Here is a 144,179-nt window from a genome sequence, read left to right as displayed (position 1 = left end):
CAAAGGCCCTGACAACTTCAGCAGCAATTGCATGACCTTCATCCCCAGTGCCATTAATCTACATTGGGACTGGATCTGACTCAGGAGTCGCTCTTTGAACTTGAGGTACCACCTCAAGCTCAAGTGTCCCCTCTTTATCAAAGACAATGACGATGGGCTCAGAAGGGCTGGAGTCATCTACCTCAATCTCTGAAGAGGTAGAAAACAACTTAGGAGAGGTAGAAGATGAAAAGGAAAAAGAAGATGACGACTCTGAAGGAGTAGTGAGCGAACCTGAGGAGGCAGAAGATGAAGAGCCATCTGCTGGTTCTAGAATGACAGGAAGTTTCACACTAATGCATTTTGGAACGAGCCTGACAGCACGAGATGCTGCACGAGTACCAGTAGGGGCAGTGCCCTTCCTTTTCTTTCCTCCTGCCTGGGAAGGAGTAGTCACTTCAGAACTTCTCTCATGAGAAGAGTCTGCAGTAAGAGCGATGTGTGGGCGTTTTCCCTATCAATACATTCAAGTCTTGAATTGGGCGCCCTTCATGACCAAGGACCCTCCCTCAACTAGAAGATAGAGGTGAGGTTTTCAAAAAGGGTCCCCGTCGTCTTTTCCATGACAAGAAGCTACGGCGAAGAGTCGTCTGCTGCTATCTCTAGGGGTAGCCCAAGAGCCTCCCAGTTCCAGGGATAGCCCAAGGTAAAAACCTCGCAAAGAGGGGGAGTTTTGATGATCTTCCTTTGCTATTATCTTGGCGCCAGATGCAGTTCTCTCCTTTCCAAGGGTGATCAACCTCCCAATACCCCCAACTGGGGATTCTCCACCAGTGTGCATAAGCCTCGGTTACTCGGACCCTTCTGCCAAAGTGTGGTACCACAAATTTGCTGACCTCTGTCATCTCTAAACACGTGGACCATGCAGTGCGAATGTGCTATGGCAGTCATGATTCATGAAGAGTCCCTAGACCTTCCTTCTTTCTTGGGTTCACTCTGCCTTGACGCTTCTCAAAGAATATATAGAAGGGGCAACATTGATCGAGCCCGTGCTGACGAGTGAATCGCTCCGCCTTTGATGCTCAAGATAAACATGAGCTCTTTGATGGTAGTAGGAGCGCCATGCAGCTCCTTACCCATCTCATCAATGAAGGCTCGATCAGTGTGTCCCCCGACCAGAAATTGGACCCGACACATGCTGGAATCCTCATTCCCGAACAAATTATGAGCATCCCATGGGCTGTGAAAGACAGCTTTCCGCCCAGTAATCCTCATCAGGAAGGGGCGCATCTTCTCCCCCGTGCCTGGATTTTTGACATAAGTGGCGGGGAAATAGGCTCCTAGCCACCCATACACATAGTGAATGAGGAATGGTGTCTTGAAGTCCCTAGGGAAAGCTTGGCCGCTGACAAGGCTGTTGCCCCCCTCCTTGCCTTTATAAGCCTTCCCTCTTGAGATAGCTCCCAGTCCATGGTAGATGCAACATAGGATTGGCTACGCAAGGGCATACTGATGCCTCCTCACCATGTCACAAGCCACGTAGAATGTGCCTGGACGGATCGCATTAGCTCCCCCAGGGAGAACAAACTTGCATAGGAACAAGGCCATGTATGCGGCCAAGAAGACACATCCGTCACTAGTCTGGAATTGGTAAACAGGAGGTGTCCCCTCAAAAGAATTTCAGCCATTTGGCGAAGGTCACACGACCATTGCTGGCCTTGGAGTAAAGCTGCTGATAAATATCGAAGATCTCCTGAAGACCAGCAGGTGGTTCCTCTTCCCCAAGGCAGGCACCACTAAAAACACCAAGTTCTGAGGCACAAATTCGTCATACATTGGCCCTATAAGCGGGAGCCCACCAATAAAATGGAGATCTAGCAAGGAGATCACTGCTTCACCATGACCAATGAGCCATGTATTGCTTGCATAACTCTAGATCTCTAGTAATACCTTGATGGTATTTGAGCATCGGTCGTAATAGCTACCCGAACACTACACGACAACTAATATAGAGGTGCGCTCGAGAACACTTCTGTACAACCCCAGCACCTTAATGATCAAAGAGGAGTACCCCTTTAAATACTGGTGCTCCCCTTGCACTCGGAGACCAGCAGAAGACCATCTCATCCCCTTCGTCTTTACCATTCTCTTCCCCAAAGTGGGCAAGTTCTCGTCAGAGGCCACATTCCTATGCATGCAATGAAGGACGACCACCCCTTCTTCAATACTGACATTTCCGTCGTTGTCTTCCCGGACCTCAAAACGAATTGGGTTGGCAATAAAGGTGACACTAAGGGACCTCTCCGGTTTGCATATTGGTTCCTCCAACCAAATGGGATCACCCCTGATCAGACTCTCACCGGTAAATTCGCTGGTGCCAAGCTTTCCTCCCCTTGGAAGGTTTTTCACATTTGAGATTCTGTATGGAGACCCGGCCATCAGACTAAACTTAAGGGCTCACTGCCGTGTGTGAATCACTAAGGCACAAGGCTATCGCTGCGCGTGAAAGACATGCTGCTTGTGTTAATTAAAACACAGTGCCTCCTGTGTTTGTCAAAGGCTAATGCCGGCTGTATTTGTCAAAAGTTAACGCCGGCTGTGTTCTCAAGGGCTAACGCCAGCTGTGTTTGTCAAAGGCTAACGTTGGTTGTGTTCTCGAAGGCTAACGTCGACTATGTTTGTCAAGGCCCAGAGCCGATTGTGCTTCTCAAAGGCTAACGTCGGCTGTGCTTTCAAGGGCTAACGTCGGCTGTGTTTTCAAAGGCTAACGCCAGCTGTGTTTTCAAATCTCTTGCACGTGCCACGGATTGCGCATGTGTCACCTCGAATCTCGGGTGCGCCACTTGACAACTGCCAGTCGCGACGTGGTCTGACACACGTCCTCGCACATGTGGATGGCGATCGTCACTTCCTAATGACCATTCGCCACCTGTGACTGTTCACTGCCCTGCGACCTCTCGGTTTCTCGCCGAGAAACTTCCTCACATGTCAGAAACCCACTGATGGACTTCTCCTCTTCCTCCACACCACCAGAAAACTGTCGGAAGCCTACGACAGGTCTTTGCTACACCCTCGTTCCCTATTATGGTATCCCAAGGCCCTGGCTGAAACTTCTATGGCGTTGTTAAACAAGACATCGGAAACTTCCCTAAGCAAGGATACGACTGCAACTCCCCTGTGTGCCCCTTGTCCTAGCCGAAGTTCTCACTGGAACAGTCTCGTTGTCTGCTTGCAAACTCTCCATCAGTACCCTGCATTCTTACCGAAGTTCTTGTCGGGAAGCCTTTCCCTCTCTCACTGCTAAAATCCCACTGTCGTTTTACCTACGGTAAAACGTTGAAAATGGGGTTTTACCCCCTTATATAGACGATGCTTCCCTGAAGTGCCCTCAACAAATTGGAAATGCCAGATAGATCCTCGAAGGTCAAATGACGATGAGTCGGATTGGGTCGAGCTTAGGCCAGAGGCCCGAACAGAAGCTTACCGTCGCCGATGTAACGTGGACCAACAAGCGTCAAAAGAACCAGAACCAGGATGAGCCCAAGCCCGAGGCCCGAACTCAGACTATCGCCGCACATAACTAGCACCATCTGTGACTAACATCGTGCATGAAAGTCACTCACCAATGCCCCGCATGCGATCAACGCCATTTGTAATGACTGCTCAGCACCGCACGTGTTACTGTCGCCCATGCCAGCGCCACGGATGTTACTGCCGCCCATGTTAGCGTCCTTCGTGTTTCTGCCTCCCATGCTAACGTCGTTCATGCAACTGTCGCTAAGCCTAGCGCCGGATGTGTTACTGCTACTCATGCTAGCGTCATTCGTGTCTGAGCCTGGTCATCGCCGTGAGTGTTTTGCCACTACCCCAGTGGAGTTACACCTGTGCCCTGGCTTGTCATCCCTAGTGGAGCTATGAGCATGCCACTTCCCTTCATCCCCACAGAGTCACATTCACCCCCTAATCCCCAGTGAGGTCCGCTTTCGTTTGCCATCACTCGTCGGGCCACCATCTCCATCTAAGCCCTCTGCTTGTGTATGGCCTTAACCATTTTATCCCCAGGGAGTCGGATTCCCATCCAGATACCTATTCCTCATGGAGCTTCACCTACATGACGACCCAAATAGTGGTCTAGATGCACGATCCTAAACTGCATGGTCCAAACTATATGACCTTAAATTATAGTGATGGTCTAGTTGCACGACCTTAAACTGCATGGTTCTAGCTGCATGAATTTAAATTGTACAACCATGGTCTAAACTATACGACCTTAAAACTGAAGCAAAACTGCATAATCCTAGCTGCATGACTTTAAACTCCACAACCATGGTCCAAGCTATATGACCTTAAAATACAGTACACATCCTGGCTGCATGACGATAAATTGCTTTGCACAGGTCAAGGAGGCAAGACTTTAAACACACCCCCTCACATACGCGCACACCCCTTTTGTGTGTACCACGCTCATAACTCCCCAGTGAATCCATTCACTTCATTACTATTCATCATTCCCCAATGAATTTCGCCCACGCTCACAAACGAAGAGCCATCTCGCCATCCATACTCGCCATCAGTTAGTGGGTCACCCATTATCCACCTTTCATTCAAACACCATGAATCATCCATACACAATCTTGTGCCATCTCCACCAAATGAGTCAATCCACCTCCATACTCATTCCATGGCTTCTACAGACCGTCAGTCACCACCAACATGGTCCAGTTGCATGACCTTAAATAGTAGCGCACGTCCTGGCCACATGACGTTAAACTGCTTTGCCAAAGTTCGGGTGGCATGACCTTAACACGCCACCACAAAAAAACAGGCATGGTGTAAACCTGAAAAGGCGAATGCCATGAGTAAAATTGATAGACATGCATGGCTACGAAACTATGAGTAAAAGAGTTCTGTAAATAAAAATCGGGCACGGTGAAAACCCAAAAAGGGTAACAGGAGTAAAAATGGAAAGAAGGCAGACATGGTCGTCAGGTCATGGGCAAAAGAGCCTAATAAAAAGGAGGTTGGTGAAAACAGTCTTTACGACACTACTTCCCCCCAGTCCAAGTGAAAACCTGTAAAGCGTGCTCGGACCAATAAAAGCAGGTTGATGCAGCATTTATCTTCATAGGCCGCTTCAGCCAGCATTTGAAGAAAAAAAATCCTCGGTAGCAGAATACCCTATTATTGGGACCCAAAAACAACATCCACAACAGGCAAGAAACTGTCAAAACCAGGTCAATACCTACCTACAACAATCAGAGTGAAGCCAATCATGGCCGCCTCGGCAAAACCCCTCCCTGACTATACCAGACATTCGGGACAGGCCAACAAAAAGCCCCCAACTGGACCCAGCAGGATGGGACCTTAGAGGTACTTTGCTTGTCAAAGAAAACCTGACGTAGCTGCAAACAACGCCACCAAAGATGTTCAATAGGGTGTAGACTTTAAAATCATCCCTCAAACAAACAAGAACAATCCACGTGAGGGTGAGGACTTCGACAAGATCCCTCAAAACTTTCTATCTCTCTTCTTCTCTATTTCTCTCTCTCTTTCTCTACTTCTCTTTCTCTACTTCTCTATCTCTTTATCTATCTCTTTCTCTACTTCTCTATCTACTTCTCTTTCTCTACTTCTTTATCTACTTCTCTTTTTGTTTTTATATCTCTTTCTCTACTTCTCTATTTGTTTCTATATCTCTTTCTCTACTTCTTTATCTACTTCTCTTTCTCTACTTCTCTATCTCTTTCTCTATTTCTCTATCTCTCTTTCTATTCATCTCTCTTTCCCTTCCTCTCTCTCTATTCTTCTATCTCTTCCTCTATCTCCCTATTTCTCTTTCTCTATCACCCATCTCTCTTTCTCTTCTTCTCTTCTCTTCTCTTGACATGCACGGTAGTGGCAGCACCGTGCGTGCACACCACTCTCCTTCTCTCTTCTGACTGGCACGACAGTGGCAGCGCCATGTGTGTCCCTCTTCCTCTCTCTTTCTTTCTCTCTTCTTCTCTCTTCTGACATGCATAGTAGTGGTAGCGTCGTGTGTGTCCCACTTTCTCTCTCTTTCTCTCTCCTTTCTATCTCTCTCTTTTCTCCTCCTTTGTCTCTTTCTCTTCCTCCTTTAGTGCTAGGTGAACACATAGCTCAGTCATTCTCTGCTTCTCTCTTCTGACATGCATGATAGTGGCAGCGCCATGCATGTCTCTCTCTCTTTCTCTCTTCTTCCTATCTCTTCATGTATCTCTCTCTTTTCTTCTCCTTCATCTGAACACGTAGCTCAATCGACATCCCTTCTTCGGTGCTTGATGAACACATAGCCCAGTCATTATCCTTCTTCAATGCTGGTTGAGCACATAGCCCAGTTATCATCACAAGGCCATCACAGGTATCGTCTGACAAGGTGAGGACTTAAAATACTAATCCCTTAAAAACACAAAATAGTCCACGCGAGGGTGACGACTTCTACAAGATCCCTCAAAAGCCTCTTCTCCCCCCAAAGTCTCCACGGATGGACCTGCGACAAATTTATCCAAACGTCTTAGCATCCTAGTTGCAGCATTGCATGGATATCTCCTCGACGTTCACGTGATCTTGTGGCTAGGTAGAAAAAAGTAATAAAGCCGAAGGAAATTTTTCGAATGTTGTCCTTATTGCTTCTCTCGAAGCACAACATTCGGTGGGGTAAGTTGTTTGAAGACATTTTTTAGCATCTTAGGTCCCCAATGCAGAATAAAAGAGAAGCTGGTCAATAAAGCCCTGACATACAATGGAATTCCTGATAGTCAGAATTTCCCTAGAACGGGTGTTCCTAAGCACTTCAAAAGGCCACCTACTAAGTTTCGTCGCAATCCGACATGTCTAAGGCAGTGCAGACAAAGAAACAATTTCAAAAGAATCAGCCTCTAGCGTCCTGAAACGGACCCTATAATTGGAACCCTATTTTTGAAGAATCAAATGGTTGTGGGATAATCGCCATTGGATCCGGTACGGTCGAAAACTCCTAGAGGTCAAGTTTAAGCTTAAACATATGTTCCAAGACAAAGTTATGGGCGAAAGACTGAAAAGGGTAGGCCGCACGCTATTCTCGTGCACCCTCCCTAACCCAATCTTCATTGAAGGAAGTTGGTTCTCACAGTCACGACTAGCAACTTTGAAGACTCATATCTCCCTCGTCTCTAGTCGGATCACACTTAAATTTTGCGAGCGTGTTTATCTCTTCAAGACGAGCGTTTTGATATGTGGCACGTCCAATGACAATGCCTGAGTAGGGAGAAAAGCTAGAGAGAAGTTGAAAATTTGTGAACAAAGGTTGCAGAAAAATCAGCAGTCGAGCAGCCATATCACGACCCTCACGTACCCGATCGACATGAAATCTGTTGCATTGTGTGCGTAAGGTTCAGGGCTATGTTTGGTCAGAACCCCGAGTGTGATGAATGGTAAGATTTGGTGTACCAAGGCGTTCAAATTGCTGTAAAATTATGGCTGTCGGAATCCAAGTTTCAGCCAAAAATCCAAATTGGTAAAATCTTCGTTCGGGCACGAAATGGAGCTGCGTTTGTTGCAACGTGATCGTGACAACATGCTTAGTGCAGTTTAGTCAAGAAACCAAGAAAATACATCAAGAAACGAGCTCACTATCGATCCGAAGTTTTCAAGATTCGTGCAAATTTCAATTCGCGTGATTGTGGTCTAAAAACATGATATGTGACTTGAAATTTGTATCAAATTGATCGTCATGTCGAGCTCAATAAGAAATTGATCATATTTTTGTTAAACAGGTACTGAAGCAACCCCGAATCGGCTTAGGAAAATCACATATGTTCCATGGGTGCCGTAGGGACTGTTTTGGAATTTCATGAATTGTTGGGCAGAGGCAAAATAATCACTTTTTACTAATTTTTTAGATTTTATTTTAATTCAAATAATTTTAATTATCATCAATTAAGTTAGATTTTGGGCATCCATCTATGTTTTGGACCCAAGTCTTTACAAACCATGCTATACCCCATTGTAATGGACTTTTCAGTTGGATGAATTGTAGACACCCCCTCGAAATTCTTGCTAAGGAAACTCCTAAAAACCTTGATTCTTATCCTAAATGACCACACAAACCCTAATAGACTATAGGCAGCCTAGATTCAATTTAAATAACACAAAATTACCCAAATCCTATCTCATCTTGAAGTAGAGCTCAAGAGCTTTCCAACGGTTCAAGAATCGCTTGAATCGGACCTACGGATAAAAAGAGATAATAAATGAAAATTTGGTCCCTGTGGGCTGATGATGCAGTAAACACGTTTTCTTTAATTAGATAAGGTTAAAATTTCAAGGCAAATCCAAAAAAATCCGAAAAACCTCCAAAAAAAATAGGAAAAATCACCAATGGAGTTCTATAAATACCCCCTTCATAACCCAAAGAAAAAAAAACTTGAAACCACAAAGAAAACAAAAACCACAAAGAAATCCCTTAGAAATTTTCGAAATTAGAAAAATAATCCAAAAAAATACCAAAAATAGGAAAAGATCTTAGAAAATTCCTAAAAATTTAGGAAGAATCGCCAAAAATCCTAAAAAATTAGAGAAAATCTCGGAAGCCGTATTCAACCTCTGGGGATCCCAAAACCTTTAAAAAACTAAAGAAATTCTCCTCCAATCCCAAGAAAAGCCTAGGTAGACCCTACCTAAAATTCTCAGCTTTTTCCCCTGCCTTAGAAACCCTAGATATGGGTCAAAAGAACCTTAGATCTACCAATTCCAGCAAGCAAAGGCATCCAAAAAAGAAGATAGTGGCATAAATCGGAAGAGCGGCCTGATCCAAGCCCAAAACTCCGTGTTTCGGGTCCCTAGAGGCAGGTATATCTTTCTTTACTTAATTTAGTTTGTTTTTCATCATTTAATTAACTACTTTATTTTATTTTTTCTGGAAATTAATTCATCTTTAGATTTAATTAAATTTAGAAGCATTTTTTAGGTCAAAATATAGATTTGGAGTTAGCGCTGCCAGTGGACTCAGAAAAAGTCCAGATATGTATAGATCTGGGATTTTTTTGAGCCCATGATTCAAGTGACCCCACGTTCTCTACCTTTTAAAAATTAATTTAGTTTTTGCCAAGATTTGAGTAGATCTCATCACAGAGATCGGCGCAGATCCGAACGTAAACAGTTTGGCGCCCACCGTGAGGCACCTTGATCTTCAGATCTGTATTTTAGACTTAAAAAGCTTATTCTTTTTCTCATATTTATTTTTGCAGCAAAAATAAAAATAAAAAGTATAAAAAATAAAAAGAAGAAAAACAAGGTAGATTTGAAAAGATTTCTTTTTTATTAGATTCGATCTTTTCTTTCTGGATCTTATTTTTTCTCTCTCTATAAAAAATTTAGGATCTTTTTTCTCTTAATCTTTATGATCTTTTAGATCTTTTAGATCATATATTCTTTTAGATTCATATTTTATATCAATCATTATTATTATTATTATTATTATTATTATTATTATTATTATTATTATTATTATTATTATTACTATTATTATTATTATTATTATTATTATTATTATTATTATTATTATTTAGATCTTTTGTTATATCTATCTTGATTATCTTTAGTATAAGATCATCTTTATCTTTAAATTATATTTTAAGTCAATCTTTTAGATCATCTTTAGATCTATCTTTTAGATCATCTTTAGATCAATCTTCATATCTTCTTTTATTCATACTTATCATCTTTAGATCATATTTTATCTTCTTTAGATCATATTTTATCTTCTTTAAGTGCATCTTTATTTTTTTAGAATACATATTTTAGAAGCATCTTTATCTCTTTCCCAAAAAAAAAAGAACAAAAAAGAACAATCTTTATCTCTTTTGATAAATTTTTTTTTTTTTTTTCTAAAAAGAAGAAGATAGATCTAGGCCCTCTCTACTTTATTTGTTTAGATTTGAAATAGATCTCATTTTTTTTTATCTTATAGTTTGTTGTTAAACCTTATCTGCATAGCTTATAGTTTTCTTGACATTATCTTCTTTTTCTTTTTAAAAAAAAAATATTTTTCTTTTTAGACGCATCTTTATCTGTTTTTAGATAGCTAAAAAATAAAAAGGAGGCAATATATATATATATATATATATATATATATATATATATATATATATATATATATATATATATATATATATATATATATATATATATATATATATATATATATATATATATATATATATATATATATGTAAGATTAAAAAAAGAAAAGAAAAGAGAGTATTTTTGTTACATAATTTTCTAATCATGTCAGTAGTTCGTGATGACTCAGATACTGAGTCTACTGCATCATCTAGGCCCCTTAGGATGACTAGACCCATAAGATTTTATGACTCAGTTCCCTGGGCCTACCTTGTCTCAGGTTGATTGAGATCAGGCTCCAATGGGTCCATTGTTCCACAACCAAGGTTAAGCATAGCTAACACATCTGTAAGTCGATCAAGTAGTGGAGTCCAACAAGTATGTATGGCCTGAGGCACCCTTAATAGTCAAGGTATTCGACCTGGGTCTAAAGAACCAGAGTTGAACCCAACTTCATCTTCTAGGTCTAAGTTTGAGGGAGATGTTACCCAATCAGGGGCACATTTCCCACAAAACTCTGATTCTAGAGGACATTCCGCCTAATCAATGACTAAAACCCCTCTAATTTCCAAATCTAAGGGAGATGCTGCCCAACATCGCCCAAAAGTGCCTGAGTTTAAAGGAAGTCTCGCTAAACTGGCCGCTCACCCCACATCATCATCAAAGTCTTCAGAGTGGTGCTGCCCAACTAGGGGCATGCCATCCACCTCTACAAAAGTCCAAGTTTGAGGGAGGTATTGCTGAAATTTACAGTATCGGCAACACCTCAGCACCCCCTAACCCACAGAGTCAAGTAGACTCGAATCTACCTCCTCAAGGTGAGAGTTTAGTCAAATCACGTCGAGATCCTTAAAAGACCCATTCTAGGGCTCCAATAGTCAGAATCCAAGCCATCATAGTCAATTCAACAAGGGAATGCACCCTGAGATCCATCAATTTGATCAAAAACTCCCTGAGTTCTATGACACCTTTGAGAGGCTCAAGAACTTACTCGAGGTCAAAGATTGTTTGAAGCATGCTGGCCATATTGAGTCACATGCCTCACCTAGGGCATCGAGTCATCAGTCAAGTCAAAATCAAAGGACCTCTTTAGCCCATGACCAACAAATTCATGTGAGTTCCACCTTGTCAGCAAGCCGGCATCGCCAATTTTCTCATCCTCCAACTGCTGTAGATCCGGCTCGACCACATGACCGTCCATCCCATAGTTAGTCCAGACCTGACCCTTCATAAGTTATGTATAGTCATCTACCCGTGCAGCCTCTTTAGACCACCCCAGTTCCATACCATTAGTCACAGGCACCCTATTCGGCTTTTATTCCAACTCAGTATCCCCCAAGTCAATCATACCAGTAGACTCCATACCCTCTGGTTGCAATCCCAGTCTCTAGTGACACGTACTTGGGATATCCTATGCACCAGGCCCCGACTGTCCATTTTCAGTCCTCGGCACCAGCTTATCAGCCTCCGACTCCTCTAGTCCAGGTTGCTCCTTAGACTTACCCATACTATCCTCCAACTCAGGCACCTCTGCCTACACCTATTTTGTACCAGGCTCCAACTGCCCAAGCTCAGACCTCTTTTCCTGTGTCTACATCACCTCTCTATCTGGATCTAGCCATCTTGCAGGTCCAGCCTACCCCTAGTCCGGTGCAGCCCATATCAGCTGCATCTCCTACACAAAAAATTATGCCATCAATTCTGGAAAACCAACAAACCTCTGAGGTTAAAACCCATGTGTCAGTTGAGCTCGCCTAGCTGAAAGGCGAATTAACCACATTTAAAAAGACCCTGGCTAAGATCAGAGTTCCAAATATACTTCCTCGAAAATCTTACGTCAAGAATGTTCTTGGGGATATCGAACCTCTTCCTCCGGGTTTTGAATTCCCTCAGCTTGAAAACAAGTTCAACGAGAAAGGTGATCCTGAAATCACATCATTGCTTACATATTGACTATTCCTGCACTCGAAGAGAAACCTCGCCTTCTCAAGGCCATGTTTCAGTACACTCTCTCCGGACAAGCTTTAACATGGTTCCGAGAGGTGTTATCAAAATACCCGAATCAAACTCCAGATGAATATTTTCAATGTTTTGTTTAGCAATATCACGGGACCTTGGAGAGATCAATGACTATTGGCGAATTGGTCTCCACCAAACAAATCGACGTGAGTTGTTTATAGATTTTATCCAACGATTTAGAGAGGCTGCATTAAAAGTCATTGATTGCATGCTTTCTGAAGCCTCTAAGATCAGTATGACCATAGAGAATGCTTTCCCTGAGAATAAACTCTACTTTAGTAAAAGCATTCAGCCTTTCTCTTTTGACCCAATGCTAGAAATGGTTTCACGCTATGAGAGAGCAAAGGAAAGGGCCCGAAATCCATTACCAGTTACACTAGGGCAAGAGCCTGATGAAACCATACTGGGGCAAGAGCTTGATGAAACCATACTGGGGCAAGAGCTTGATGAAACCATACTGGGGCAAGAGTCAGATGAAGCCATGAAGGAACAAGAACGTAACTACAGTGAAGATTCAGATGAAGGCATGAAGGAAAAAGAGCGTAACTACAGTGAAGATTCATCTAAATGTAACTCTGAAAAGATGACAATTGAAGAACTTGACGACAATTGCACGTCAGAACCATCACCAGAATCATTTAAGGACATAAAGGGGGCTTACTCAAAGAAAAGCCAGGTAATATCAGATGATGGCACTGATAAAGATGAAGAAATCCTAGCAGGTATCAACTTGATAAAGATCGATGAGTCCAAATCCGTTCTCAAGCCTGAAAATCATCAAATATGGCCTTGGGGCACAAGAAAAACCCCCCCTGAAAATGAAAACTAAAATGGTAGAGTGACGTATTTTGGTAAGGAATTTCAGAAACTGAATGATATGAATTGTGTTAGGTCTGGATATATTCCATGGGGAGCTCCTATAGAATTAGAGAAGTCTAACCCACAAAAGGAGGAAATAATTCCAACAGTCCCAATAAAAGTTGAGAATATGAAGACACAAAGGGACCAAATTATCCACCTTATGAAAAAAATACCAGATGAGCATGAGTACACTCAAAACCCTGTGGCTAGGGAATTTCATAAAGAAAATGTCAAGGATTGCCTTAGCCTAGGGTTCATGATCCAAGAGAAAGTGGAAGAGCAAACTACCCCATAAGAAGTTCCAATTGAAGTGGAAGAAACAAACTTACAGAAGACTCAAGACACCCTGTCCTAGGCCCTAGGGCAAGGGGAAATATTCCAATTGATGAGAATAATTATAGCCATAATTCTGAAACTCAAGAAAATGAGAAAAGTACGAGAAGGATCTCGATTCTAGTTGAATAAACAAGCATACAAAAGGTTCAGGATATCCCTGTGATACATGTCACCACAAAAGAAGAAGACCCCATCTTTCAAATAAGTGTAGTGGATGACCCACATGAGGCTCAAGTCATCAGTAAGCTCAATCGAGATCCTGAAGCTTGGGATTATCAAGACTACATTTGTGAGGAATTCCTTAATCTTGACAGTGCAATCCACAAAGAAACAAAAAAGTCAAGCCTAGAGGATTCTGGTGAACTATTGCCTAATGTGAACCCAAAAGAAGATCCATCCCCTCAAGAATGGATGAAAGAACTTGAACCTCTAAAGATCCTAAGAGGCCTATCTGGGCCACCTTCACTTGACTTCTTGGTAGACCCACCTATTTGGGATAAAGAGCTGAGCCTAAAGCAGTCAATTACATTAGTTACTCTGATTGATCTAGTAATGAACACCGAAGAAGCGAAGGATCCAAATTTGATCAATCTTGAAGATCCAACACCTCTACAAGAGAACCTCTAAAAATTCTAAGGGGACCACCTGAGCCACTTTCACAAGATTTTTTGAATAACCCACCTATATGGGATGAAGAACCAGACATTAAAAATAAAATCATACTATTCCCTAAAGAGAAAGGATCCATAGAAAAGGATAGGGGCAGGGGCTAGACTCCACTACATGAGGCACCCCACATTCAAATAAAAGAAGAAGATCCAACAGGGGCAGTCCTATCTATAAGTTTGATAGGGATCGCCCCATCTAATGAAAATACTATACAGGCGGTCTTATCCAAAAAACTGATTGTCTCATCAAATGGAGAAGACCCTACAAGAACAGCCATGCCAAACCACTTGATAAGGGTACCCTCCCTTGATGATGAAAATAAAGCAAGGGCAACCAGTGAGGTCCACACCTTATCTGACGACTCCCAACATACCTTGAGTCGATATACACCTCAAGGGCAACATGAAGTTGCGACTGAAAAAGATTATCGAAAAGGCGTGGGGTGATCACTTATGCCTCTCTTTCAAATAAGCCAAGTGGGGCATCCATGCTCTGCTTAGGCATTCTACTCCGTGGTATTGACAACCTAAGGAGTTGAAAAATAAAAAATAAAAAAAAGAAAAAAAAATATGCTTAGCCAACCTAACAAGAGATTGAAGGATTAGGAAGCTCAGAGTGACTCCGAGTTTGAAAATCAAAGCTCGAGTAAAGCAGTTCAAGGAGGACATATTCTATAAAGATTCGACAACTTTTGTCAAGGAAGTATCATATAGCAACTAGGGGCAAGGAAAATCGAAGGATAACTAAGACTAGGACCTCCCTGCCATTTGAAAGAAGAAAGGATGATCTAGTTCTTATCTGTTTTTTTTAGGACGAAGTGGCAGAAGAAGGAAAAAAATGCGACCAACTCTTCTCCTCCTCCTCTATTTCCATCTTCTTAAAAAGGAAAAAAAAAAAAAAAAAATCCGTCGAGATGAAAATCGAAAAGAATCTCGAGCATTGGAAAACAATCCACTGGGATGAACACCCGAAAGGGACCCTAGTGGCAGAGAGAAAAAAAAAAAAGAAGAAGAAAAAAAAAAGGAAATTCGCTAGGCTAAAAATTCGAAAGGAATCCCGGGCGTTGGAAAAAAGGCTACCGGGCTGAACACCCGAAAGGGACCCCGGGGCAATAGAAAATAGAACTTCTCTATCTTTTCATCTCTTCTTCAAAATCTCTGGAACTTAGTCTCTTCTCAAGTCAGAATGGCGTCAGAAAGCAAAGGAAGGCATCAGTCCAAGTAACAATTGAAGAGGCTCGACTATCTGAACTTCAAAAGAGTGGTAGTGGAGGAACAAAATTAGAAGTCCAAGGATATTTTGAGCACTCTAAGGCACATCTCATGTTATCGAAGACACCAATTTGCTCGGAAAAATAAGAAAAAGCCTTCCTTGAATTGTGATATAACAACCAAGATTGGAAGATGAGGAAGTCCTTAGTGATTCCTCGTCCTGAAAGTCCCAAGTAGAGGCTTGACAAGCTCATGAAAAAAAAAAAGGGACGAAGAAGAAGAAGAAGTAGTAGAGAGAGCTCCATGGTAGCATGAGCCTAAACTGCTTAATAAAAACATGCTTTTCAAATTTTCTCATCCATCTTTAAAATTTCCCCTATGTGTTTCGTGAGTTTTCAAAAACCTTAATTTCTTTAGTTAAAACGTAGCTCTAAACTATGTTTATGTTTCAAAATTCAATCTATCTTCAAAACCTTCTAAAATATTTTTAAAAAATGAAGGAGTTTCATGGAGGCTTCGATATGATGCGTCCGCCGCCACCAAATCCTAGATTGCTATGCTTGCAAACCCTTAGGAAAACAGATCCCAACCCATAGGTTCCCATACCAAAAAGCCTGAACTTGTGGAGCCCAATAATCAGAATCAAAGGCGAACAAGAAATTCAATTAGCCAGAAATTCATCATCCCATCATTTCTTCTAAATCAAAATCCCATTCAATTGAAGAATAAGACCCCGAAAAAAAGGTCTAAAGCCGAAGATGACTACACTGGCATATTCCCAGGTAGCATTGGAATGACTACAACAAGGAGTGTCACCGGCTCAAAGATAACACGGTTTCTATTGACTGTCACTTTGGATCCCGATTGTCAGAGATCTCTCAACCACACTGAATCAAGGATAGCAGTGCCAGTTCGATGTCTTAAAGTTCAAAAGCATCCATCGACGTATCGCCTACTCAAATGGTACTGATCATTCAAAAGAATGATCCTTCGAAAAATGTTTTCCTTCCCACCATGTCTCAGGTGTCTACTTCTTGACCATTCACTTGGTGCCCCAGGTGAATGCCAAATAGGCGCAATTGTAGACACCCCCTCGAAATTCTGGCTAAGGGAACTATTAAAAACCTCAATTCTGGTCCTAAAGGACCACACAAACCCTAGTAGACCATAGGTAACCAAGACCCAATTTAATTAACCCAATACTACCCAAATCATATCCCATCTTAAATTAGAGCTCAAGAGCTTTCCAACGGTCCAAGAATCGTCTGAATCAGACCTATGGATAAAAAGGTATGATAAATAACAATTTGGGCCCTATGGGCTGATGACGCATTCAACGCATCTAATGACGCAGTAAACACGTTTTCTTTAATTAGATAAGGCTAAAACTTCAAGACAAATCCAAAAAAGATATGAAAAAAAACTCCAAACAAATTAGGAAAAATCATCAATGGAGTTCTATAAATACCCCCTTCATAACCCAAAGGAAAAAGACCAGAAATGACAAAGAGACCAAAAAACCACAACAAAATCCCTTAGAAATTCCCTAAATTAGAAAAATAACCCAAAAAAATACCAAAAAAAGGAAAAACCTTTAGAAAATTCCTAAAAATTTAGAAAAAATCTCAAAAAATCCCAAAAAATAGAAAATATTAGAAGCCATATTCAACCTCTAGAGATCCCAAAACCTTTAAAAAAACTAAAGAAATTCTCCTCCAATCCCAAGAAAAGCCTAGGTAGACCCTACCTAAAATTCTCAGTTTTTCCCCCTGCTTTAAAAACCATAGATCTAGGTCAAAAAAAATTTAAATCTACCAATTCCAGCAAGAAAAGACATCTAAAAAGGGATATGGTGGTGTAATCGGAAGAGTGGCCTGATCCAAGCTCAAAACTTTGGGTTTCAGGTCCCTAGAGGTAAGTATATCTTTCTTTGCTTAATTTAGTTTGTTTTTCATCATTTAATTAACTGCTTTATTTTATTTTTTCTAGAAATTAATTCATCCTTAGATTTAATTAAATTTAGAAGCGTTTTTTAGGTCAAAATATAGATTTGGAGTTGGTGCTGCCAACGGACCCAGAAAAAGTTCAGGTCTTTATAGATTTGGGATTTTTCTGAGCCCATAATTCAAGTGACCCACTTTCTTCAACTTCTAAAAAATAATACAATTTTTGCTAAGATTTGAGTAAATCTCATCACAAAGATCTATGCAGATTTGACCGTAAACATGCATAAAATTCAGAATTAAGCTTTGAGAATGAGGGCCACGTCCAGGAGAGAGAGAGAGGAGAGAGAAGAAAATTTTGGTACCCTTAGGCGAAGATATTTCTCTCTCCTCCTCTCTTCTCTCTCATCTTCTTTCTTTCTCTCTCCTCTTTTTTCTTCTCTCCCTTCCCTCTCTCGACATGAATAGTGGCAAGCATCGTCGAGCTTGTCTAACTTTCCATTTCTCTCTTTTCTCCTTTTTCCTAATCTTCTTTCTCTCCTTTCTTCCTCTCGCTGCTCTCTTTCCTCTTTCCTTCCCCCTTTTTCTAATCTTTCCACTCTTTCTTAATCTTCTTTCTCTGTCTCTCCTTCTCTCTCTATTCTTTCCTTTCTCTCTCCTCCCCAGTCATGAACGGTGATGCCCATCGCCGAGCATGACATCCTCCTTCTTTTCTTATCCCTTCGAACATGCATAGTGAGCTGGGCCTTAACCCGAGTGGCAGGTCAGGCTTCTGTTTGAGTTCCTCCTCCCTCATGATGTGCACGACGATGCCTATTGTTATGCGTGTGTTTTCTTTTCTCTTTCTTGATTCTCTACCTCTTATCATGGACGGTGGAACCCATTGCCGTCCATGTTTTCTCTTTCTCTCTCTCTCTTGTCATGGACGATGGAACCTATTGCCATCCTTGTTTTCTCTTTCTCTCCCTCTACCGTCATGGACGGCAGAACCTATCTCCGTCAATGTTTGCTCTTTCTCTCCCTCTTCTCTCTCCTTTATCATGGATGGTGAAACCCCATCGTCGTCCATGCTTTTGCTCCTCTTCTCGCCCTTCTATCACAGACAGTGGAACCTCATTACCGTCCGTGCTTCTTTCCTCTTTCTTTCTCCTCTGTCATGGACGGCGGAACCCCATCATCGTCCATGTTTCTATTCCCTTTCCCTCTCTACTGTCATGAATGGTGGAACACTATCACCGCCCATGCTTCTTTCTCTTTTCTTTCTTCTCTGTCATGGATGGTGGAATCCCATCACTGTCCATATTTCTTTCCCCTTTCTCTCTCTTCTGTCATGGACGACAACACCCTATCACCGTTCATGCTTCTTTCTCTTTCCTTTCTCCTTTGCCATGGACGGCGGAACCCCATCCTCATCCATGTTTCTTTCCCCTTTCTCTCTCTTCTGTCATGGATGGTGGAGCCCTATCACCGTCCATGCTTCTCTCTCTTTTTTCTTCTCTCTTCTCTCTCTTATTTCTCCTCTCATCTCTCTCTTCTTTCTTCTCTCTTGTCTCTCTTCTTTCTTCACTTTTCTCTCTCTTCTTTCTTCTCACTTCTCTCTTTTCTTTCTTATCTCTTCTCTATCTTATTTTTTCTCTCTTCTCTATCTTCTTTCTTATCTCTTCTCTCTTTTTCCTTATCTCTTCTCTCTCTTCTTTCTTCTCTCTTCTCACTCTTCTTTCTTCTCTCTTATCTCTCTTCTTTCATATCTCTTCTCTCTCTTCTTTCTTCTCTCTTCTCTTCTCCTTTCTTCTCTTCTTCACTTCTTCTTCTCTCTTCTCTTCTCCCTGCTTCTCTTTTTCTCTTCTTCTTCCTTTATCTTCCCCTCTTTTTCGTCTTCCTTCTTCTCTTCACCTACTCTCTTCTTCTATCTCTCATCTCCTCTCTCTCATTCTTTCTCTGCTTTTCTTCTTTCTTCTCTACCATTATTCTTCTACTATTCCTTTTTCTCTTCTCATCCTTTGACCAGCAGATGGGCTAAGTCTAGCATTGTCATGGTTGTCTCGTCGTCAAGCGGTATTACCACCCTGTCGACCTGAGTTTCTGTGCCCGTCTTGCTACCTCAACAGACTAACCATCGTGGCAGGCTAGTTGGTATTGGTTCTGTTATTGAGTAGTATTGTTGTCGTGCCAGTCCGAGTTACCGTGTCTGTCTTGCTATCACGCAAAATCAGTCACTGTATAGGTCTAGCCCCTGTGTCAAGCTAGCCATCCGATCAAACTTCATTTTCTTTTACTCTTTTTCCTCTTTTCTTTTCCTTTCTTCTTCACCCCAATCTCTATCCTCTCATTCTTCCCTTCCTTCTTTTGAATGGGAACGCTCGTGTGCATTCGCCCAAAGATAAGGTGAGGTCTCTTGGCCCACTTGTCTTGTAAATTAACCATGTGTGATTGCAAAAAGAGGAAAGTACAAGTCAAGGGAGGCGATTTTGAATTAGTTGTAGGACTGGAGGGCTTTCCGTCGTGATCTAAGAGGGCGCCCACGTGAGTCAGCCCGAGTGAGTCACAAACCTCAAGTGAGGTGTGTCCCACCTCACACAAAATTCCTCTCTCACAAGTTGGTGTACCTACCCTTGTTTTTAAACGAGGTTTCCTAGAGAGCGATCTTAAGTCCCAGGTTCTCTTTAAAACCCGAGACACATGCCACCAGGTCATCCCGACCCAAAAGCGAGATCGAGGCATCTAACCATACATGTGTATACCAAAAAAAAAGGGGGATGGTTTCATAGAGTCTGTGTCAATTAAACGGCCTCATGGCGTCCTCTCAACAAAGGACTCAGGGTATATGCTTATTTTTCTTTAAGGGGGAGAGGGAGAAGGGAGATGAAAAGGTAAATAGTTAGGAGTGGAAGAAGTAGAGAAAGAAAGAAGAATGAGAGAGCAGGCCGGCGGCTTAGGCAACTACCTTAGAGATAAAGGAGAGCAAAGACGAGGCGAGTGAGCTAATGACTTAGGTTGTCGCTCGAGAATAGAGGAGAGAGAAATAAAAAAGATTGAAGATAGAGGAGGGGAGGAGAGATGAGAGAAAAGCTAAGAAAGGAGAGAGGGGAAGAGGGAAAGATAAGGAAAGGGGTAAGAAGAGTGAGGGAGAGAAGGAATGACATCGGCTTAGGTTGCCGCCCAAGGAGAGGAGAGAGGAGAGAAAGAGGGGGAAAGAGATGGAGAGAGTAAGAGGGAGAAAGAGAGACGAGAGGGGGGAGAGAGAAGAGAGACATGAGCAAGAGAAGAGGAAAGAAAGAGCGAGAAGTATAGGAAGATAGGAAGAAGGAGAGAGGAGGGAAGAGAGGAGAGAGAAAGGAGAGGAGGGAAGATAGAGAGAGAAAGGAGAGGAGGGAAAATAGAGAGAAAGAGATAAAGCGAGGAAGAGAGAAAACATATAGAGAGAGGATAAAAGATAGAGAGAAAGGGAAGAGAGAGAAGGGAGAGAGAAAAAAGAGGAGATAAGATATGGAGAGGAAGAGATAGAAGGACCAGGGGAGGAAGAGAGAGAAGAAGAGAGAGGAAGAAGAGGAGAGAAGATATAAAGATAAAGGAGAGGAGAGGAGATAGGGAGAGAAAGAGATAGAGAGAGGAGAGAGGAAGAGAGAGAAAGAATAGAGAGAAGAGAGGAACGAGAGAGGAGAGAGGAGATAAGAGAGAGCAAGGGGAGGAGAAAAGATAGAGAGAGAAAGTGAGGCAACGACCTATCACTCTAAGAAAGGAGAGAGAAGAGAGAAGATATAAGAGAAAAAGAGAGAAGTGAGAGAGAAGAGAGGGCTAAAAGAAGGGGATGGAGAGCGAGAGAGCAGTTGAAGCCACCACTTGGGAAAGAGAGAGAGGATAGAAGAAAAAGAAAGAAAAGTGAGAGAAAGAGGGGTTAGATGAAGATAGAGGGCGAGATGCTGGCTGAGGCCGCCACTCGAGGAGGAGAAGAGAGAGTGAGAGAAGTGAGAGAGAAGAAGGGGTTAGAAGAAAGAGAGAAGGGGAGATGGCAGTTAAGGCCGCCACTCGGGTAAGAGAGAGAAGATATAAGAGAGAGAAAAGAGGGAGAGAAGAAAGTGAAGGATGATCTAGAAGAGGGAGAGAGAAGAAGAGAGAGGTGAGAGAAATAAGAGAGAGACAAGTGAGAGAAAAGAAGGGCCTAAAGAAAGAGAGAGGGGGAGACAGGGACTGAGGCCACCACTCAAGGAGGAGAGAGAAGTTAGAAGAGTGAAAGAAAAGAGGGGGAGAAGAAAGAGGAGGAGGGTTTAGAAGAGGGAGAGAAGAAGAGAGAGAAGGAGAGAGAGAAAGAAGAGAGATAAGGAGAGAAGGAGAGAGAGAAGGAGAAAGAGAAAGAAGAGAGATAAGGAGAGAGAAGAAGAATATAAAAGAGAGAGAAGAAGGGAGAGGAGAGAGAAAGAAGAGACATACGGAGAGAAGGAGAGAGAAGAAGAGAGAGGAGAAGAGGAAAGAAGAGAGAAAGGGAAGAGACAGTAAAGGGAGAAGAGAGAGGAGAGAGAAAGAATGGAAGAGGGAAGAAAGAAAAGAGGAGAGAGAAAGATAGAAAAGAGAGGTGGGGGCTGGCGGCCTGCCTCGCTTCACACGTGAGAAGGGTGAAAGTTTACTTAGGGTTCTCAGCTCGGTGGCAAGAACCAAGGGAGTGATCAGTTGCCAAAAATATTCTCTCTCCTCTCTCTCTAAGGAAGGGATAAGCAAAATTTGGATCAACAGCAAGAACTAAACGTAAGTAAAAAGGAGCTATTACAAAGGTGATTAAAGGATGCCAAAAGGATCCAAGAGTTACATGCTGGGTATATATAGGCAACCACTAAAAACATAGGTGGATGCTAAAAAACTAACCTAATTGTTGAAAATTACACATTTTTTGAATTAAATAAAAGCTAAAAATTAGGAGAAAAAAGATGATTTTGCCCCTCACCCACAATCATGCTAATTCCAAATCAATCCTTCCATGGCCATGAACATTCTTGTGATTTCACATGTCTGGTATGGGGTCTTTCTGTTCATATTCAAGCCAAAATAATATTGTAAACTTGATAAGCTCGGTGAGGTGATCATTTTGGTATAGATTTTGAGTCATAGGTTGAGGGTTTGAGCCGTGAACTTGAGGCGGCAAAAATGTGAGAAACTTGCAATCTTAGATTCAAGATTACGCTTGTTTCTCGATGTTTTTTCCTCTATTTCTTTGCTATAGAATGACGAGTACGTCGTCATGATCGTTTGGAAACAAGAATGGCTCGATTTGGCGCCCGAATGACCACTTTCTCAATTGGAGAATTTTGGCTAAAAGTGAGATCCAGTAGCTGGAAAATTCTTCTTCTTTGTCCCTAAAATACAAAAAATCAGACCGTTCATCATGTGCAAGGTTTGGCTCGAATGGAATCCTCGACCTCGTGGTCGTAATGCATCCATTTTCAAGCCGATCAGTTATGCGAGAGCTATGGTATTTGATCAAAGGGACCTTCTTCTTGAAAATTTTGCAACTGAGTATTTTCCAATGGCGATCTTCTATCTTCAATTTCTCTCGGCTCGTGTCATTCCATACATCAAAATGATCAGGTCGATGAGACGAACATCCTCCCAAAATTTGGGCTTGTTTCGACCTTGGATGAAGGAGATACGACCATTGAAAGTTAGCTCTGAAATTGAAAAGCACAGTTGCCATAAATGGAAACCGGTTCACTGAGGGAACACCAAGATTGTGTGCGGCCTACCTATTCTTAGTAAGTTGGCTACAGATTAGTCCAGGAGCATATGAATAAGATGAAGCTTGGTACTCATAGGTTTTCGAACCTTCTGAATCCAATGGCAGTGGTCTAGTGATCGTTTGAAGCTCCGGTGATAGGGCTACAATTACATGGTAATTTTTAGTGTGCTAAAGGCAGAATTCTGAAAATAGTTTTTGCATCTGGCCCTCCTTAACTTCGTCGGATCGTGACGAAACTTGGCGAGGACACTTAGGGCATCAAGAACCATGTTTCTAAGAATTATTTGACTATTTTGAGGCTTTTGTTGTTTCCACTCCGGATCAGAACTTATTCTACTACTTCTTCCTCTTATTCGCATCGGGGATTACAAGTGTCCAAAAATACCCTTCAACAGCTTGTCCCTCCGAATGTTGTATTTCAAGAGAAGCGAGAAGGACAACATTAAGAATCAAAACTGGCCCTTCGGCTTTAGGTTTTCTTCCTGGCCCCTGGATCGACACGACCAACAAAGGGATAGTCATGCGAAGCTGCTTCCTGGAGGGGTGGCCAAGGCATTCTGACAGCTGGGGGCCTTATTTAAGGGCTTGTAGACCCAGAACTGTCGAGGCTTTCGGGGGAGAAGAGACTTTAGAACTACTGGCGGGGACCTTGCTTATGAGCTTAGGGTCCCACTTCAGGAGCTCCTATTTTTTGTTCCAACTATTGGAGGCCTTGCTTAAGGGCTTGTAGATTCAGTCAGTCAGAATCTGGGTTTGTCTGACAGTCGGGGGCCTTGCTTAAGGGCTTCCTTCACAATCAGACAGACTCTTTTTGTCGTCTGGTGATGGCCTTGTTTAAGGGCTCGGGCTTCCACTTCAGAGGAGGCTTGTGCCTTGGATAGACAGTCGAAGAGCCCTTGGTGGGCATGTGAGCTGCTACACCTAGGTTGGAAGTGCTTTGACAAGCAGGGTACCTCTTTAGTCCCCATCATGCTGGGTCTAGTCGGGGGCTTTTTGTTGGCCTGTCTTGAAAAGTCTAAGCCTATCGGCTAGGGAGGGGTTTTGGTGAGGCGGTCTCTTTGGGGTGTGAACCCAAGTCTCACTGAATCTAGTCAGGGGTGTCTGGTGGCTGGCCTGAAAAGTCTAGATTGACAGCAACTGGGAACCTTGAGGAGACTTCACCCTGAGTGTCGGTGAAGGGTGGTTGCTTTGGCTTGACAGTCGTCTGCCTTTTGAGAACACCTTCGGCGTATCAACGTGACTTTCTTCTTTTGTTGACGTTTTGGGGAGTGGGCTCCTTCAGCATGGAACCTCGACTTGCCGTTGTAAACAATTCTTCTGACTTTTGAGTTTTTTCACGTGCGCACTCATATTGTTGAAGTTTTTTCAAGCTATTTTTGGTCCCGACAATAGGGTATTTGACTTCCCAAACTATCAAAATTTTTTGGTTAGAGTGTCAGCTGAAGCCACCTATGGAGGCGAGCGTTACATCAACCTACTTATTGGTCTAGAAGCCCTTTCGGGTTTTCACCTGGACAGGGAGAAGTGGCACTGAGAAGACGATTTTCACCAACCTCCTTTTTATTGGGCTCTTTTACCCATGACCTCACGGTGATGTCCACCCTTTTCCATTTTTACTCACGGTGCCCTTTCGGGTTTTCTTCGTGCTCGGATTTTATTTACGAAACGCTCTTACTCATGGTTTCATGACCATGCCCATCACTCATTTTTACTCTTGGCACCCTTTCGGGTTTTTACCATGCCCATTTTTTTCTTTTTAGCGTTTTTACCTGTGGTTTTGTGACCTTGTCCGCTTATTTTATTATTTGCAAAACTGTGATTGTGGATAGGTGGTGATTGGAATGGAGGACGATCTCATGGTGGCCGTGGAGTGAGCATGCGTGGGCTTGACTCACTTGGGGACAAAAAGGGGTGAGACTGTGCATGGGGAGTGAGCAGTGGTTTAAAAATCGCCGAGTCATGACGGACTCAGGCGATTCGACCCGGGAATCGGTCACCCCGTGTCGATTTTAGTTAAAAATGGGAAACCGCCCGTTTCTAGAGACAAACTGGATGGAGTTGGGCGATTTTGACATCATGAATCAGTTTATGACACCACAACACGGGCAAGTCGAGCGTTTACAAATTTCGCCACTTGTGACGAGCGTGTACAAGTTTCATACACGTGTGACAGACGTGCATAAGCACTCCACATAAGGCGGAGCGACAGCCTTTGCACACGCGCAACAACTCGTGGTACTAATGTGTTATTTATGGAAGTCGATCTTGTTCAGAATTTTTGATGTGCGATTTTAATGTACGTAGATTTGACAATGTTATAAAATATATATATTTATTATACAAGATAATATAACTCTGGTCGCGTGGTGTAGTTGTTTGTCACTGTTGTTTTTCTCTTACGGGTTCTGAGTTCTCTCTTAAGGGGTTCCAAGTTCAAACTCCCTATGCGGCAGCCCACCATCTTATTTAATTTTATGTCCAAAAAATAAAAAACGTCAAAAAAAAAAACCCGGGCAGCAGCACACCATCTTATTTAAGTTTATGTCAAAAAAAATAAAAAACGTAAAAAAAAAAAAAGTTATGACAAAAAATATAGAAATCACCTTGACAAAAAAATAAAAATTACCTTGACAAAAAAAAAAAAATTTGTCAAAAAAGTTAAAGTTACCCTGACAAAAGGAATAAATGTTGTGACAAAAAAAAAAAATTTACCTTGACAAAAAAATAAAATTACCTTGACAAAACAATAAAAGTTATGACAAAAAAATAAAATTTACCTTGACAAAAAAATAAAAGTTACTTGGGCAGCACCGTCTTCTTATTTTTCTTGTAAAAAAAAAAAAAAAAGAGGTAATACAACAAGTATTTATTGCCAATAAATAAATAAAAAGTAATACAACAAGTATCATGTTTTTCAAGCATGCATTTGAGATACGTTATTCTAGAAACCTTAAAAATTTTCATTTTTGAAACCTAAAATTAGATTTTTGAAAATTGGTATGCATTTTAATAATTTCTACATTGATAACCAAATCTTATATTTTATTTATTAATTTATTTTCATTATAAATTATGTACAATTGTCTGTAATATATTTTAAATTAGATGATATTATAAGATATTTTGAATTTATTATTATTTGTGTAGTAAAATAATAATAAAATGTAAACCAACAATTTCAATTTCAGTATATAAGATTATAGTTAGTTAGTTAGTTTATAATAATTTTGGATTAATGTTAGTTATGTTGTAATAATTTTGGATGAATGTTAATTAAAAAATTAGATTTTTGAAAATTGGTATGCATTCTAATAATTTCTACATTGATAACCAAATCTTATATTTTATTTATTAATTTATTTACATTATAAATTATGTAATTTACTATTTTTGTTTTTTACAGTTGTCAATAATATATTTTAAATTAGATGATATTATAAGATATTTTGGATTTGCTATTATTTGTGAAGTAAAATAATTATAAAATGTAAACCAACAATTTCAATTTCAGTATATAAGATTATAGTTAGTTAGTTAGTTTGTAATAATTTTGGATTAATGTTAGTTACATTATAATAGTTTTGGATTAATGTTAGTTCATTTGTAATAATTTGGGTTTTTTTTTAATAGATTAGGGTTTTCTGCCAATTCGAGATTTTGGTAGCTATTTTTTAAAGATTTAATCCATTCTTTATTGTAGTTCATACATGATTTTATACTTCATCCATGATAATTCTGTGATTTTTCTTTGTGTGATGTAAATTTAATGGTTAACATAAGTTTATAAAGGGAAAGAACATCTTAATATTCGCATATTGATGAAAAAAATGAAAGTTAATAATGTAGTACCCCCATTTTTTATTGGATTCCTAAAAAATAACATTTATAATGAATTTTAATAGTTTTTTTTAAGGTTTAATCCGCCCGATTCAGCTGATTCCTGATCCAGATCGTCGATTCAGCAATCCAGATGGGTTTTTGGGGTGCCCAATCTTGGGCACCGATTCTTTTTTTAAACCACTGGGAGTTAGTATAGATAATAGCGTGGCTCAGTGAGGGGCGGTGAGTGCAGGTGGACTCACTGGGGAATGAGGAATGAGTGTGACTCTCTGTGGATCAAAATGAGTCCACTCATATGATAAGGTAGTAGATTCATTGGGGAATGAGGGTGACCCAATGAATGGCATGGATGACGACATGACTCACCCGGGGTGGAGAGTGAGTGTGACTCCATGGGGATGAAAATGGGTCCACTCATGTGATGAAGGGAGGTAGACCCAATGGGGGTGAGGTATGAGTGTGGCTCCATTGGGGATCAAAATGAGTCCACTCATATGATGGAGGAAATGGATACAGTAGCGGTGAGGTATGAGTGTGACTCAACGGGGGAAAAAGATGAGTCCACTCACGTGATGAAGGGAGGTAGACCCAGTGGGGTTGAGGTATGAGTGTGACTCCACAAGGGAAGAAAATGAGTTCACTCATGGATTCACTAGGGATGAGGTGGATAATATCCATGCGAGGTGAGAAGGGCATGGCATGATGAAGGTGGTACGACTCACCTGGGTGAGTCTGAGGGGTGGTGAATGGGCCTGAGCCAAGGATGTGAATCTGGCTCAATCTGCTAAAGAGGAGGACATGTGTGTTGATGGTGGCACATGGTAAAGAGGGCTTAATTCGATCCACTGGGGAGGGAACTAAGCGAGCACACGAGAGGCTTGTGTGGAAGGGAAAAAGGTGTCATGCTCAGTGCGGAAGGGCGAGGGTTGAGCAGGCAGGAGGTAGGGAGACTGTGCACGGCGGCTTAGGGAATGCGCATGCGGCGGCCAAGGGCAAGAGCACACGTCAAGGGCATGCACTTGTGGAAAGCATGTGCATATGGCGGTTGGAGGCATGGAGAGTGCGCATGATGGTCTGGGTGTGCACGTGTGAGGGGGACACGCGAGAGAATTACACAAGCGGCGGCCTGGGGAAGACAGACATACATGACAGCTTTAGCACATGTGCGAGGCACACATGTGAAGGGGGGCTCGTGAGAGAACTGCGCAGGCAGTGGCCTAGGGAAGACAGACACTCGCAGTGGCTTGGGCACACGTGCTAGACACGATGGCTGGAGACACATACGTATGAGTGGAATGCTTGTGGTAGCTGATAATGGGTAACAGGTGGCTGAATGTTAGGTGCCGGGCTCGGGTCTGGGCTTTCAGCCTGGCTTAGCCCAACCCCCTACTTGGTCTTCTTCAACGCCCGCTTCCCAAATTACCCTTGGCCTTCTTCAAAATGACATGAAAGCACCCATGGACTTGGGTGGAATTCGTTCATTATGGGGGAAAATGGGAAAAGTTGAGGGTATAAAGAGGTAAAAGCCCCATTTTACTTTTTACCTTGGTAAAAAGTTAGGGCATTGAAGAACCTCCATAGCGATAGAGTCAGGAGATTCCAGCAAGGGCGAGAACCAAGAATTCAGGCAGAGGAACAGGGATTCCGACAGATTGCGGGAGGTGCCCCGAAAGTTTCGGGACAGAGAGAGAGCTCTGGCAGGGAATGAGTTTGTGTTGGGGGGCCAAAAGAGGTTTTCAACAAGGATTTTGCAGAGAGTAGATAGCTACGGCAGGGGAGAGCAAGGGAGATTTCTGGTAGGAGCCACAAGGCAGGTTGCAGGAGTTCCGGCGAGAGGCCTCAAAATTCTGGCGAGGTTGGTTGTGGAGGGATTTCGGCAACAGTGTGCCCGTGAGAGAGCTCTGGCAGGGGTAGAGAGTGCTCCGACGGGATTTTGGTAGCGGGTGTGCCGGTGAGAGAGCTCTGACATGGGTAGAGAGAGCTCCAACGGGATTTCGACAGCAGGTGTTTGGTCAGAGAGCTCTGGTAGGGGTAGAGAGTGCTCCGGTGGGATTCCAAAAATATTTTCGGAATGAAGCCATAGGGAGTCGAAGGGCCACACAGAGGTTAAGGGTTACAGGGTAACCAAGGGTCGTATGGCCATGCACGACAACCGAACGGTCGCACGCACAGAAAGGGACACGTGTGCAGAAGCCGAGGCATCGTGCATGATTGCACGAGGAGTGCACATGTGTGGGTGTATGACACGTGTGTGAAGGGACATGGTAGAGCACACGATAGCTCGGAAAGAGCGCTCATGCGTGCATGTGGCACATGTAAAGGGGACAACGTGGTAGAGAGGCATACACCACAGCTTGAACAGTCTTACCATGGAGAGCTCATGCATGTGTGGAGCAGCGTACGGTGGCTAGAGAGGCATGCAGGGTGGTCTGGGCAGACGTGATCGAGAGAGCTCGTACGTACGTGGAGCAGTGTACGGCTGCAAGAGAGGCGTGCTAAGAGAGAGCACATACCCGACAGCTTGATGCATAGGGAGAGTGCACGCGCAAGATGGCAGGGATTTCAAGTGACCAAGGGTTTGGTAAGCCCCTTCCTTGATGATTTTTTCCCTCTTTATTTTCTTTATTTTTTAGTGAAAGGAGGCTCGATCGGGATTCGCTTGGATCGGGTTCCGTCCCATAGTTCAGTTCCCAGGGCATCCTTTGGGGTGCTCTAGCTTGCCTAAGAGCATTTTCTATCAAAAGTCTGGTTTATAGGGGTGATGCTGTCGAATTTTTATTAGCCCCTGTGTCTTCTCTTTTTTAGTATCTCTAACCTTGCTTTCCTCCCTCTCTCTCTTCTTTTCTCTCTCTTTCTCTCTCTTCTCTATCTTTCTCTCTCTTCCCTCTCTCTTCTTCTTTTCTCTCTCTCTCTCTCTCTCTCTCTCTCTCTCTCTCTCTCTCTCTCTCTCTCTCTCTCTCTCTCTCTCTCTCTCTCTCTCTCTTTTCTCTCTCTCTTTCTCTTTCTTCTCTTCTAGTCTCTGTCTCTCTCTCTCTCATCTTCTCTTCTCATCTCTATCTTCATTTGTCCCCTTCTGATGCAATCGGCAAGGCTTAGCGGCGGTTGGTCTCCTCTCTCTCTCTCTGTCAGTCGGTGAGACCTAGCACCAACTGGGCCTCCTCTCTTCCTCTATCAGTCGACGAGACCTAACATCGATTGGTCTTCTCTCTCTTCCTTTATCAGTCGGTAATACCTAGCGTCAATAGGTTTTCTCTCTCTTCTTCTGTCAGTCAGTGAGACCTAACATCGACTGGGTTTCTCTCTCTTCCTCTATCAGTCGACGAGACCTAGCACCAATTGGTTTTCTCTCTTTTCCTTTGTCAGTCGGTGAGACCTAACGCCAGTTGATCTTCTCTCTCTTCTTCGATCAGTCGGTGAGATCTAACATCGACTAATTTTCTCTCTCTTCCTCTGTTAGTCGGTGAGACCTAACGCCAATTAGGTTTCTCTCTCTTCTTTTGTCAATTACAAGACCTAACATTGACCAATTTTCTCTCTCTTCTTCTGTCAGTCGATGAGACCTAACGTCGACTAGGTTTCTCTCTCTTCCTAATGCCGACTAGTTTTCTCTCTCTTCCTCTATCAATCGGTGAGACCTAGCGTCGACTGGGTGTCCCTCTCTTCCTCTATCAATCAGTGAGACCTCGTGATGACTGGTTTTCTCTCTCTCCCTCTGTTAATCAGTGAGACCTAGTGCAGACTGGTTTTCTCTTTCTTCCTCTATCAATCGATGAGACCTCGTGCCGATTGGTTTTCTCTCTCTTCCTTTCTCAGTTGGTGAGACCTAGCGCCGACTGGTTTTCTCTCTTCTTCTGTCAATTAGAGACTTAGCGTCGACAGCTTCCTCTCTCTCTCATCTCTTAAAAAAATCAGCAATGTCTAGTGCCGACTGCATCTTCTCTCCCTTCTTCTCCCTCATCTCTTCCTTCTTCTCTCTCCTTATGTCTATTCCCTTCTTCTCTTCAGCCATTCCTTTGCTACTGTTGACTTCGACCAAGAGGGATTGAGGTTAGCATCTCATGGCAGGCCTATCGTCTAGCCGTAATGTTGTTGCGCCAGGATCACTTGGCCTGCTTTACTGCCGCGACAGACCGACCATCGTGCTTAGCTGGTCGATATTGGTAATAACGTCTAGTGGTGATCCAATGAGCCGGTCTTCGCTACCGAGCCCGTTTTGTTACCACGTTAGGCCAATTATCAACCAGCCTAGTCACTGCTCTGATCCTCTCGCTTGGTCGAATACTTCTCTCCCCCTATCTTTCTTTCTTCTTTTTGAATGTGCATGCTTGTGTACATTCATTAGAGAGTAAAAGGGTGACGTCTGACCCACCTGTCCCATAACCTTTGCCATATACGTGTGTGATTGCAGAAAAATAGAAAATAAGAAGAATACGAGCCAAGGGAGACGATTTTGAACCAGTTTTATTACTAGGGGGCTTTCTACGTGATCTAAGAGGGCGCCCACACGAGTCAACCCGAGTAAGTCCTGAACCCACCTTTAAAATTCCTCTCCCACAGGTTGGTAACACCTGCCCTCGTTTTCGAAAGAGATTTCAGAGAGAACGATATCATAAACATCCTGGGTCTCCCCCAAAACCCGAGATGCACACTGCTCGATCCTCTAAGATTCGGAGGGCGAGATCGAGGCACCTAACCAGCATGGTGACTCTACTGGGGACTTACTACCCCTTAGTGGGATCGTTCTTGTTTGGCTAGTCTCTTCTTTTAATATCTTCTTTCATTCTCTTTTCATATTCACTTATGGTTGCTGGGTTCTGTAACCCATTTATCTGGATCAGGGATTTTCTTCTCCCATTATTCTAGAGTGTTCCCAGGGAACAAGGTCCTTCGACTTCGTTTCTGACCATCCTCATGAGCAAAGACCTTGTCTAGCTCCCAAGTCTTAACCTAGACTGGGGTGAGGAGGGACTTGAAGGTCCTTCACTCCCTATCTCTTCGCTCTAATGGAAACTCCACCAAGGTGCCCTGCATGGGCGGCACTTATGTTGCCCCACACTACATACACTCAGCCACTGGCAAGTCACTTGCCAGTCTAGTTCCTGAGGTACTCTGGAACGCTGCCCAATCCCTTTCTGCAAAAGGCAAGCAAGCTGTCATTGCTCCTATGGGTCGCCATAAGGCTAGCCCCCACATTTCTACACCATTGGTCTCTATCCCTAGAGGCTCAATACTTTGAGGCGGAAACCCCACGGTCTCCATCCCTCACATGCACCACAAGGCTCGTGGGTCACCCACTCGAGCAACACCTTGAGGCAACCCTTCTATCACCTTGAGTTTGTGTCCAAGATCGAACCTTCTAAGGCCGGGTCTTGTGCATGCTACTCATATGCATCTCACTGCTCTGGGCAACGTCGTTATTACGCCAACCAGAGTACATAGGAGACGACCTCTTCATCCTCCTACTATGCACACACAAGCGCACCCTATAAGGGGCAGGCCTGCACCTGTTCTCTTATAGACACCTACTCACAGTTCTTGGCCTCCTAAGGCCAGATCACCTGCATGAGCCCAGGTGGGCCCCTAGGTCCCCCGAGATCCTTCTTCGAAGGGCGCACACGCATCGCCATCTCAGGCGTCCCCTCGCCCTCAAATCATGCCTCCTCATGAGTCAATGCTGCTCCTGCCTGCTCCTTCTTCATCGAGCAAGCACCTTCAGCCTTGATACTCGAAGGTTTTCCCCAAGAGTACCATCCTGAACTAGCCCTATCACTTAGGTCATGTCCCTAGAGCTCATAAAAGAGCTCGGGGCGTGGACCTCATGGAAGATCGAGTCCTTCATACTCCCCGGCCCAAGATGACTCCAGTTCCTGGCCCTCATCCATTGCCGCATCTGATGAAGACATCTCTCTCCTGTGCAAGAATAGTTGACCTGTCGTGACCTAGATCGCAGTTTTGGAGCGAGGTCCATCAAAACCTCAAGGCTAAACGCGATGGAGGTCTACAAATTTTTACTAGGGAGTTGATTAAGGCAGTCAAAACATCCAATTTTGATGATCCTCTTCACCTGAATCCTTATATCACCTTCAGAAAATAAAGCTTGAAGAAGAGCTCCATGAGCCCTATGCTGTGGTTACTGTCGCAGAAGAAGACCCGGCCACTCAGCAGCCACGGTCCCAAGACCGTCGAGAATCGGTCCAAACGCGATCCATGTACAAGAGTCGAGTTCAGTCTGGGCATGCTGACCCCTTACTGACTAACCTACCTACCATGTATGACCCGTCAAGCATCGCAAGCCTTCAGCTGCCACTAGTGTTGACCTCCCTAGAGAAACAGTCAGCGTAATGGTTGTAAGAGAATCCGGTGATGCGTAGGAGGATCGTACGAACAAGTTTCAGGACATGGTGCACGTGATGATGGAGAAGATTTATCGCATTGACGTGGCACGTCAGTCGGCTAACCATGAGGTCAATTCCCATCACTCTGATGGTGCACCTCCATGGCAGCCCCCTCTGTCTACCTCACAGGACAATTCTGTCCCTCATCCGGTCTCTCAGTTAGATATTGATGCTATGGTCACCCATAGCCTAAAGAACAGATAAATTTCGGAGATACAGGGCGTGATGCCTTATTAAAGACCTTACCAATCCTATATTGATCTGGTCCCATTTCCCTCAGACTATAAGAAAGGGAAGCTTTCCCTATTCAGTGGAACCACCTCCCCTAACTAGCATATTGCCCACTTCTAGGCGGCAAGTCGGTAAACAACGGCTGATGGGAGAATTCTTCTCCGACAGTTCGTTGAGACCCTCAATGGCCAGACATTCCAATGGTATGCCCGACTTCCTCCAAACTTGGTGCATACATGGGAGGAGATGGAGAAACTGTTCTATCAACACTTCTATGAGGTCGAGAGAGAGGTTCAAACTATTAAACTTCTCACCCTGACTCAAGAACCAGATGAAACTGTGGATCAGTTCATATCAAGATGGAGAAACTTGGATTCTTGCCATCCTAATCCTATGCCTGAGAAGGAAGCAACCCAGACTTGCGTGCGGAACAGGCGACCTGAAATCGCTCTACATGTCGAGGCCTCCAATCCAACCTCCATATCAAAGTTGATCTCTAAATCAATTCTCATAGAAAGTTTGTCACACCATCATGGTGGAACATGACAACCATCTATAAGTTCAGCAAACAGGGGCAATGGTAGCTCTCGGAATAACACACGGGGTAGCCAACAAAAGGGGGTAGTCAGTGCAGTCGTCATGGTCACTGATTCAAAGAAAGCTCCCTCCTAAACATTGGACCTCTCAAAAAGGGTAACCGCGACAACAGTAACACCCCAGGCTGGCAAGCAACAACCGTCGTACAATCAAGTACCTCCACCAGTCAACCTCGATCGGGGTGATTATTTTGCCAGACATCGGAACAAGGTCTATCCCTTCGAGAAGGAATGGGTCCCTGCGCTGTTCCGATTACTATTGGAGAAGAATATGATCCAGCTTCTAGAAACCAAGTTCCCTGAGCAGTCTGGCCTTGACACTCAGGCGAATTATTGTGCCTACCATCGGAGGATCAATCATCCCACAGATGACTGCTACACGCGAAAGGATATCATTGAGGCCCTCATTCTGAAAGGTCAAATAAAGCTTGAAGATTTGAAGAAGGCCTTCAGGGCAGCTGAGGTCTCCCATCCAGACAAAATGCCTGATATCCTCCACGCTTTCTTCATTATAATGCTTCAGGAAGGCATAATCACACCGAAGCAGGTAAGGCAACCCCACCACCTTGCTGAGGGGACTGAAGATCGTTGGTGCCCATTCCATCAAATAAGAGGTCATTATTTGTCAGAATGCACAACTTTCCTTGTATATTCGCAGAGAATATGCGGGAGTGTCAAGAATTTTACAATCTCCCCGTAACTAATCCCCAAGTCACTTCTCCATCTGGGCAAGAAGATCTCACAAACTAGGACCTTCCTATCAATGAATCAGACTCTGCGGAACCCTCGAATTCCCCGCCATGGATAACCTTCCATGGTCGAAGCAGACTCAAGTCCTTAAGATGAGAAGCGGTTCACCAAGCTAGAGAAGTTTGCCACCCCAGCGAGACGAATTAGACATCACATCAAAAAACCAGAAAGAAACGGGCACCAAGGGCTGCTCGCCTAAGAAACAAGACCGCTCAACCTATAGTCGAGAAAAAAATTAAAGGCCCCTTACCCCGTTGCCAACCTTGCTGGACTTCATCCCTATCACAATCCTTTTTACTTCTTCATCCTGTCAAGAAGATGCTCCCATCTCATCTCCCACTCAGCACACATCCAATGAGGGTGACGACGTTAAAAGCACTCCCAACGATCTAAGCAAGGGAAAGACCTAAAAGATCCCTTGCACCCGTCCAACTCTGGCGATGACGTAAAAAGCTGCCCAGATCGGTCTAATGAGGGGAACAACCTTAAAAGTCCCCCACCTTCTGACCCTACTCCTCCTTCTTCTCCTGCTTCTCATTCTTCCTTGTCTATGTCTCTTGTAGGTACAACCTAGATATGTTCGGACTTCGATTCTCTCGATAGAGAACTTGAGGGATCAAACATAACAAAGATGCAACAGAAATGATTGAGAAAGACCCTGGCGCAGGCAGCAGGATTCATAGCAATTGCTGATGCCCTGGCAACTAAAGCCAAGGAAGAGCCACCTTCTTCAAAGAAGCGCAAGAAGTCGAAGCCAAAGAAACCCCAGTGGCCCCATGAGCCTGACTTCGAGCAAAGATTGAGAGAGTCAAGGGGCAAAAGCTTCTATCCTCAAGGAGCTTGCCACATGGTGCAAATTTCAGGAGCAATTCCCACCATGGGGCAGATAAATCTCATATCAGGGAGGAAGCTGCAGCCTCAACTGCAGAAGTTGGGCACCTTGAACTTCCACAGTCCGCCACTGCCCCTTAATCCAAAAGCTAGTCTGCCTATCCTACAGCTCCTTGGGCTTCTTCCTAATCCCAATACCTTAAACAATCCTTATGTTCTCTAATTTCCTGAGACCCCTTTTATCTCATTCACTCAGCCCCTTCCAAACCTCAAACTTCTGTCACTCGAACCAAGCCCACCGTGCAATCAAGTCAGCCAGCCGGCCAAAATAAACCCGCTTTACCCAAACCTGCTCCTCAACCCAATATACCCACCAAATCAGTGGCATGACCGGGAGCGCAAGGCCTTGATCAAGAAAAGGTGAAATATGATGTGATAGGATATCTACGAAAGCTTTCAGCTCTTCTCAGTGTCTACGATGCCCTCATGCTCTCAAAGGATTACTAGATGGCTTTGATTTAAGCTCTCTCTGATCCAGAAGTGTACAAGACCGAAGTAGAACCTATCGAGGTAGACCCGGCAATTATGCTAGGATGTATGCCAATAACCTTTTCAAAAGACGATATACAGCTAGAGGAAAAGTTTTACCATTGCCCTCTCTTTGTTACTGGCGAATTACATGCATGCCCCATCAATCGAATTATGTTAGATGAAGGGTCGGCAATCAACCTGATTTCAAGGAGGATCCTTACTCGATTAGGATTGAGGTCCGAAGATCTTACCCCGACCCATGTCACAGTTCAAGGGTTCAACCAATCAGGGGAGAAGTCGGCTGGCACGGTACGCCATCATTTTAAGATCGGTGAGCTGAATGATTATGCTCAGTTTCATGTAATCAACACCGACACTTCTTACAATATCCCCCTCGGTCAACCATGGCTCTATGACCAGGGGGTGGTTCCATCAACATTGCATTAGTGCTTCAAATATAGCCGAGATGGGACATAACATACGGTCTATGTTGACAAAAGACCATTCCCTGTGACCGAAATTCACTATGCCGACGCTAAATATTACTTCACAGATCTGGCATCGCCTCAGAAGCTAAGTGATTAAGGTCACGAGTCTACAAGCAAGACTGTGTCCTTGTCTCATGAAGATGTTGAGCATGTTGGAAGGACGTTAGTAAACATGCTCAAGGAAGAAGAAAGGCAGAGCATAATTTTACCCCGAACGTCTCTTCATTCCAACATCCCAACCATCATCCCTCAAGAAACTCCCTCTTCATTTGAAAAAGAGTCTTCACCTTCTGCCCCAGTTCTGAGCCACCTTGGCCTAAAAATGAATCAGAAGTCATTTTTGAGATCGGGCAAGCCATGGGGGTAGAATTCTCGGCTCTAAGGATCACCTATATGCCAAACCATCAGAAAGTCTTGCATATCCCCATTGCACTCTTGAAAGCCAAAGCAATGCGACAACCGCCACAAAAAATTTTTCAAAGTCCAGGAGCTATAATATAGAGGATGTTCCTCAGACCATTGTTTAGCCATAAGTTTTACTTTTCCCGGACCTCTCAGGAGAGAAGTTCGGCGACGGGTAACTTCCTCCCCCTCAAGAACAGGATCCTCTAGTCTCCTAGGGTATTAGTCTCTTGGGATAATGAAAGTATCGAGAGGCATTCAGAAGAATCACATGAAACGTAGAAAAAGTAAAGAGAGAATGAAATCATGCAGTAAAGTTAATCAAAAAGAGAAGCGCTTAATTCATTAGTCAAAACTTTTACAAGTACTAAAAAAGGGGGAATGATATGCTCAGAAACGATCAATCATCTTATTGATCTCTGCGTTGCGTGCTTCAGAAGAAGTGTCGATGCCTTAAACACGTGCCTTTAGGTCTGCCACTGTTTGAGTCTCCTCTGTCATCGCCACAGTTTCCAACTCAATTGTACCATCAAGTTCGGACAAATCTGCAACCAAAGAGGCCTCCATGACCTTCCTTTGAGCCATCTCTATCTCAAGGCCCGAGAATTCCTGCTTCAGTATTTGCATCGCCTCTCTGACTTCGACCATCTCTTGAAGCTCCCTTGTGCCTCTCTCTTGAGGCCCTGCAGGCGGCCAGTTATCAAGGCTTTCTTCTCAATACAAGCATCTATATTCTCGCAACTGCATGAGATCGACTCTTCCAAGGAGGCTACCCTTCTAGTTTCTTCCTCACAATGCAGCACTCCCAACCGCCAGTTCTCCAACTCTTTTAGACTTGCATCAAAATAGGAAAGCACCTCTGGGGCCATCCCGACCGTAGAAGTCACGATGAACTCCCTCAGCCTGGCCAAACCTTCTCCCAGCTCGTCGAAAGGCAGCTCCCTCAAGCCCTGAAGGCCTGCTCTAAACATACCTTCAATCATGCTAGAAACACCACAAAAAACAGGCATGGATGGTGCTTCTGAGGCCACCACTGCGGAAGACACCTCAACCTCAAGGATCGGGCTTGTTGAAGTGATAGCCATCTGAGCCACTGGCTCCTCTGAAATGAGGGCAAACAATAGAGCTTCTTGCCCTTCAGGCTCATAGGCGGCCCCGGCCTCAATCTACACGAGCTCTTCGATGCCAACCTCATCATCTTGACCTCTCTTATGAGGACCTCTACTGTTGTCCCAACAGGCTATAGAGGAACCTGTTCCCCTTACTCTTCACCCTCCTAAACTGTCACCTCAGCATCACCAAGTTCAGAAATTGCCTCTTCTCTTTGGCATTCCTCAACCGACTCATCTCTGGCAATGGCTTCCTCCATTTGGCCCTCACCTTCAACAGCTAGAACCTCGGCCACAAACAGCTCAGACCCCGATCTTCATGACTCGGGACCATGGGAACAGCAACTGCTTGGTGCTCGAGCACGTCATCAACTTTAGGATCTTCTCCTCGAGCCATAGCCCCTGCCTCGGTCAGGGCACTAAACTCCTCATGCATGGAGGCCACATCGACATCAGAGCCCCTATCTAGAGCAGTTGCTGCAGGGATTTCATCCTCTTCAATCTCCACCCGAGCCGCCTCAAACACAAGAACTACCCATGGACTTAAGGGTGTCTCCCTAAGATTTGGAGTCCCCTCCCGATCAGAAGCAACTTCAATAGGCTCATAGCTGTCAGAGTCGTCTGCCTTAGTTTCTGAAGAAAAAGAAAACATTTTAGCAAAATCAGAAGATGGTTCAGAAAGCACAAAGGGTGTTACTAGAAGAATTCTTAAAAGATCAGAAGAGGAAGACCTACCTCTTGTTTCTGACACCACATGAAGCTTGTCGCTCTTCCGCCTCCGAATACGCCCACTAGCTGAAGATGCTGCAAGGGTGTTCGCAGCAGTCAGGCGCTTTCTTTTCTTTCCCCCTCCTGGAGTAGGAGCTGCCGCCTCAGATCCACCTCCCTCAGAAGGCTCTCCACCAATTTTTTGTGAGGACGGCTCCTAATTAGAACGTTCAAGTCCTGTGGTGGACGCTTCTCATAACTAGAGACTTTTCGCCCCTCATCCTATTTGAAGATCACGCTAAGATTATTGAAGACACTCCTAGTCGTCGTCTTCATTGCAAGGAACTCTGGCGAGGCCTCATCAGCAGCTATCTCGCGTGGAAACCCTGAAGCCCACCAGTTAGAGGGATAATACAAGGCAAACACCATGTCGGGAGCAGAACCATCCGCCAGCCTCCTTGTCTGGCGTCCTGATGGCAGATACCGTTCACCATTTTCCAAGGGTGATCCTTATCCCAATAGCCCTTACTGGTGACCCTCCACCAGTTCATGTATGCCCTGGTTGTTCGAACTCTCCCACCAAAGTGACGTAGTACATATTTTTTGGTCTCTGTCATTTCAAGACACATGGACCAAGCAGTCCGTATATGCTCTAGCAGCCAACACTCTCAAAAAATTCCAAACTCTTCTGCCCTCCCCTTATACACCTTACTTCGACCCTTCTCAAAGAATACCGAGAAGGGGCAGCCTTGGTCAAGCCCGTGCTGACAGGCGAAGCGGTGGGGGAAATACCCCTCCAGCCAAGCACTGTGTGGAGTCTGATAAGGTAAGACTCCCCCTCTGATGCTCAGCATGAACATGAGTTTCATAATCGTTGTTGGGGCACCATCCAGTTCCTTCCCCAATTCATCAACGAAAGCACGATCGGTAAAGCTCTCGACCAGAAAAGGGACTCTCCTCATGTTCAAAGAATCAGTCCTGAACAAACCCCGAGCCTCCCTTGGGGTATGGAAGATAGCCCTCTGGTTCAAAATCTTCATCAGGAAGGGCCACAATTTATTTCTTGAGCACTGATGCTTGATGTATGTGTCAGGGAAATAAGCCCCTAGCCACTCGTACACATAATGCACAGGGAACGAAGTTTTAAATTCTCTAGGAAAAGCTTCTCCTCCTACGATGTCGTTCTCTCCCTCTTTACCCTTATAGGCTTTTTGTGGGAGATGGCCCCCAAGCCATGATATATGTTGCACAGGACTAGCTGAGCAAGGGCATACTCATGCCCTCTGCTATGTCACATGCCAGGTATAGTACCCCTAGATGAATGTCGTCCCCCCAGCCAGGGAACATGAATTTGCACAAGAATGAGGCCAGATAGGTGGCCAAGAAGACACGGTCATCTCCGGTCTCGAGTTGATATATGAGAGGTGGTGTCTCTTTTGCAATTGCGTTCCCTTTTCCCTTCGGAGTACCCTGACTGCCCTCAGGATAATCCTTGCAAAAGAATTTCACCCATCCTGTAAAGGTGACCCTGCCATTGGTAGATCGGCCTACAATCGACTGATAGGCCTCAAAGATCTTTGGAAGACTGGCCGACGGCTCTTCACCCCCCAAGTTAACACCACCAAAGATGACTGAGTTTGAGGGCACAAACTCGTCATACATAGCCCCGATCATCGGGAGACCTTCAATGAAGTGAAGTTCTAGTAAAGAGATTCCTGCTTCACCATGACCAAGAAGCCAAGTATTGCTTACATGGCTCCATGTCTCCAGTAATAACTTTATTGTATTGGAACAACAGTCATAGTAGCTACATGGACACTGGACCGCTGTTAATAGAGAAGCAAGCTCAAGAGTGCTTCCATACGAAGCCAATATCTTAGCAGTCCAGGAAGTGTATCCCTTCAGATATTGATGCTCTCCTTGAATCCAAAGGCCTTTTGCCGACCACCTAAGTAATCCCTTCACCTGGACCATTCGCTTCCCCAAGGTGGGCAAGTTCTCCTCGAAAGCTATGTTCCAATGCATACAATGAAGAAGTGCCATCCCTTCTTCAATACAGATGTTGCCATCATTGCCCTCCTGCACTTCAAAGCATACAAGGTCAGTAATGAATGTAACACTAAGGGGCCATTCTGGTTTGCACACTGGCTGATTCAGCCAAATGGGTTCACCCCTTGATAAAACTTCACCCGTAAAATCACGGGCGTCGATTTCTCCTTCCCTTGGGAGCATCTTCACGGTATTTGGTAAGAAGAACCAGCCATTAAAAATGGACCTAGTGGTTCACTCCCAAAAGCTGCTAAGGCACTAGAATAGCACCGGTTGAGCCTCTCAAACACTTATCGCCGGGTGAGATTCTCAATTCTCAGCGCCTGTTGCGTATTAACAAATAGCGCTACGTGAATTTTATAAACACTCAGCGATGGTTGAGCTTCTCAGTACCCAACGCCGATTGAGCACCAAACAACTAGCGTCGATTAAGCCTTTCAGCACTCAGCGCCTGTTGAGTGCCAAAAACTAGTGCCGGTTGAGGCTTTCAACGCTCAGCACCGATTAAGGTTGCCAACACCCTCACGATGGTTGAGCTTGTCCAAGGCCAGCACCAGCTGTGATCGAATATCTCGCACGCGCCATGAATCATATTCGTGACCCTTCGAACTTAGCTACGCCGACTAACAACCATATCCACACCTTTCGGCACCGCCTCAGACACGAGTGATTGATAACCATACGATTTTCAAGGACGAAGGCCAAACCATCACCAACCGTACGCCTTCCCCACAATGGTTCACCTCCTACAAACGTATGGCCCACCTCTCGCGATCGTTCGTCTCCTGCCGAAACTTTTCCTAAACGATCGAAAACCCACTGAAGAACTTTCCCGCCTGTGTTTTTGGCCTGAGTGTCACCAGAACCTCACCGGACAACTCTTGCAAATTTCCCCTAAGTTCTCGAAAACTTCTGCCACACCACGAGCAGTGCAGGAAGACTTCCACAATCGCCAGGACACCCCTAAAAATCCCTACCAGAAAGGAAAACTGCACCCAGAATTTCCTCTCTTTCACGGAAAACTTCTTGGAGAATTCTCCTCTCCCCGATACTCTCTCTGCAACTTCGCCAATTCTGGGCAAAGTCTACATGTCGAAGGTTTTCTATGCAAGACCCTTGCCGAAATCCTATTGTTTGTCGAAGAATCTTCCCTGCAAAACTCCTGTTGAAGTCTTGCTGCTTGCCGGAACTTCAACCGAGGGCACCCTCTCCTCACTGTTAAAGACAACTTTTGCTTAAGTTTTTACCCTTGGTGAAGAACAAAGGAAAATGAGATTTTACCCCCTTATATAGACTATGCTGCCCTCAAATGCCCCTCACAAACTCAAAATTCTAGTTGCGTCCAAGCGAAGCCAGGCAACGACGAGCCGGGTCGGGCCTCAACCCGAGGTCAGAGGTAACTCTCATCCCCAACGCCGAGCGTTGAGTGTAAATTTCAAAATGATCCTAGCGCTGGTTGACTTAGCGCCGGGTGAGTTTCCAAATACAACCCTAGCGCCGGTTGACTTAGCACTAAGTGAATTACCAAATACAACCTTAACGCCGGTTGACTTAGCGCCGGGTGAGTTTCTAAATACAACCCAGTGCCGATTATGTTGTGAGAACTTAGCGCCTATTGAATATTTGCAATAGACCATTAGCGCTACACATGGCACCGACTGTATTTCAAGCAGTGTATGCCCTACCACTGACCTGAGTGAAGTTGCACCAAGGCATGATGTGTCATCCCCAGTGGAGTTACACACGGGTCAATGCATCCAAACCGTGACTTCCCAAATGAAGTCAGGAGCTGTCCCTCATCCCCCAGTAGGAGTCACACAAATACTGCAGCCCACTATCCTCAGTGAGGTTAATGTCATTCTTACTTCTTCAATTTTTGGTGGGTCTGTTTCACACCAAGCTATCTTATCCCCAGGGAGTCGGGTTATCTTCATAAGCCAATTCTCCAAAGCGTACGCTTACCTCCTTTAAACCCCAGTGAAGTCTACCTCTGTTGACCAGCCTTCATCAGGTCACCATTTCCATCTAGGCCTTCAGTTTATGAATGGCCTTAACCATTTTATCCTTAGGGAGTCAGATCGCCATCCACATACCTATTCCCCATGGAGCTCCACCTACATGGTGACCCAAGCTCGATCCGTGCTGCACGACCCTAAACTGCATAGCCTCAGTCTGTGCTAGACGACCCTAAACTGCACAGTCTCAGTCCGTGCTGGACGACCCTAAACTGCACAGCCTCGGTACGTGATGCACGACCCTAAACTGCACAGCCTCGATCCTTGTTGTACGACCCTAAACTGCACAGCCTCGATCCGTACTGCACGACCCTAAACTGCACAGCCTCGATCCGTACTGCACGACCCTAAACTGCACAGCCTCGATCTATGCTGCACGACCCTAAACGGCACAGCCTTTGTCCATGTTGCATAACCCTAAACTGCACAGCCTCAGTCTGTGCTACACGACCCTAAACTGTACAGCCTCAGTCCGTGCTGCATGACCCTAAACTGCACAACCTCGGTCTGTGCTGCACGACCCTAAACTACACAGCCTCGGTCTGTGCTGCACAACCTCGGTCTGTGCTGCACGACCCTAAACTACACAGCCTCGGTCTGTGCTGCACAGCCTTGGTCCGTGCTACACGACCCTAAACTGCACAGCCTCGATCTGTGTTGCACAAACCTAAACTGCATAGCCTCTGTCTGTGCTGCATGATCCTAAACTGCACAGCCACAGTCCGCACTGCACAACCCTAAACTACACAGCCTTTGTCTGTGATGCACGACCCTAAACTGCACAGCCTCGCTTCGTGCTGCACTACCCTAAACTGCATAGCCTTGGTCCGTGCTGCATGACCCTAAACTGCACAGCATCAGTCCATGCTGCATGACCCTAAACTGCACAGCCTCAGTTCGTGCTGCACGACCCTAAACTACACATCCTCGATCCGTGCTGCGCAACCCTAAACTGTACAGCCTCAGTCTATGCTGCCACACGACCCTAAACTGCATAGCTCTGGTCGTGTTGCACGACTCTGAACTGCACATCCTCGGTCTAGATGCACGACCCTAAACTGCATGGTCCAAACTATATGACTTTAAACTGTAGCAGTGGTCCATGCTGCATGACCTTAAACTGCATAGCACCATGGTCCAAACTATACGACCTTAAACTGTAACGGTGGTCCGTGCTGCAAGACCTTCAACTGCGCAACACCATGGTCCAAATTATATGACTTTAAACTGTAGCAAAGGTCTAGTTGCACGACCTTAAACTGCATGGTCTTAGTCGTATGACTTTAAACTACATAACCACGGTCTAGTTGTGTGACGTTAAACCATAACACCCGTCCTAGCCACATGACGTTAAACTGCTTTGCCCATGTCACGGAGGCATGACTATAAACTCGCCCCCACATATGCGTACATGCCATTATGTGCACTTTCAGACATGCCTTTCCTAACCTACCTGATAGTGTGCACGCACCACCTTCATTACCTCCTTAGTGAGTTCATTCATTTCATCACCATACCTCATTCCCCATGAGTCTCACCCATGTTCACAAAACGGCGAACCATCCCGCCATTCTTACTCGTTGTAAGTTAGTGGGTCACCATCGTCCACTCACATTTCATACATCGTCCATCGTCCCCAAGTGAGCCAAACCACCACCATGCTCACTCCATGGCCTTCATAGATTGTCATCCATCGCCATCATGGTCCAACTGTATGACCCTAAACCATAGTGCACGTTCAAGCCGCATGACGTTAAATTGTTTCGCACAGGTCTCGGAGGCGTGACCTTAAACATGCCTTTACAAAGAAAAAGAGAAAATAATAATGGGCATAGTGTATACCTGAATAAGGGAACGCTATGAGTTAAAATGACAGACGGGCATAGTCACGAAACCATGAGTAAAAGAGTTTCGTGAATAAAAAATCGAGCACAGTGAAAACCCGAAAGGGTATCGTGAGCAAGAATGAAAAACAAAAGGGTGGACATGACCAGAAGGTCATGGGTAAAAGAACCCCATAAAAAGAAGTTGGTGAAAATCGTCTCTACGACACCTCTTCCCAAGACCAAGCGAAAATCTGCAAACGATGCTTGGATCAATAAACAGGTTGATGCAGCACTTGCCTCAATAGGCGGCTTCAATCCTCACTCAAAAGAAGAAAATCCCTGGTGACATAAAAACCAAGAACCCAAAAACATGAGCTTCAAGGAAAATATTTTGACAATCTGAGTCCAGTTGCAAAAGTACTTGAAAGACAGAAGACTCGCTAAGCATTACAAGATAAGTCTCATGAGGAAGAACATTATTCTCACAAGGTCACAATTACACTCTAAGAAACAAGCATTACAAAGGTAAGAAACTGATAAATCAAGGGGAGAACCTGCCAGAGACTTCAGCTCGCCTAGCCGACAGGCCTAGACCTTCGGGACCGGCTAACACTACCCCCGACTGGACCCGGTAGTCGAGACCCAAAGTGGTACTCTGAACGTCAAACGCAAACCTAGTGTAGCAACAAACAACGTCTACCAAAGAAAACCAATGAACCCATACCAAATGGGAACAATGTCCTTTGCCATGACACTCAATTGCCAGATGGGCCCGATTCTGACTGACGAGGTCCGTACAAAATCCTCAGATTCAGAATCACAAACAGTCCGCACGAGGGTGAAGACTTCAACAAGATCCCTCAAAAAATTATCTTCTCCCCCTAAATTCTACATGGACCACGAACAAGGTATCCTTATGTCTGAGCAGCCTAATTACACCATTACGTGAATCTCATCGGAGTTCACGTGGTCCTGTGGCTAGGAAGGAAAAAAGTAAAAGTCGAAGGAAACATTTTGAATGATTGTCCTTCTCGCTTCTCTTGAAGCATACCATTCGACGGAGCAAGTTATTTGCACGTATTTTTCAATACCTTGGTCCCTGGTATGAAGCAAGTAAATAAAGCCTACAAAACAGTGAAAAATACCGATAGTCTCAGAATGGCACCATAATTGGTCAAGATTGTCATTAGCACTCCAAAAGACCACCGGCCAAGTTTCATCGCATTCCGACTTATCTAAAGCAGTGAACACAAAGGAACATTTTTAGAAAAAATGGCCTCTAACACCTCGAAACGGACCCTACAACTGAAACTATATTTTTGATATCTCAAATCACTATAGGAGCATTATTATTAGATCCAAGATGATTTAAAACCCCTATGAGCCAAGTTTCAGCTTAATCAGACACTCCAAAACAAAGATATAAGCAAAATATTGAAACAGGAGGGGCCGCACACTATTCCCATGTCACCTCACTACACCAAAACACCATTAAAGGTGGTTGTTTTTACAGTCACTTCCGAGGCTTGTAACTCACTCGTTCCAAGTCAGATTGCTCTCAATTTGGTGAGTGTATTTGTCTCATCAAGACGAACAATTTGATATGTGGTACGCTCCGAGACAATGTCCGAATAGGGAGAAAAGCTAGAGAGAAGTTTCCGATCAGTAAAAAAATTGCAGAAAATTCAGCAGCGATATGCCTTGCTCGATAGACCAAATCACGACGCTTGCACAATGGATCAACGCGGAACCAATTCCATTGTGTGCGTAAGGTCTAGGGCTATCATTGGTCCGAACCCTGTACATGATAGACAGTCATATTTCATGCATGAAGCCGATGAAGTAACAGAAATTCTGGCCACCGGATTCTAGATTCTGGCCAAAACTCAAAAGTTGCGAAATCTTCGTCCGGGCTCTAAATCGTGTATCGTTTGTTGCCACGCGATCGTGATGGCATGCGTAGTGTAATTTGACGAAAAAATTATAGAAAAATATCAAGGAGCGAGCGCACTACCGATCCAAAGTTTCCAAGATTCAAACAAATTTCAAGTCTCGTGATCATGGCTCAAAAACATGATTCATGGCTCGAAGTTGGTATCAAAATGATCGCCATGTCGAGCCCTATAAGAAAACAATAAACTTTCGATCAAACAGGCATCAGAGTAACCACGGGTCAGCCATGGAAGATCATGTAAGTTCTCGAGCAACAGCACGGACTGTTCTAAAATTCCACTCATTGTTAGGCAGGGGCAAAACAGTCCTTTTGCACCCATTTTTAGAATTTCTTTTAATTCAATTAAATATTAATTTTCAGTAATTAGTCTAATTTTGATCAATCCACCCATGTTTGGGTACAATTCTATATAAACAGGCTCTGCCTCATTGTAAACAGACCCCTCAGCCTTCAGTTGATTGTTTGAAGATTGAATAAAAATTTCAATTCATTGCTTGAGCCTGTGAGTACATCTTGGAGCGAGAGAGAGGAGAGAGAAGAAAAGGGTATGTACCCTTCGAGCATGTAACTTTCTCTCTCCTCCCTCTCTCCTTCTTTTCTCTCTCTCTCCTCTCTCTTTCTCTCCCTTCCCTCTCTCTCCTTCTTTTCTCTCTTTTCTTCTCTTCTCTCTCTTTTTCTCTTTCTCTCTCTTCCCTCTCTCTCCTTTTCTCTCTTTCTCTCTTCTCTCTTTGTCTCTTCTCTCTTTTTTCTCTGTCTCTTTATCTTTCTTCTCTTCTCATCTCCGTCTCTCTCTCTCTCATCTTTTGTTCTTATCTCTATCTTTATTTTGTCCCCTTTTGATGCAACCGATGAGGCTTAGTGCGGGTTGGTCTCCTCTCTCTCTCTGTCAGTCGATGAGACCTAACGCCGACTAGGCTTTCTCTCTCTTCCTCTGTCAGGCGGTGAGACCTAACGTCGATTAGTCTTCTCTCTCTTCCTCTGTCAGTCGGTGAGACCTAACGTCTATCAGTTTTCTCTCTCTTCCTCTATCAGTCAGTGAGACCTAATGACGATTGGGTTTCTCTCTCTTCCTCTGTCAGTCGGTGAGACTTAGCACCTACTGGTTTTCTCTCTCTTCCTCTGTCAGTCGGTGAGACTTAACGCCAATTGGTCTTCTCTTTCTTCTGCTATCAGTTGAAGATACCTAACCCCGACTGGTTTTCTCTCTCTTCCTATGCCAGTTGGCTAGACCTAACCGACTAGGTTTCTCTCTCTTCCTCTGTCGATCGATGAGACTAATGTCGATCAATTTTCTCTCTCTTCCTCTGTTAGTCGATGAGACCTAACACCGACTGAGTTTCTCTCTCTTCCTCTATCAGTCAGTGAGACCTAGCATCGATTGGTTTTCTCTCTCTTCCCTTGTCAATCGGTAAGATCTAACACCGAATGGGTTTTCTCTCTCTCCCTCTGTCAGTCGACGAGACCTAGCATCGACTGGTTTTCTCTCTCTTCCTCTATCAGTCGATGAGACCTCACGCTAACTAATTTTCTCTCTCTTACTATGTCAATTGGTGAGACTTAGCATCAACTAATTTTTTCTCTCTTCTTCTGTCAATTGGTGAGACTTAGCACCGATAGCTTCCTCTCTCTCTCATCTTCTAAAACAATCAGTAATATCTTGCATCAACTGCATCTTCTCTCTCGTGTTCTCCCTCTTATCTTCCTTCTTCTCTCTCCTTTTGTCTATTCCCTTCTTCTCTTCAACCATTCCTCTGCTACTCTTGCGTTCGACCAAGAGGGATTGAGGTTAGCATCTCATGGCAAGCCTGTCGTCTAGCCATAATGTTGTTGCGTCAGGATCACTTGGCCTGCTTTACTGCCACGAAAGACCGACCATCATGCTTAGCTGGTTGATATTGGTAATAACGTCTAGTGGTGATCCTGTGAGCCAGTCTTCGTTATCGAGCCCATTTTGCTACCACGTTAGGCTAATTATCAACCAGCTTAGTCACTGCTCTGATCCTCTCGCTTGTTCGAATTCTTCTCTCCCCCCTCCCCCCCCCCCGTCTTTATTTCTTCTTTTTGAATGCGCATGCTTGTGTACATTCATCAAAGACGGTAAATGTGAGGTCTGACCGACCTGCCCCATAACCTTTGCCATATACATGTGTGAATGCAGAAAAGTAGAAAATAAGAAGAATATGAGCCAAGGGAGGTGATTCCGAACCAGTTTTATTACTGGGAGGGATTTTTTCATGATCTAAGAGGAAGCCAACACGAGTCAGCCCGAGTAAGTCCCGAAACCACCTTTAAAATTCCTCTCTCACCGGTTGGTAACACCTACCCCCGTTTTCAAACAAGGTTCCCAAGAGAGAGATCTCAGAAACATCTCGGGTCTCCCCCAAAACCCGTGACGCGCACTGCCCGATCCTCTAGGATCAATAGGGCGAGATCGAGGCACCGTAACCATCTGTACCTCAACTCCTATGATAGGAGTGGAGTCGAGAGGTAACTGTAAATATCAGGGTGGGTCGCCCCCCCCCAACTTTCACAGGCACTAAGCATTGGGTCCTCCAATTGTAGTGTAACTCCCTCTCGTCTAAGGCCTAAATGAGGGTCGCGTCTTGCAAAGCCGCAGCCTATCGAAAACCCCAAAGCACGCTGGGGATTGTGTGTGTGAGTAAGGACATTACGAAGTAGGGCCCCTATTGGTCATTGTCCTCCCTCCTGAATGAGGGTAGAAGTCCCAAGTTCAGGACTGGCTTAGCCTGATCACTGTGGCTTCTACTTCGAGAGTAATATTAATCTGTTCTGTTTGTCTGAATTCTGTACTCTCTAAGAATATCTGATTATAACTGTGATTCGCATAAAGGTAGATGTCACCTTGAGAACAAATAATGGTGTAACACCTGAGTTTTACCATATAGCATTTATATGCATTCTGCTATGTGACTGTATTATGTGAGACAAATGTTTTCTTGTTATGCCCTAAGCATGTCATTATATGTATACTGATAGTTCAAGGTGCAAGGGTAGTGATCTACTTACTAGGCTTTTAGCTCATTCCATCTTAATTTCATAACTGTATATTGAAGGGAGAGGGGGGGGGGCGGGGGGGGCGGGGTGGCAATTTGAGAGCTAGAAGCCTGAAATCAAGAAGTGAGAAGCCATCTTCCGAAGACTTCTATAGTAGGTTTTGGTTTTCAGCAGCATGATGAATGCTTCATTTTATGTTTTTTTGGGCCAGTAGTGCCTTTAAGAATTGTAAAGACTTTTGATGTTGAAGAAATGAATTGGTTGTATCTTTTGGTTTGATTTTTGGGCTAGTAAGTTCGAGAGAGGCCTCGGGCTAGAAATAAGGAGAGGGGTAATATCGGCCAATTTAAAGACCTTTTCCCCTTTAGTGGATCTGGCTATGAAGATAGAAAGGGAAGACGAAGAGTTTCGGGTTGGAGGAAACTAAAAGATGAGAACATCCCAGTTTCGAAACTCCGAGAGAAATGCTCGACCACCCACTGAAGAGGAACTTTCGGGGAAGAGAAAACCAAAGGAGCAAGTAGATTCAGAGGACGTTACCAGGCAATGTAAGAGAGATTCGGCACCCATTGTGCCCACGTTGTGGGAATGATAATCAATGAACTGCTGAATGCCGAAGAATGACTTGGGCATGTTTCAGATGTGGCAAGCCCTAATGAAGGGGCTAGAAAATAGACCAAAGACTCAAGGTCAGGTGTTTGCTCTAACCGAGCAAGAAGCTAAGGCATTGACTTCAGTTATCCGAGGTACGCTCCCCGTCTATGGCATTGAAGCAAAAATCCTAATTGATCCTGGATCTACACACTTTTTTGTTGCACCTCACTTTGCATGCCACATAAATGTTAGACCTTCTTTGCTTGACTGGATTTTGGTTGTATGCACACCTATGGGAGGATCTATAGAAATTGATATTGTCTTTAAATGTTGTGGGGTTTTGTTTGAAGGATGTGATTTGCATATAGATTTTATATTATTAGGTATCCAAGACTTTGATGTTATATTGAGCATGGACTGGCTGTCTCCACATCATACTATAGTAAATTGTCATGATAAGACTGTAACCCTTAGATGCCCCAACCAGCCTAAGCTGAACTTTATTGGCATCAAGGACGTCCCTCCTCTGCATTTTATTTCGGCTATTCGGGCTTCCCAGTTGCTGACTAAAAGTTGGGTTGGGTATTTAGCTTATGTGGTGGAAAATCGAGATGACCGATTTAAGTTAGAAGATATACCGATGGTAAGGGAATATCAAGAGGTATTTCTTGAAGAGTTAACCTCTCCGCCTCCAGCTGGAGAAATAAAATTTGAGATAGATGTGGTCCCTGGCACTGCCCCCATCTCTAAAGGCCCTTATAGGATAGCCTCAGCGGAACTAACAGAACTAAAGAAACAATTGCAAGAGCTACTGAAGAAGGGTTTTGTTCGACCTAGTGTGTCACCTTGGGATACGCCTGTCTTATTTGTTAAGAAGAAAGATGGGTCTTTGAGGATATGTATAGACTATCGACAGCTGAACCAGGTCATTGTGAAAAATAAGTACCCGTTTCCTAAAATTGATGATCTTTTTGATCAACTTCAAGGAGCCCAAGTATTCTCTAAGATTGACCTTCGGTTAGGTTACCATCAGCTGTGAGTCAAGGGAGAAGATGTACCTAAGACTGCATTCATGACTCGTTATGGACACTACGAGTTCTTAATAATGCCCTTTGAGCTGACTAATGCCCCGGTTGTCCTTATGGATTTGATGAATACGATATTTAGACCCTTTTTAGATGACTTTATGGTGGTTTTCATAGATGACATTTTGATTTATTCAAGGAATCTATAAGAGCATGAACAACATTTGAGGATGGTCCTCCAGACCTTAAAAATGGAAAAGTTATATGCTAAACTGGGGAAAAGCAAGTTTTGACTTTCAAGTGTGATCTTCCTTGGGCATGTTATTTCTAAGGATGGGGTCACAGTTGACCCTTGTAAGATTGAGGCCATGTTTAAATGGGGAAGACCAACAAATGTGACAGAAGTCTATAGTTTTTTGGGTCTGGCATGATATTATAGGTGTTTTGTAGAAGGTTTTTTGAAGATAACACTTCCCTGACATGCCTAACCCAGAAAGGAGTGAAATTTTTATGGTCAGATGATTGTGAGAAGAGTTTCCAAGAATTAAAGAAGAGATTGACTACAGCCCCAGTATTAACTCTGCCCGAAGGGAATGAAGGATTTGTAATCTACATTGATGCTTCCCATAGGGGACTAGGGTATGCATTGATGCAGCAAGAGCAAGTTATAACTTATGCCTCCAGACAGTTAAAGCCGCACGAGAAAAATTACCCAATTCATGACTTAGAGCTCGCAGGTGTGGTTTTTGCCTTGAAGATTTGGAGACAATATCGCTATGGAGCTCAGTTCAAGATATTTACAGATCATAAGAGCCTCAAGTTTTCTCAGAAGGATTTCAATATGAGGCAGAGGAGATGGATGGATCTACTAAATGATTATGATTGCACCATCAATTACCAACCGGGCAAGACAAATGTAGTGGTCGATGCTTTGAGTCGGAGACCTTTAGTATCTGTGTCTCATCTGATGGCTCGAGAATGAAACTGATAGAAGATGTAGTGGAGTGGCGCCCTACCTTACCCTCTGGTTCTGAGATGAGAATAACTGCTGGTATAAGGGTGAAACTTCAACTCTTTCAACAGATTGGGATAACTCAAAAGACAGGCCCTCAGTTGAGTAGAATTCTGAAAGACTCAAAGCAGGAAGGAAAGGATGATTTCTCTGTCAACAGTGATGGTTTATTAAGATTTAAAGGACGAGTATTCATCCCAAGTGATGAGATTATAAAAAGGGCTATTCTAGAGGAAGCACACTACTCTTGTTATACTGTGTACCCAGGAAGCACAAAGATGTACCAAGATTTAAAGAAGACATTCTGGTGGAATAACATGAGGAATGATGTGGCACAATTTGTTTCTAAATGTCTGACCTATCAGCAAGTGAAAGCTGAGCACTGAGACCTGCTGGACAACTGCAACCCTTACCTGTGCCAGAATGGAAGTGGGAACACATTACTATGGACTTTGTATCCGGTTTGCCAAGATCAGGCATGGGACATCATAGTGTTTGGGTTATTATGGACCGATTAACTAAGGCTGCACATTTCTTACCAGACAACATTACATATGCCCTAGATAACTTGGCTCAGTTGTATGTTAAGGAAATAGTAAGGCTGCATGGAGTACCTGTCAGTATTGTGTTCGACAAGGACTCTAGATTTACTTCAATATATTGGAACAGTCTACAATCAACTTTGGGGATAAGACTTACCTTCAATACTGCTTTTCATCCCCAGACTGACGAACAGTCAGAGAGGACTATTCAGACCTTAGAAGATATGTTGGGGCATGTGTTACCGACTTCAAAGGAAATTGGGACAATCACTTACCTTTAGTAGAATTTGCATACAACAACAGTTTCCAAGCCAGTATTCAAATGGCACCTTTTGAAGCTTGATATGGAAGGAAGTGCAGATCGCCCATTTGTTGGGATGAAGTAGGTGAAAGGAAACTTTTAGGGCCATAAATTGTTCAAGTAACATCAGAGAAGATTGCCCTAATTCAGGGTTAAAGCAGCTTAGAGTTGGCAGAAGAGTTATGCTGATATTCACCGAAGGGACCTTAAATTTGAAGTGGCTGATCAGGTATTATTAAAGGTGTCACCAACGAAGGGAATTATGAGATTTTGAAAGAAAGGGAAACTAAGTCCGTGATTCATTGGACCCTTTGAGATTTTAAAAAGAATCGGAGTCGCAGCATACCGACTGGCCTTACAGCCTGAGTTGGCCAATATTCATGGCCTTTTTCATGTTTCATTATTTGAGGAAGTATCAACCTGATCCATCCCATGTCCTAAAGTATGAGTCGATCCATCAGGGAAGACTTAACTTATGTTGAACAGCCAATTGAGACTCTAGACAAAAGTATTCAAGTTTTGTGCAACAAGGAGATTCCCCTGGTTCGGGTTTTATGGCAGTATCATTCAAGAGAGGAATCAACGTGGGAGCGAGAAGATGAAATTTGGGCTAAGTACCCCCACTTGTTCGATTAAAAATTTTGAGGACAAAATCCTTTTTTTTAGGGGGGGATGATGTAAGGACCAAGTAGCGCCAGCTGGGACCTAGAAGGCGTAGCGCCGGCTGAGACTTGGAAGGCGTGGCACTGGCTGGGACCTATAAGGCATAGCGCCAGCTAGGACAAGAAGAGGACCCAGCGCCGGTTGGGAAGAAGAAAGCCCAATGCTAGTTCGGAAGAAGAACCCAGCGCCGGTTGGGAAGAAGAGAACCCATCGCCGGTTGGGGAGAAGAAAGCCCAGTGCCGGTTGGGAAGAAGAGATCCCAGCACCCGTTGGGAAGAAGAGAACCCAGCGCCGGTTGGGGAGAAGAAAGCCCAGCACCGGTTGGGAAGAAGAGAACCCAGCATCGGTTGAGGAGAAGAAAGCCCAGCACCGGTTGAGATGAGAGTCCAACGCCGGCTGAGTTCTGACATACATGGTTTGAGAGTATCACTTGTTAGATGCATGCTGATGTAAGTGCCACTTGTCCATATTTTAAGCCTTTTTATGACACTTGGACCACCACCCCCAAAGCTTTGAGTACTTAAGTCACTCCTCTCACCCACGCCTCTCACTTCTCTCCCATTTTCCTCTCTCTCTAAGACATAAGTGAAGAGGTGACTGTGGAGGCTGCCCCCTGTTGGGCTGGTGAGAAAGCTGTGAGCCGAGGATTGGAAAAGGCCTTTGTTATTTAGGTAAGTGGATTTATTACCCTTGTAGGGTAGTCATGAGAATGCATGAAATTGTAAGCATGTAGTTTGAGCAATGTGAATGTATATGACGTAGAAAAACCTTAAGTTGTTTTCACTAGAATTTGAGGATTTTTACTCTATGAATATGGTGAATGTAAATGAATGTACGATTATTAGATTTTGAAAGAAATGCATGTTATGTACGTACATTGTGAGGAAATAATTATTATCTTGTTCTTCACCATGGAATGTAGGTCATGGAATGTGTTTTTCGAAATATGTTACATAGTACTCTGAAATTCCAGGAATATGCATGTTTCTGGGAGAGACCCAGGAAAATGGGGTCCGATTGACCTCAAATTTCCACCTTTAGAAATATGTGTGAGTCTAGTAAGACCTTTGTCTTTACCGATTGTTCAAATTCTCTACAGAAAGGAAGTTATGCTTCAAAGTAAGGAGGTATATTATTATTGACTGTTTCCTGGATTTTTTGTTAACACCATTGGGAACACCGATTTTAACTAACCAAACGAAGTTCAATTTCTGCCAAACTACAGCCATTTGAAAGATCTTTGAATGAAATAAAAGTTGCATGGAGAAATTGTTTTGAAATTATCCTTATATTGAAAGTTATACTTCATTTTAAGAAGGTATGTCGTTGTGGGCAGTATTGACAAAAATTCAGAACTATGACCTTGTTTTGCTCGGATTTTTTAACCAACAAATAGAATCCGAATTTCTTTCAAATATGCTTGTTAGAAAGATGCACGTTTTATCTTGAACTTTTATTTTGAAACCGTCACAATTTGTCTCACGGTTTGAAAGTTATAGCTTTTGGAAGTAGGGTACGCCGCTGCCCACTATACCCAACAGGGTGCATCTGATTGATCCTCACTTCTTTGAACCCCTTAAGGGGCCAAACGCGACCCAATGGTCTCGACACCACCCCTATTTGAAAGATAGCTGAGTCTAATATAAAATTCATCTTGGAATTATCTTTGAATTCTAAGTGAACTAAAAGTTATAACCTTATTTTGATTAGATATCACTGCCTGAATTTCAGAAAAATCGTGACATCAATACTGAGATTTTTGTGTCTCTCATAATGTATGACACTGGTACTGTTACTCTGTGATACTTTGTTACACTGTGATCCTGATACAGATATTCGGTGACATTGAGACTGTTAAAATTTGATACTGATATTGTTATTATGTGATACTGATACTATCATTCTGCGATACTGTGAATATGACTATGGGATTCTGACTCTGTTATATGAGAACTATTATTCTGTGATTTCTGGCCACTACGCAATGGGTCCTCCATTGGTAGCTACTGTGATTCTGTTATATTAATATTGTTATACATCCCATGACCACTACGCAATGGGTCATCCATTGGTAGTGGATATTCTGAATTCATATGCATTCTGTTATACGTGACTTCTGGCCACTTCACAATGGGTCCTCCATTGGTAGTGGATATTTGATTCTGTTATCTGAATTCTGTTATTCTGTGAATTCTATGACCGCTACACAATGGGTCCTCCATTGGTAGTCGGGTCCTCTATACCTCGACTCCTATGATAGGAGTGGAGTCGAGAGGTAACTATAAATAACAGGGTGGGTCGCGCCCCCCAACTTTCATAGGCATTAAGCATTGGGTCCTCCAATGGTAGTGTAACGTCCTCTCGTCTAAGGCCTAAATGAGGGTCGTGTCTTGCAAAGCCGCAGCCTATCGAAAACCCCGAAGCGCGCTGGGGATTATGTGTATGAGTAATGACATTACGAAGTAGGGCTTCTCCTTGCCATTGTCCTCCCTCCTAAATGAGGGTAGAAGTCCCAAGTTCAAGACTGGCTTAGCCTGATCACTGTGGCTTCCACTTCGGGAGCAATATTAATCTGTTATGTTTGTTTGAATTCTGTACTTTGTAAGAATATCTGACTATATATGTGATCTGCATAAAGGTAGATGTCACCTTGAGAACAAATAATGCTCTAACACCTGAGTTTTACCATACACATTTATATGCATTCTGCTATGGGACCGTATTATGTGAGACAAATGTTTTCCTGTTAAACCCTAAGCATGTCATTATATGTATATTGATAGTTCGGGGTGCAAGGGTAGTAATCTACTTACTCGGATTTTAGCTCACTCCATCTTAATTTCATAATTGTAGATTAAAAGGGGGGGGGGGGGCAGTTTGAGAGCGAGAAGCCTGAAATCACGAAGTGAAGCCGTCTTCCAAAGACTTCTATAGTAGGTTTTAGTTTTCAGCAGCATGATGAATGTTTCATTTTGTGTTTTTTTTGTGGCAGTAGTGCCTTCAAGAGTTGTAAAGACTTTTGATGTTGAAGAAATGAAATGGTTGTATCTTTTGGTTTGATTTTTGGGCTTGATGGGTCGATTTATTTTAAGTTTTCTTTCGTGGTTTGCTCTCAATTCCATATTATTATGCGTTGAGCCACTCCCACCTGAGTGACGTTCGCGACCTCCAGTCGTGATCCCGCACTCTGTTGCCCTCCGGCGGGGGTCAGGGGGTGGGGTCGTGACATTGCATGGAGCCCAAAACCTCCGGTCGATAAGAATGCTCTCAACCTCCCTTCCACATTAACTCATTACTTTCCTGTCAGACTGTCACTCGTCGGCGCATATTGTTGACCTCAATCCTACTTTGTTGCATAATAATGATTTTATAATGAGGAACGTCGTGGCAAACCTAATAGTGAACTCCCTGACAATCTCTCGTTTACAATGTTCCTCCATTAAAGCGTGGAGGTATGTATGATTGTATATGAATATTATAGTTGTCTAACACTTTAAAATGCACAATTTGACCCTCTTCAACTTTCCTATGTCTTTAAGCATCAAATTAATATAGTGGGCAGCATAGGGAGTCCAATAAAAATTGAGTCTTTCCTCCATTAGCAACTTCTATGTTTTTTTTATAATTTGCAGCATTGTCAGTCATTACTTGGACCACATTTTCAGCCTCAATCCCAACTAAAATCTTGTCAATATGTATGCATAACAGTCTTGCAGTCCTTTTTTTATTGGATAGGTCAATGCTAGAGTAGTAAATAATGTCCTTAGGGAAACATATTAAAAAATTGACAAGATGTCTATAGGCATTGTCCTTCCAACCATCTGCCACGATGGACACTTTAGTACATGGCCAGCATACCTTAAACAACGCAATATGCTTATCTATATCATCAACAATATCTTCTAAACATGACCATATTAGGTCCTTCTTAGTTGAGGATTTGAAACCTAACCCTGCATCAGCTATATCAGATACCATCTTAGGGTAGTAGTCTAAATTTGTATAATTAAATGGCAATGCATTAGCATACCAAAACATGTTAATCATCTTTCGAGCACTTTCTACAAATTTCCCTTCAAACAAAATTTTTAATTTTTTCTTATAGTATTCTGGCCTGTGGGAGTCAAGTCTAGAAGGTTCGTGGGACAATGCATCAGCATAATTCAATGGAAATGCATTCCAAATTTGTATCATTTCTCTCTCTTCTTCTCATCTCTGTCTCTTTCTCTCTCCTCTCTTCTCTTCTATATCTCTCTCTCTTCTTCTCGTCTCTATCTCTATCTCTCTCTCCCCTCTCTCATCTCTATCTCCATCTATCCTCCTCTCTTTTGTCACAGTCAGCAAAGCCTAGCACCGGTTGGATTCTCTCTCTTCTCTTCTGTCACAGTCAGTGAAGCCTAGGATCGGTTGGATTTCTCTCTCTTTTTTTTCGTCACAATCGGTGAAGCCTAGCGTTGACTGGTTTTCTCTCTCCTCTTCTGTCAATCGATGAAGCCTAACATCAATGGATTTTCTCTCTCCTCTTTTGTCACTCAACAAAGCCTAGTGTCGATTAGTTTTCTCTCTCCTCTTCTATCAATCGATTAAGCTTGACATCGACTGATTTTCTCTCTCCTCTTCTACTAATCGATGAAGCTTAACATCGGCTACATTTTCTCTCTCTTCCTTCAAACACAGTCGGCAATGCTTAGCCCCGACTGCGCCTTCCTTCCCTCTTTCTCCTTTATCCTCTCGTCTTTCATACTCTTCTCTTCTTTTCTTCTCCCTCCTCATTTCTTTCCCTTCATCTCTTCTTACTCTTTCCTCATAGCCTTAATTCTGCCACTCTGTCGTTCGACTAAGAGGGATTGAAATTAGCCTCATATCGTAGTCCTGTAGACTAGCCATAATATTGTTGTGTCAGGATTACTTGGCCCGCTTTATTGCCACGATAGATTGACCATCGTGCCTAGTTAGTAGGTATTGGTAAAGACATCTAGTAGTAATCATGTGAGCCAGTCTTAGTTACCGAGCCCGTTTTGCTACCACTTCAGGCCAATTCCTCACCAGCTTAGTCACCACTCTATCCTCTCGCTGAATCAAATTCTTCTCTACCCCGTCTTTCTTCTCTTCTTCTTTTTGAATGCCCATGCTTGTGTACGTTCAACAAAGAGGAAAAGGGTGAGGTCTAACCCACCTGTCTTATAACCTTTGCCATATATGTGTGTGATTGCATAAAATAAGAAGAATACAAGCCAAGGGAGGTGATTTCGAACCGGTTTTATTACTGGGGGGCTTTCTTCATGATCTAAGAGGGCGCCCACACGAGTCAGCCCAAGCAAGTCCCGAACCCACCTTTAAATTCTTCTCTCACCGATTGGTAATACTTGCCCTCGTTCTCGAACGAGGTTCCCGAGAGAGCGGTCTCAAAAACGTCTCGGGTCTTCCCTAGAAACCCGAGACGCGGGCCACCTGATCCCCAAAGGATCCAGAGGGTGAGATCAAGGCACCTAACCAACTTGACGACTCCACTGGGGACTTATTACCCCTTAGTCTAATCATTCTTATTTGGTCAATTTCTTCTTTTATTATCTGCTTTTATCTTTTCACACTTCACTTATGGCTTGCGAGTTCTTTAACCCATTCATTCGGATTGGGATTTTCTTATCCCTGCATTCGCGAGTGTCCTTAGGGAACAAGTTACTTTGACTTCGTTTCCAACCATCCTCTTGAGCCCATTATCTAGCTCCCAGGTTTTAACTTGGATCGACGTAAGGTGGGACCTAAAAATCCCTCACTCCCCATCTCCTCGCTCTGACGGAAACTCCACCACGGCACCTTGCATCGACAGCACTTCTGTTTCCCTACAGACATTCACCCAGCCACCGATAAGTCACTTGCCACTCGTGTTTCTGATGAACATCGGAAGGCTGCCCAGTCCCTTTCTGCAAAAGGCAAACAAGTTGACGTTGCTTCTGTGGGTCTCCATAGGGGTACCCCCCACATTTTTGCACCATTAGTCTCTATCCCTAGAGGCTCAACACGTCTAGGTGGAAACCCCACGGTCTCCATCCCTCACACACACCACAAGACTCATTGGTTACCCACTCAAGCCACACCTCAAGGCAACCCCTTTGTTATCTCGAGTCCATGTTCAAGATCGAACCTTCTAAGGCCAGGTCCTGCATACGCTACTCATATGCATCTCATTACTCGAGGCAATGCCATTGCCACGCCAACCCAAGTACACAGGAGACGACCTTCTCATCCTCCTACTCTGCACACACAAGCGCACTCTGTAAGGGACAAACCTACACCTGTTCTCTTATAGACACTTGCCAGACCACTTGCTCCAGCCCGGGTTGACCCCTAGGTCACCTGTGACCCTTCTTCAAGGGGCGAGCATGCGTCGCCATCACAGACACCCTCTCGCCCTCGACTCAGGCCTCCTTATGAGTCAACCCTACTCTAGCCCCCTCCTTTTTCATCGAGCGAGCACCTTCAGCCTTGGTACTCGAAGGTTTTCCCTAAGAGTACCATCCTGAACTAGCCTTGTCATTTTGGTCGTGTCTTTCGAGCCCACAAGAGACCTCGGGGCATCAACCTGATTGAAGATCGAGTCCTTCATCCTCCCCGACCCAAGATGACTCCAGTTCCTGTCCCTCATCCATTGCCGCACCTGATGGAGATAGCTCTCTCCTGTGCAAGAAGAGCTGACCAACTACGACCAATATCGCAGTTTTGGCACGAGGTCCATCAAAACCTCAAGGCTAAACATGATAGAGGTCTGCAAATTTTGACAAGGGAGGTGACTAAGGCAGTCAAAACAACCAATTCTGACGACCCTCTTCACCTGAATCCCTTCTACCCCCTTCAGACAATGAAGCCTGAAGAAGAACTCTCTGAGCCTTGTGTTGTCGTTACTATTGTAGAAAAAGACCCAGCCGCTCAGCAGCCATGGTCCCAAGACCATCGAGAACTGATCCAAATGCAATCAGCATACAAGAGTCGAGTTCAACCAGGGCATGCTGGTCCCCCTTCTGACTGACCTACCACGTACGACCTGTCAAGTTCACAAGCCCTCTGTTGCCAATAACATCGACCTCCATCGTGAAACGGTCAGCGTAATGGTCATAAGCGAGCCCAGTGATGCGCAGGAAGAGAGAATGAACAAGTTTGATGATGTGGTAGGCACGATGATGGAAAAGATCGATCGTATCGACGCCGCACACCAATAGGCTAACCATGAGGTCAATTCCCATCACTCTGATGGTGCACCTCCACGGCAGCCCCCTCCTTTTACCTCACAGGACAATTCTGTCCCTCATCCCGTCTCTCAGATAGACATTGACGCTACGGTCACCCATAGCCTAAAGAACAGACAAATCCCGGGGATGCAGGGCACAACACCTTATCAAAGGTCATACCCCTCGTATATTGATCAGGTCACGTTTCCTTCAGATTATAAGAAAGGGAAGTTTCCTTTATTCAATGGAACCACATCCTGAATCAGCATATTGCCCACTTCCAGGCAGCATGTCGAGAAACAGCGGCTGATGGGAGACTTCTTCTCCAACAATTTGTTGAGACCCTTGATGGTCCAGCATTTCAATGGTATGTCGGACTTCCTCAAAACTCAGTGCATACATGGGATGAGATGGAAAAACTATTCTATCAATGCTTCTATGAGGTCGAGAGAGAGGTTCAAACCATCGAACTTCTCACCCTGACTCAAGACCCGGATGAGCCCGTAGATCAGTTCATATCAAGATGGAGAAACTTGGCTTCCCGCCATCCTAATCCTATGCCTGAGATGGAAGCAATCCAAACTTGCATGCGGAACATGCGTCCCGAGATCGCTCTACATGTTGAGGCCTCTAATCCAACCTCCATGTCAGAGCTGATCGCTAAATCAGTCCACTTAGAAAGTCTATCACGCCACCATGGTGCGACACGACAATCATCTACAAGTTCAGCAAACAACAGGGGCAATGGTAATTCTCGGAATAACATACGGGGCAGCCAACAGAAAGGGGTAATCAGTGCAGCCGTCATGATCACTGATTCAAAGAAGGCTCCCTCTCAGACTTTGGACCTCTCTAAAGGGGTAAGCACAACAAAGGTAACACCTCAGGCTAGCAAGCAATAATAATAGTACAATCAGGTACCCCCACCGGCCAACCTCAATCGGGGTGATTATTTCACCAGGCATAGCAACAATACCCCTTCGAGAAGGAATGGGTCCCTGCGCTGTTTCGGTTATTATTGGAGCAGAATATGATCCAGCTTCCAGAAACCAAATTCACTGAGCAATCTGGCCTTGACACTCAAGCGAATTATTGTGCCTACCATCAGAGGATCAATCACCCTACAGATGACTACTACACGCTGAAGAATATTATCAAGGCCCTGATTCTGAAAGGTCTGATAAAGCTTAAAGACTTAAAGAAGGCCTTCAGGCAGCCGGAGCCTCTTATGCTATAATTATCCAAGAGGAAGACGAAATGCCTAATATCCTTTACGCCTTCTTCATTATAATGCTTCAGGAAGGAATAATCGCACTGAAGCAAGCAAGGCAACCTCATCACCTTGCTAAGGGGACTGAAAGTCGTTGGTGCTCATACCATCAGATAAGAGGCCATTACCTATCAGAATGCACAAGTTTCCTTGATATATTCGTAAAGAAAATGGGAGAGTGTAAGGAGTTTTATAATCTCCCTGTAAGTGACCCCCAAGTCACTTCTCCATCGGGGCAAGGAGATCTCCCAAAGCAGGACCTTCTTATCAATGACTTAGACTCTATGGAACCCTCGGTTCCCCAGCCATGGATAGTCTACCATGGTCAAAGCAGACTCAAGTCTTTAAGGTGAGAAGCAGTTTGCCAAGATAGCGTTGTTCGCCATTCCAACGAGATGAATCAAACATCACCTCAGAAAGCCAGGAAAAGACGGGTACCAGGGGTTCCTCACCCAAGAAACAAGATTGCTCAACCCATAGTTGAGCAGGAATTTCTCAGGCCCCTTTCTCTACTACCAACTTTGTTGGACTTCATCCCTGGCACGATCCTTCTTCCTTCTTCATCCTGTCAAGAAGACATCCTTGTGCCATCTCCCACTCAGCATATGTCCAATGAGGGTGACAACGTTAAAAGCACTCCCCAACGGTCTAAACAAGGGAAAGACCTAAAAGACCCCCTGCACATGTCCAATGAAGGTGACGATGTTAAAAGCACTCCCCAATGGTCTAAGCAAGGGAACGACCTAAAAGACCCCCTGCACACATCTAATGAGGGTGACGACGTTAAAAGCACTCCCCAACGGTCTAAGCAAGGGAAAGACCTAAAAGACCCCCTGCACATGTCCAATGAGGGTGACGACATTGAAAACACTCCTCAATAGTTTAAGTAAGGGAAAGACTTAAAAGACCCCCTGAACATGTCTAATAAGGGTGACCACGTTAAAAGCACTCCCCAATGGTCTAAGCAAGGAAAGACCTAAAAGACCCCCTGCACACATCCAATAAGGGTGACAACGTGGGAAAGACCTAAAAGACCGCCTGCACCTGTCCAACACTGATGATGACGTAAAAAGCTGCCCAGATTGGTCTGATGAGGGGAACAACCTTAAAAGTCCCCTACCTTTTAACCCTTCTCCTCCTTCTACACCTGCTTTTCATTCTCTCTCTTCTTCTACATCCCCTACAGGTACAACCATGATATGTCCGGACTTCGAGGCTCTCGATCGAGAATTTGAAGGGATCAATATAAGCAGGACGCAACAGAAATGAGTGAGAAAGACCCTCGCACAGGCAGCAAGACAGTTGTTGATGTCGTGGTAGCTAAAGCAAAGGCAAAGCCACCTTCTTCAAAGAAGCACAAGAAGTCGAAGCCAAAGAAGCCCTAGTGGCCCCTTGAGCCTGACTTTGACCAGAGACTAAGAGAATCAGATGAGCAAAACTTCTATTGTCAAGGAGCTTGCCATATGGTGCCACATACCAGAGAGCAATGACGACCATCTTCAAAGACATGACGCACAAAGAAGTGGAATGCTATGTAGATGATTTGGTGGTCAAATCTGAAGAGATGGATGCTCACATGAGAGACCTTGAAAAGGTATTCGAGCAACTACCCCGTCATTAACATAAAATGAACCCACTGAAGTGTGCCTTTGGTGTACATTCGAAAACGTTCTTGGGTTCATTGTCAAACATCGAGGGCTTGAAATTGAGACAGTCAAGATCAAGGCAATCCAGGAGATGCCATCACCAACTACACTTCGAGAATTGCGCTCTCTCCAAGGGTAACTGGCATACATTAGCAGGTTCATCTAGAATCTCTCAAGTTATTGTAAACCCTTTACACACCTGCTAAAGAACGATACCCCATTCATCTGGGATGAAGCATGTCAGGCAGCCCTTGACGACATCAAGCATTATTTACTCAACCCTCCAGTTCTCTCTACACCAATATTGGGAAAACCCCTCATTCTATACATGATTGCTTTAGACGAGCCACTAGGAGCATTGTTGGCACAAAACAATGAAGAGGGAAAAGAGCCTGCATTATATTACCTCAGCCACAGGATGCAAGGGGTCGAGAAGAATTATCCCCCTATTGAGACGATGTGCTTGGCCCTAATCTTCACAGTACAAAAGCTCTACCACAACTTACTTGGTCATGAAGTAAACTTATATCCAAAGTGAACCCTCTAAAGTTTCTCATGACACGTCCATGACTATCAAGGCGTCTCGCTAAATGGGCATTACTGCTGATGGAATTTGACATCACGTATGTCCCACAAAAAGCTATCAAGGGCCAGGCCTTGGTAAACTTTCTCGCAGTGCACCCCTTACCAGTAGAATCTCCTCTATCAAGCAACCTCCCTGATGAAGAAGTATTACGTGCTGACCTTACTCTTGTGTGGGAATTGTACTTCGACGGAGCATTCCAATCAGACCGAGGAGGCACCGGAGTAGTGTTCTTGATGCCGAGACGAGGAATATTGCCACTTTCTTTCTCTCAAGCCAAATCTCATAATGAGGCAGAATATCAAGCCCATATAATCGGACTGGAGATAGCCTTCGACCTCCACTTGTAGCAGCTCAAGATATATGGTGACTCTGAGTTATTCGACAACTCAAAGGGATTTATGATGTGAGAAAAGACACTCTCAAGCGTTACCACGATACCGCAAAATCATATATGGCTCGGTTTGAGGATGTATCCCTGAGTCACAACCCCAGGAGGCTAAACTCGCAGGCTGACGCACTTGCGAAACTCGGTGCTACAATTCAATTATCATCATCAAGGCGCACACTTGTCTAGGTGGCATAATGGAGACATATCAAACTAAGAAATGAGGTCGATGAGGACGACGAGAGAAATATCTTCCCCGAGTGCCCTCCTTATCCATTTGGAGCACTTTTGTCAGCCAAAGAAGTAATCAAGACTGACTAAGCAATAGTACAGAGTCAAGGAGCTAACTGTTGGAATCAAGAACTAGAATTATTTGACCCAATGCGTGCAGAAATTCAGCAGGTAGAAGATTGAGAGAGCCCATCACCAGTTTCCTAAAACATGGCAGGCTCCCTGAGGATCGTACCGAACGCAACAGCATATGTCAAATGTTTGCCAAGTATACCCTCCTTGAAGGAGATGCTCTCTTCAAACGGCCATTTGATGGAATTCTTCTTAGATTCATCGATATCCAAGAAGCAAATAAGGTGTTAGAAGAAGTCCACTCAGGCATTTGTGGACTACACCTGTCCGGTCCTAATCTCTATGAGATACTATTAGCCTTCCATGATTATTGATTCTTTAAGCTGTGCTAAAAAGTGCCAAGTATGCCAAGTACACTCCAACCGGGTTCACCAACCTCCATATTCTTTACACCCTATGGTTGCATCATGGCCCTTCTCACAATGGGGTATGGACATCGTAGGGCCTATTGACCCTCCTTCCACAATGGGTCATGTTTTTATCCTAGCTGCAACAGATTATTTCTCTAAGTGGGCTGAAGTGGTCCCCCTTAAGAAGGTTTCGGGGACAACGATGTCCTACTTTGTTCAATATCATATCATATATCGCTTCGGGGTGCTCGACCGGATTATATCTGACAATGGTCCTCAATTTAGGAGTCATCATATCGATCGCTTAGTTAACCAATTCAGTTTCGAATGGAGGTACTCAACTATGTACCACCCTTGGGCAAATGGATTTACAAAGGCTTTCAATAAGACTCTGTGCAATGTGCTAAGAAAGTCAGTATCAAAAACAAGGAAGAACTGACATGAGAAGTTTCCTGAAGCCCTATGGGCTTATCGCACTACTACACGAAATGCTATTGATTCCACTCCTTATTCTTTGGTTTATGGGGGTGAAGCAGTTTTAACTCTCGAAATACAAATCCCTTCACTGCGAGTCGTTATTCAGCAAGGAATAACCAAAGATGAGAGAGTTAAGCTCCGGTATCAAGAATTGGATGCACTCAATGGAATGAGGTTAGAAGCTTAGCAGAGCCTTGAACTCAACCAAGGGCGAATGAAGAGGGCTTTTGACAAGTCTATCAAAGTTCGCTCATTCACCCACGGTGATCTAGTCTTAGTTGTCAAAGGCCTATTGCTATGCACGGCCCGACGTAAAGGGAAGTTTGAGCCTAAGTGGGAAGGTCCCTTTATAGTCAAAAAGGTCTCTCCCAACTGAGCCTATATATTATCACATCCTGAAGGAGGGGAAGCAATGCCCCCTATCAACGGACGATACTTAAAGAAGTACTATCTGTAATTCGTATTCAAAAGAAAGGGACTCAACGTGAAAATAGGCTAGATGGTCCAAATAAAATTCTAACTCTTTTTATTGCAGTAAAAATGAGTTACAAGTTACAAGAAGCCCATTACTAGGGAGGTTACAAGTCTATTGCATCTGAGGATAAGATGACCGTTACAAACCAAAACTTGTACTCTCGCTCGTGCATCTGAGGATAAGTGGACAGTTACAGGCCAAAACAAATGCCTGTCCCATGAGGAAGAAGCAAACCCACCAAAGAACGGCCTTCCTCATGAAGAAGAAGCAAAACCACTAGGAGAGTTAGGTTTAATTCATCTAACGAGTAAGAGGATGGTTACAGCCCAGAAGACAAAGCAGAACCACTCTAAGAGGTTAGCCTCAGTCCATCCGACGTTTATGTCAAACATACAAGTCAAATATCTCATCTGATGTGTACATCAAATATATGACGTAGGATTCATTTGACGTGTGTATCAAAAATACAAAGTGGGCTGCCCTGGCAAGGAACTGGCCAATGACAGAAAGCATACCCTGTTCACAGTGGGTACCCTTCCACAGAACAACATGGACCTCACTGTAATCCTGGAGGATTTGGCCTTCAACAGGTGCCATAAGCCACACGTGCTGATGAGCACCAACTGAAGCCAGCGCCGACTGTGTCCTCCAAAGGCTAACGCTAATTGTGCTTCTAACCGTTAGCGTCGGTTGCCTTTCTTAAGGTTCAACACCGGTTGTGTCAGCACTCCAAACCATCAGCACCAGTTGGCCTAGCACCAGCACCAAAAAACCCACTGAAAAACCTTCCCGTCTGTGTTTTTTACTTGGACAGCACCAGAACTTCACCGAAAACTTCTGCAAACTTCCCCTAAGTGCTCGGGAACCTCTGCGAAAACCATTAACAACGTCGAAAAGTTACTACAATCCTCGAAAACTTCTTAAAAATCCTCGAAAAACTCCTAAGACACGTGGAAATGCTCACAGTTGCACTTCCCACCTCTTCTACCAAAACCTGCTGTAGCCGGAAGCTCTTCTGTTTCCTGAAAAACTCCCCGGAGAACTCTCCTTTCCTGCTCCTTTCCCTGAAACTTAGCAAAAATCTTGGGGAAGGTCTTCCCTACAAAACCGCCTGGAATCCCACTGTTGGTCGAGAACCTTCCCTGCAAAACCTTTGCCAGAGTCCCACTACTTGCCGGAACTCCAATCGACTACCCTCTCCTCACCGTTAAGAAAATTTTTGCTTAAGTTTTTTACCCTTGGTGAAAAAGTGAGAGAAAACGGGATTTTAGCTCTTTCTATAGACCACACTACCCTCAAACACGCCTCACAAACTAGGAATTCCAGTCGCATCCAAGGGAAGTCAAGCGACGATGAGCCGGGTCGGGCTTTAACTTGAGGCCCGAGGTAACTCTCATCAATCCATCCCTAGCGCCAGTTGATGTAGCGTCGGGTGAATTTCAAACAACCCTAGCGCCGGTTCACTTAACGTCGGGTGTGATTTCAAAACAAGCCTAGCGTCCGTCGGGTGTGTTTTCAAAACAACCCTAGCATCGGTTGACTTAGCGTCGGGTGTGTTTTCAAAACAACCTAGCGCCGGATGACTTGGCGCCGGGTGTGTTTCCAAACAACCCTAGCGCCAGTTGATTTTACTCTGGGTGTGTTTCCAAATGACCCTAGCGCTGGTTGTCTTCAAACTATATCACGGGTCGTTCACAACGTCAGCTGATTCTTTAACAACCCACCGCCGGTTGTGTTCTTTAACAACGTCGGCTGAATACTCGTAAGAAACCACTAGTGTTACACATGGCACCGGACGTATTTCCAGAAGCCTATTGTCACCTACTCTAGGTTGAAGTCCTATGTATCCTACCACTTATCCTTAGTGGGGTTGCACCCAAGCCATGACCGATCATCCCCAGTGATGTTGCACCCAAGTTGTTGCACCCAAACTATGGCTAATCGTCCCTAATGGAGTGGGGAGCTATCCCTCGTCCCCATAGGAGTCACACCCATACTGCAGATCATTATCCCCAGTGAAGTTAGGGTCATTCTTACCTCTTCAATTTTCAGTGAGTCTATTTCACACCAAGCCATCTTTCACCTTAGAGAGTATGCTTACCCCCCACTAAACCATGGTGAAGTCCGCTTTTGTTGGCCATCCTTCATCAAGACACCACTTCCATCTGAGCCCTCCGTTTGTGAATGGTCTTAAGCATTTTATCCCCAGGGAGTCGGATTGCCATCCACAGATCTATTCCCCATGGAGCTTCACCTACATGGCGGCACAATCTTGGTCTGTGCTATATGACCCTAAACTGCACAGCCTCAGTCTGTGCTGCATGACCTTAAACTGCACAGCCTCGGTCCATGCTGCATGACCCTAAACTGTACAACCTCGATCCGTGCTGCATGACCCTAAACTGCACAGCCTCAGTCTATGCTGCATGACCTTAAACTATATAGCCTCAGTCCATGCTGCATGACCCTAAACTGCATAGCTTAGGTCAGTGTTGTATGACCCTAAACTGCACAGCCTCGATTCGTGCTGTATGACCCTAAAGTGCATAGCCATGGTCCAAACTAAATGACCTTAAATTGTAGCGGAGGTCTAGTCGCACGACCTTAAACTACATGGTCCTAGTTGCATGAATTTAAACTGCACCACCACGGTCCAACTGTATGATTTTAAACCATAGTACACGTCCTAGCCGCATGACGTTAAAAGGCTCAACACCATGGTCTGAACTATATGACCCTAAACTATAGCGGAGGTCCAGTCGCACGACCTTAAACTGCACAGTCCTAATTGTATGACTTTAAACAACATAACCACGATCCAGTTGTACCACCTTAAACCATAGTGCACGTCCTGACCGCATGACGATAAATTGCTTTGCACATGTCCAAGAGGCATGACCATAAACTCACCCCCACATATGTACACACACCTTTTACGTGTACTTTTCATGCACACCTTCCCTAACCTACTTGTTAGTGTGCGCGCGACACCTTCATTATCTCCCCAGTGTGTCCATTCACCATGCCACCATATCTCATTCCCCAGTGTGGCTCACTCGCGCTCATAAGATGGCGAACCATCTCGCCATCCATACTCGTTGTAAGTTAGTGGGTCACCATTGTCCACTCACATTTCATACATCATCCATCTTTCATAGGTAGCCTAATGCCATTTCCCCAAGTGAGTCAAACCACCACCACATTCACTCCATGGCCTCCACAGGCTGTCATTCATCACCACCACGGTCCAGCTGTATGACCTTAAACCATTGTACACGTTCAGGCCACATGACGTTAAACTCGCACAGGTCCTGAAGGCATGACCTTAAACATGCCTTCACCAAAAAAAATGAAAAATAACGGGCATGGTGTATACCTTAACAAGGGAACGCTATGAGAAAAAATGACGAATGGGCATGGTCACGAAACCATGAGTAAAAAAATTCCATGAATAAAAATCGGGTGCAGTGAAAACCCAAAAGGGCATCGTGAGTAAAAAAGGATGAAAATGGTGGACATAGCCCAAAGGTTGTGGGTAAAAGTGCCCCAAAATAAAAAGAAGTTGGTGAAAACCGTCTCTACGGCGCCACTTCTCAAGTTCGAGTGAAAATCGATAAAGGATGTTTGGACCAATAAACAGGTTGATGCCGCACTCGTCTTAACAGGCGACTTCAGCCCTCACTCAAAAGAAGACAATCCTTGGTGTCATAAAAGCCAGGACTCCAAAAATATGAGCCCTCTTAGAGTCCAATTCAGATGATGACCCGAAAAGCTACCAGATTCGGTCCAATTTAAGTAATGACCCTAAAAGCTATGTCCCTTCTTCTATCCCTAATTCTTTAAACCCTCTCAAAATATCTCTTTGAACTCACCATGGAGTGTCTAGATTTGAGCCTTTTGCATGAGCATTTATCCTTGTCACATGACTGCCAATAGTCATTACAAGCATCTCCTTGCTTTGTGACTTCAGGTGTCATTGAGCATGAACACCCTACTGTTTTCGGTCATCTCTTACCCTGTCTTTGATGCACATTTGCACTTTCTGCCATGCGAGCAGTGGAAGAGTTGTTTGCAACAGAGTTATGTTTTGTTAAGAACATCTGATTGCAATTTGGTAGAACCTATAATGTTTGAAATATGACTAAAAGTCATGAATATATTTTGATCATTCGGAGATTTTTTTATTTTTTTTTGCATCATAATAGTGTCCCAAAAACTCTTGTGGGCCTTTCTTGGGCATCATCATGCATTTTCTTACAGTTAAGAATGACTAAACATAGTCATGCATTTCCATTGCTTTTCTCTCTCTTTTCATTATTTGTAATAGAAGAAGGGAGCTCTTCAGGGTCTCTTTGTCGCGATGCGCTTTTGACACTCAGACTCGTGACTTCTTAGAATCTCCCGGGTGCTTTGGACTAGCCAAACACCTCCTTTGTCAACCCTTAGCATATAGGGGAGATGCTGGTGCCAAAAGTTTGCAAAATTTCTGATGTCATTGTGTTTGCTGCCACTTGCTGATCATTTTTCTTGTTTGTCTCTTTTTCTACGTTTGCAGGAAAAATCCTTAATGTTCCTTAGTTACCGTGCCCTAGGGATGGCATCACCTTAGATGATGATGAGCAGGGGGTAGGAGAGGAGGAGGACAACAAGAAGCTTATATGCCCCCTAGAAGGCCTGAAAAAGACCAGGTGTATCTGACTGCTTATTTGACCATCTTTTTGTGCAATTTGAATGGAAATATGATTTGTCCTTACTGCTTTTATGTGGCCTATCGGCTTGCACAATGGCACGAATATGCCTTAGCCCAACCGGTATTGTGCAACATATATCACAGCTTATGAGCAATAACGTGTGGTAAAGTTGCTATGAAGAATAGAAAAAACGAATCTTTTGAGGGAGAGGTGCTTCCAGGTCGCTTTACAACCAGCTTCCACATCTATTACGTGTTTGATTGCCTTTCTGCATATTTCTTGGAGGCTTATAAGATCAACAAGGATCTTTTAAAGTTGATGTGCCCTCAGCTGCTCCAAATTTCGGGTTCAGTCTACTCTCAGACAAACATTTCATCTCAGTCTCATATAAAAACTGTTATTGAGTCCAATTACTCCTCTCTCATTCAAATTGGGGATTTCATCATTCCCATATTCACGAATGTACCTATGGGGAGTAAGATTCTTCATTCCACTACTAAGATTCTTCATTCCACTACTCCCATGTATCTCTTAAGTGGTCTCTCTGACCCTACCACCCGAGCTCAAGCTCAAGGAAACTCGAGAAAGGGACCTCAACCCCTTACTCCCTCTCTACCGACACCAAAGGCAAATCCGTTAGTGTCAATTGCATGAGTAGTTCTAAAACCGCCACCCTTCATGCTCACATTGTTACTGGTGGATTCTCCACCAGTCATAAGCTCAAGAGTAGCTCTAAGACCACTCCCTCCTCTCTCGCAACTGGTTCTTCCAAGACCATTGCTTCAGTGGATAACTTTAGGGTTACCCTATCTCCACTCCACATGGGCACTACGGACACTAGTATGTTCCCCGCACACATCATGCTATCGGTTCCACTGCTAGACCATCACATTTGAATGGCTTCAAAGCCATTCGACACACACTTATACACGTCATGGCAAATGACTCAGCCATTGTTGTGATGGATCAGGGCAAGCAAAAGCTCACCCCTGTCACCTCACTTGCTTCGGGTCTCTTGGGACCCAGACCCACTAAGTGTGGTTCTCAAGCATAGCATAATACTCACCCAACTCGGGGCAATCCAAACATTGCACCTCGACAAGCACATGACCCACGACTCAGTAAAGGGTCACAAACAAATGTGCACATGCATGTAAACCAAAGTGGTCCTAAGACCACTGCAACTGTAAAAGGTAGGCATTCCAAATGCCATACCTCTCACTTTCATTATGGGTTGGCTCCCAAGCCACCCGCAACACTTCTATGGATCGTGCACACACATGTAGAACCAATGTTGTTGCTGGTTCCAAGGAGAAAGGCCTCGAAACCCATGACAACCTGGTACTCAAAGAAGTTCCCTTCGAGCACACTCTTGTCCAATCCTTCTTCTTTGTATGTACGAGCTAGCCCTTGAGGCTAGACTTGGGGCAAGATTGCGCCTCTAAGGCCAATGGAGCAGTCCGTCCCTTCTTCGAACAAAACCAAACTGCCAAGGTCTACTCCGAGCTCCCTATTCCCGAGGCACCATACCTTACCTGTACCTTACTTATTTCTGAGCCCATCTTCTCTCTAAAAATTATCTCATTTCTGGCCACGCCATGGCGCGTGCCTTATGTCAAAACGATCGAGTCATTGAGATCTACCTCGTGTCCAAATTTGAGCTTAATTGGACTCAAAACGAGCAAGATATGAATATTTCAAAATCATCCCAAAATGAGAAAACACAGTTTCCATAAATGGAAATTGGTTCATTAAGGTTGCACTGTAGTAGTGTAAAACCTACCCTTTTATGGTAAGTTAAGCCCAGAATTGTCCCGAAGGATCCGATTGAGTTGAAATTGGCACCTGGGGGTTTTTCGACATTCCGAATCTAATGAAAATGGTATGGTACTGTTTTGAGATCCAGAAAATAGGGTTGTAGTTGTAGGATAGATATTAAGCACAATAAGAACTGGATTTGAGAACCAAGTTTCGTCCTGATCATATCAAAACTTATCAGAACGTGATGAAACTCTATAAGTGTCCTTAGGGTATCCCAAACTATCCTCTCATGCAATTTGAAGCCATTCTAATACTTCTTTAGAGGTTGCCCAGTTTTAGGCTTATCGTTGTAGTGTTTCCATAGTCTGACGGTGTCTTGGGTACCGACGGGACCAAGTTACTGCTGGCTCTCTCCTTATTCACATCGCGGATACAAGTACGTCAAAAATGATGTATAACATTAACCAACCGAGAGAACAGTTAAGGTGTAGGGGTAAGCAAACCCCAAGAAGGTATACAGTTATGAAAAGGGGAACCAGGCACATTCCGTGCCGGGTTGGTGCCGCCTGGGTCAAGGGTAACCCAATCAAGACATAGCCACATAAGAGTGCAGGTAATCCTCAAATTTTATTTTTATTTTTTTTTATTTTTTATTTTTTATTTATAATCAAATTTAAATTGAGCATGAGGAAAGTAGAGAAATCATGGATGTAAGAAAAATAAAATTAAATAAAATTCTTGTAGGATTAACATAGATACTTCTTCTTAGAAATTTTTTTTTTTTTTTAACATTTTATTTTTGACCCCAAAATTGGTTAGCAGAAGGAGCAAAGGTCCTGAAACATTGTTGTGGTGTTCCTGAGATTTTTTCAGGACTTTGAGTCTAGGCCACACTATGAGTGTAACAAACGGGGTTTCAAAGCCACAAAAACCTCGGACACTAATAACAATAGTGTTTTGGGTCTTTTGGACTTAAAAAAAGGGAAAAATAGTGAAGTAAAGGGATGAAATAAAATAAAATAAAATAAAAGACTGCATAGATTGAAATTGCCTCAGTTTTCCAACAAAATAATTTTTCAATATTTTTTAAAAATTTATTTTAATCTAAAAATTTCTATGCAAGTAGGGAGAAGGTCTAGGGACTGGACTATGGGGTCCCGGGCCTTTTCCAAGACCTCTGAGTCTGGGCGACACTAGGAGTATCACCTCAAACAAACAAGGTTTTGAAGCCACAGAAACCTTGAACACTAATAATAGTAGGTTTTTTGGGTCTTTTTTTACTAATAAAAATTCAAAAACAATGAAGTAAATAGATGAAATAAAATAAAATAAAATAGACGCATGAACAAGTTAAAATTGCCCCAGTTTTCTAGCAAATGTTTTTTTGTATTTTTAAAATTTTTATTTTTATCTGAAAGTTTTTGTGCAAGTAGGGAAGGGGTCTAAGGACTAGACTGTCTGGTCTCGAGCCTTTTTCCAAACCTCTGAGTCTGGGCGACACTGGAAGTGTCTCTTGGGCGACACAAGGAGTGTCTACCTAGACAAATAGGGTTTTGGAGCTACAGAAACCCAAGGTCTTGGTTACAGTAAATCTTGGGACATTTTTGGACCGAAAGCTGGTGAAAAAATGCTGTAAAAGAGACGTATTTCATGCATGGATCACGCTCGAAATGCCCTAAGGTGGGCACCAAACTGTTCACGATGCAGATCAAGATGATCTCTAAATGAAGATCGACTAGATCCAAACCACAAACTAGCTATTAAAAGATTTGATTGAGAGTGGGATCAGTCAAATTCTAATCTAAGTCTAGATCTATTCAAAATTAGCAGATCTACTCTCAGATCGATGACAAAGCCAGCTTTGATCTAGAGAGTATGAAATACTAAAATGAAGCATATAAAAGGGTCCAAAATCTAATAAAATGACTAAAAATAAAAGGAAGGGAGGATGAGAAGAATACCTAGTCGAGCCAGTTGCTCAACAAAACCGAGGCTTCGCCCGTATCATGACTGCAGCTATAATTTCCACTGAAGATCCTTCGTGTCTCTCTTCAAAGTTGGCCAAGCCTTGGCTTGATTGAATGGGATTTTCTTGATTCTAAGCTTAAAGCTCTAAGGGCTAAGGTTTTGCAAGAGTTGTCTTCCTTGGTCTAGGGTTGGTTCATAGGTTTTTTTCTTAGAGTCTCAGGGTTTTCTCTGGGTACTCAATTTAAAATAGTCTAACCCTAAAATAGGTCACAAAAATGATTTTTTAAAGGCCCAAAAGGCGTTAAAATGGATAACTTCTAATTTCAAAAAGATCTAGCAAGGCAGAATTCTATTTTAGTGGTCAAAGGCTTGGGCGACACTAGGTGTATGGCTCATACCAAAGCTATCAAAAATTGAATTTGTTTGGGAATGGGCTGAAAGTTATCCTGGACTCAAAATCTGGGATTTGAACCAGTCTGGGATGAGCAACACTACTACACAATATTATTAGGTGGGTCGCTTAGACTAAATCTACCCAGAATCAGTAGATTCCAGTTTTGAGGTGTTCAAAATGCTTTTTAGATGTCACCTACCAAAATCAAGTAATTTGGGCTAGTCTGGGCTTGCCAACACTAGGTGTGTCTCATAGACCAAATCTACCGAGAATCGACATTTTTCAGTTCTGGGGTGTTCCAAATGCTTTTGAGATGTCACCTGTCAAAAATCATGTAATTTACACCAGTTTGGGTTGGGCGATTCTAGGTGTATTCCCAGACCAAATCTACTAAGAATCAACAAATTCTAGTCCCAAGGTGTTTCAAATGCTTTTGAGATATCACCTACCAAAAATCACGTAAAAATATAAGGTTTTGCTATTTTTACGTGATTTATTCCAAAAACAATAAGTCTACAGGGCAGACAATATGGACTATGGTGGTCTATGGTATGGGTGTAAATTGGGATCGTGAGGTCTTAAGGTTGTCTAGGGTTTATAAAACTATTTAATTTGCCAGTTTTCAAAATGGAGTGTTTACAACATGCTCACAACTAACGGCTTAGCACCAAAGGTCTTTCCTTCTTGCTACAACTTTGATGCTGCACACCTCTTGTATGTAGATGATGTCTTTATTTTTTTGCGAAACCTCGATCCAAACTTCCACCTTGATTGCTTCCATCATGGATTCCTTTTGTAGAACTAGACTGAATAGCTTCAAAAGCAAGGTTATGTGTTTTTTGAGATAAGTGCAAGGCTGAAGTCAAATATTCTGAACACTTTACACTTTTGCAGAGGGAAACTTCCAATTAAGTAGCTCGGGCTACCTCTCTTCGACCGTCCCCTAATGCAATCACATTGCCAGAGTCTTACTGGCGAAACTTTGGGAAAATTGGGTCTTGGCAAGTGCTTCCATTATCTTTCACCCCTTCTTACAACTACTTATATTTGTCTTTAGTGCTTACTCGATCTACTCGGACCTTTCTTCCTCTCTGCTATGCCACACTTGCAGCACCATTCAAAAGCTGAAACAAAGTTTTATGTTGGCTAGTACATCAGACAATAAGGGCTTTCATTTGGTTAATTGGAGAACAATTTGCTTAAAGCCTAATGAGGGAGATTTGGGATCCGCACAATGCATGACTTTAATATGGCTAATATAATGTAATTAGCTTGGAGATTAATTTCTAACCCTTCCTCTATCATTGCCCAGTTTTTCAAACATAGGTACCTTCAATAGCTGATGAGTTTTATGAGAGAGAAACCCCTTTGTGTTGTGGGAGGGTGTGAGTCCCCAAATTGGATTTATCTTTTTTGGAGATCCGGCTAAGAGCTGGTAGTCAGTCACCAAACTTTTTTTTTTACATTTCCCCTCAAAACTTCCCAATTGTCGATTTAAATCCAACGATTAGAAAAGGAATGGCATATATAATTATGTTATGTTAAGCGGCATATAGAAATCTTTTCCAATATGTAAATGGAGCTAAGTCTCATTTATACACAATAATAGCCTCATCAAATAAATGACTAGAAAACAAGGAAAAAAAAAAAATAGCCACATCAAAGAAATATCACAGTTGACTTCAATATTTGGTAACTACTTGCATTTACGGGATAAACGGGCCGCTTGCATATTAGCAGCATTTCATATTGTTACGAAGAATAATATCCCATGTGAATAATGCATTAACCCAGTACACTTGCCCTTTCCTTTCTTTCTTTCTCTCTCTCTCTTTTCTAATAAATAGGGTTACTTGGAACTACATGCAACATGGAGGTAGAAAGCAAATAATGGGACGTCAGATAAAGGGGAAGAGTATTGTGCTCAACCGCCAATAGTTCGTTGAGATACCTTTTTAATGTTGCGACTTCTTGCCCATTCGGTCAGATCAGCTACTGGAACAGTTAACAATACCTCACAGTATCTAACAGTAAAAGAGAGCTTTGCTATCCCGAGTTTCGTCCGAGAATAGAGTTGGACGAGTTCACCGAAGAACTATTAGAGCACGAAAACTCTATCGGGCATGGCTGCCCGCACAAAAACAAACTCAACTTGACTTCTGATTCATTTCATACAAAAGGGTGCATATTTATATTTAAAAGTAGCCGAAATTACCACATGGTAGTTTACAAAAATAGTGGGCTAAAAACCATGGACTGAAAGTAATACCGCCCTATAAATTCAAAATCATACAGTAAATATAATACCTTAGTACATTAGGTACATCCAGTTATTACTTATTTGTACGTCCACTTAAAAACAACAGGTACTAAGCCACTACAAAACTATTATTACAAACACTCGTCACTCATTAATTCACTCTCTCAAAAACCCCTCTCTACATCCTTTCTCTACTCTCTTTAATTCTCTACCCCTTTCTGCTATCAGAGCCCCCAAGTCAATTGAAGGCAATGAGAGTGAACGGCTAAACACACCAACAATGAGTGAATATCGGGCATGCTGGTGCTTAGTGATGTCTGCTTTGGGTCGTAAATTGACCAAAGTGTGATCCAAGTAAAAAGCACAGCTTATGCGGGGCCGAGCGCGCTCGGCAATACAAAGTGAGGGGTAAGGGCCCTCTATTCCAAAATTGCCGAGGAGGTTGCATGATGCAGGATAGCGATAAAACTACGCTTCCAAGCAAAAATAGCATTGTCCGAAGCAGTAGGGGTCTGACACTAGTGCAAATGGCATTAATAGAGTTGACACTAGCACGTAGGACCAAACGCCATTTCAGAGACGCGAAAGAAAGCAGCAAACTGAGACGAAAGAGCCAGGTACATATGCCAGTGGCGGTGGTGCCGCTATCAATGGCGACAATTTGTTTCTTCTCTAAACTTTGTGCGGGGGGCTGAAAAGGCCAAAAATTTCTTTTGAACTTTGAGCTTGATAATGAAATAACAGCAGCCACACAATTTCACATCCAATGCTCAAGATTAATTGTGACCACCTTGTAACAAAAGTAAATGGTTTCATTAGTTTTATTTTTAAATTTTTATTTTACTCGGGTGTTTCATCAAAAAAAGGTTGAACTTACATAAAACGAAAAGATTTTCTACTCACTTGGGAGGAAACTATCCATTTACTCCTTTAGGAAAAATACATGCTAGGGACACTATTTAGATCTCAAAATTTGGGGATGTAATATTTACAACCTATAGAATAATCTCAACAAAAAAAAAATCTAAAATAAAATCTCTGTACTAAAAAAAAACTACTGCCTTAAGATAGAAAGAACCCAAGTTTTGAAGGGCTACATTTAAGTGTTGCACAAATCAACTCAAAATTTAAATTTTTATTTTAAAAATAGCCATCTAATAATTCTTATCTGGTTCTTAAAATTTTAGATCGAAAATATCCTTTTAAAATAGGTGCTTTTAGCAAGGGAGTAGATGCACAAAATGCTACCACATGAGCATACTATATGCACTCATCTATAAATTGCCATTGTTGAGAGATGGGAACTTGAACAAGCAGAGTCGTTTCAGTCATTTGACCCACTTTGAACAAGTATGGGTAATCCCATCATTTGGTTGGGCCTTTTAGATAGATCAACTTACTTAAATTCTCCTACTTGTTTAGGTCACTAATTTTGAACGAAAACAATTAAGGTATACTTAAAGATAATTTTTTAGGTAAAGAAAAATAAGAAGTACATCTTCTGATGCTAATTGTATTATTTTGATCCCCCTTAATGATTTTAGAAGGGGTTTTAACTCCTTTAATGATATTTCCCCAAGAAATTACAATAAAACTTCAAAAATTTGGACTCGAAGTACATCTTCTAGTGCTAATTGTAATATTTGATCCCCCTTAAAGATTTTAGAAGGGGTTTTACCTCCTTTAATGATATTTCCCAAAGAAATTACAATAAAGATTCTAAAATGTGGACTCGAAGATGGGGCTTTACAAAAAAATATGTTGAGGTATTTCTACCTCACACACCTAAAAATGATGATTTTAAAGAATAGAGAAAGTTATGCCTATGTCCCTCTAAAAGAATGGTATTATGGAAATCCTCCCAAATATTTGTACTTTTATAGTCATTCCCCCCCTCCCAAAAATGGCCCAACTTCAGACCTTTGAGGGCCGAAGTCTAGATTGACTTCCGATTTCGAAGATTCAAAGTTAAGAATTTTCATATTTGAAGGTCTGAAGTGGAGGCTCGTGTCCACTTTGGATATTCAAGATTTGAAGTGATTAGGCTAAAAAATATGTGAAAGGATTAGCTTCGAACCATAAAGATCCAAAGTTTGGATTTCACAATAATGTTACTTTTGAGGGACGGGAGCACAATTTTCTGCAAAGAAATCAATTATAAATAAAAATAAATAAACAAAAGAAAAAGAAAATGCCTGGAGTGATTGGTTGATAATGGATATTGTGGGGCAAATCTGAAGTTCAAGGGATATGGAATTGGTTGAAAGTGGATTAAAAGTTGATGGTTTGATTTGGACTAGATCTAAGCAATTGGAGGCTAGATCTAATCTATGGTACGATAGATCTATGTTTTGAATGACAGAGTTTAGGATTTGAAGGGACGGATTAAGGCTAGAAGGCCCATGTGAGACTAGGAATTATGGTTGATGTTGAATGATATGGGGGTCAAAGGTTATCTCAACCTACATTATATGGGATAAATGGCTGTAAACTCTCTTAATCCCTCAGCGTTTGACCCTCTTTGTACACTCAAGGAAAAGAAATTTATTTTCTGGTGCTTTAATTTAAAATTTAAACTAAGGGAAGTATTTATAATTGAAGTTTTAGTGTTTAGTGGTAATTTTTATTTTAAAATTATTTTTAAATATTTTATACCTATAGAATGAGTATCGCGGAGATGAGGATATTGAGATGAATAAGTGGCAAGACAAGAAGGGACATAATTCGCAATGAATCCATTTGAGAGAATTTAGGTGTGGCACCAATAGACGATAAAATGAGAAAGAGCAGACTTACGTGTGCTGGCCATACATGGCGCCGACCAATTACAGAACTGGTTAGGAGGTATGAATTAGTTCAAGTGGAAGGACTGAAAAAGGCAAGAGATAAAACCAAAAAAAATGGAGGACTGAAAAGGGCTAGAGGTAGATCTAAAAACACTTGGTCGGAAGTAGTACAAAAAGATATTGAGACTTATGGCCTCACTAACGAGGCCTTTAATAGAGCAAAATGGAGAATCATGATTCATGTAGCCAACCTTTAATTAATTGAAAAAAAGCTAAAATAATGATGATGATGATTTTAAAATATTTTATACATCTATGATGGTTAAAGTTATGAACATACAAAATTTCAACTTAATCCAAATTATAAAAAAAAAAGAAGATAAAAATAAAATATATACTATATGCTCAAAAAATGGTTTTGATTGTTATCAGATAGATTGATATAAACGTGTATAGATATGTATTTCTTATGGATACATATCCCGTAGGTATATGTATCTCTCAATAAGTATATAAGACTGTTTTTAAATATAAAAAACGAAACATGATTTACCTATAAACTGCTCAAAGTTTTTATACATTATATTTTTGACATTTTTTTTATTTCTTAATATACCTGGAGCTGTTTGAATTTTTTTTATTTTTTAATATGCCGGGAGCTGTAATGAGTAACTCCGGGCAAGAGAGCTTGCGAATGGACCGGCGAGAGTCTCACAACACTGTTCAAAATCGAAGTGTCCATCATCATTGAATCCCAACAATTTAATAAAATCAAGTGGTTTGTATAGAGCCGAGGTTCTAAATAATCAAATTAAAGCCTACCTTCAAATTGTGTCGAAAAATGTGGTTTTGTGGTTTTTATATTAGAAATCTTTGTGATAGCGTTAAAATATATTTTCATCTTTAATTTTACAATTTAAAATTAAAAAATAATATAGATCGAGCATATCTATAAAAATTTGAAAATCTTAAAAATTGATGATCCAAAATACGTTATGAAATGCACTATTTTCAAAACTTGAAATCTATTTCAATTTGAAGATATTTTAACATCAAAACAACTTCTAATGAAATTTTTGAGGTGAGCTCTAATTTAATTGTTTAGAGCCTGGCTCTAAACTTTTTCCTTCAAGAAAAAAACCATTCAAAACAGAACCCATACAAAACCTAAATCGAGAAACCCAATAATTCAAGGGAATGCATGCCACGAGACCATTTATCTTTCAAATAAAGTGGTCACAAAATTAGGAGCCGTAGGTCTCTCTCTCCCTCTCTCTTATCGACTCCAAAACCTTTCCCTCTCATGGCGTAACTGTAACAGTCTCTCACTACCTGTAAACAAAGCGTAATAGGATTGGATGGGAACTCCTGGCAAATGCTTGCTAGTGTGAGTTCACAACCCTGAATCCCTTTTCCTCTCTTTAAAATGGATCCCCTAATAATTATATGTCTTTCTATTTGTTTGAGTTTTTCCTCTCTTTAAAATGGAACCCCCCATAGTTATATGTCTTTTTATTTATTTGAGTTTATTTATTTATGTCATGCCGTTTTCTCTAACTTCAGAGGATTGGGAAGACCACCTTGGTTATGAGGGTCTTGAATCGCCCGGAGCGTCCAAACCCAATTTGAAAGTTTAGGGCTTCTATACTCGTAAGCACTTCCTCTTCCCTGCTCATTTTATGTGTTTTTTGCTACTCTCTCTCTAAGGTTAGTGTCAATTTTTCTTTCGAGTTATTAATTAGTTTTTAATCAATGAATGTTGGATTTCAAGTAGTGTAACTACTGTCATTCCATCCGGTTACAACCTTTGAGCTTTTTATTGTATTGACGTTTGAAGAAGTTATATTTACTGTTGATTTGGAAAGTATGGCAATTCATAGAATTTATTAAGGTTTAAAAATGGTATATGTAAATCTCTAGGTTTATCTGACTGAAAAATTATCATTAGCCCACGAAACAGGGTTTTCTTTTTTCATTTCATTATTTTATAAAATCGAATAATTTTTATTTATGTATTGCAGAATGGTGGTGTAAATATGAGAATTTAATATTGGCTTATCTTACAAGTACTTTTTTCTTAATTGCCTTTGTGATCATCTAATATACAATTATGTCATTGAAATATTTGACATTGATAATGTTTAGACCATGCCCTGCGTTTAAGCTATGTCTTTATTGTCTTTTCGTGTATATTTTCTTGCTCATCACGATGTTGGCTTACGGATATGTTCTAATTGGTGATTGCTTTTATTTTTTCTAAATTGTTCTACAAAGGTATCTCATAAAACAAAAATGGAAGACATGTGACCCATGTATGGTTTCAACTTTCAACCTTGCTATTTGTATATTTTTTTCTTTCTTTTTTGGGTGCATCAGTGGGGATTTAGACGCCCACCCTTTTCTTTTGGTGAGAATGTAGTCCGGGACTTAATTCATGGGGCTCGTTGGTACTGCCACCAAGGCCCCAGCCCATTCTCTACCTCTGGTCTGTTGACAAGTGAAAACTCCTTTCTATTATGAGCACAGAAGCATTCCTAAAGGGCTTCCCATGCCCTTAAACAAATAGGAAGTGGAGGATGACCTCAGTTAAAGTTCCCATTACATTCTCTAAAAGAATGGAAACTTACTGTGTGCAATCTGTCATTAGCACCTCGTATTCTAGCGAAAAGCACAAGAGCTATATCGATAAGGGCTCTTACTGAACATCTCACAGACATGGTCAACCACGTCAATCCAAATGAGGAGTTCTTGTATAATTGGTGCCAACAATAAGATCAGCAGTTGTCTGAGGCATCCTTGTGGACTTTCTTGTCTGTTGAAAATAAGTTTGGTGTTTTTAAGAATTATGTTGTTGCTAGATGGCAATTACTAACAGATGGCAATCATATAGGTGAGATCAGACAAGGAACTGAAAGCGTGGGCTTTGAAGTGGTGACATTAGATGGCAGGAGTGGAAGTCTTGCATCTACTTCTGTAAGGTAGTTTTTGCTTTCGATCCATTTTCTTCAGTCATTTTGGGTTTTCAAGATGGCCCCGTGTCATGAGTGTTCTATTTTTGGCTTCTTATTTTCCTAGAGTTGATTCCTTTGTATCAGGGGACTAAATCCGACTGTAAAAAGAATTTCTTCTAACTGCTAATTCCTTTAGCATTGCCTGAATTAAAGGTATTATAGATCCCATACTAAGCATTTCCATCAGAAATCAAACTGCCTATTCTAACTGCTGGGTCTAAGTGATTAAAGTTTAGCTAGCTGCGTTCTCCATTCGTATTCATTTCCCTCAATCATATGTAGAGGATGCTTTATCAAAATTTTGGGCTTACTTTCATGAGTTAGTTACTTTCTTGCAATACTGGAAGCCATTGTTAAATGTGCTTTTGATATTCTTAGCAAAGTTAATGTCCTTAGTCTATGCTATTGAATGAGTTTGTACAGTCCATTTTCCAATTGATTCCATCTCTTTTATCTTATCCATAGAGCTCCTCTGAAATGGTTATTTTGATGTTGTCTTTGAAGCTTGAAGCCAATATTAAATTCTCATATCTACTCCACCATTCTGTCATACACAAATAAAAATTATTCAATTTTATAAAATAATGAGATAAAAAAAAAAAAACCCTGTTTTCTTGGCTAATGATAATTTTTCAGTCACATAAACCAAGATATTTATATATGCCCTTTTTAAACCATAAAAAACCTTTTTACACAAAATAAATGAAAAACGTCAATAACGTTAAAAAAAATCAAACCAATGAATAAAAATATGAAACCCCTATAAACTAATAAACGAAACAAGAATTCCATGAATTGCTATATTTTCCAAATCAACAGTAAATATAACTTCTTCAAACCTCAACACAATAAAAACCTCAAAGATTGTAATCCGATGGAATGACTGTAATTACACTACTTGAAATCCAACATCCATTGATTAAAACTAATTAATAACTCGAAAGAAAAATTGACTGTAACTTTAGAGAGAGAGGGTTGGAAAAGACGTAAAATGAGCAGGGAAAAAGAAGTGCTCACGAGTATAGAAGCCCTAAACTTTCAAATTGGGTTTGGAGGCTCTGGGCGATTCAAGACCCTCGTAACCAAAGTGGTCTTCCCTAGCCTGATTCCAACGGTCATGTATGCCGACTATCGGCACTAATCGGCTGATTAGTGTACTAAATTGGCGATTTGTTCTAAAAATGGGCCAATAAGTGCACTGTTACATAGCAGAATTTGCATAGTTATCCTTGTAACATGTTTTATATTTTTTTTTTCTTTTCCCTATTCTTATATGGACACACGGTTTCTTTGCAGCCAGCCTATGGTTTCTATGCGGTTTAGCCCGTATATTATAGAAATGAGGGCTTGACAATAAATATATTTTTTAAATATAATTTGATCCTAATTTTTAGAGAATATATAATCTTTAACATGGAGATCATGAATATAAAAAAATAATAATAATTTGAAAACTAGAAATAATAATTATATTAAGAAAACATTTGGACCGTTAGTTACACTTGTTTTTAGATGGACTACCTAAAAAGCATCCATCTTTAAGATGGATGCTTTATATCTCTGGACTGCATATTGTAGAAATGCGGTCCAGGTCGCATGAAACAATTATCCTTCTTCTATTTCTCTACTTAAAACTTTATATATTATTACAAATTTTTTATTTACTAACTGTAGGGTTTGCCGCTTTGGGTGAGTAGACTCAGGCGCACCGGAGTTGGTTAGGCCCGACAAGGTGCCAAGTGCGTAGGTCCCTCAGCTCTGGGGATATCAAAATTTTTTGTTGTTGATCTGATGTGATCTTCAATCTAATACTACACCACCAAGCCCCGAGGGGCACATAGACACTTATATGAGAGAGATAGAAATTTATCAAAATTATCGCAAAGAGACAAACAATTTTATATTTTAGCTACAATTTTAATTGAATTCCAAAAGACCCAAAAAACAAGCATGGTTTGAGTTGAAATATTATAATATTTTATAATATTATATTGTATTATATTATATATTATATATTATATATTATATATTATATATTATATATTATATATTATATATTGTATATTGTATATTATATATTATATATTTATATTTATTTTATTAAAGTAATTTATATTAATAGTATATATTGATTACATATTATATATAATATATAGTATTAATATATATTTATTATATATTTGTTATATATTGATCACTGAAAAAAGTATTCTAATCATTTTTTCTGAAAATCGATTATGTTTATAATATTTATTTTTTACTTTTTTTATGTGACAGAATAAAAAAAAACAATACATATAAATTTTAAACATTTTTTACAATTTTTTTAGGATTTTTTGAGTTTTTTGGGTTTTTTTTTTACCAAAATTGCACTTTTCAGAAAAAATCGGGGCACTAATCGCCCGATCTAATCGGAATCGGTCAGATTAATCAGAGTTGTTTTGAACACTTGTTTGGAGATTGAGAAATGAGGTTTTAGGTTTGAAGAGAGACTGAGTTTTGAAAAGGGTGCCAGTGAAAAAGAAGTAACCGACACGGTGAAGACATATTTGAAAGGTAAATGGTCTCATGGCATACATTCCCATAATTCAATCCAAAGATTCCAGACCAAAAAAACAAAACCCAAAATCCCTAGGAATCACTCAAAATTAGAAACGATCAAAATTGAAAAAATCAGGTGAAAACCCAAATGGATACGGATTCCATCAAAATATTTCCTCCCCATCTCGAGTTTCACGTCAGCCAAAGAGAGAGGTGTAACAAGAATTGTAGAACAATTGTCAATTTCTCATCTTTATTTCATATAAACCACTATTCTATAGGCACCATTGTCAATCTCTCATCTCTATCTATAGACCACTCTGTATGCCAATCTCTCATCTCTACTCCATAAACCCACACCACTATAAATTTCTCATCTCTATTCCATAAATAAGCCATTATTCTATAGGCACCACTGTCAATCTCTCATATCTATTCTATATATATAGCGACTCTCTATTCCATAAACCAACACCACTACCAATCTCTCACCGTTGTCAATCTCTGGCCTCGTGTGGTCTTTTCTAATTGTAATATTTTGATCCCCCTTGATGATTTTAGAAGGGATTTAACTCCTTTAATGATATTTCCCCAAAAAATTATAATAAAACTTCTAAAATTTGGACTTGAAGTACATCTTCTAGTGCTAATTGTAATATTTTGATCCCCTTAATGATTTTAGAAGGGGTTTAAACTCCTTTAGTAATATTTCCTAAAGAAATTACAATAAAACTTCTAAAATTTGGACTCGAAGAAGGGGCTTCATAAAAAATATGTTTAGGTATTTCTACCTCACACACGTAAAAATGGTGATTTTAAAGAATAGAGAAAGTTATGGCCATGTCCCTCTAAAAGAATGGTATTCTGGAAATCCCCCCGAATTTTTGTATTTCTATAGCCATTTTTTTTTTATTTTTTCCCCCAAAAATGGCCCAACTTCAAACGTTTGAGGGCTGAAGTCTAGATTGACTTCCGATTTCGAAGATTCAAAGTCAAGAATTTTCATATTTGAAAGTTTGAAGTGGAGGCTTGTGTCCACTTTGGATTTTCAAGATTTGAAGTGATTAGGCTAAAAAAATTTGAGAAAGGGTTGGCGTCGAAACATGAAGATCCAAAGTTACTTTGGATTTTACAATAATGTTACTTTTAAGGGACAAGAGCACAATTTTTTCTAAAGACATCAAATCTAAATAAAAATAAATAAATAAATAAACAAAAAACAGGAAAATCACTAGAGTGATTGGTTGAAAATGGATATTGCGGGGCAAATCCGAAGTTCAAGGGATATGGAATTGGTTGAAAATGGATCAAAAGTTTGATGGTTTGATTTGGACTAGGTCTAAGCTATTGGAGGCTAGATCTAATATATGGTATGGTAGATCCATGTTTTGAATGACAGAGTTTAGGATTTGAAGGGACGGATTAAGGCTAGAAGGCCACGTGAGACTCGGAATTGTGGTTGATGTTCAAGGATATGGGGGTTAAAGGATATCTCATCCTGCATTATATGGGATAAATAGCTGTAAACTCTCTTAATCCCTCAGCGTTTGACCCTGTTTGTTTACTCAAGGAAAGGAAATTTCATTTTCAGGTGCTTTAATTTAAATTTTAAACCAAGGGGAGTATTTATAATTGAAGTTTTAGTGTTTAGTGGTAATTTCTATTTTTAAATTATTTTTAAATATTTTATACCTATATAATGAGTATAGCGGAGATGAGGATGTTGAGATGGATGAGAGAGAGTAGACGTAGGTGGGCTGGCCATATGTGGTGCCAACCAAGTATAGAACATGTTAGGAGGTGCGAATTAGTTCAAGTGGAAGGACTGAAAAGGGTAAAGGGTAAAACAAAAAAAGTAGAAGAACTGGAAAGGGCCAGAGGTAGGCCCAAAAAGACGTAGTTGGAAGTTGTCCGAAAAGATATAAAGACTTATGGTGGCCTTTAATATAGCCGAATCGAGAACCAGGATTAATGTAGCCGACCCCAATTAATTGAGAAAAGGCTAAAATAATGATGATGATGATTTTTAAATATTTTATACATGTATGATGGTTAAAGTTATGAACATACAAGATTTTAGCTTTATCCAAATTATAAAAAAGAAGAAGATAAAAATAACATATATATTATATGCTCAAAAACTGGATTTGATTGTTATCGTATGGATAGATATGGCTACGTATCGCGTATGGATATGTATCTCTATGGATACATATTATAGAGATACATATCCGGTAGGTATATGTATCATAGAGATATGTAGGTATATGTGTCTCTCCATAAGTATATAAGATTGTTTAAAACAAAACACGATTTCCCGTTGGAATCGGGCCAGATCGGGATCGGCCAGTGATCGATCCCGAGTTAGTCAGCCGATTTTTTATAAATCGGTCGATCTTTTAAACGTTGGTCCAAACCCGACCCTTGTTTTGCAAAACCTTGTCTCCCTCTGTCTCTCATCGACACTTGAATCCTTTTTCCTCTCTTTAAAATGGATCCCCCAATAATTATGTCTTCTTATTTATTTGAGTTTTTTCGATCTTTAAAATGGATCGCCAAATAATTATGTGTTTTTATTTATTTGAGTTTATTTATTTATGTCATGTCGTTTTCTCCAACTTCAGTGTTCAAAAAGTTGGCGATTCGATGCGGAGTCAAGCGATCTGGAACTAGCTTCATAAATGCACTAGCGACTTATCTTATGCGCATACGTGCTCAACCACGACTTAGGGTTCCACAGGATAGGCTTATTGTCTTTTACGACTTTAATGGCTAGCTTATTTTGGTTGAGATCAAACTTTAAGTAATACACTAGAAACTTGGCTTTGATACCAGTAGTCAAATATTCACAGAATTTCTAAATAATTCAATAGCCAAATATTCACAAAATTTCTAGGTAGAATTTACAAACAGGATAGGTAAAAAATAAAGCAGGACAGATATATCATATATGCAATACAAACTTTATTATAAAACAAAGACTTACATTTCACATATACAGAAGCTTGTGAGTAGCTTTAACTGCTTTGGGATGTATTCTGGTACTACTTTCCAGAAACAGGCACGCATATGCTTTCAAATAAACACTCTTAAGACTCTCAGATTTTACAGACTCAAAACAGGGAATGAAGTAGAAAGAGAACGCCTTTGATCGGAAATACTTAGACGAAATACTCAGACACTTAAACTCTCTAACCCTTCTAACTCTGGTGCCCTCAATGAGGCTTCTTCCTCCTTTTTATAAGCGAAGGTTGGACTTCAAATTTTATTTTGGAGTCCGAAAAGATGATAATGACGTGACACAACATCTCCAGCTGGCCAAAAGTAACAAGAATCTTTGAATTCTTGTGCCGACACTACAATGATCTGTCCTTGCTGCTATAGTACTGCTACAATGGCCTGAATTATTGTGCCGACATCTTATCCTTGCTACAGTGCTGCTACAGTAACCCATGCCGGTGGAGAGTATTGTCATGGCTTACGTCATCCTTTTTGGGCCTTCGTGTCCTGGATTGTTATGGAGTCGGGCCGGCCCATTGTACTTGTTTATCTTCTTATAGGTGTAAGGACTCCATAGGAGTCATCTTCATTTTCTTCCGCATGATCTTCCTTCTTGTCTTTTGAGGAGGTTAAGGGCATGTCATCTGGCTCTTCTTCATTTAGAGCTAATAATAATTGTCTTTTAATTTATTTATTTGATAAACTGGGATTATGCTCTTTTAAGAGCTTAAAATATTCATCAATCCTATTAGGATTTGGGGTTTCAAGATTAGCTTGTATAAGCTTTTCAAGTTCTATATTTTGTGGGTGAAGATAAGTATCCTCGAATGAATCCCACCATTTTATCATGACCCTCCTTTCTAAATAAGGGAGATAATCCCATTCATTATTATTAGGAGCTGTCATCTATTCCCATCTCAGAATCCAAGCGGATTTCATATGTTGTTGTAAAATGCATACATATATCTATTTGATTTATTCTTCTATTAGAGGCCTGAAAGAGCTCATATGATTCTTTTGGGGTTTTTGGATAGATGTCTGGAGTAGGTCCCTAGTACAACATCCATTTTTTAAACCATTGCGGAAATGCATTTATTTTAGTATTTAGTCGGAAATGTAAAAACCAACTATGGGTCTTTTGAGGATTTTGAAATAGCAGGACTACAACCCAAGCTTTAATGTAGTCATAATAATTATAACCCCTAACCTTTAGGGCTCCTGAAAAATATTTATGTTTCAGGGGATCAAAGCCCCATTCTTCATAAGTAATGATCCTTAAGCTCTAAAATTTTGAATAGCCAATAATTTTGCTATTCCTATTATAATGAAAAATCCTTATTGACTATGTTTTAGTCAATATTCTTTCATAATATTCTCGGGTTTTATACCCTGTTTTAGGATGCATATTATCTATAAGATAAAGATCAGCTATTTGATTAGGCTCTTTAGTGCATGCTTATTTTCAATAACCATTATAGGTGTTAACGCCTTTTCAATATAAGGTGTTCTAGGCCTTGTATTAGGGTTTTTAGCCTTTTCATTTACCTTCTTATTATAAGGGGAAGATCTATTCTGATTGTTGCTACTGGATGTATTAGCTTCTATTTTCCTTCAAGTGTCCCTGTAAGAACTCATGGGTTAAAAAGTCAGGTAGGGAATTAGACTCTCCCTTTATATATTCTATTGAAAAATCGAATGAAGAAAGAATGGCTTGCCATTTAGCAAAAATCTGTTTGGATGCTATGTTTTTAACATCTTTTCTAAAATATCTTTAGCAGCTTTGCAATCGACTCTTATCAAAATTTCTTGATTTAAAATATCACTTTCGAGTTTTGTAGCACATTTGACAATTGACAGAATTTCTTTTTAATAGTTGAGTAATTTTGTTGTGCTGGGTTCCAAATTCAAGAGGTATATCTTACTAATTTTTCTTTTTCAGTTGGTTGAAACCTTTATTTTAAGATTCCACCATAATCGAGTTCAGAGGCATGTGTTTCAATAATTTTGAAAGATTTTGGATGAGAAATAACTAAACAAGGTAGTTGTTTAGTTTTTGCCTTTATCTTTTTTACTGTGAGAGTATGCTACTCCTCCCAATCTGGCGGATTTTTTCGAAGTCTTTGAAAAAGGGGCTTGCAATCAGCCGCCAGATTTTTATAATAATCCGCAATATAATTAAGAGACCTAAAAACCTTTTTAACTGGATTTTATCTTTAATTTCATCAGGAAATTTGTCCGCAAATTGCAGAACTCTATCAATAGGAGTTATGGTGCCTTGAGAAATATTGTGTCCCAAAAATCAGATAGTATTTTGAAACAGCTTAATCTTTTTGGCTGAGACGACCAAACTTGCTTGCATAATAATCTTATGGAAAAAATGCAAGTGTTTCCAATGTTGATCTATAGATTCAGAAAATATAAGTACATCATCAATATAAACAATTGTAAAAGTGATATATAGATTAAATATTTCATTCATAATATTTTGAAATTCAGAAAGAGCAATTCTGAGTCCGAAAGGTATTACGTTCCATTCATAATGTCCGAATGGTACAATGAATGCAGTTTTGTATTTATCCTTTTCGGCTATCTGAATTTGTCAATATCTTGATTTCATATCAAATTTGGAGAAGACCGTAGCTTTGAACAGTCTATTCAGCAAATCTCGTTTATTCGGGATTGGATAACGAATCCATCTCATTGCCTTATTTAACGGTTTATAATTGGTCACTAACCTGACAAATCCTCTTTCCAGTTCTGCCGTTTTTTCTATATAAAAGGCTGGGCAGCTCCAAGGGAAGTATGATTTTCTTATAAGATTTTTATCCAATAAATCTTGTATTTCCTTTTTACAGATTTCCAATAATCTACTATCATCTGAATCGGTCTAGATTTTGTCGGAATAAGTCTTTCATCAAAATTTGGTTCATAAGGCAATTCTACCATATGTTGTTTTTTATTCCAAAAAGCATTAGAAATATCAGAACAAACTTCTTTTTCAAGCTTATCTTGAAATATTTTAATTTCATTTTGAATATTCGGAGATTTTAATTTTTTCTCTATTGTTTTATAATTTATTTCTTCTTTTAGGGAGAATAAAAATTTTTATTTATTTTTTAGTTGATTCTGAACTTGATTTATTTCTTTTACTTTTGGTTTATCAATAAATTCAAAATTTAGTTTATGACCATCAATTTCAGATTCTATATCAGTATGATCCAATAGTTTTATTGGATATAAGAGGTTCAAAAAAGGTGTTCCTAGTATGACAGCTTGTGATAAGCTTTTTACCATTATAAACGATAATAAGAAACAGGCTCCATTATTGTAAACTGCGGCATCAGCAAGTTTATAATTAATCATCATTCTCTTGCCATCAGCAGTATAATTTTATGTAGTTTTTTCAAAATATTTAGAAGGGACAAGACCTTCATTAATACAATTCAAATCTGCGCCTGAGTCGATTAAGGTGATAGTTTGGAAGTTGAATTCTTTATTTACAACAATTGTGACATAAGTATGCCATTTTTGAGATATAACTTTATCAATTAGATTGACATATGTCAAGGTTTTCAGATTTTTATTAGAAATATGATTGTTTTCAGTTAAAGGGATATTAAATTCTTCAAATTCTTCCACAAGTGGGACAACAGGTTCGTTTCCTCCTATGTGAGGAGTTTCTAATTGTTCAATTCTTATTTTAAGCGGTTTTATTTCTTGCTTAATAATGCTTACTTCATATTTCAATTCTTCCATAGTAGTATCTTTGGAAGTTCCTCTTGATTTTTCCTTTTATTTCATCATACTTATAATGTTTTTAAATTCATAAGTGGGTTTAGTATAACCATCTTTTTGTTCAGGAAAATCTTCATTGGGTTTTATAGCTTAGAAATATAAGTAAATAAAGCTTTTCTTTCAGCAACAGGATCCTCAATTTTGTCGATAATATCCAGAATAATATTTTCTTCCTGGGTTAGAGTATTAATTTCTAATCCATTCATAAGACAGATTGATTTATAATAATCGCATTGACAATCAGAATTATTGCCTAATTCTTCCTCAGAAGAAGAGTCAGATTCCTCAATAATATTAATAGATTCTTCAGAAAAAGAATCCGAGTCATCATCAGAGGTTAGGAGAACCTGACAGAGTTGCCTTTTAAGGCCCTCATCAATATTTAAATTATTTATCTTTCTTTTGGCTCTAAATTTATTAGCGTAATGTCTAAATTTACCGCATTTTCTGCAAATGATAGATTTTCTTTTATGCTTGGAAGATTTTTCTTTATTAGCTTCATCAGTACCAGCCTTCTTTTTTGGAAAATTTTTTTCTAAATCTTTTAGATTTTTTCTCGTTGTATTTAAAAGATCCTCTTTTATCAATTTGAGTTTTGTGGGGTTTGTATTTATAGATTTAAAATCAAATTGCTCACAGAAATCTCCTAACTCTTTTTTTTTTGTTAGGTTTTGTTTTTCTAATTGTTTCCTGAGTTTAAGGTTTGTACATATTTTTAAGCCTGTAGCACAAACTTCAGCAGACAATTCACCTCGAGTATATAGATCATAATTCAACTCACCATTATTTTTAGCTTTTAGCTTGTTTTTACCTTCTCAGCAAATAATCTAGGAAATCCTGCAATGAATTGACCTTTCCAGTAACTAGCTCTGCAGTCTTCAACTGTAAGGAGTCTGGATATAAAGGTATCTTTATACTATTTGTAATGGGAAAGTGTTGGACATCTAAGGTTTTACAAGAGATCTGATTGTCTTTGAGTCACTATATTTGTATTTCCTATAAAATGCAGGGCAATAGTATAAATTAGAGTGTTTATACACTCATCTTTAGTAACCTGAACAGTCTGTATTTGGTCAGGTTGTATTGCTCTAGTTCTTGTGTACTGCTTTTTAGCAATCAAAATATAATTTTTTTCTGTCTCAGTGAGATAATTATCCTACCAACCTCTAAGTTGTCCTGTAAATCCTATTATAATTGTTTTGGCCACATCGAGGTCCTGATTTCCATTATTGATGCTAGCTGTGGCATAAATCATCATGTGTCTGAGCAAGGTAAGAGTCTGATATTCACTAAGAGTGTCTAAGTTCCATTCTACAATTGCTTTGCCATCATACATGGCAGATCCCATTAGAATGTCTTCTTCATGTTGGATATCAACAGGGGAAGGTCTTGAATAATACATTTTTGTAGAAGATGTTGGTCTGGTTTTAATATCATATCCTACTTTATTGATTTATGCAGGCTCAGTGTTGATTTGATTATTTAAATATTTCCTCCAGACTATCTATATCTTGTTCAGAACAGTCATCAGTAATGTCTTCAATTATTTATTGGAGGTCTCTTGAATTTTTTCAAGGGATTTACCTTTTTCATTTATTTTCAGATTTCCTAATCTAGATATAACTTCGTCAAGAAATTATGAACTTACAGGCTGTAATCTAAACCTGTTTTTAGGTAATTCAAGCGAGGGTTTAAAAACTAATGGCGCAGTAGTTTTTATAAAAGATGATATTTCTTTTGAGGATGAAGGCTTATCTTCCAAAGTATCTTTCTTAGATACTAAATCCTCTATTTTATTGGCTTGCTCTCCTATAGATTTAAGATAAAGATTAGTATAATTATTTTGTTCTATAATTGTATTAAATCCTTCCATATTAGGATTTTCAAAAGGTTTTTTATATGGGGCAGCAGTGGTTCCCTTAACATCTAGTATAATATCTTCCGGAGGATGCTTGGATTTTATCTCTCCTTTATTAGTTTTGTAAGAATTATATTGAAAATTTAACGTATTAAGATCATGAGATTTTCTAACATATCTCTTTCATATATATTCGAATGTAAATGTTAGTTTATATTGTCTAACAAAGACTTCCCCAAACTATCTAAAAAAGAACATATTTTCTTTAGCCTTATTCATGGCCTCAATATATTTTTCCTTAATATATTGACGAGATCTATCAGTTCCTTTATTAAGAAATCATTCTCTGATATCTTTATTATGGCTAGAATTAAAATCAGCTTCAATTTTTCATAATTAATTTGGAATGTGCTAATTTCTATGACATTAATTTGAGGATCATATTCAACATCAGAAAAGGTTGGTCTAGGTGAAGTAGGTCTAGAATTAGTAGTCTTTGGAGTTTCCACATTATAAATGTGTTGTTGTATTTCACCAACTCTCCTTAACACCTGTAACATAGCATTGATATGTTGATACTCATATTCCATATTTGGAATAGAGGAAGTAGAACTTCTAGCATAAATTTTAGAGCTCTGTGAAGCAGAAATTGAAGTAAATTGGGCCTTCACAAAAGCTTAGATTCAACAATTCTTAATAAAGAATCAGAAATGTTTTTATGTCTAATATCTCTCAAAATTTTTGCTAGAAGTTCTACTTCCTCTATTCCAAATACGGAATATGAGCATCAACATATCAATGCTATGTTGTAGGAGTTAAGGAGAGTTGGTGAAATAAAATAACCCATTTATAATGTGGAAACTCCAAAGACTACTAATTCTAGACCTACTTCACCTGGACCAACCTTTTCTGATGTGGAATATGATCCTCAAATTAATATTATAGAAATTAGCACATTCCAAATTAATTATGAAAAATTGAAGCTGATTTTAATTCTAGCCATAATAAAGATATCAGAGAATGATTTCTTAATAAAGGAACTGATAGATCTCGTTAATATATTAAGGAAAAATATATTGAGGCCATGAATAAGGCTAAAGGAAATATGTTCTTTTTTAGATGGTTTGGGGAAGTCTTTGTTAGACAATATAAACTAACATTTCCATTCGAATATATAGGAAAGAGATATGTTAGAAAATCTCATGATCTTAATACATTAAATTTTCAATATAGTTCTTACAAAACTACTAAAGTAGAGAGAAAATCCAAGCATCCTCCGGAAGATATTACACTAGATGTTAAGGGAACCACTGCTGCCTCATATAAAAAACCTTATGACAATCCTAATATGGAAGGATTTAATACAATTATAGAACAAAATAATTATACTAATCTTTATCTTAAATCTATAGGAGAGCAAGCCAATAAAATAGAGGATTTAGTATCTAAAAAAGATACTTTGGAAGATAAATTTTCATCCTCAAAAGAAATACCATCTTCTATTAAAACTACAGTGCTTTTAGTTTTTAAACCCTCACTTGAATTACCTAAAAACAGGTTAGATTATAGCCTGTAAGTTCATAATTTCTTGACGAAGTTATATCTAGATTAAGAAATTTGAAAATAGATGGAAAAGGTAGATCCCTTGATAAAATTCAATAGACCTCCAATAATATGATTGAAGACATTACTAATGATTGTTCTGTACAAAATATAGACAGTCTGGAGCAAATATTTAAACAATCAATCAACACTGAGCCTGCTGAAATCAATAAATTAGGATATGGGATTAAAACCAGATCGACATCTCCTACAAAAATATATTATCCAAGACCTTCCTCTGTTGATATCCAACATGAAGAAGACATCCTAATGGGATCTGCCATGTATGATGGCAAAGCAATTGTAGAATGGAACTTAGACACTCTTAGTGAATATCAGACTCTTACCTTGCTCAGACACATGATGATTTATGCCACAGCTAGCATCAATAATGGAAATCAGGACCCGGATGTGGCCAAAACAATTATAGTAGGATTTACAGGACAACTTAGAGAGTGGTAGGATAATTATCTCACTGAGACAGAAAAAAATTATATTCTGATTGCTAAAAAGCAGTACACAAGAACTAGAGCAATACAACCTGACCGAATACAGACTGTTCAGGTTACTAAAGATGAGTGTGTAAACACTCTAATTTATACTATTGCCCTGCATTTTATAGGAAATACAAATATATTGACTCAAAGACAGTCAGATCTCTTGCAAAACCTTAGATGTCCAACACTTTCCCATTACAAATAGTATAAAGATACCTTTATATCCAGACTCCTTACAGTTGAAGACTGCAGAGCTAGTTACTGGAAAGGTCAATTCATTATAGGACTTCCTAAATTATTTGCTGAGAAGGTAAAAACAAGCTAAAAGCTAAAAATAATGGTGAGTTGAATTATGATCTATATACTCTAGGTGAATTGTCTACTGAAGTTCTTGCTACAGGCTTAGAAATATGTACAAACCTTAAACTCAGGAAACAATTAGAAAAACAAAATCTAACAAGAAGAAAAGAGTTGAGAGATTTCTGTGAGCAATTTGATTTTAAATCTATAAAGACAAACCCCACAAAACTCAAATTGATAAAAGAGGATCTTTTAAATACAAGAAAAAATCTAAAAGATTTAGAAAAAATTTCCCAAAAAAGAAGAAGGCTGGTACTGATGAAGCTAATAAAGAAAAATCTTCCAAGCATAAAAGAAAACCTACCATTTGCAGAAAATTTGGACATTACGCTAATAAATGTAGAGCCAAAAGAAAGATAAATAATTTAAATATTGATGAGGGCCTTAAAAGGCAACTCTGTCAGGTTCTCCTAACCTCTGATGATGACTCGGATTCTTTTTCTGAAGAATCTAATAAATATTATTGAGGAATCTGACTCTTCTCCTGAGGAAGAATTAGGCAATAATTCTGATTGTCAATGCGATTATTATAAATCAATCTGTCTTATGAATGGATTAGAAATTAATACTCTAACCCAAGAAGAAAATATTATTCTGGATATTATCAACAAACTTGAGGATCTTGTTGCTTAAAGAGAAGCTTTATTTACTTATATTTCTAAGCTATAAAACCCAATGAAGATTTTCCTGGACAAAAAGATGGTTATACTAAACCCACTTATGAATATAAAAATATTATAAGTATGATGAAACAAAAGGAAAAATCAAGAGGAACTTCCAAACTATGAAAGAATTGAAATATTAAGCAAGAAATAAAACTGCTTAAAATAAGAATTGAACAATTAGAAACTCCTCAAACAGGAGGAAACGAACCTGTTGTCCACTTGTGGATGAATTTGAAAACTTTAATATCCCTTTAACTGAAAACAACCATATTTCTGATAAAAATATGAAAACCTTGACGAATGTCAATCTAGTTGGTAAAGTTTTATCTCAAAAATGGCATACTTATGTCACAATTGTTGTGAATAAAGAATTCAACTTCTAGACTGTCGCCGTAATTGACTCAAGCGCAAATTTGCATTGTATTAATGATGGTCTTGTTCCTTCTAAATATTTTGACGAAACTATTCAAATTTTGAATACTGCTAATGGCAAGAAAATGATGATTAATTATAAACTTTTTGATGCAACAGTTTGCAATTATGGAGCTTGTTTCATATTACTATTCATAATGGTAAAAGGTTTATCACAAGCTGTCATACTAGAAACACCTTTTTTGAACCTCTTATATCCAATAAAACTATTGGATCATACTGGCATAGAATACTAAATTGATGGTCATAAAGTAAAATTTTAATTTATTGATAAACCAAAAGTAAAATAAATAAATCAAGTTCAGAATCAACTAAAAAATAAAGAAAAATTTTTATTCTCCCTAAAAGAAGAAATAAATTATAATATAATAGAGAAAAAATTAAAATCTCTGAATATTCAAAATGAAAATAAAATATTTCAAGATAAGCTTGAAAAAGAAGTTTGTGCTGATATTCTTAATGCTTTTTGGAATAGAAAACAACATATGGTAGAATTGCCTTATGAACCAAATTTTGCTGAAAGACTTGTTCCGACAAAATCTAGACCGATTCAGATGATAGTAGATTATTGGAAATCTGCAAAAAGGAAATACAAGATTTATTGTATAAAAATCTTATAAGAAAATCATACTCCCCTTGGAGCTGCCCAGCCTTTTATATAGATAAAACGGCAGAACAGGAAAGAGGATTTCCAAGGTTAGTGATCAACTATAAACCGTTAAATAAGGCATTGAGATGGATTCGTTATCCAATCCCTAATAAACGAGATTTGTTGAATAGACTGTTCAAAGCTACGGTCTTCTCCAAATTTGATATGAAATCAAGATATTGGCAAATTCAGATAGCCGAAAAGGATAAATACAAAACTGCATTCACTGTGCCATTTGGACATTATGAATGGAAAGTAATACCTTTCGGACAAAAAAATGCTCCTTCTGAATTTCAAAATATTATGAATGAAATATTTAATCCATATATCAACATTGGAAACACTTGCATCTTTTCCATAAGATTATTATGCAAGCAGGTTTGGTAGTCTCAACCAAAAAGATTAAGGTCTTTCAAACTAATATCAGATTTTTGGGACACATTATTTCTCAAGGTACCATAACTCCTATTGACAAAGTTTTGCAATTTGCGGACAAATTTCTTGATGAAATTAAAGATAAAATCCAGTTGCAAAGGTTTTTAGGGTCTCTTAATTATATTGCGGATTATTATAAAAATCTGGCAGCTGATTGCAAGCCCCTTTTTCAAAGACTTCAAAAAATTCCGCCAGATTGGGGGGAGCAGCATACTCTTACAGTAAAAACGATAAAGGCAAAAGCTAAACAACTACCTTGTTTAGTTATTTCTTATCCAAAAGCTTTCAAAATTATTGAAACAGATGCCTCTGAACTCGGTTTTGGTGGAATCTTAAAATAAAGATTTCAACCAACTGAAAAAAAATATTAGTAAGATATACCTCTGGAATTTGGAACCCAGCACAACAAAATTTCTCAAGCATTAAAAAAGAAATTCTTTTAATTATCAAATGTGTTACAAAATTCGAAATTGATATTTTAAATCAAGAAATTTTGATAAGAGTCGACTGCAAAGTTGCTAAATATATTTTAGAAAAAGATGTTAAAAACATAGCATCCAAACAGATTTTTGCCAGATGGCAAGCCATTCTTTCTTCATTCGATTTTTTCAATAGAATATATAAAAGGAGTGTCTAATTCCCTGCCTGACTTCTTAACCCGTGAGTTCTTACAGTGACACTCCAAGGAAAATAGAAGCTAATACATCCAGCAGCCGCAATCAGAATAGATCTTCTCCTTATAATAAGGAGGTAAATGAAAAGGCTAAAAGCTCTGATACTAGGCCTAGAACACCTTATATTGAAAAGGCGTTAGTACATATAATGGTTATTGAAAATAAGCATGCTCTAAAAGAGCCTAATCAAATAGTTGATCTTTATCTTATAGATAATATGCATCCTGAAATAGGGTATAAAACTCGATAATATTATGAAAGGAGATTGACTAAAACAAAATCAATAAGGATTTTCCATTATAATAGGAATAGCAAAATTATTGGCTATTCAAAATTTCAGATCTTAACGATCATTACTTATGCAGAATGGGGCTTTGATCCCCTAAAACATAAATATTTTTCAGGAGCCCTAAAGGTCAGGGGTTATAATTGTTATGACTACATTAAAGCTTGGGATGTAGTCTTGCTATTTCAAAATCCTCAAAGGACCCATAGTTGGTTTTTACAATTCCGACTAAATACTAAAATAAGTGCATTTCCGCAATGGTTTAAAAGATGGATGTTGTACTGGGAACCTACTTCAGACATCTATCCAAAAGAATCATATGAGCTCTTTCAGCCCTCTAATAGAGGAATAAATCAAGTAGATATATGTATGCATTTTACAGCACTATATGAAGTCCCTTGGATTCCTAAATGGGAATATATGATAACTCCTAATAATATTGAATGGGATTATCTCCCTTATTTAGAAAGGAGGGTCATGATAAAATGGTGGGATTCATTCGAGGATACTTATCTTCAACCACAATATTTAAAACTTATACAAGCTAATCTTGAAACCCCAAATCCTAATAGGATTGATGAATATTTTAAACTCTTGAAAGAGCATAATCCGAGTTTATCAAATAAAGAAATTAAAAGACAATTATTATTAGCTCTGAATGAAGAAGAGCCAGATGATATGTCCTTAATCTCCTCAAAAGACAAGGAGGAAGATCATGTGGAAGAAAATGAAGATGACTCCTATGGAGTCCTTACACCTATAAGAAGATAAACAAGTACAATGGGCCGGGCCGGCTCCATAACAATCCAGGACACGAAGGCCCAAAAAGGCCGACGTAAGCCATGACAACACTCTCCATCGACATGGGTAACTGTACTAAGGACAAGATGTCGGCACAATAATTCAGGCTACTGTAGCAGCTAGGACAGATCATTGTAGTGTCGGCACAATAATTCAAGGATTCCTGTTACTTTTGGCCAGCTGGAGATATTGTGTCACATCATTATCATCTTTTCGAACTCCAAAATAAAATTTGAAGTCCGACCTTCACTTATAAAAAGGAGGAAGAAGCCTCATTGAGGACACCAGAGTTAGAGGGGTTAGAGAGTTTGAGTGTCTGAGTATTTCGTCTAAGTATTTCCAACCAAAGGCGTTCTCTTTCTAGTTCATTCCCTGCTTTGAGTCTGTAAAATCATAGTCTTAAGAGTGTTTATTTGAAAGCATATGTGTGACTGTTTCTGGAAAGCAGTACCAGAATACATCCTAGAGTAGTTAAAGCTACTCACAAGCTTCTGTATATGTGAAATGTAAGTATTTGTTTTATAATAAAGCTCGTATTGCGTATATGATATATCTGTCCTGCTTTATTTTTTACCCATCCTGTTTGTAAATTCTACCTAGAAATTTTGGGAATATTTGACTATTGAATTATTTAGAAATTCTGTGAATATTTGACTATTGGTATCAAAGCCGACCCTTGTTTTGCCAAACCTTGTCTTTCCCTCCGTCTCTCATCGACACCTAAATCCTTTTCCTCTCTTTAAAATTCATCCCCCAATAATTATGTCTTCTTATTTATTTGAGTTTTTTCTATTTTTAAAATGGATCCCCCAATAATTATGTGTTTTTATTTATTTATGTCATGTCGTATTCTCTAACTTCAATGTTCAAAAAGTCAGCGATCCGGATCGGGTATCGGCTAGACCGTTCCAAATCCAGCCATAAAACAGGATCTGACCATCACACTTTTTTCGATTTTTCAAAGTCGGGAGGGCAACGATCCAATCCAGATCGGGTATTGGCTAGATCGTTCCGGATCTACCCATAAAATGGGATCCAACCATCACACTTTTTGAAAATTTTCAAAGTCGGAAGCGCATTTTTGTAATTTTTGTAAGTCGAGAGGGCGTTTTTATAATTTCTTTAAAAATTGAGGCAAGCATCTTCTCCTACATGCCTTGCTTGGGCAACGTGCCCCTTTATCTTGTCCGTTTACAGCCCCCAAGAACACGAGCCCTACCACCATTCATGCTTCTCAAGCGCATGCATGAGAGCACCATTGAAGAAACTTTTATACATGTCAAACTTCTCTTGATTGTTCATGTGGGACAACTAAAGGAGGCTGGGAGCGTCGGCTTTTCCTCGCTCTCTCTCTCTCATATATAATAAATGGCATAACTAATGGAGGCTGGCAGTGTTGGCTTTTTCTCTCTCTCTAATATATAATAAATGGCATTAGTTATGGCTCTTTGCCACTGGCGTTAAAGGTTAGGTTTAAAAGGCCGGGACCTAGCTCTTTACCAAGAAATAAATGGCATAATTATATTAATTTCTTTTATAACATGGTGACCTTTAATTGCTAATTTAAAAAGGAGGAAAGTATTAAAAATAATAATTAGTTGATAGCAATGTTCAAAAAAATGGGCCGTCTAGTGCCTAGGCGGTCCATAAGGCCTGGGCGCATCGCCCAGGCCCAGGCAGCCAAACTAGGCGGTGGTCCCTGGGCGACCGCAAGGTATGTTTTCCAAGGAAGAGAGTAAGAATAAGAGATCAGCAACTTTGTGCCTCGCCCAAAGTCGGAAATGTTTTTTTTTTTTTATAAAAAAAATAGATATAAAAGGTTAGAAGGAAGGGTTTTAGGTTCATTTGAAACCTAAACCCACAAGAGCCCCTTTTAGAGAGAAGGAAACCTCCAGAAAACTACATTTCATTGGATCGAAGTGTTTCTCAAAGTTTGGAGTTCGAGCAATCAAAGTAAGTGCAAAACTTTATTTTTTAGATTGTTCTTTTTATTTGAGATGTCTTCTTTAGGAGTTAGTCGGAGTGGAGATCTAGGTTAAAAATATGGATACGACCCGAATCCAAATGACAAAAATTGCGTTAGATGCAATTTTTGTGAAAAAGATACAAAAAGAGGCATAAACCGGTTTAAGAAACATCTTGCCGATATTAAGGGGGATGTTGTCCCTTATAAAAATGTTCCTGAAGCTATCAAAGAGGAGATTAAGCAATACATAAGTTATGTAAAACAAAAACAAGAACAAAATCCTTGTCATAGATCTATTTCTGCTAATTCTAGAAGAAGTGATCCGGGTTGGAAGTATGGGTAAAATTCAAAACCAAATGATAAAAATTATATAAGGTATAATTTTTGTGAAAAAGATACCAATGGGGGTATTAGCCAATTCAAAAAACACATTGCTGGTGTTAGAGGTAATGTTGCTTCTTGTACAAAGGTTCCTGAAGCAGTTCAGGATGAGATTAGACATCTTCTGAATTTAGAGGAACTAGAAAAGGATGAAAATAAGCCCTATTCTATGGAAGTATATTCTCCAGGTTCTAGTCAGAGTGGTGATCCGGGTTGAAAGTATGGATATAACCCGAATCCAAGTGATAAAAATCGTATTAAATGTAATTATTATGGAAAGGATACTAATGGGGGTATTTACCAGTTTAAAAAACATCTTGCCGGTATTAAAAGGGATGTTGCCCCGTGTAAAAATGTTCTTGAGGCTACTAGGGCGGAAATTATACAATATTTGAGTTCAGAGAAGCACAAAAAAAAGGGTAGAGCAACTAAGACTCCTAGGGCCTCATCTGCACAGACTGCACATACTAGTAAGAGGAAGGTAGAAGAGGAGGAGGAAGAGTCAGATTCAGAAGAAACAGAGGAGGACGAGTGTTATATTGAAGAGGGAGATGACTCTGATGATGATGGCCTCGACTCTGATGCATATGATGAAGCTTGCCCTATTGATATTCCTTCTGATGATGATGATGACAACTGAAGACTCTTGCCTCTTAGTGCTGGGTGCTGAGTGTTGAGTGTTAACTGTTGTGTTGAGTTATGAGTATTGATTTTTGTTAGACTGTATATTTTCTAAATTTCTGTATATTTCTGAATTTTCTGTTGTGTTGAGTGTTGACTTTTATATCCTACACTTGTATGGTTTTACAGTTTACTGTTTTAACAATATGGATTATCAAAATTCTCTTCTCAACGTCTATCTTTTTTTTTTTTCAACTTGGAATATGGTATATTGGTATTTGGTATGGTTTTTCCAATTGGGCAGCCGCCCAGGTTCTGGGCGCCCGCCTAGGCGCTAGGTGGCCTAGACCCCCCAGGCCGTCTAGGACCCACCTAGCGCTTTTTGATACATTGGTTGATAGGGCCCACTACCTTTATCCTTCACCAAAAAAAATTTAAATTTACTTGTCCAAAAAAAAAAAAACAAAAATAGACTAATAGAATTAAACTATTAGCTAATTGGGATTAAAAAATTAGTACTAGCTCATAGGATATTAAAAAAAGCAAAAAATAATAATAATACTGATTTATTGAACATTAAAAAAATACTAGTTTATAAGATATTTTAAGAGAGAAAAATAACACTAGCTCATACCACTTCAGAATTTTTTTCAAGGTACTTTATCAATTATCCCACATTGCAAAGATGAATTTATTTATTTATTTTCTTAATTTTATTAAAATATGATTGCAAATTTATGTTCCTAAATTCTATATTTCTATCAACACTAATATTATACATTAGATTTATTTATTTGTGAGGGTCATACCCTTGTTTTTTGAATCACGTTTATTATTATTAATAATTATACTAATTACAATGACAATCAGGTCTTATATGTTATTTATTAATTTATTTACATTACAAATTATGCAATGTATTATTTTTTGTTATAGTTGTATATTAGATTTTTAAATTAGATGATATTATAAGACAAAGTTCAAATTTATTCTTATTTGTATAGTAAAATGATGATAAAATAATAAAATACTAACCAATAATTCTAATTTCAATGTATAATATTGTATTTAGTCCGGTTTTAATAAATGTTTGATGAGAAGCTTCATACAGGGAAAGAACATCTCAATATTTCACATTTTGATACAAAAAAATAAAGTTATTAATTTAGTACCCTTGTTTTTTTGGCTAAAGGTAAGCAAATTAATTTAGTACCCTCATTTCTTATTGGATTCCTAAAAAACAACATTTATAATGATTTTTAATAATTTTTTTGATTTTTTTTTAAGGCCGAATTCAACCGATTCCCGATCCAAAATGCCGATTCACCGATCCAGATGGGTTTTGGGGTGCCTGATCCAGGGTACCGATCTGTTTTTTAAACCACTACTCCAAATCCAATTTGACTGTTTACGACTTCTATACTTGTGAGCACCTTTTCTTCCCTACTCATTTTATGCGTCTTTTGCAACTCTCTCTCTCTCTAAAGTTACTGTCAATTTTTCTTTCGAGTTATTAATTAGTCTTAATTAGTGAATGTTCTATTTCAAGTGGTGTAACTACTGCCATTCCATAGGGTTACAATCTTTGAGGTTTTTATTGTATTGATGTTTGAAGAAGTTATATTTACTATTGATTTGGAAAATATGGCAAATCATGGAACTCTTGTTTCTTTTATTAGTTTATTGAGGTTTCATAATTTTATTCATTGGGTTGATTTTTTAAATTACCGAGGCTTTTCATTTATTTTGTGTAGAAAGGTTTATTATGGTTTAAAAATGGCATATATAAATATCTAGGTTTACGTGACCGAAAAATTATCATTACCCCACAAAACAGGTCTTTTTTTTTTTTCTTCATTTCATTATTTTATAAAATCGAATCACTTTTATTTATGTATGACAGAATGGTGGAGTAGATATGAGAATTTAATATTGGCTTATCTTGGAAGTACTTTTTGCTTAATTTCCTTTGTGATCATCTAATGTACAATTATGTAATTGAAATATTTGACATTGATAATATTTAGACCATGCCCTGCTTTTTAGCTAGGAAATTATGTCTTTATTGCCCTATTTTTTTCACAGCAATAAATTTTGAAACTCATTGTTTTTGTGCATATTTTCTTGCTCATCACGATGTTGGCTCAGATGACGGATATGTTCTAATTGGTAATTGCTTTTATTTTTTCCAAATTGTTCTACAAAGATATCTTATAAAACAAAAATGGAAGAAATGTGACCCATGTATGGTTTCAACTTTCAACCTTGCTAGTTGTATATTTTTCACTGTCTTTTACGGGGATTTGGACCCTCACCCTTTTACGGGGATTTGGTGAGAATGTAGTGCGAGACTTCATTCATGGGGCTCGGTGGTACTGCCACCTTGGCCCCAGCCCATTTTCTACCTCTGGTCTGTTGACAAGTGAGAACTCCTTTCTATTATGAGCACAAGCATTCCTAAGGGGCTTCCCATGCCCTTAAACAAATAGGAAGTGGAAGATGACCTCAGTTAAAGTTCCCATAACATTCTCTAAAAGAATGGAAACTTACTCACTGTGTGCAATCTGTTATTAACACCTCGTAATCTAGCGCAAAGCACAAGTGCTATATCGATAAGGGCTCTTCCTGAACATCTCACAGGTATGGTCAACCACGTGAATCCAAATGAGGAGTTCTTGTATAATTACTGCCAACCATAAGATCAGCAGTTGTCTGATGCCTCCTTGTGGACTTGCTTGTCTGTTGAAAGTAAGTTTGGTGTTTTTAAGAATTATGTTGTTGCTAGATAGCAATTACTAACAGATGGCAATGATATAGGTGAGATCAGACAAGGAACTGAAAGCGTGGGCTTTGAAGTGGTGACATTAGATGGCAGGAGTGGAAGTCTTGCATCTACTTCTGTAAGGTAGTTTTTGCTTTCGATCCATTTTCTTCAGTCATTTGGGGTTTTCAAGATGGCCCCGTGTCATGAGTGTTCTATTTTTGGCTTCTTATTTTTCTGGAGTTGATTCCTTTGTATCAGGGGACTAAATCTGACTGTGAAAAAAACTTCTTCTACCTGCTGATTTCTTTGGCCTTGTCTGAATTAAAGGTATTATAGATCCCATACTTAGCATTTCCATCAGAAATCAAACTGCCTATTCTAACTACTGGGTCTAAGTGATTGAGCTTTAGCTAGCTGCGTTCTCCATTCGTATTAATTTCCCTCAATCATATGCTAAGGAGACCTTATCAAAATTTTGGGTTTACTTTCATGAGTTAGTTACTGTCTTGCAATACTAGAATTCAATGTGGAAGCCATTGTTTAATGTGCATTTGATATTCTTAGCAAAATTATGTCCTTAGTCTATGCTATTGAATGAGTTTGTACAATCCATTTTCCAATTGATTGCATCTCTTTTATCTTATCCATAGAGCTCCTCTGAAATGGTTATTTTGATGTTGTCTTTGAAGGTTGATACTGGCGGTATTCTTGTTTATCTCACTGGCCATACCCAGTGCCATGAAACATTTACATGAAGAAACCAGCAATCCCAAACTTCGAAATCACATCGCTCTTCCACTGCAAACCCACTCCTCCCATCAAATTCAAGTCCCTCCAAAACCAGAGCAACCAAGCATCCAAACCCAACAACCCCACATCTTGGAACTCAATACTCTTTTCCCTCTCTTTGTTGAACCAACCCGACGAAGCCCTTGCGTTGTTCGCTTGCATGCACCGCTCAGGCTGCAAACCCGACAACTACACGTTCCACCCCGTCCTCAAGGCTTGCACCACCCTCTCCTCCCTTCACTTGGGGAAAATGGCCCACAATTTGGTGGCCAAGTTGGGCCATGGCTCAGATGAAGGTGTCTCCAAAGGCCTTCTCAATTTATACGCAAAATGTGGTGCTTCAAGTGAGGCTAGCTGCCTGTTTCAAGAGATGCCGCATCGGGATGTGGTTACATGGAACATTTGTGTCTCGGCTTCTGTACAAACCATGCGTTATGCTGAGGCTTTGACGCTCGTGCACGAGATGCATGAGAGTGAAGAGATGCCTATGCCCAATTCCATTACTCTAGCTGTTGCTTTCACTGCTTGTGCAAAGTTAAATGCTCTATTGAGTAGTCAAGGCCTCCATGGCTATGCAATAAAGATGGGTTTCGAGTCTTGGACTCTTGTTGCCAATGCAATTCTTTCGATGTATTCGAAGTGCCAGAAAGTATTGGATGCTTGTAAATTGTTTGATTGGCTTCCTGATAGGGATGTTGTTTCATGGAATGCTATAATTGCAGGGTGTGCTCAAAATGGGCTATTTGAGGAGGCGTTTGGATACTTTCAATGCATGGTTTCAGGCAAGGATCAGGCCCCGAATTATGCAACCATCGCTACTGTGCTTTCAATATGTGCTGAATTAGAAGGTCAATGTGAAGAGGGTGAGGAGGTCCATTGCTATGTCGAGAAAGTCGGGTTGGTATCGAACTCAAGTGTGGCCAATGCCCTTTTGAGCTATTACTCGAGGGTTGAGGACATGGAGGGAGCAGAACGCGTTTTTAGAGAGATGAAATGGAGAGATATCGTTTCATGGAATGCAGTTATTGCTGGATATGCTCAGAATGGTTGGTTAAGTAAAGCCGTTGAATTTTTCAGGGATTTGCTTTGTGATGGGATGAATCCTGAATCCATAACCATCATCTCTTTGCTGCCTCTTTGTGCTCAACTGGGTCATGTGCATGTGGGAAGGATGATTCATGGCCTCATAGCCATGGACATGGGGTTACATGATAATGTTGCTGTGAGAAATGCTTTGATCAGTTTCTATGCAAAGTGTGGGGAAACAGTGGATGCATATCTGACGTTTGAGACGATGCCCAATAGAGATATAATATCATGGAACACAATGCTTGCAACTTGTGCCCAAATTGGAGAAGAGGATAAAATCGGTAGTCTCTTGAATCGAATGATAATGGAAGGAACCAAGCCTGATTCTGTAACCATCCTAAGCATTATCTCCTTTTATATCAACCCAAGACATGGCAAGGAGGTGCACGGCTATTGCATACGATCCGGTCTCTCACTTGAACTAGCAGTTGGGAACGCATTGTTGGACATGTATGCGAAATGTGGGAGCGTCCATCATGCGTTCATGGTTTTCAAGAACATGTCTGAGAAGAATGTGATCACGGGCAATGCAATGATATTTGGATTTGCAAAAAATTGTTGTCCAGATGATGCAGAAACTATCTTCCGTGAAATGCGTGAAAGGGATCTTACCACTTGGAATTTGATGATTCAATTGAATGCTGAGAATACCAATCCGGATCGAGCCATTGACTTGTTTCATGATTTGCAAAATCAAGGGATGAGACCTGATGCCATAAGCATTATGAGCATCCTCCCTGCATGCGCATGTTTGGCATCCATGCACATAGTGAAACAATGCCACGCATACATAACGAGATCATATTTCAGCGATGTATGCTTGGAAGGAACACTCTTGGATATGTACTCTAAGTGTGGAAGCATAAAAGATGCACACAAGCTCTTTAGTACAAGATCCAAGAGGGACATGGTTATGTTCACTGCCATGATGGGTGGCTATGCCATGCATGGTCATGCCAAAGACGCATTGCAAGTCTTCACCCTTATGGTATATTCAGGCATAAAGCCTGACCATGTTGTGATGACCACTGTTCTCACCGCATGTAGCCATGCATGCCTCATAGATGAAGGATGGAAGCACTTCAAGTCCATGTATGATGCATATGGAATCAAGCCCACCATGGAGCATTATGCATGCATGGTGGACATGCTAGCCCGAGCTGGACATCTCAATGAAGCATATGAATTCATATTGAGCATGCCATGTGAGGCCAATGCCAACGTATGGGGGACCTTACTTGGTGCATGTAAAATCCATGGGAGTGTGGAGCTCGGAAGGCTTGCTGCATATCGACTGTTTGATCTGGAGGCAAGTAACACAGGGAATTATGTGGTTTTGTCTAATATTTATGCAGCTAATGGGAGATGGGAGGGGGTTGAAGAGGTGAGAAGGTTGATGAAGCAAAGGGATTTGAAAAAGGCTGCAGGATGCAGTTGGATTGAACTTGAGAGAAGGACACATATATTTGTGGTTGGAGATACTTCGCATCCTCAAAGGCTGGTTATCTATAGCATTTTGGAAGGTTTAGACCAGCAAATGAAGGAGCCCATCTGCATTTTGGAGGAAGGATAGAAATGGAAGATAGGAGAGAAACAAGGTAAAATAGAGAGAAAGGGCAGAGAGAGATAAAAGTCATGGAGCAGAGAGAAGAACAGAGAACAGGATGAAATTGGAGAGGAGAGAAAGCAAGCCAACGCAAAGAACTTCAGGGAAAAGGGAGTCGTTGACAAGAGAATGAGAAAAAGGGCAGAAATGGAGAAAAATGTGGAAAAGCAAGCTGGAAAAGAGAGAAGGGTGAAACCTGTGAGGAAAGACGAAAAAACAGCAATTGTGAGGAGTGTGGAGAGGAGAAAAGGAGAAGTCAAAGTAGGAGACAAGCAAAAGAAGAGAGAAGCGGACAGCAAGATAATTGCAAAGGAAGCTATAAGAAGGAGAACAGAGATCAGAGAAAGAAACAAGGACTATAAGAACAGAGGCGGTTGTGTTCCAGATTTGGTTGTTGCTCTCTCCCTTGAAACCATTTAGTCATGCTCATCCCATTACATTCAAATACAAGCACTTCCAAGCATGGCTCTTTGTGGGGCTCCACAGTTAGGAGTACTGTGATAACTAACATGATATTCCCAACAAGAAAATCAATAAATGGAATACATGATAGCAAACAATGAATCAAGAAATTTATAGCACAATATCAGGGAATTGAAGATGTTCTTTTACTGACCATAAATGAAAGCAACTAATAAGAAGATGAGTTCTGCCACATCAAGCTTTGAAGAGGAAAACAGAGAATGATATTGATTTGGAAAAGTTAACATGTGGAATCTTTTGCAAGAATTTCAGGTGGCAATTGTTTTTGAGAATGTTAACATTGTGTTACTATAAGTTTTAAATACAAGCAGTATCCCCTAATCAAGGGTAATTGAACGGACAGATACAGCTAGAACTAAAGCAAAAAGCTCCCATCAAGAAAGTGAGCCAAGGGGTGCCCGAAACCACTAGGGCCCAGGGCCCAGCTCCCTCTTTGGCCAATTTATCCGCAAGAGAGTTACTCTCTTACCACACATGGTTCCAAGAGAAGGAAATCCCAGAGCACATGTGGGCTATTTCTTCAAACACATGGGCGAGGGTCCATGGGTAGGTGCTCGCCAACGAAGCCCACTGGATGATGTTGTGTTAGTCTCCTTCAGCTATCAAAGGGAGGGTCCAGCTTTCAAGTGGCACATTTTATAAAAGAAATTCAGTTTGTCAACAAGTTATCTGAAAGGCTTTGTCCTAGACGAGGTTTTTTTGTATGACTGGAAACTTCTTATTAAAATTTTGACTCTGAATACCATCAAAAGAGGTTGAAAAAAAAAGAGTTCATTTGATTACATAAAATCTTGCCAGGGTCTGCCTAATTTATGTAATTACATCAATTATAATATTTCTCCAACTTAGAAAATAGGTGAGGGTTTGCTAAAACAGCCTACCCAAAAGAAAACATGGTCGAGGATTACATGAACATGCAACAGGTTAAGCATCCTGGACCCGTCTTTGATGTTTAAGACAAAAAAACAGTAGATATTTTAGTTTTGAATAAACGTGCAGAACTTGTTTGGGAGGACCAACAGCAAAGAAAAATACTGTTTTCCATTAAGTATGACCATGTGAACATTGGTTCTAGAAAATTGAAACTGCAATTAACTTTGTGTGCATTGCATGTGATGCAATGACTCAATTGCAAAATCACCATTTTGTTATTTCTTATTGTAACCTCTGTAAAAGGGCATTTTGTGTACTTGAACGCCATTTACTTTTGTATCTGAGGGATTCAATCCCTTGTAGAGCCAACCACACCCATAGGCATCACTGAGGTCTCCACTTTTTTGCATGCATTCCAATCTCATGCTTCCAATATCAAATTGGAGGTCATCCTTATTGAAGTTCTTTATATTTGAAATATTTTATCCCCAATATTTCAAATTTACCATTGATGATGTCATCAATCATGGTTGCTAATGTCATCCCATGTTACTAGTTTTGAAACATAAGTACTCAATCACTCCCTGATAACGTTTTAATAGAATTGTTTCTGACAAGCTTCAATCAAAGATGTACAACAATTATTCGGAAGTGTAGGTCACAGATTAACACTTACTATAAAAACTCTGAGGACCCTGTGTCATTGCATGATCTCATGACACATGGAGTTGTCGTTAGAACTTAGAACAATAAGAACAATAAATAGAAGTCAGAAACACTTGACACATTGTAAATTCTCTTCCAGAAATCAAAACTTTCTGGAAACATCAAGAGAAAAGGGGATCCGATGTAATAATCCAATTGAAACTAGATTTCATTTTCATTCACAGAAACTATTACAGTAGTTGAGATGGAGTCAGACCAAATGACCCTTGTTATATAGATGTATGTGCAGATCTACACACTATTGTTTTGCCTGAGTAAATAATCAACTTCAGTGTCCTCCAAAATCCGTCTCTTATAAGAGAAATTTGTGACTAAAATCTAACTGGCCTTTGAGTTCCGAATAGCATTATTATAGTTATCCAACTCCTTTGACTTTGCCCCATAAATATCTTTGATGGTATCCCTAAATATCTTTAGAGTTTGGGTTTTCTGTCTTTTTTAACTGATGATATGAGATGCTAATGAATTTATTTATTTACTTATTTCTGGCTGATGACATGGCATACTAATGAATTGATGTCAAGAAATCATGAATACATACCCACCAGCCTCCTTATTGAATCTCTTCTCATTTATCCCATACATTGTGAGAAATACTTTGTGGTTCCACTCTACAAAAATATGGTCTCTCTACATGAAAAGATCGTTCAGGTAGATATTTTTAAGCGTGATATGTATGGATGAAGCAATCAAGCAAGTGCTTACCAAAGTAAATGGAGCAATTTTGAGTTGTTTTCTCATAGTGTATGCACTACCCATCTGGACCAATCAAACTCCTATATAGTTAAATTCCACGAAATGAAAGGTGAACATCATATTATCAATTGCATATGGAGAAATACAAATCAAGCGCTATAATAACAATGACGATGCTAGAAAACAATTCACCATATTGAAATCAAGCACTATAATAACAATGACAAAAAGAAATGATACAGAAAGGAGCACATAAAAGTTCACAAGAATCAAGTGATTACTCATTGCAGCTAGATGTTAGATAAGCACTTCTGGAATGGTGACATGACTCTTACCTGCAAGAGACATGACATTACAAATTGCAGGGAAAAGAACTCAAAAGATTGGCATGGCTTAAAAAAGCTCCAAATGCAAAATGTTGTGTGATAAACACAAAAACATGGAGAAAATAGTCATAAAAAATCGAGTTAAAACGATGTTCATATACCAGATTGACATGGTTTAATGTTGCCTTATCCTGCAAGTACTTTTTTCTTAATTTCCTTTGTGATCATCTAATGTACAATTATGTCATTGAAATATTTGGCATTGATAATATTTAGACCATGCCATGCTTTTAAGCTAGGAAATTATGTCTTTATTGCCTTATTTTTTTCACAGCAATAAATTTTGAAACTCATTGTTTTCGTGTATATTTTCTTACTCGTCACGTTGTTGGCTCAGATGACGGATATGTTCTAATTGGTAATTGCTTTTATTTTTTCTAAATTGTTCTACAAAGATATCTCATAAAGCAAAAATGGAAGAAATGTGACCCATGTATGGTTTCAACTTTCGACCTTGCTATTTGTATATTTTTCTCTTTCTTTTGCGAGGATTTCGTCCCCCACCCTTTTCCTTTGGTGAGAATGTAGTGCGAGACTTCATTCATGGAGCTTGGTGGTACTGCCACCAAGGCCCTACCTCTGGTCTCTTGACAAGTGAAAACTCCTTTCTATTATGAGCACAGGAGCATTACTAAGGGGCTTCCCATGCCATGCCCTTAAACAAATAGGAAGTTGAGGATGGCCTCAGTTAAAGTTCCCATAGCATTCTCTAAAAGAATGGAAACTTACTCACTGTGTGCAAGGTCATTAGCACCTCGTAATCTAGCGCAAAGCACAAGAGCTATATCGATAAGGGCTCTTACTGAACATCTCACAGGCATGGTCAACCACGTGATTCCAAATGAGGAGTTCTTGTATAATTGCTGCCAACAAAAAGATCAGCAGTTGTCTGACGCCTCCTTGTGGACTTGCTTGTCTGTTGAAAGTAAATATGGTTTATGTTGTTGCTAGATGGCAATTACTAACAGATGGCAATGATATAGGTGAGATCAGACAAGGAACTGAAAGCGTGGGCTTTGTAGTGGTGACATTAGATGGCAGGAGTGAAAGTCTTGCATCTACTTCTGTAAGGTAGTTTTTGCTTCAGTCATTTGGGGTTTTCAAGATGAACCCGTGTCATGAGTGTTCTATTTTTGGCTTCTTATTTTTCTGGAGTTAATTCCTTTGTATCAGGGGACTAAATCTGACTGTAAAAAGATTTTCTTCTAACTGCTGATTTCTTTAGCATTGCCTATATTAAAGGTATTGTAGATCCCATACTGTCCATCAGAAATCAAACTGCCTATTCTAACTACTGGGTCTAAGTGATTAAACTTTAGCTAGCTGCGTTCTCCATTCGTATTAATTTCCCTCAACCATATGCAGAGGATGCCTTATCAAAATTTTGGGCTTACTTCCATAAGTTAGTTACTTTCAAGTAGAGGAATTGAAGTTTTGATGCTTTCACAAGAAGATGGAAATCCAGAAGGACCTCATTAATTTCCTTCGAACCAATGCTCGAAATTTGGTGGAGGAAGGGAATATGATTAGAGTCTTGTGTACAATACTTGGTTAATTTTGATCATTGCCATGAGTTGTTTAAAATTTATTATTTCACGTGTTTGTTGCTTTCTTGATTGGATTGTGATTATCCTTGGAAAGAAATTCTGGAATGGAGTTAAATGGGTACTTTGGGATTTGAGAAGTATGGGCAAGGACCAAGATTTCGAACATATGTGCGCCTTCGTGGGAATAACTTATGCAAGGGATCTTGGTGACAATAGATTGATCACCAATTGTGCAAGAAGGGTTACACCCAGAGCATGTGACGAAGTGCCATGGCCCCAAGAACTCAAAAATAAAAATAAAAAATTGGAGAAGGTGAAGTTTGTATAAGAAGAACAAGCATGAAGGAAAATGAGCAAGGCATGCTCATATAGATCATTTAGTTAGAGTCTAGTTCTCTAGATTTTTCAACCAAAGAATAACTAGATATGGTTTGTAAGGCAAGGGTGTGATTCTGAATCAAGGTGGAGATTGTTGGATTTGTATTCCAAAATCACCTCCAATGGGTTTCTCATTATTCATAGGTAGTTTTGGTCATTATGAAAAAACTTTAAGTGAGGGCCTTATAAACTTTTGTACAGAGAGAGAAACTAGATCTTGTGAGGGAGAGCTCTTGTGAGGTAGATATTGGAGATTTAGGGCAAAACCCTAGCTACAATCGTACCCTATCTCAATTGGTTTCAGCAATGTTTTCTATTACAGAAGAATCCACGGGGATGGAGATGATGTTGGAGGTTCGATCAATGGCTCTTTTGTGGTAGTGGAAAGGAAAGTTGGTGGTGCTTTACTGATTGTGAGGCAAGCCATGTTTTTACACAACGATGGAGGTTGGATCAATGGCTCTATTGTGATAGTGGAAAGGGAAGTTTGTGGTGTTTTACTTATTGTAAGGTAACTCAAGTATTTACCCAAATCTTGTATTCCTTACCAATTGCTTATGGATGTAACATGATTAAGCTGAACCACAAATATTTTTGCATTTGTAGTAATTGGATTATTGTGTGTAGTATGTGTTGTAGTTATGTCTTTTGATTTCCTATTTTACTTCTCTTAATTTTATATATCATATACAGTTTTTGGGTAATTAGATTCCTGGAATTGATTTGCTGGTGATATGAGATTGGTTTTGAGGTATTAGATTTATTGTGGTGGGGGTTTCACCACAAGAAGGAGTAATCGATCAACTCTTGGTGTCGTCCTTGCCACGAGCATGACAAATGTCCTTTGATAAGTAATTCCCTACAGAGTTTTGGGATGATCTATGCATCTCTTTTGTGAATTATTGCAGATGAAAAGGTCAGTGGTAACCACAACTTGGTTACCCTCATATTACTGGTCATTCCACTCAAACACCCTACCCTGAATCAACTCTTGTCACTCTTACAAATGATCTTTGTACTCTAATCATATGCAATTGGCTAAGGCTGTTAACTAGCCACTGCAACCCTGTAGGCCTTCGGGCTAGGCCCAGTTTCGTGCTGGATTCAAGCCACATGTTAAGCCCAGAGTCAGGCTCGATATGTTTTTGGGCTATGTCCGAGCTATCTCTAGCTTGGCCTGGGGCGATCCAAATTTTTTATACATGTTGTATATATTAAATATTCTTTTCTTCCTTAATTATAAAGACTGGCCCTGCCTGGCCCATTTACCCAGTTTGAACCAGGCTCAGGCCTTGATATCATTAATTTGGGGCACGGTCCTACCCTACACTATGTGGGGAAGGTGTCTGGCTTGAGCTGGCCCAACCCATTAACAAGCCTACACCAGGCCACATTGGCCATCCCAGTTATCACTGCAATAGCACTCCCGTCATTGCAATCCTCAACCTAAGTGGTGATAAAGAATGATACTTCAAGGTCTGTAACAAATATGCATGGGGCTCGAGACTCCTACTCATCGCTAGCTCCTCTATGATGTTAGCCACTGTTGTTGCTATGTCTTCATCGATCTTTACCTTACTAAAGAATTTTAGAGAGAGAAAAGAACTTTTGGAAAAGATAATTGTGCTCCACACTGATTTATGGTGGTTCTTTTTATTGTATATATAATACTGATACAATTGTATAATTCACATGTTTCTATCATATTAAAGGCAATATACACTTGCCTATCTTGTTTCGTTCTCCTCTCAAAGGAAAAGGGCCATACATTTTCTATTTGAATTTTGTTTCTATTACTCCCCCTCAAACTCAGTTGAAGAGGCATTTAAAGCTCGAGTTTGAAGCAAATATCTCGAAAAACATCTCATGGCAACTTTCCTATCTTTTTGAATTTTGTTTCCGTTACTTACAATCTTGCCACATACTTCCTGCATAGCTAACATGTCTTTAGTTGTACTTGTTTTCCCTGTGGCTTCCTCTTAATATTAATGCACTGTGGATCCTCTCTTCTTTGAATCTCTCTGTTGGAACTTTTTCTTGGGTTCAGGGTTCCTCCCCTTTGTTTCTTTTCATGAAAAGGGCCTCCTTTCTATTGAAAATGGTGAGTCTTTGGTTGATTCTGGGCCTAATTTTGTCACACACATTCATAAGAAAGGAGGAGAGAGACTTGTTTATAATTAAGGCATAGACATGAATCCTTATTTATTCAACTTTGGTCACAGTGTGTTTCTTTACACAATTTCTTCTATGATACTCTCAAACTCTCTCTCCAGAATTCTCTCTCTAGACTCAATAGTTGTCCCCACACATTGCTCCTACACCCTTCATGACAAAAAGCTTATACGAATTTTGTGGTTTTCTTTTCATTCAGTATCCTAGAACTTTATTTTTAGTGTCATTATCCTTTAGTAAAAATTTCAACTTTACCCCTTATGGCGATGACAAAAGTACCTCTTGTTTTCTAGTAATATTTATAAAAATACTTTTACTGAATGAGCAAGATATCACAAGAAATAATTTTTTTCATAAAAAATAGACCACAAAGTTAGTAAATCTATCATTCACAACTCATTATATCATTAATCTTTGTAAGAAGGGTTGTGAACTTTAAATTATCCATATATATATACATATATATATAGGGATAATCTAAACTTCACAACCTTTCAAATTACAAGGTTAAAGATAGAGAGAGTTGTGAGGAGTGGATTTACTAATTTTATAGTCTATTTTTAAAAAAAAAATTACTTTTTTTATATTTTCATCATTAAGTAAAGGAAAATTTGTAAATATTACTACAAGACAAGAGGTATTTTTGTCATCTCCATAAAGGGTAAAGTTGAAATTTTTACTAAAAGACAAGGGCACTCTACAAATAAAATTCCAAGACACTAACTTCAAAAATGCCATTGTACGTTTGTAAAAATTTCAAATTTACCAATGTTTAATGGTTAAGTTACGTATTAAAATAATTTTTTAAACAAACAGTAATGATCTTTTTGATAAATACACCCATCACTTCTAACTTTAACCTTTATATTTTAAGGAGTTGTTAACTCTAGACAAACCTATATATATATATATATATCCTCGGTAATTGGGAGTCGTGCCGTCCCCTTTTTTTTTATGTTTCTATTTTTGGAGAAAAGGTAATTCCTTCACAGTCGTCTCCATTCAGAGGACTATAATCCTCTTCTTCATCTTCAGCTTTGGTTGATGTAGACATTTTGTCATCTTCATCGTCTTTATCTTCTTTTAGGACTAGTAACAGCTTTCTTTTATGCTCTGCTTTAGATAATCTAGATTTTGTTGCTGCATATTTGTGACATATTCAGTTATCCCAATTTTAGGACTATCTTGAGAAGTAGGGATTATTTTCATGTAAACATTATCAGGTTCTAGGGACTCGTTTCTATAATTGTCCCACCATTTTACGGCTATTTTCCTGTGAAGTTCTGGAAGATAGTCCCATCTATCCATGTCATGTTCGGTAATTTGGTATGTCCATTTACGGATCCAAGGGACATGGTATATAAGTCATAAAATAAATATGGTAGTTTCTTTCGTTTGTTAAATTCAGAGAATTTTCTCTGGGATATTTTTATTTTTTCAGGAAGGATTTGTTCACATAATCCCCATAAGAGAAACCAATTTTTAAACCAGTTAAAGAATTATGTAAAGTTAGTTAATTTGAACTAAACATAACAACTATGCGAGGTCTTTGTGTTTTGATAGGCGAACACTTCATCCCATGCTTTAATATATTCAAAGTAATGATAGGTTTTAATTTTAAACCCTTTGATATTTAATGCCCTTGGTTTTAACGGATCGAGACCCCAGCCTCTATAAGAAATGATTTTATGTATCTGGAATTTCAAATATGCAATTTGGGTATCATTGTTTCTGTAGTGGTGAACTATTGTCGCTGATCTTGTTTCCGTTAGGATAGCTTCATAAAATTTTCTACACTTTTCTCCTTTGTTTGGATGCATATGGTTTTTCAAGTATATCGATGCTATTTCAGCAGGATCTTTTGTTTTATGATCATCTTCGATCACCATAAGGGATATAAATGTTGTTTCAATAAAAGGCGTCTTATTAGGACTTAGACTTGGGCTGTAAGCCCTTAAGGAGTTTGGCTGGTGATATATATCAATGTCTTTGCTCTGCTTTTCTATTAAAGCATTGAGCGATTTGGATGTTGTAGCTAGACTCTTATTTGGACTTAGTGACAGCTATCTGGACAAGCCCAATATACAGATAGTTAAAATCTTTCTTTTTATGTTCCTCCATCATCCTTGAGGATAAAAGTTAGAAACTATCATGGGTCTCCATGACAGAAATAGTTTTTTCCGTTGTTTTGATAGAAAAACTGCTTTGATAGAAAAATTGCTTTTGAACTCAAACATATATATATATATATATATGAGAAAAGATCCTATCAGCCCATGGGCTGACTGGTACAGTAAATGCCCACGGCCCAGATTGAATATGGGTGAATCTAACGATCACAAGTGCTTGATAGTATTTGAATTTTAATATTTTTTTTTCAAATCCAAATCACTTGAAAAGTTTAGGCGTGTATTCATCAAAAATATGTGAATCTTCAATTCATCAAAAATATGTGAATCTTCAAAAAATATCAAAAAAATATTTTACATGAAAAAAATTGATCAAAATACCCCCATAATGTTTCTGGGGTATTTTGAGCATTTTATTTTTGCAGATTATTTTTTTTATATTTTTATTAGGTGCAGATTGTTGAGAAGAATAGATGCCTAAAATTTCAAGTGATTTGTATTTGTAGAAAAAAATTTAAAATTCAAACACGAAATGAGGTCGTGACAGTCAGATCAGCCCAAATTCAATCTGGGCCATCGGGCTCATATCTTTCTGTTAGCCCTTGGACTAACAATAGTATCTTCCATATATATATATATTAGTAATGATCTTATGAGACCCTCCCACACCCATTTGTGTAGGACCCCAAAGGATCACCATTAAATTTGACAAAGATCTTTAGAGATCTGTGACAAATTTAATGGTGATCGTTTGAGGTCCTACACACATGGATGTGGGAGGGTCTCATAAGATCATTACTTTATATATATGAAAAAGTCTTCCCCACGCCTATAGGCGAAAATGAACAATGATTTCGCCTATGCTCATCACTGTCCAAAGTTCTTCACATGATCACGATTGTCCGGTAGTGTTTTAATTTTTAGTTTTTTTCCATAAATCAGAATGATCTGAAATTTGGAACATGTGTACATCTTAGTGAGGCGCACCTAATAAAAATATGAAAAAACTATTTCGCAAAATATAAATTGACCAAAATACCCCCGTAAATTTTCAGAGGTATTTTGATCAATTTATATTCTGTAAATTATTTTTTTTATATTTTTATTAGATTCTCCTATTTTTCATGAACACACGCTCCAAATTTCAGATCATTCTGTAGAAACAAAATGAATATTGAAACACTATCGGACAATTGTGAACGTGTGATGAACTGTAGACGATGATGAGCATATGCGAAATCACTGTTCATTTTCGCCTATAGGCGTTGCGTACTGTTTTCATATATATATATATATATATATATATATATATATATATATATATATATATATATATGTGAAAAATATATGGTCAGCAGTCTCATGTAGATAAGCTAAATGTGTCAACAATCTGGGCCGATTTGACGATCACATATGCCTGGTAGTATTTTAATTTTTTTTTTCTACAAATCCAAGTCACTTGAAATTTTAGACATGTGTTCTTAAAAAATAGGTGAATCTACAAAAAATATTAAAAAAATATTTTACATAAAAAATTGACTAAAATACCTCTGAAATTTTGCCGGAGTATTTTGGTCAATTTTTTTCATGTAAAATATTTTTTTAATATTTTTCGTAGATTCACCTATTTTTAAAGAACACACGCCTAAAATTTTAAGTGATTTGGATTCGTAGAAAAAAAAAAATTCAAACACTACTGGACACTATCGGAGTTCCGTGATCGTCAGATCAGCCCAGATTCAATCTGGGCCATTGGTGCATTTAGCTTATCTACATGAGGTTGCTGACCATATCTTTTTCCATATAGAAATATATATGGGTTTGTCTAGAGTTAACAACGCCACAATATAAAGGTTAAAGTTAGAAGGGGTTATGATGGTGTATTTATCAAAAAGATCTTGACTTTTTGTTTTAAAAATTATGTTAATATATAACTTAACCACTAAGCAACGACAAATTTGAAAGTTTTACAAAAGTACAATAGTATTTTGGTTGTTAGTATCCTGGAACTTTATTTGTAAAGTGCTCTTGTTCTTTAGTAAAAATTTCAATTTTACCCCTTATGGAAATGACAAAAGTACCATTTGTCTTATAGTGATATTTACAAAAAATACACTTAATGAGCAAGATATCACAAAAAGTAACTTTTTTTAATAAATAGACCACAAAGTTAGTAGATCCACCCTTCACAACTAATTATATCATTAACCTTTGTAATTTGAAGAGTTGTGAACTTTAGATTATCCATATATATATATATATATATATATATATATATATATATATATAAAAACTACACAACGCCTATAGGCGAAAATGAACAGTGATTTCGCCTATGCTTATCACTGTCCGAAGTTCATCGCATGGTCACAGTTGTCTGATAGTGTTTCAATTTTTATTTTTTTTTCTATAAATCAAAATGATCTGAAATTTGGAGCGTGTACTCATCAAAAAATAGGAGAATCTAATGAAAATATAAAAAATAATAATTCGTAATATATAAATTGACCAAGATACCCCTGAAAAATTTATGGGGGTAGCTTGGTCAATTAATATTTTAATGAAATTTATATTTTTATTAGGTGTGCCTCACCAAGATGTAGATACGCTCCAAATTTCAGATCATTCTGATTTATAGAAAAAAAATGAAAATTGAAATACTACCGGACAATTGTGACCAGACGATGAAATTTGGATGGTGATGAGGGTAGGTGAAATCACTCTTCATTTTCACCTATAGGCATTGGAAAGACTTTTCCATATATATGGGTGCGGTTTGTATAGGGCTTAAATTAGAGCCTACCTTAAAATAGTGTCAAGAAATGTGGTTTCAATATTGAAAATCTTAGTGACAGCCTTAAAATATATTTTCATCTTTATTTATAAAGTTTAAAGCTTCAAACATAGTGTAGATCTATGAAATCCTGACAATTTACAGTCAAAAATGCGTTACAAAAGTACACTATTTTCAAAACTTGAAATTCATACATCTTGATGTCGAGATGATCAATTTGAGGATATTTGGCCATAAAAACACCACTTTTAGTGAAATTTTTTAGGTATGCTCGAATTTGATTGTTTAGAGCCTCGGATATATATATATATATATATATATATATATATATATATATATATATATATATATATATATATATATATATATATATATATATATGGAAAGGTCTTCACAACGCCTCTAGACGAGAATATACAGTGCTTTCGCTCCCACCCTATCGACCGTCCGTTCAAACAAATTGAAATGAAGGGTCCCGATTAGCTAAAAACACTCCGCCCACGAAACGCCCCTGATTGGCTCAAAAAGCTTCAGACCTCAAAAAATCTCCTTTTACCCTTCTTTCCCATTTCCTCTCCTCTGTGACCTCCCTCTCTCTGTAAGGCTTCCCTCTCTCTACGAGGCTCCTCTCATGGCTTGTCCTCTTCTCTCCTTTGCTATGTGAAGTGAAGAGTCATTCTTTCTCGTTCATCCCATCCCCTCTCTGAGAAGCTCGAACACGGTCATCTCCGTCATCCTCTTCTCTTTCTAAGAAGCTTTGGTTTTGCCACAAACACCACAGACTCCTCTGTTTAGGGTATCAATCGGGTGAGTGATTATCTTGATTTTTTTGCTTGAACCCAAGCTACAATCTAACCCTAATTCATGAAATTTTTTTACAGTGGGTGAAATCTCTGTATTTCTCTTGTAGAAAACCCAAATTATTTCCAAAAACCTACCCAAAACCCTACATTTTTGTCCCAACACTCTACTTTTTTTTTCCCAAAACGCAACTTTTTAATGTTTCATTTCAGCAGCTAAACGGATCCTGCCTTTTCCCTTTCCTGTGCTAACTCAATCAAGGTATGTGTGCTTTCTAGGCCCTTTTACCCAATTTTCTTCTGAATTAAATCACAAAAACAGAGAAAACAATGGTTAAATTGGATTTTATTACTTTCTTTTATCATTGATTCTGAAAGAAAATTGAATTAGATAGTTATAAATGGGTTTCACTACACAATTTTTATTATTTAGATCTATAACTTGAAGAAGTTGCAATGAATATAGCTGAAAAAATAATGCCCGACTTTCAATTGAAATTTTAATACAATTATTTGGTTTTATGTGATTCCTTTATTCTCTATTTCACAATGCCACTTTTTCTTTTATTTTTTAAATAAATTTGGGTTCAGATTCATTTCCCTGTTCTGTGATTTTTTTTGTTGGGAATTTGAATTTGAGAAATGGAATTTTTGGTCATATTCATTTAATTTCTTCAGTTGCCTCCATGTATTTTATTTGTTCTTTTTTGGGGAAGTGGGTTCATGTCTAATTGGCTAGTGAGACTGATAGAAGTTATTTGGGCATTATTTCATCAAAATGCGGGGAGCGTTTCTTGGGTGTTTCCAGAAGATTATATTTAGAGTTCTAAATTGTTTTGCCCATTCCAAAGCATTGGTTGCAATTGGCACATTTTCAGATCGAATGCGATGCATCGAAGGTCATTTGGTTTTATTTTATTTTATTTTTTTTTATTTATTGGTAATTATTGAAGGCCTTTTAGTTAAAATAAATTTGAAGGTGCCTTGGCTATATATGTGTATAAAATTGGTTATTTGTATCCAATAAAAACCCCCACTAAGGAATTGGTGAAAATAGGGGCAAAGGGCCTTGTTCTCCCTATTCTCTTTTTTTCTTGCGAGTGGCCCTGTTTTCTTTCATGGAGAAATTTTATATAACGAATCGTGTTAAATAATTATGATTACATGGTTGATTACTAAAAGTTCTTGTTCGTTTTGCTCTGAAGTGCATGAATCTGGTGAGTTCTTGCTTCTTGCTGCCAGAGCCACGTACGCAGTTCTTAAATAAACCAGGTGAGTTTTTCTTTGCCCTCTCTCTCTGTGCCACACACGCAGTTCTTCTCTGTCCCTCTCTCTCTATGCCACACACGATCAGTTTACAATATAATTTCCACCACCAAGATCAGTTTATTACTCATTGTATCGTGGCTTGAAGCGGGAGAAAACAATCAACCACATGGAGTTTCTCCTATTTTATGTATTACCTATTATCGTACCACTCGTTTTACCCTTCTAATTGGCTGCCACCATTTTTTTGTTATCAGATATATGGGCCATTAGTGCTATCTTAGCATAATTGTTTACTCTACACCCCCTCTTTCCCGGTTTAAGGTATCATATCAACTCAAATCTTGTGCCACTTGGTATGTCCTAATTTATTGAGTTTTCATTTAGATTAAACTTGGAAGTGCTTTTGAACTTGTATGTAGTGAGGCAAAAGGTTACGGCTAGAAGATTCCTTAAGCTATCAGTTTCCCTCAGTATGACTCTGACTTTGTAGCCATTTATTATATATTCGAGCACACATTTCTATGGGAAAATACCCTCTAATTCCATTAACCTTGAAAATTCATAGTCCATTCTGGTCATTTCTTTCATTTGAAATGGCAGATGGTGATGGAGAGAGTGGGACCCACCATTTGGCCCATTCCTTGTGTTGTCCTTTCCGATCTTTGATCTTTATCATTTATCCTCATTTCAATGGAGAATGGTTGAACCCATAGGAGTATGGTTTGTAAAAGTTCAATGGATTGTAGTATACTTTTCATTTTAGACAAAGTATTTGGAAATCTGTGTCTAGTGTAGACTTGTAGGAGCTGGATGCTTTGAACATCTTCTTACTTTGATCTCCTAATGAATTCTTGAAAGTCAAACTTAAATCCTTAGCTAGGAGGAACATAAATTTATTTTTTCCAAGCACTAGTAGAAGATTAACACAATGATATGTCTTTTGTGATGAAATGCAGTTTGCAACTAGTCATCTTTCAAGTCACATACCATCAGCAAGTAAGGATGTGATTGATCTCATTTATGTAAGAATTTATAATTTATTAAAAATTTAGACATCTACTTATACTAGCGATTTTATCATACTCTGTTTCCTTTAACAATTATTATTTATTAAAAAATTTGATATATACTTAAACTAGAAACTTTAGCAAAATCCAATGGAGTATCACACCTAGTACCTCAGAAGGGGCATCCACTGGGGTTGGACTTCAACTGCATACAGTGATCCCTAGTATGGCTAGTATCCATTGTCTGCCATCAATAAAGGACTTGAGATGCTCCTTTGGATTACAGTATAGCATACTCCACTCAACTCGATTATGGTATTCTTAGCGTACCCCTTTTTTTATTTAAAAGAGTGCGATATTGTCCAATGATCCGAAGAAAGTATTAGTCCTTTGGGTTTGTATCTTCAAATTAATGATGCATGGATGGAGTTACAATGGAACCCACTAGTGACGTTCACATTCTGTTTTGGTGTGTCTCACACCTTTCTCCTTCACTGTTCTCATTTCATCTTACCATCATGATCTACATGACTATGTTTTTTTAAAGTCCATTGACCATATTATAATATCTCTTTTAAACGATATATCATCTTTTTTAGTTATAAATTATCTTTTTTGATGAACAACAAACCTAGATATTCTCCATCTCAAGTTTCTCATGTGAAATCTCAATTTGATTCAGCTGCATAATTGAGGTTAGAGAATGACCAGGTAGCGTATATTAATAGATATTTTTAAGTTCTGGCCTTAATCTTTTAATGTGAACTGATAATGTTATTCTCTTCATACTAATGACACAATGTGTACAATCATTTACACATTCTTGTACCCCTCTAGATGGTGGATTGCTTAGAAGTAGTTCTTAAAGATGTGAAATCCATTCACATATTTTTTGCATTCAAGTATATAATGTTTGTTTCTAATTTGTTTTGTAGCCAACTTGATAATAACTAGTTCACTGGTAGCCACATTCCAGCCTCCTACAGTAACGTGTCAAAATTGTTGAAGTTGTGAGTATTATTTTCTTTTAGAGAGTACAATATGTCTTCTAGCCAACCCCAAACTATTGGGGTAAGGTTTGGATGTTGATGATGATGATATTATTTGTTTCTCTTTTTATTACAATGTACAACAACTATTAATGAAAAGTGTAATAGAGTATGTTATATCTCTCTGAATTTCTGAAATGCTTCCAAATAGCCACAAAGAATTGATGATGACTTGAATCTAGTATCGTTAGTACATAGGTTGTGGCTCCCTATTTAAAATTGCCCCTACCATGAGTATTTGGAGTAGGCTGCATGTCTATTGTCCACTCGATGCCAATAGATTGGAACAGTGACTCTGTCGAAGTCATGAATACAACTCATGAAGATTTTGTATGTAACTATACATTTGCACAATAGTGTGCCTAGATGCATATATGTTGACTTTCTTTTATGACAATCTGGTTCTCTAAGCTGTAGATCTTTTGGAAAATGCTTATCCTTCCCTTCTACCCCTACTCCTGCTGCTATTTTGTGCTTCCGGTGCTTGTTTCATATGTGTTATTTATGGCACTTATTTCTTTTTCTTTTTTTAAAAAAATTATGGTCATGTACCGTAAATACATGTAGAAGGATGCAGTGTAACTGTGCTTGTTGGGGTTCTTCACAAGGATGCAATTTCAAGATACACCCCATGAATGTGCTCAATGAAAGGACTCTCAAATGAACATTCTTTGGAAACTATAAGCTACATTCTGATCTTCCATCTATTATCAACAAATACATAAAAAAGGTACACGTCACGTGGAGAAGTTCATCACACATTCAGTCTCATTCTCAAAGATCAATAAGACGATTGAATACATGCTCAAAGGAGACGGCCTTTGCTGCATCATTTGAATGGAAGAGTGAAACTTGAAGAAGCAAAAAAAAAAAATTACTAGTTGGTGGTGAGTCAGCTCAATTGGGTTTAACTTTTTGAAGCTTCATTTGTATCTGGTTTTCCCTATTTCATGAGGGGTTTAACCTCCTTGTATCTTTCCAGTGGTTTGTAAATGATTGTAATTGGTCATTGTTTAATTAATGGTAATCTTTTGTGAATGAAATTCTCTAGTTTCTAGTATTATTCAGTATATGGGTTGTTGTTTTTTTTTTTTTCAGTTTATGGTTTTTTTTTTTTTTGAGACACATAAACAGAGAGAGAGAGAGATCTGGTTATCAGCTACAATGAAACAAGGCCTATAAGAGAGAGCTGGTTATTCAAAGCAGGTCCGTGATGGTTATAAAGCTATTCTGCACACTCTCTCGTATGGTAAAAGGTGAGAACATATTAAATGCTTGGCATAAAAAATAAAATACAGTGAGAACTACGGGGATATAAATGCATTTTATTGTCCAAGTAAACCCACATTGCACATACATGGAAAAGAAATAAACGTCACACATATGTTACTAAAAGTCACCAAATAGGTTCTTTAGATGCCCCATAAAGAGGTCCTTTACATGCCCTCATAAAGGGGTCTTTTACATGCCTTCAAAATTACACAAATATTGAATATTCACATAACCCCCAAAGTTAACTACAAAAAGAGGTATTTACATGTCTCCAAAATTCAAAAAATTAATCAAATCCTTTACATGCTCTATAAATAGGTCTTTTACATACCCTACCAATTTTGTGTACTTATTATAATAATCATAAGCTTCAGCTTCGTCAATAAATAGCATTCCTATTGCCGGTTCGACACTTGCATGTCTTGCTAGGGCTACCTGAACTTCTATAAGTATAGGATCTCCTTCTCTATTTATTGCAACTATGTCCTCATCAAATGGACAATCATGGCAAGCTTCATCCACTATAGCATGAGCACCACACTCCTGCCCATTTCTTGAATTAGTAATGTTGAGAGGAGAGGAAGGAGATGTTGATGTTGAGGCATCCATGACACAAGCATAGTATACTCGTCCAACCTCCTCCGTTCGCGTTGGCATAGGAATAGGCTGTGTAGGGATCTGATCCTCCGATCGGGAGCTACTCTCTCCAATGTCCCTAGTACATCATCATTCGCATTGTCATTCTGGGGATCCTCCAATGGGATTGGAAAATACTTTGATAGGTAGCCGAATGCCTCAGTGGCCAAATCCCAGTTCTTGGATCAGATACCATCTCTCAAGAGCTCTGTGCTACGGTAGATGTCTTCCCACTATATTATAAAACCGAATGTTAATTGGAAAAAATAGCACAACAATGAATACTAAAGCAATTCAGCATTAATGATGGGATGTGGTGTGGGTGGCCTACCACATTGTCTGCACCCTCGTAACCTCGAGGATTGTATTTTGGAGTCCCTGGTTGGTCCTACCCAACCCTACTAAACGCCTAACCTTGCTATAATAGAGCTCCTCTATATTGGGAGGCTGCACTTCAAAAAGTGCAACATTCAAAAAAAAAGTTCATTTTACTTTTATACATAAAATGAGGCCGGAAAATCATGTTATTCTAAATCCAAGTTAATTTGCCTAAGAAATGTTTTTTGAGAAAGTAATTTGCCTAACAATTGTAATATACATTATTGAGATATTGTGGGTTGGGCAACAGAGAATAACTGTGTGTGTGGCATAGAGAGAGAAGGCAAGGAAGAACTCACCTTGTTTGTTGAAGAACTGCGTAAGTGGCTCTGGCAGCAACAAGCAAGAACTCACCAGATTCATGCACTTCAGAGCAAAAAGAACAAGAACTTTTAATAATCAACCGTGTAATCATAATTATTTAACACGTTTCGTTATATAAAATTTCTCCAAGAAAGAAAATAGGGCCACTCACAAGAAAACAAAGAAAACGAGAACAATGCCCTTTGCCCATATTTTCACCAATCCCTTAGTGGGGGTTTTTATTAGATACAAATAACCAATTTTATACACATATATAGCCAAGACACCTTCAAATTTATTTTAACTAAGAGGTCTTCAATAATTATTGATAAATCAAAAAAAAAAAAAAAAAATTAAACCAAATGACCTTCGATGCTTCGCATTCAATCTGAAAATGTGCCAATTGCAACTAATGCTTTGGACCGGGCAAAACAATTGAGAACTCTAAATATAATCTTCTGAAAACACCCAAGAACCCCTCCCCGCATTTTGATGAAATAATGCCCAAATAACTTCTATCAGTCTCACTAGCCAATTGGACATGAACCCACTTCCCCAAAAGAGAACAAATAGAATACATGGAGGCGACTGAAGAAATTAAATGAATATGACCAAAAACTCCATTTCTCAAATTAAAATTCCTAACAAAAAAAATCACAGAACAAAGAAATGAATACTGAACCGAAATTTGTTTAAAAAATAAAAGAAAAAGTGGCATTGTAAAATAGAGAATAAAAGAATCACAAAAAACCAAATAATTGTATTAAAATTTCAATATCCAAATAATAAAAATTTGTGTAGTGAAACCCATTTATAAGTATCTAATTCAGTTTTCTTTTAGAATCAATGATAAAAGAAAGTAATAAAATCCAATTTAACCATTGTTTTCTCTGTTTTTGTGATTTAATTCAGAAAAAAATTGGGTAAAAGGGCCTAAAAAGCACACATACCTTGATTGAGTTAGCATAGGAGAGGGAAAAGGTAGGTACCTTGATTGAGTTGGCACAGAAGAGGGAAAAGGTAAGATCCGTTTAACCGCTGAAATGAAACATTAAAAAGTTGGGTTTTGAGAAAAAAGAGTAGGGTGTTAGGATAAAAACATATGGTTTTGGATAGGTTTTTGGAAAAAATTTGAGTTTTCTACAAGAGTAATAGAGAGATTTCACCTACTGTAAAAAAATTCATGAATTAGGCTTAGATTGTGGCTTGGGATAGTCACTCACCCGATTGATGCTCTAAACAGAGGAGGAGTGTGTGGCGTCTGTAGCAGAACTGAAGCTTCTCAGAGATGACCACGTTCGTGCTTCACAGAAAGGGGAGAGGATGAACGAGAAAGAATGGCCCTTCACTTCACATAGTAGAGAAGAGAAGAGGACAAGCCATCAGGGGAGTCTCGTAGAGAGAGGGAAGCCTCATACAGAGGGAGGTCGTTGAGGAGAGGAAACGGGAAAGAAGAGCAAATGGAAATTTTTTGAGGTTTCAAGCTTTTTGAGTCAACGGCATTTTGCGCGCGGAGTGTTTTCAGCTAATTATGGCCCTTCACTTCAATTTGTTTGAATGGACGGTCGATAGGGTGGGGCCGAAAGCACTATATATTCTCGCCGCCTAGAGGCATTGCGATGAGTTTTCCTACATTCAATTTGTTTGAACGGACTGTTGGGGGCGAAAGCACTGTATATTTTTGCCTAGAGGCATTGTGAAGATTTTTTCCCATATATATATATATATATATATATATATAATAATGAGACAATTTACTTTTGGTACAGGATCACAATAATCTTGACCATTGGATGTAAAATTGGGTTGGTGCATTTATTTCATTGACCAAGTTCAAAGATCAAAAGATTTTTTTTCGAACTTTATGACACATTCAAATAATTAGATTTCACGTCGGATGGTTATAAGTAATTGTGACCTCCCTATTCATTATATACAAACCCTACATATATATTTGCATATCGGATTGAGTTAAAAAATTGGTTATCAATACTTCTCACTCACAATCATATATCAAAATATTAAAATGGTTAATATACCTCTAAAATATCAAGGGCATTTTGGTTATTATATTTTATTATGATTTTTATACTTTTGTTTTGGTCATTATATTTTGTTACGAAATATTTTTATATTTTTCACTTCAACTAAAAAAACTCATCCTCAAAAGTCATCTCGGGTTGATATAACAAATATAAAAATATAAATAAAAATTGAACATGGCCAAGAATTCAATGAGAAGCACCACTTCCATGGGAGGGAGCCACGAAGATGGTTGAACTTCAATGCTATATGGCTTGTAGTACGTCCCAGGTAAAAACAATGAAAAGTTTAGCGTCGTCAAATGTACGGTTTATATAGGGCGGAGGCTCTAAACAATCAAAGTAAAGTCCCCCTTCAAATAGTGTCCAGAAATATGGTTTTAATAATGAAAATCTTTATGATACCCTTCAAATATATTTTCATAATTAATTACAAATTTCAAGTTTTAAACATAGTGTAGATCGAGCAAATCTATAAAAAAATTGAAAATTTATGGTCCAAAAATGTGTTACAAGATGCACTATTTCCAAAATTTGAAATCTATTTTTTTCTCATGTCCATTCATCTAGATGTCGAGATGATCAATTTGAGGATATCTGAGCATCAGAACAACTTCTTCTAGTGAAAATTTTGAAGAAGACTCTAATTTGATTGTTTTGAGACTTGGCTCTATATAAACTTTTTCCTATCACAAACACTCTATACTAGCAGCTCAACTCTCCAATATGAACAAAGGTCTGTTGAGGGTAGGGGATTCCCCACATTCAAACTCAAAATCATCAAATGGTTGAGGAGTCTTGAGAAGAAACACGATACTCTTCTAGTATGTTTGGCTTGTGGGAGATAAATTTCAATTGATCAAGTAGTTTTTTCATGCTGGTCGTATACAGTTTTTTAAAACTCGAATATATGAGGAATATTGTTCACCCAAAGGTCCATGGCAAATAGATCAATTGATGATTTGGATCAGGTCTGGATCATTCTGAATGTGTAATCTAAAACTATAAATAAATTTAAAATAGGGATTTATGGATGGGGATTTAAGGTGATAAAAGCATTAGATATGCTTTTAAAAAAAAAGGAGAAAAAATTATAGACAGAGGGTTTTAGGGGGAACCAAGATAGGACCTATACCATCATAGAAACGGATCGATACCAATTGATTTTCATCCAAATTGGTGATCTGGATTGCAAATCATTGGGTTTTAAAACACTTGTTTCGTAGATAAGTAGCGTGCCAAGAAAACAAAATAATAGTTTTATAGAAAAAGAGCCCTATATACCCTGTAAGGTATGATCTTGATTTCTCGAAGATCACTCAATTCTAAAAAATTTACGTCCAAGCAAAGAATAGCCTTCATCCATCCATGGCCAAATTGAAGATCTACCAGCACAAAGTTTAGAATTATAAAGACATCATAGATGCAGTTTGTATAAGGTGCCAACGTCATACTATAGAAGTAAGGTGCACTTGAAACATCCATTTGGAAAGGTTATCCTGGTCCCAAAAACTCTTATGATAGCCTAAAAATCTATTTTGACCCTTATTATGAAATTCAAAGCTCCAAATATGGAACAGATTAAGCACATCTATAAATACTTCAAAATCTTGAAAATATATGGTCTAGATAATGTGTTATAAGATGCACTTTTTTGAAGACTTAGAATCTACTTTTTCTTTCATAGGTATAAATCTCAAGATCGAGATGATCAATTGAAAGATTTTTTAATACTAAAACAATGCTTTTTACTTTTTAGTAAATGTTTGAGGTACACCTTACTTCTACAATATAATATTCCTACCTTATATAAACTTTTGGACACAATTTTGGTGTGCAGTCACTCATGCATCAAACGACCATCTTTAAGATGGACATCAAAACCCGGTGCATCCACAAAAAGTTAAAGTGGATTGTAGAAAAAATACTTTTGAGAATGGGTTGGGGTAGTGGTGGTCGCAATACCTGTGTCCCAGCTAAGGTCTAGGCTTTCATTCTCACCTAACGCATTCAAAAACCACTAACGACTTAAAAACGGGTAGGGGCTCGTCATCCCTACTGAATTACCTAAAAAAAAAAGATTGTACAAAAAATACTATATTATATTTTTCATTAAAAAAATTCATATTTCACAAGCATCGTCATAGTTGAGATTTGTCTAAAACTTCGGATCAATTTCAATTTTTATGATTTTAGAGGGAGACCGCACAAGAATAGGTGATGCGGCTGACTCACCAAATAAATTTTCTAAACTTTTTCATTTACAATAAATGCAAGTACCCCCAAGGGTACTTTGGTTCCTCCACGGACAAGAGGATGCACGTCCTTAAATAAAGGGTGTGGTTTGCATAAGGTTGCAACCTTAAACAAGGTGCATTTCCAAACTTTGTCATGAGATGCAATTTTGGTATCTAACATTCTTACGATGTGCAATAATCTAATTTTATCTTTAATTATAAAAAATTAAACTTTTGAAATAGTTCAAATCAAGCGAATCTATAAACACATAAAAATATCGAAAATAGAACGTTCATAAAATATGTTGCAAGATATACATGGGATTTTGAATCTCTTTTTTTCTCCGTACCTATACATCTCAGAAATGATCAATTTAGATGTTTTTTCAACATCAAAACAGCCCTTATAAAAGGATTCTAGAGATACATCATTTCTTCTTTTTTTTAGTAAGTCAATGAGGGAGAAGGCCACCTATCCGATTTTCATTAACAAAAAAAGAAAATACAGCTTATAATTTTATAGCCCTAGAATAGAGAAGTTGTGCCACATCATGAAGTAATGTAACAGAAAGAAAATCCAGCACTTTAGAACGCCAAACAGTGGCATCTAAAAAAGTTGTGGCTTTCTTGGCAAGTAAATCAACCACCATGTTAGCCACACAATAAAAGTGGGTAAAGGACCAAGCATGATCGGAGAGCTTATATCGACAATTAGCAACAACAACACTTAGCACCTATTGATCATTGCATTGATTATGGATTGCATTAATTGACACTACGGGATCGCTCTCAATCTGCATGGGGAAACATTTGAGCTGGATGGTCAGGTTAATGCTAACTTACAAGACTAGAAACTCTGCATAGTTATTTACCAAGGGGATTACCAAATGCGACGATGAAGGATTCATCATCACTTCTAATTACACCTCAAATAGGGGTGACAACGAGAGGGGTCGGGCCGGGCTGGACCTAGACCTAGAACTGAATAGTATACAGGTTCAGGTTTTGGACCCGGACCTATCCTATCGGGTCCAAAAATTGGACCCATACCTATGCCCATCGAGTCCTAGGTCTGTGCCGTCAGGTCCATTGCCACCCTCACTATGAGATTTTATTTATTTGCTATTTTTTTACCATCATATATCCATATTATTGGTAATAAGGTCACAATCACCCACCATTATATTTCAAGCCGTCTGATTTGTCGTTTAATAGCTAAAGATGACTACGAGTTCTTATTATATATGATCCTTAATATACCCAAACGAATAGGGATTGGAATATTTTATCTCCAACAGCTTATGGGTGCGAGTTGGGTCCAACTGGACCCGAATAATGTTCGAGTCCAAGTTTGGACCCAGACCCGACCCGTGGGGTCCAAATGTTGGACACATAGCCGGACCCGTGTTGGATATTCTCGACAGGTCCCAGGTGGGGTTCAGGTCTATTGCCACCCCTAGCCTCACTACCTGCAAGTCCAGGGTTTTGAAGTGAAGCACCATCAATATTTAATTTAAAATAATTTGGAATAGGAAAAGACTATTCAATTGATATGTGATGCTTGATTTGATGTTGTCACCATGTAATCTAGAGGTTATCAATGATTGCTCTCTCTGCATAAATGAAAAGATCAGGGTTTAGCATTGCTTTCTCTCCATAAATGAAAAGACCAGGGTTTAGCATATGCTAATTTACTAACATGAGAGGTAATCCTCCTGAGCAAGTACTCCCATCTAGAAACCTTCCCTTGAAAAACTCGGTCATTTCGTTCCTTCGATAACATCGACATTGTGGTCAAAAATAGAGATAGCCAGAAAGCAATCCAAGTCCTAAGCATGTTTGAAATAGATATAAATTTTAGAGATACACCTTAATCCTACGTTTTAAAGTGTCTAACCTTATATAATTTTTTCCTTTGTTAAAGCACCATCGACCAATAAAACACACTAGCCATGTAAGCGATGCATATATTGAATTGCCCTGCGAACGAAATAATAAACCAAAAGAAAGGAGGTGCGATTCAGAAAAATGGTTGCAAAAGCTGCGAAATTTGTTGTAAATGCAACAAAAATGGGTGTAAAATCGGCTTTAAATGGTTCAAAACTCTCTACAAATTCATCTACAAGTTTAGTAGAGAAACCAGTGGGGGGTCATCCATGGAAAGCACAAAGACGAGATTTCAAAGGGAGTGGGGATATTGGTACCTTGGGGCATAGAATATAGGGTTTATGTGGTCTTTAAAAGCCTTATGAGTGCTTGTAAATGAAATGATATAGTGGAACATTAACTCAATGGGAGTGTGGTCCCTTGTGGACTACACTAAGCAAACGATGATTTACTGATACCGATCTGTGCTTGACGATCTAGGTCAGTAGATTGGGAAATACCTATGTTACCTGGGCATGAAGAACAAACCGATGAAGGTTTATGGGTTAGCCCTTGATGACGTCGGAGAACATGCCCAGATGAGTGAACCGAGGAATTGTGTGACCTTGTGGGTCATGGGAAACACTGGGTCGGTTCGATAAAGCAAGTGTGGTCTGTAATCCACAATTGAAGGTGGAGTGCCCCATGATTGCAGATTAAATTCCTAAACCATATGGATCTATTTCCCATCAAATTAATTTAATTATGTTTGTTTTATGATAGAAATTATTATATGAATTTTTATGAGTCTTTTGATATTTTATTTATAATTTTTGGATTTATAAAATTAAAGATATTGATTTTATAATGGTTTAAATATTCAAATAATATTCTAAACCCATTGTGCACATGGGCCTACCATATTTCTAGAAGGTGGGGCCAATGAGTGCCTCCCTTGGGTGGCATGCCCCACCCTTATTCTCTTTCCTATTTTTTTTCTTGTGATATGGCATGTGGCCATATGGTTGAAAGATATTGACTTGATATATCTTTGAAAGATTTTGTGGAAATATTAAGTAGACTTGTGCTATTTTATGGTATGCACAATATTTTGATTAGATTAATTTATTTAATTTGTATTGATGGAAATAGTTTATATTCAATCTCACAAAAAGAGGCAAGCCAAAGAAAACCTTAAAGAAACTCTAATGTTATTTAAAGCCTATAAAAAGGGGATTGTCTCTACCTAAAAATCTCTACACCTTATCTCTTGTACCTAATTCTCATCTTTCTCTCTCATATCCCACAAACGAGCACCCATCTTTGATCTCTCTCTCACATTACGAAAGAATAACAAAAAGAGAATTCATCTCTCTCAAACTAGGTTGATAAGGGAATTTACTTAGGGTTTGATCACACTAGGTTGTTAAGGGAATTCACTTAGGGTTTGATCACACTAGGTTGTTAAGGGAATTCACTTAGGGTTTGAGTTTGTGATCAAAAGGGTTCATGTTCTATTAGTGTGGCTTGGCCTAAATTTGCCTTTCTAGTTGAAATTAAAGGTTGATCATTGATCCCGCGCCATCGGATGGTGGTGACTCAGTGTGGGGTGTAATAAGCCCGGTTGAAGTAATCTCTAACACTCTCGTCATATTTAATTATATTGTCTTTATATTCCAAAGCATAAAACTTATAGATATTTTCTTTGTTTAAAAAAAATTGGTTTTATGACATTAAGGTTTTTAAGATTTTGGATTTGTTAGTTTAATTTCTTTGAACAAAGAGTTATTGTAATAGGATTTGGTAGTATAATTTCTTTTAAGCAAGATTTACTGTAATAAGATTATTTGTAAGTGATTTTTGAAAAAAAAAATATATATATATATATATCTATATATTCATCGCATTATTCTTTCTTTCCGCAAGAACATCGCATTAATTTTTTCTTTCCCCCAACAAGATCGCATTAGTTTTCTTTCGTGGAAACCTCTCGCTATTGGTGCAAGAGATCGACTACGAGTCAGGAAAGAAGTTTTATTGGCTGGAGAGTATGTGTCTTGTTTGCCCTAGTTACAGTTATACTTTTGTATTTGATTTTTCAGATTTTGTTTGCTATTAATCTTTTTACTTTCATTGCAGTTGATCTTTTTACTTGTTTGCCCTAGTTTTTTTTCTATTTTAGGGTTTATATTTTTGTTTTTTTAAGTGATTTGAGGTTCATCGCAGTTGATCTTTCAGGTTTATTCCGTTGATTTAAAATGCGGATATGCTAAGCTCTAGTTTAAGTTTGTCATTTTATTTTTGTTTAATATGATTTTCAGTAGTTTATTTCAGCCATGAATTGAAGCTTTTTTCGTTGTTACTTATTTCCCAATATTTTTATTGCCCTTCTCTCTTCCTTGTCCTCTTTCTCCCTTACATATTGTTTTCAGTTTGTGCTATTATTTCCTGTTTGGATTAGTTTTGGGTTAATCATGGTAAACCTTTTCTTTTGGTGAGTTTCTAAATTGCTTGGAAGTTGTCATGACTGAAGCATAAATGAATTGAATTGAGGCATTTGAGTTTTAAGATCTCCTATGTTTTTCCTTTTTAAATAACTCTTTGAGTTCCTAAAATTGCAGCACTAAAACTTCTTCATGTTTGTGTGATTATGGAGAAATAATTTTGGGCTATGCAAGGGATTGGCCATATGATTCACCAAGAAAAGAAATGAGAGCAAGAGGAAGGGTCACAAGTGCGATAGAATATCAGCAGAGAAGTATGAATCAGACTATTTGATGTCATATATTTGTTGTTTTTGTTGAATTTAGATGCCTTTGCAACTTTTATCTTTGGAAATGGAATTGGATTTGGCCCTTTTCTTTTTCTTCGTCTTTTGCCTTCCCACTCTTTGAAATTTGACTGGGCTTTCGCCCTTTCCTCTCTCTTGTTTAGGAGGGCAAAAACTGCTGAACTTAAGAAGAAAATGCCAGAAATGTTACTGAAATACAAGGTGAGGTTTTCCTTTTTTCTTCTTATTCTTTTTCTTTTGATAAGGTTAATAACCACTTGTTATGACTATTCAGTTATGTTTTCTGTGACATAATTTTCCATTGTGAAGTGGGATTTATGAGCAAGGTAGTAATAGAAAATTTAGTAATTTTGATGTCATTCTTCTAGGTCAGGCCACAAATAATGTCTAAAAATCTCATTTATCATGTTTTGGATGTTACAATGCTATATGTTGTTGTTCTTAAAGATCTACTTTCATTTTTCACGGAATGCATGAATAATAGTAAATCGTTAAGATACTAGAAAAGGAGAATGATGTTGTCTCTGTAAATTCTCTATGCATACATAAGTTTATTCTTGGCTCTATTTGTACAATTGGACCCCATTTAACATTGGGCTCAAAGTTGTAACTATTTATTAATTATTATAATTAATCCTGTTGCCTTCACTCAAAAAAAAAAAAAAGCCATGCCCCTATGAAAAAGGGAATCCCTCGACTCAAGAATATCTAGAGGTGCAGTAGGAAGAAAAGTAATGGTGGTAACAAAGCGATGAGTACTGGGTCACCAACTTGCAGGATGGTTTATGATGAATTAATGATTCTATAGGTAGAGATAAAAGAAAAGTTTCTAACAAGAGTATGTTGATATCCAATTGACAAACCTTCCTTAGTGCTCGTTATTGGCTTTTAGATGTTCAGGCTGCGCATGACCAATCCTGCTTCTGATTGCATAAGGGACCGCAATATGCTGTGGTGCATGAGTGGATGTGATGATAGAAAGGATGTAGGTAGAATTCCAACTGTCCATTTGTTTAGTTGGGTGAGAATATCATGGGGGTACCACTGTCATTTTGGGAATATCTTTATTTAGTATGCATCGCAAGAGCAAGGATACCCTGATGGACATTGACCTAGAACAGGAAGTGGACATGTTTTGGAGGATAGCAGAAAGACATCTTCTATTGACTAGCTTTGTACTCTTGCCACCATTGATCTAGGTCCATATGTCTAATAGATACTTCTAGGGCTCTCTTTTTCCCTTTTTTTTTTCTTTTTTTTTTTTTTTAATAATTTGGCTCGTTCATGATATATGTACATTTGAGTTGTTCAATGAATATGTCGTGCTTAAAAGAATCATAGAGGCAGGTATTTCAGATTAGTTTACCATATTTGTTTTTTTCCGTTTAATGAGTGGATGTCCTATCTTAGATGGGTTAGGAGTGCCTATGGATGAGTATATTTGATTAGGTAATTGGCAACCAAGTTTGAGCCTTATCGGTTTTGTATGAATGGTTTTTGCTGCACATTATCTTATTTCTCGAGTGTAGAAGATGCTTTTTGTGGGGCAAGATAATACCTACAGTGCTATCATTCTGTATGTTGAATTGTTGATATAATTGATCTAATGCTATGTTTTATTGGCACATATTTGTTAATCTGGATGGATCTAAACCTTGAATCTATGTGCTATCATTCTTTTTTTTTGTTTAATGGCCGATTAGGGCAGGGCAAGAGGTTGGAGAGATATATAATTCAATAGGATCTTTACTTAACAGATTTCTAATATTTCTTAGGACCTTGCGAAATTCCTTCAAGAGAGTTGGTATTTTCCAGTGTTTCCCTACTTCTAAGTGACTCATACTTGCACTTCAAATTTCAAATTAAATTTCTCAATTTGCTTTCTTGGAATTGTAGGAGTGTTGTAGAAAATGTAGCTATGATGAACTTAAAACAGTCAATCCCTGATGAGGACTAGGCGCATTAGGTTCACCTGTGTGAGAACTACTGAATATTTATGCAAAATACAAATTAAAAGGTCAAATTACCTTACAAAATCAATAAAGCTGTCAAGCCATCCTATTTAATATTAGGAGTGTTCCTTTTAAGTTTCATTTAACTTAGATACCTCTTAAAAAGATAATTGTGAAAATGACCAAACTGCCCCTAGGAACCATTTACAAGCATATGTATTTGGGTAAATTGAGCCCCACTTAAGTGCACTTAGCCAAATGATGAAAATACCCCTAGTTGTTCAACATTTGTGATCTGGAATTGCCGAATGAAGAAAATAATCATGGTCATTCAGGGTTAACAACATGGAACTCACTATTGCCATTGTAAACCCTTGTTTTATGTTGTTAACTCTGAACAACCAGGGGTATTTTTTTTACTTTCATGGACCACTCAAGTGGGGCCTAATTATTAGAATACCTTCACTTGTTCAAGTTTTCCAATCCTGACAGGGGGGCAATTTGATCATTTTTTATTTTACTTTTTAAGAGGTACCTTAGTGAAATGAAACTTAAAAAACAACACTCCTAATGTTGTATAGGATTATTTTACACTTTTCAGTGAATTTCTAAGTTAACTTGACCCTTTGATTGATATTTTCTCAATATTTATCTATGCTATTTACCATATCCTGCTTGATTTGGTAAGTTGACAAGGTGAGTCCTGATTGAACTTGAATTTGTGGCTCCCAACTTCCTAAGGCAATTGCATGTTTTAACTATGAGAACTATGGTCCACAGTTTATCAACTAAGGAGCTAAATTGCAAGCTGTAGTAATCTCCCTAAGAAAAAGAAATAAAAGTCCAGTGATGATTAGGAAAGCATTGGAATCTCTTAAAAGCCTGATGGTTTTTTCTCATTTTTGTGGATTGCCAAGAACTAGGCAAAGGAAATTCTCCTTTTGCAGGGAACTGCCCTTTTCCTGGACTCTTGGAATTTCCATGAGTGAGAATCTCATTAGAAGTGGTTGTTCAAGGTCACATCTGGTGTCATTTCTTGCCCTTCCTTTGTGGTTTGATACAAGGTTCCTGACTAGTGGCTTCACAACCTTTTTATATCTGAAATCATTTACAAATCTCTGTGTTAAGTCAGTTGACTCATTTTGATTTGACAATTAGAGAGGAAGTCATAGAACCTTAGGCGAGTTGAATGAACAAATGGTTTTTCTGTTCTTGACCAATTTCAAAAACAAAAACAAAAACAAAAAAAAAAAAAAATCAGTTATATTGTGAACTAGAAGGCGCTTTTGTTTGAGGAGATTGGTATGTTAGAGTGATGGGATGTGGAAACCCTCTTGATTCAGAGACAGAGAAAAAGGAGAATAAAGTCTGGTGAAGTTTTTTTAGGAGTTTTTGAGAGAAGTAGGGTACTCACTGTTTCTAATGCATCTTACCTTGGCTTTATTCCTATGATTAAAGGCATCTAAAAAGTACTTTTCTCAATAATGTTGTAGCTTCTTAGATTGATTTACCGAGCAGGAAGTGAGCTATTGTCATTTATTCTGGAAGTGGCTCTGTCATTTAGCTTTTCTTGAGAGGACTTTGTAGAGGCATTGTTATCTTTGTTGTGGACATTGGGTCATGTTTGTCTTGAAATAATGGCTGGGGTTTATTTGAAAATCCCTACCACTACACTGATTGGGGAGTTCTTGTTTATATGTTTGTAGTAACATGCCCTGGTTTTCAAATATTGTTGGTAGTTTTCTTGTGCTTAGGCAAGGTTTTTCAAACCCCATTTTCTCCAGTGAAAAATTATTGTTAGCTTTCTTGTGGGCTTAATGGGATAAAAAAATTTACTTATGGAAATTTGCCTGCCATAGGCAGGATGGTCCATTTCTTTCCCCTTTTTTAAGCTTCTGTGCTTAAATAAGGCATGTCATGTTCACTTGTACCCATGCACACGTGCATGTGTGCTGTGTGTGTGCACGCACCCTCTTGCATGCATGTTGATTCTCTTCAATTCTATGTTATCCTCCTGTGATTCTTGTTGCTGGAGATTCGCTAAAAGGTGATAAATGTTATTGATTTCTAGCATATAGTTTGTTTGCCGTGAAAATGGAAAGACGCAGTTTGATGTGCACTATGCATTTATAATTGTGTTCAAGTACCAGGCTGGTTCATGTCTTTGTCCATCCTAACAAGAGATTCAAATGTTGGAGAATGGTTGTAGGAAATTTGAGATGCTCAATAAGAAATGGATGCACTTGCTTAACTTATACTTTTGTCTTACTGTGAATGTTGACCTTATAATTGGGCTTAGTTGATTTTGGTGCTGATGATTCACAACTTGTGTCATTATGTCTTTTCAGAAGAGCAGATGGGAAAAGAAGATGAAAGAGGAGGATTCAAGGGATTCATAATATTGGGATGCCGAGAAATTCCTGGTTTCTTTCTGTGTGTGGGTGCGTGGTATCATGTTGCTTTACTTCAATGAGTCACTTGTTTTAAACTTTATTGTCTTTTAGTTTTATAGTGGATGTTTGTGGCTGAGTTTTTGAAGGCTGTATTAATGAGATTATGAATCAAATTGGCATTTGTCGTGATATTAAGCAGTGATCCAAAAATAGGAATCAGGCCCTGAATTGCTAGTCTGAATGTGATTTGTCCGGTCCGATTTCCAACTTAGATTGACTAAGAAATTAGAAAAAAAAAATAGTAAGGAGGATGGGGGTGATTCTGGATGCCTCAATCTGGAATCACCCACCTCTGGATGGCTTGGTCAATTCCAAGTTGGATTGCCAATTTTAGATAACTGATATTAAGAATGGCGATTAATGAATGAGGTATGGATCATTGAAATCAATTCTTTGATAGTGGGAAATGGGGTATTTTAGCTCTCAAACCGCTTGGTTTTGTGATATGGGAAATGTGACCAATGGTGGGAAATGGGGTTTTTTTTTATGTATGGTGCTTTGTTTTGACAGGGCTGTAGATCTATCAAAATAAGTAAAGCTTCACCTCAAAACTCATGGAAATTTACAGATTTGGGTTTAGAAAACCATCAAATCTCATTTCGACCTTGACCATTATAGTGTTCACGGATCCGTAAGATTTGTATCATTTTTTTAACTATAATTTTAAAATTGGTGGTAGAAATTGATTTTAGAGCTATCATAGATATTTCGCATGCCCATGTTTTCTAAATGAGGTTTTGATTTGAGGTTTGACTACCTTTTTTTCGAGCCTTATAGAAACTACATCCATTGTTTAGGTTATGGTATTTATGGCTGTTCAGTTATGGAGAGTGGTTTAAGTTATGGTATTTGTGGCTGTTCAGTTATAGAGAACTGAGTTGGAATTTGAATTTTTTGAAGGAAAAAGTTTATATAAGGATGGTACCTTATAATATAGAACTACGGATGCCCTTCAATAATCCATTGGAAAATGTAGTTTTAATGTTGAAAAACTCTTTGATTGATCATCTCGACATCGAGATGTATGACTATGAAAAATAAAAAGATTTTAAGTTTAAGAAGTAGTGCATTTTACAACATATATTATCTACACTGTTCATTTTCAAAATTTTCATAAGTTTATAGATCTACTTGATTTTAACCATTTGTAAAATTTAAAATTTTATAATTAGATATAAAAATAGATTTTGAGATAATCCTAAGAACATTTTACATCAAAATTATATGCCATGATAAAATTTGAAAGTGCACCTTACCTCCTCTACACCTTCGGATGTGTTTGTATGCAAACTGCACCTTTTTAAAAAAAATGAGAAGTTAAGATTTAATATTGATTAGGTTCTTTAAAGAGCAAGTTACATTTGAAGGTTTTTTTAAAAAAAAAATGAGAAGTTAAGATTTAATATTGATTAGGTTCTTTAAAGAGCAAGTTACATTTGAAGGTTTTTTTCTATAAATATGTATTGGACAAGAAAAGAGAAGAGAAGAAAATAAGATTTTAGCTTTGGTGTTTTGAAAATATCTTTTTTAGTGAGGACATCCTTGGGAATCTCTAGAGGGTAAAGTCTCACTTATTTATATTTTTAAGTTTCTGATTTATTTTATTGTTTTTCTTCTCCCTCTTTATATTAATCATTATTACATTCATCACAATTGTAGCAAAACTCACTCTTACTATTGATGCCATCACAAATTACAGTCTGTGAATCAACAAGTGCATAAATCAACTCATGTAAGGTAT

General features: G+C 39.4%; 1 protein-coding gene and 1 long non-coding RNA gene across 16 annotated transcripts; both read left to right on the top strand.

Annotated features, from left to right (window-relative positions):
- Positions 1-81,511: 81,511 nt before the first annotated feature.
- SLG1 (Tetratricopeptide repeat (TPR)-like superfamily protein) lies at positions 81,512-127,540 on the top strand. Of its 14 annotated transcripts, none has more exons than XR_016059745.1 (8): positions 81,513-81,764; positions 81,941-82,027; positions 83,268-83,355; positions 106,592-106,699; positions 106,769-106,856; positions 106,974-107,042; positions 126,395-126,469; positions 127,076-127,540. XR_016059745.1 is itself a non-coding variant. In XM_020666375.2 (8 exons), the coding sequence occupies exon 8, from the start codon at positions 107,467-107,469 to the stop codon at positions 110,164-110,166; it is 2,700 nt and encodes an 899-aa protein (XP_020522034.1). In that variant the 5' UTR covers positions 81,513-81,764; positions 81,941-82,027; positions 83,268-83,355; positions 105,239-105,376; positions 106,592-106,699; positions 106,769-106,856; positions 106,974-107,042; positions 107,405-107,466; the 3' UTR covers positions 110,167-110,477. The 14 variants fall into 14 exon arrangements, 12 of the variants coding, with proteins under 12 accessions (XP_011622855.2, XP_020522034.1, XP_088728751.1 ...); XM_020666375.2 differs by lacking the exons at positions 126,395-126,469; positions 127,076-127,540 and adding exons at positions 105,239-105,376; positions 107,405-110,477; XM_088872625.1 differs by lacking the exons at positions 126,395-126,469; positions 127,076-127,540 and adding exons at positions 83,473-83,541; positions 107,405-110,477.
- A 9,604-nt stretch (positions 127,541-137,144) lies between these two features.
- On the top strand, positions 137,145-142,567 carry LOC105420543 (uncharacterized). 2 transcript variants are annotated; one of them, XR_966627.3, is made up of 4 exons: positions 137,145-137,290; positions 137,899-138,000; positions 138,177-138,234; positions 142,334-142,567. It is a non-coding gene; the product is annotated as an uncharacterized LOC105420543 (long non-coding RNA). The 2 variants fall into 2 exon arrangements; XR_966626.3 differs by having other exon boundaries at positions 137,146-137,290; positions 137,864-138,000.
- The last annotated feature ends 1,612 nt before the right edge of the window (positions 142,568-144,179 follow it).

The sequence above is a fragment of the Amborella trichopoda genome, chromosome 7, assembly GCF_054954075.1.
Source record: "Amborella trichopoda isolate Santa Cruz 75 chromosome 7, AtrichopodaSantaCruz75HAP2 v2.0, whole genome shotgun sequence".
Taxonomy (NCBI): domain Eukaryota; kingdom Viridiplantae; phylum Streptophyta; class Magnoliopsida; order Amborellales; family Amborellaceae; genus Amborella; species Amborella trichopoda.
Note: the sequence above shows the minus strand (reverse complement) of the source record. Positions and strands in the feature narration are given on the sequence as shown.

Coding starts and splice junctions, on each gene's coding strand:
- SLG1 (XM_011624553.3), top strand. CDS start 107,467: ATGAAGAAACCAGCAATCCCAAACTTCGAAATCACATCGCTCTTCCAC.